Source organism: Pseudorca crassidens, chromosome 2 (assembly GCF_039906515.1).
Source record: "Pseudorca crassidens isolate mPseCra1 chromosome 2, mPseCra1.hap1, whole genome shotgun sequence".
Lineage (NCBI taxonomy): Eukaryota > Metazoa > Chordata > Mammalia > Artiodactyla > Delphinidae > Pseudorca > Pseudorca crassidens.
The window spans coordinates 31,197,990-31,341,232 of record NC_090297.1 but is presented as its reverse complement, the minus strand read 5'-3'; the positions used below and the strand labels follow the sequence as shown (position 1 = coordinate 31,341,232).

The window sequence follows — 143,243 nt, the reverse complement described above, 5'->3', positions numbered from 1 at the left end:
AGCAGTGGCTACAGAGGTAGTGGTCAGTCCAGTGCTGAACACTGGTTGTATCATTAGCACAGTCTTCATGTCCAGAGTTCTGCAGCCATGACAGTGGTGTCCTTATCACCAGACCAGTTCTGCACCTTGATATTAGCTGTTTCTCATTGTGTGGCCTAGAATATGAGTCTTCTCTTAAGCTCTCCCACTGATTCTATGAGCTATTTAATATCCTTTTAATAAATTTCTTTTCTGCTTAAAACACCCAGAATTCGTTTCTGTTGTTTGAAATTAAGAATCTAGATGGACACAAATAAAGAAGACAAATCCTCCTACTTAGATAGGGCTTTTGCCAGCAAGATTTGCAGCTTAAGGAACACACTTTGCATTAACACAAGTATGGTAATAAGTGGTAGTATGTACTCACCTGTGCTGTCATGTACCTTGCTTATATTAGTCAGGCTTCTTTGGAGAAGAATAGATACATCAAATTGGCTCATACAGTTAGGGAGGCTGAGAAGTCCCACAATCTGCTGTCTACAAGCTGGAGACCCAGGAAAGCCAGTGATGATGATGTAATTCAGTCCAAGTCCAAAGGCCTGAGAACCGGGGGAGCTGATTGTTTAAATCTCAGTCTGAGGGCCAGAGAAGACAAAATGAGATGTCCCAACTCAAGCAAGTAGGAAGCAACAAAGGATGAATTCCTCCTTCTTCTACTTTTTCTTGCTCTATTCAGGCCCTCAATGGATTGGATGATGCCCATTCACATTTGGGAGGGCAAACCACCTTACTGAGTCCGCGGATACAAATGCTAATCTCATACAGAAAATCCCATCCATTCTTACAGACACATGCAGAAATAATGTTTAATCTGGGCACCCCTTAGCCAGTCAAGTTGACACATAAAATTGACCATCACATACTGTATTGATAAGGATTCTTTTGGTTGTAAAAAACCCCGAAAAACTCAATACAAACCATATTAGGCAAAATGGGAAAAATATTTTGGGCTCATCAAATCTGTTGCCTTGAGGAGAGTTAGGAATACAGGTGGGCTGCAGGACTCCGTCCCTATTTTGTCTCTGTTTTTTTGTTTTGTTTTGCTTTGTTTTTAGCACATTGGCTTCATTTTCTCTCATTGGTAACTGGCTTTCTCTACATGGCAGGAATGTGACTAGCAGGTCCTAATTTTTTCAATGTACAACTTCCACCCCTGGAGAAGGATGAATGTTATCAATTCAAGCCTGAAAAATCCTGGAGAAGGAGTTTAATTGGCCTGACTAGAATGAAATGCCCTCCTCAGACCAATCAACTGTGGCCAGGAGGGATGTGATTATGTAAAAATATGTATCTCCCATGGGAGTCATATGAATTGTGAGAAGGGAGGAGTTAGTGTCCAAAACAAAGGAAAAGTGCTAGATGTGCAATACCACAGGTATTTATTATGGTCCACCTGACAATCTCATACACACATATGTATAGGCACACACACGTGCTCTTTCTTCCCACACATACTTTTCCAAAAATTCCCTATGTAATACAATGCAATTAAATCATATACAACTTCGAGCACATTCACATCCAAAATTACACCTAGTTATTGAATCCATCTCTGAGTACAGAATCTCTAGGTGATGTCTAATCTCAATCAGATTCATATCTTACAACTTATGGCCAAAATGATACATTTAACTATAAGCAATACACTATGTATAAAACAGTACAGGAAAAACAGCATGACCTTGTTGTGGGCTGAATTATAGTCTTCAAAAATTCATATGTTGAAGACCTAATCCTCTGTACTTCAGAATGTGGTTGTATTTGGATAGTGTCTAAAGAGGTAATTAAGTTAAAAGACATTATTGGGGTGGGCCCTAATTCAGTAAGACTGGTGGGCTTACAAGAAAAGGAAATTTGGACGCAGACATATACAGAGGGAATATACAGGGAGAAGATGGCCATCTATAAGCCAAGGAGAGAACCTCAGAAAAAAATAACTCTGCCAACACCTTGATTTTGGCCTGTAACCTCCACAACTGTGAGAAAATAAACTTTTGCTGTTCAAGCCATCCAGTCAGTAGTACTTTGTTATGGCAGCCCTGGCAAATTAGTGCAGTCATCAATTAAAACTCTCATTTTAAAAAGGGGAGGGCTTCCCTGGTGGCACAGTGGTTAAGAATCCGCCTGCCAATGCAGGGGACATGGGTTCGAGCCCTCGTCCGGTAAGATCCCACATGCCGTGGAACAACGAAGCCCGTGTGCCACAACTACCAAGCCTGTGCTCTAGAGCCCATGCTCTGCAACAAGAGGAGCCACCACAATGAGAAGCCCGTGCACCACAAAGAAGAGTAGCCCCTGCTCGCCGCAACTAGAGAAAGCCTGTGTGCAGCAATGAAGACCCAACACAGCCAAAAATAAATAAATAAATAAATAAATAAATAAATAAATAAATTTAAAAAGGGGAAAAATGGGTGTCACAGTGGTTAAGAAGCCGCCTGCCAATGCAGGGGACACGGGTTCGAGCCCTGGTCCGGGAAGATCCCACATGCCGCGGAGCAACTAAGCCCGTGCACCACAACTACTGAGCCTGTGCTCTAGAGCCCGTGAGCCACAACGACTGAGCCCACGTGCCACAACTACTGAAGCCCACGTGCCTATAGCCTGTGCTCCACAGCAAGAGAAGCCACCACAATGAGAAGCCCGCGTACCACAACGTAGAGTAGTTCCCGCTCACCGCAACTAGAGAAAGCCCGTGCACAGCAATGAAGACCCAACACAGCCAAAAATAAAATAAAAAGAAAAAGTGGCGGGGGGGATAAGGTACAACGTACAAATTTATTCCAAGCCCTGATAGAATATGGTAAGGCCTACACATTTCACAGATGTTCATTCGTTAACTCATTTTCCTGACCAGGTCACCACATTTACACTTCTGGAGGGTACCATTCGCATGATAGCAGGTATGCACTGAACAACCTGTGCAACTCTATGTAGAGGTCACTTCCTTCCAGTAAGTAAATTCCTTGGTTAGAGAATCTGGTCATCCTGGATTATGGCCATGAAGAGATTTTCCTTGTCCAGGATCCTTCAGAAATACTCCTTGAGAGGGGGATAGGAGAGGACTCCTCTCCAGGGAGCTGTTCTGATTCAGTGTCACTCCTTGTACTGGTAAAATATTTGGGACTGGAGAGTGCCTTAGGGGTTGCACAATAGATCTCAGTTTTTATTTTGTTTTCATTTCCTGGCAATATAATTTCCTTAAGACTTTTTTTTTTCTTTTTCTTTTTTTTTTTTGCTGCTTTGGGTCTTCGTTGCTGTGCGTGGGCTTTCTCTACTTGCGGTGAGCAGGGGCTACTCTTCCTTGTGGCGTTCAGTCTTCTCAATGCGGTGGCTTCTCTTGTTGCGGAGCACAGGCTCTAGGCGTGCGGGCTTCAGTAGTTGTGGCTTGCGGGCTCAGTAGTTGTGGCTTGTGGGCTCTAGAGCGCATGCTCAGTAGTTGTGGCGCATGGGCTTAGTTACTATGCGGCATGTGGGATCTCCCTGGGCCAGGGCTCGAACCTGCATCGCCTGCATTGGCAGGCGGATTCTTAACCACTGCTACAGCATGGAAGTCTGAATTTCCTTAAGCCTTAAATTAGCTGGTTGCCATTTAACTTCATGGAGGGGGCGGATTCTATTATCATCAACTATTTTGTTTGTCCCTTGCTCCATAACAAATGCTCCTAAAATTTAGTGAATTAAAACAACCACCATAGGTATTTATTTCTCACACTTCTGTGAGGTGACTGTGCTCAGCTGGACAGCTCTTCTCTCCTTTATGATATTAGCTGGGGCTTCATTAATGCCAGGTTCAAACGGGCTGGAACATCGGAAGATGGCTCCCTCGTCTCACTGGCAGTTGACTGGGAGCTCAACAATTGGAGCTGTTGACCAGAGTTCCTCCGTCATCCTTCACATGGCCTCTCCACAATCTTGAGAGCATGCCAGCTGGGTTCCAAGAAGTGTTCCAAGTACCGGAAGTAGATGTTGGAGATCTCGTAACCCCTGCATCAAAAGTTAAACAGCATCAATCCCCCCACATTATTTTAGTCAAAGCAAATTACAGGGCCAGCCCAAATTCAAGGAGAGAGGAAATAGATTTACCTCTCAATGGAAACAGTGACAAAGAATTTGTAGCCGTCTTTAATCCACCACAGCAACCAATGCTTTTTATGTAAAACATGATCTGAAAACCTTTGATCAATACTTTGCTAAGGAGAAGCAGGATCTGGTGCCAGATTATCTGGATTCTGCCACCCACCAGCTAGAATCACTTAATCTTCTATGTTTTAGGATTTATGAATAAACATATATGTAAAACCTCTTAGGACAGTGTCTGGCACAAAATCTGTACTCTGTAAATGCTTGCGATTGTTATTAAGGAGGAACCTAAATGATCTTTAAATGAAAGAAGCATCAAATAATTAGGCTTATGGTATGGAAAACCTTCTTTTTTTTTTTTTTCTGTATGCGGGCCTCTCACTGTTGTGGCCTCTCCCGTTGCGGAGCACAGGCTCCAGACGTGCAGGCTCAGCGGCCATGGCTCACGGGCCCAGCCGCTCCGCGGCATGTGGGATCTTCCCGGACCGGGGCACAAACCAGTGTCCCCTGCATCGGCAGGCGGACTCTCAACCACTGCGCCACCAGGGAAGCCTTGGAAAACCTTCTTTTTCGACTAAATTTCAAGTTTATTCAGATGAGATAAAATCTGTGGAATTAAGGTAATAAGGTGGGTGAGAATCAGAGTAAATCAGAGTAATCTAAATGTTCTGCAACCAAATTGTCCTTAGTTCTTTACTTACCTTTAAATAGTTAAGCAAATGATCTAAATGGGGAAATATTATCAGGTCTCGTCCAGAAAAAATGTATAGTAATCATTGCAATTGACCTTGATCTACACTTGGTTGTTTTTTTTTGTTTGTTTGTTTTTGTTTTTTAACACATGCACAAAATCTCCTACAAGGAAGGATTATTAGGCTTAATTTGCTTGAGGACTCTGAGATGCTGATAAGCTCTAAATTCCTGGGTAGCTTCTTCTTCTTTTTTTTTTTAATGTATCTTTATTGGAGTATAATTGCTTTACAATGTTGTGTTAATTTCTGTTGTACAACGAAGTGAATCAGCTATAAGTATACATATATCCCCATATCCCCTCCCTCTTGAAGCTCCCTCCCATCCTCCCTATCCGACCCCCCTAGGTCTTCACAAAGCATCGAGCTGATCTCCCTGTGCTATGCGGCTGCTTCTCACTAGCCATCCATTTTACATTTGGTAGTGTATATATGTCAGTGCTACTCTCTCACTTCGTCCAGGCTTCCCCTTCCACCCGCTGTGTCCTCAATTCCATTCTCTATATCTCTGTTTTTATTCCTACCCTGCCACTAGGTTCATCAGTACCGTCTTTTTTAGATTCCATATATGTGCATTAGCATATGGTATTTATTTTTCTCTTTCTGAGTTTCTTCACTCTGTATGATAGACTCTAGGTCCATCTACCTCATTACAAATAACTCTATTTCGTTCCTTTTTATGGCCTAGTAATATTCCATTGTATATATGTGCCACATCTTCTTTATCCATTCATTTGTTGATGGACATTTAGGTTACTTCCATGTCCTGGCAATTGTAAACAGTGCTGCGACGAATATTGTGGTACGTGTATCTTTTTGAATTGTGGTTTTCTCAGGGTATGCCCAGTAGTGGGACTGCTGGGTCATATGGTAGTTCTCTTTTTAGTTTTTTAAGGAACCTCCATACTGTTCTCCATAGTGGCTGTATCAATTTATATTCCCACCAACAGTGCAAGCGGGTTCCGTTTTCTCCACCCCCTCTCCAGCATTTATTGTTTATAGATTTTTTGATGATGGCCATTCTGATTGGTGTGAGGTGATATCTCATTGTGGTTTTGATTTGCATTTCTCTAATGATTAGTGATGTTGAGCATCTTTTCATTTGTTTGTTGGCAATCTGTATGTCTTCTTTGGAGAAATGTCTGTCTAGGTCTTCCACCCATTTTTGTATTGGGTTGTTTGTTGTTTTGATATTGAGCTGCATGAGTTGCTTATGTTTTGGAGATTAATCCTTTGTCAGTTGCTTCGTTTGCAAATATTTTCTCGCATTCTGAGTGTTGTCTTTTCATCTTGTTTATGGTTTCCTTTGCTGTGCAAAAGCTTTTAAGTTTCATTAGGTCCCATTTGTTTATTTTTGTTTTTATTTCCATTTCTCTAGGAGGTGGGTCAAAAAGGATCTTGCTGTGATTTATGTCAGAGAGTGTTCTGCCTATGTTTTCCTCTAAGAGTTTGATGGTGTCTGGCCTTACATTTAGGTCTTTAATACATTTTGAGTTTATTTTTGTGTATGGTTTTAGGAAATGTTCTAATTTAATTCTTTTACATGTAGCTTTCCTGTTTTCCCAGCTCCACCTATTGAAGAAGCTGTCTTTTCTCCACTGTATATTCTTGCCTCCTTTGTCAAAGATGGTGACCATAGGTGCATGGGTTTATCTCTGGGCTTTCTATCCTGTTCCATTGATCTATATTTCTGTTTTTGTGCCAGTACCATACTGTTTTGATTACTGTAGCTTTGTAGTATAGTCTGAAGTCAGGAAGCCTGATTCCTCCATCTCCTTTTTACTTTCTCCAGGTTACTTTGGCTTCCTGAGATACTCCTACCATGCTTTGTTTTGCATGTAACTTGCATACCATAAGTCTAGTAAAATTATTTTTGTTTTGCTCTGTTTTGGTTTTTATTTCTTCAACCACAAACTTGAAAGACATGGTGCACATTTGCCCAAAGGTAGAATAGACAGAACCCATTTTGTTTATGAATAATCTGCTAATAGAAAATGGGAGCAGAGCCTCCCTTCAAGGTACGATCAAGACAGAGTTTCAAGGAATGCTTGAACGATAGTAATTTGTCAAGAAAATTCAACAGACCTTCATTAACTCTCAATATTTTTAATTCTTTCTTTTTTTTTTGGCTGTGTTGGGTCTTCGTTGCTGTGCGTGGGCTTCCTCTAGCTGCGGTGAGTGGGGGCTGCTCTTCGTTGCAGTGCGCAGACTTCTCATTGTGGTGGCTTCTCTTGCTGTGGAGTACAGACTCTAGGTGTGTGGGTTTCAGTAGTTGTGGCTCACAGGCTCTAGAGCTTGGGCTCAGTAGTTGTGGCACACGGGCTTAGTTGCTCTGCGGCATGTGGGATCTTCCCAGACCAGGGATCAAACCCGTGTCCCCTGCATTTGCAGGTAGATTCTAAACCACTGTGCCACCACAGAAATCCCTCTTTTTAATTCTTTAGTCTTATTCAGTTGTATGTACACATTAATTTCCAGTTTACTATGTCAGAGACTGAGGTGAGAGGGAAATATTTTCAAAATAGTTCAGCATCTCTGTGGTAGCAGCCTCCAAGATGGCGCCCAATAATCCTCGCCTTGTGATATTTATTTATTTATTATTTAAAATTTTTCCCCAGCTTTATTAAGATCTGATTGTATAACATTGTATAAATTTAAGGGGTAGAACTTGATGATATGGTATGCCTATATATTGCAAAACGATTATCACAATGTTAGTGATGTATAATTACACATATATGTCACTAATATATAAAACATAATTACTTTTGTGTGTGTATGCGTGTGCGTGTGTGTGTGTGGTGAGAACATTTCAGATTTACTCTCTTAGCAACGTTCCTGGCCTTGTGATATTCATGCCCTTGTGTGTCCTCTCCCACATTTGATAAAGACTGACTTGTGAGATCAGTAGAATTCTATCAAAGTGGTAGTATGAACCTACTGAGAATAGGTCATAAAAGACATTGCCTCTTCTGCTTCAGTCCCTTTGGTAGCTTGCTTTTGAGGAAGTCAGTCACTATTTTATAAGGACACTATGTAGCCCTGGGAGATACTCACATGGAGTGGAACTGAGGCCTCCTACCAACAGCTGACACCACCTTGCCACTTGGAAGCAGATCCTATAGCCCCAGTCAAGCTTCCAGATGACTATTGCTCTAGTTAACATCATTTATTTATTTATATTTTGGCTGCACTGTGTCTTAGTTGCGGCATGAAGGCTTCTCAGTTGCGGCATGTGTGCAGGATCTACTTCCCCTACCAGGGATTGGGCCCGGACCCCTGCATTGGGAGTGTGGAGTCTTACCCACTGGACCACCAAGGAAGTCCCTAGTTGACATCTTTATTGCAACCTCATGAAAGATCCTGAACATCCCAGCCAAGTTGCTCCTGAATTTCTGACTCATAAACACCCCAAGATATAGTAGTTTATTGTTGTTGTAAGCCACTAAATTTGGGGGTTAGTTTGTTATATAACAATAGATAATTAATATAATCTCCATTTTCAAGAATAATGACAACGGCCCTCAGTTGATAGACAGCAAGAAAATGACCTCAGTCTGACAACCATAAGGAACTGAATGAACACTGCCAACATTCAGTGAGCTTCAGATAAGATAGTATCCCCCTTTGAAACCTTGATTGTATCTTACTTCGACACTGAGGTACTGAGCAGAGGACTCAGCTAACCGGTACCCAGACTCCTTACACATGGAAACTGAGATAATAAATTTGTGTTGTTTAAAAAAAAAAAAAAAGAATAATGGTAATCAGGGAAAAGTTAGCCATAATGTGACCTGTAACAATATAACAAAATCTCCTTCTCCAGCTTTATCCCATAAGATGTATTAAACAACAGTACATTTATTTTATAAGTAAATTTGGCAGGAAATATCCTATTTAGTCCCCAAAGCTATTCCTAGAGGGCATTGCTAGTTTGGGGGATGAACATGTTAGCAGGCATTATGGGAAATGTTACAGGAAAGAGGTCTGACAAGCTTGAGAAGTGCTAGGTGAAGCGAAGTTGAACAGACGTGTCTGTTTGTTACAGGACTTCTTAGAGCCTCATGATACTGACATGCACTGTGACTCTTCAAGGGAAAGTTAATAATATGAAACATTTTCTACACTTAATTAACCAAGAAACCCTTCTTTCGGGATCATGTAATGAGACTAGGATCTGTGGAATATACTTGGGACACTGGCCAAAGAGAAATGACATATGGGATCTTCCCAAGCTGAATACCCCATTGTCAATTTTGTCATTCAGAACTTTCAGAGATAATTATATCTGCTTCAAGCACATAGAATAAATAGAAGTTTAAAATTCTTCTTGTAATAATCTATAATGGAAAAGAATCTGAAAAAGAAAAAAATATATATATAAAACTGAATCACTTTGCTGTACAGGTGAAACTAACAGAACATTGTAAATTAACTGTACTTCAATTAAAAAAAAGTTTAAAATTTTATCAAACTGCAAAAAAATGGCAGTAGAAAAATGAAATCATAAAACCCTGCAAAGAAAACAGGAGATATTATGAACAATCTAGGAGTGACGGAGATCTTCCTAGCCAATACTGGAAATGCAGAAGCTGTAAGGAAAAGATAGACATATATTTTTTTAATTTATTTTTTTATTTTATTATTTATTTTTGGCCGCACTGGATCTTCGTTGCTGCGTGTGGGCTTTGTCTAGTTGTGGAGAGCGGGGGCTACTCCTCGTTGTGGTGCACAGGCTTCTCATTGCGGTGGCTTGTCTTGTTGTGGAGCATGGGCTCTAGGTGCCCAGGCTTCAGTAGGTGTGGCACAGGGGCTCAGTAGTTGTGCCACATGGGCTCAGTAGTTGTGGCTCATGGGCTCTAGAGCGCAGGCTCAGTAGTTGTGGTGCACGGGCTTAGTTGCTTCGTGGCATGTGGGATCTTCCTGGACCAGGGCTCGAACCCATGTCCTCTGCATTGGCAGGCAGATTCCTAACCATTGTGCCACCAGGGAAGCCCAGACATATTTTATCATGTAAAAATTAAACTTTTTAAAAAAATAAATTTATTTATTGTATTTATTTATGTTTTTTGGCTGCATTGGGTCTTCATTGCTGTGCATGGGCTTTTCTCTAGTTGTGGTGAGCAGGGGCCACTCTTCGTTGTGGTGTGCGGGCTTCTCAGTGTGGTGGCTTCTCTTGTTGCGGAGCACAGGCTATAGGCATGAGGGATTCAGTAGTTGTGGCAATAGGCTCAGTAGTTGTGGCTCGCAGGCTCTAGAGCACAGGCTCATTAGTTGTGGCACAAGGGCTTAGCTGCTCCGCGGCATATGGGATCTTCCCGGACCAGGACTCGAAAATGTGTCCCCTGCATTGGCAGGTGGATTCTTAACCACTGCACCACCAAGGAAGCCCTTAAGCTCTTGTATGCTTAAAAAGTTGTAAACAGATTAATTGATGAGAAATAGGTTAGAAAAATACATATTTTCAATTTTGGGCTTATGCATAGGGAATTAATATTTATAATATAAATATCTCACTAACTGATAAGAAAAGAAAAGAATAATCCACTTAAAATGAGCAAAAGACAGGAAGAGATAATTCACAGAGGTGCAAATCTTAATGACCTACAGCCATTTGAAAAGATGTTCAAACTGACATGTTAGAGAAATGTAAATTATAGTTCAATGAAATACTACTTTAGACCCATTGGACCAGTAAATAGTAAAAAGATCAATAGCACCTATTACTGGAGGGGTTTTGAGGAAAATGTAACCCTCATATACTGCTGTCGTAAACGTAAATTTTTTTAGTTCTTTTTGGAAAGCCGCCTGGCAGCATCTTCTATGATTAAAAATATGCAACCATCGATCCAACTCCTGCAAAATCTATTCTATACAAATAAAAGCACTCATATATAAAGACAAATGTGTAATAATGGGTATGTTCATTTGCTTGGACTGCTATAACGAAATACCACAGACTGGGTGACTTAAACAACAGAAATGTATTTTCTCACAGTTTTGGAGGGTGGAAGTGCCAAGATCAAGGTGCTGGCAGGTTTGGTTTCTCCTGAAGCCTCTCTTTGTTTGGCTTGTATTTGACTACCTTCTAGCTGTGTCCTCACATGGCCTTTCTTGTGCACTGCACCCCTGCTGTCACTTCCTCTACTTGTAAGGACACCAGTCCATTGGATTAGGGCCCCACCCCTATGACCTCGCTTAACCTGAATTACCTCTTTAAAGATCCCATCTACAAATAAAGTCACATTGGGGTTAGGACTTCAACATATGAGTTTTGAGATGGGACACAATTCAGTCCATAACAAGATGTTTACAATGAATTTTTTCATGGTGATAAAATACTAAAAATAAAAAGAATGTTTATCAAGCATAAGAAGTAATATATTTTTTTTTTTATTTTTTACTTTTTTTTTTTGCAGTACGCGGGCCTCTCACTGTTGTGGCCTCTCCCACTGTGGAGCACAGGCTCCGGACGCACAGGCTCAGCAGCCATGGCTCACGGGCCCAGCCGCTCCGCGGCATGTGGGATCTTCCCGGACCAGGGCATGAACCCGTGTCCCCTACATCGGCAGGCGGACTCTCAACCACTGCGCCACCAGGGAAGCCCAAGAAGTAATATTAAAAGTCTTTTTGTAGCTGCTAATGTGTTTTGTCCCCCCATCCCAACTCTTCCCTCTACATCAGAATGGCCACTATCTTGATTTTTTTCATTTTTTCCTACTTATCTTTATAGTTATTTTTTAAAATTGATTTTTATTGGAGTATAGTTGATTTGTGGTGTCGTGCTAGTTTCTGCTGTACAGCAATGTGAATCAGTTATAAATATACATATATCAACTCTTTTTTAGATTCTTTTCCCATACAGGTCATTACAAGGTATTGAGTAGAGTTCCCTGTGCTATACAGTAGGTTCTTATTAATTATCTATTTTATATCTAATAGTGTGTATATGTCAACCCCAATCTCCCAATTTATCCCTCCTGCTCACCCGCTTCCCACTTGGTAACCATAAGTTTGTTTTCTACATCTGTGACTCTATTTCTGTTTTGTAAATAGGTTCATTTGTACCTTTTTTTTAACTTCTATTTTTAAATTTTATTTATTTATTTATTTATTTATTTATTTGGCTGTGTCGGGTCTTAGCTGTGACACACAGGATCTTTGTTGCGGCCTGCGGGATCTTTCCTTGCAGTGTGCAGGCTTCTCTAGTTGTGGTGTACGGGCTTCTCTTTAGTTGTGGCGTGCGGGCTCCAGAGCGCACGGGCTCAGTAGCTGCAGCATGCAGGCTTAGTTCTCCTGTGGCATGTGGGATCTTAGTTCCCCGGCCAGGGATCAAACCTGCATCCCCTGCATTGGAAGGTGGATTCTTAACCACGGGACCACCAGGGAAGTCCCTGTATCATTTTTTTTAGATTCCACTTATAAGCAATAGCATATGATTTTAGTCCTTTTCTGTCTGACTTACTTTGCTCAGTATGACAATCTCTAGGGCCATCCATGTCATGTAGTTGTTTTATAAATAAAAATAACTAAAAAATATATATGTATATGAATGTATAGTTGACTCGTGAAAAACTCAGGTTTGAACTTCCAGGATCCACTTACACAGATAAGGAAGGCTGACTAAGTTATATGCTGATTAACCCCTTCCTTGTTCAAGAGTCAGCTGTAGATATAGATATTTGTGTATGTATAAATATGTGTGTATATATAAAATCTAAACAGTATTTTGGAAAATATTATTAGATTTGTCCTAGGTAATTTATAGTTTTCAAAAATATAGTTAATGATATATTCTTAAAATATTATAATGATATCATTTAAAGGTCTTTATATTATGTTAATTGCTGGTATGTAGCAACTGAATTGGCTTTTGAATATTGATCATAAAGCTGATACATTTCCTAAATTATTAATTCAAATAAATTGCTTGTAGTTTTTTTGGGGGGGGGCGGTTTCTATATAAGTAAGCATATTACCTGCATGTAATTTGTTTTGTTTTTTACTTTCCAATTCTTCAAAAAAAAAAAAGAGTTTTCTTTTTTTACTTTTTCTTTTTCTTTGCCCATGCATGCCATGCAGTTTGCAGGATCTTAGTTCCCCAACCAGGGATTGAACCTGGGACCAGCAGTGAAAGCACTGGGTCCTAACCACTGGACCACCAAGGGATTCCCCTTTTTCTTTTTTTAATGTACAGTCTATCACCTCCAGCATAATATTGAGTAGAAATAGTGATGATGGGCATTCTTGCCTTATTTCTGATTCTAAAGAAAAAATTATTTTAATATTCCACTATTTGTAGTAGTGGGCCCCTAAGATGGCCCTCAAGGGTCATTACCACTTAATATTCACACCCTTGAGTAGTTTCCTCCCTCAGTGAATCAGGGCTGGTTTCTATGGTGGTAGAAGTGATGATGTGTGACTTTGACGCTAGATGATAAAGGGCATTGTGGCTTCCACCTAAGTACATTGGATTGTTTGCTTTGGGGTAAGTCAGCCATCATGTTGTATGAACTCAAGCAGACCTGTGCAGGGGTCCACAAGGAGAGGAATGAAGGCTTCCTGCTAACAGCCTGCACCAACTTGCCGACAATATGAGTGAGACACCTTAAAGTTCATCCTCTAGCCCCAGTCAGGCCTTTGGATGACTGCCACCTCATTAGAGTTTCTGAGCCAGGACCATCCAACCAAGATGCTCTTGAATTTCTATCCCACAGAAAGTATGAGATAATAAATGTCTGTTGCTAAAACTAAATCACTAAGTTTAGGGGTAATCATTTATATAGCAATAGATATTTAATGCACTATTTAAATATATTATTTCTCTGTAAGTGCTACTTTTGCTGCATGCCAAAAATTGTGGCCTGTAATAGTTTGGTTTCAAGTGTATTCTTTTTTCTTTAATTTATTTTTTATTGAAGTATAGTCAATTTACAATATTGTGAAGTATTTTCTAATTTCCATGATGATGTCTTTCTGACCATTGGTCATTTGGAAATATGTATTTTAAATTTCCAGATATATTTTTTGTTTTGTTTTTATTTATCTTTTTGGGGTTTTTCTTAAATGTTTTATTCTGGTAAAATATACATACCATGAAATTTGCCATTTGAAGCATTTTTATTTTTTTGTTTTTTTTGTTTTTTTTTTTTGCGATACGCGGGCCTCTCACTGTTGTGGCCTCTCCCGTTGCGGAGCGCAGACCCCGGACGCGCAGGTTCAGCGACCATGGCTCACGGGCCCAGCCGCTCCGCGGCACGTGGGATCTTCCCGGACCGGGGCACGAACCCGTGTCCCTGCATCGGCAGGCTGACTCTCAACCACTGCGCCACCAGGGAAGCCCCTGAAGCATTTTTAAATGTACAATTCAGTGGCATTAATTATATTCACAATGTTGTAAAACCATCATCACTATCTATTTCCAAAACTTTTTCATCACCCCAAACAGAAGCTCTATAACCAATAAGCAATAACTCCACGTCTTCCCCACCCCTCAGCCCCACCCCTGGTAACCTCTATTCTATTTTCTGTCTCTATGAATTTTCCTTTTCTAGATATTTCATTTAAGTCGATTTTTTGTTATTAATCTGTAGCTTAGTTATATTGTGATAAGAAAATGTGATTTGTATGATATGATTTCTCTGAAATGTTTTGAGACTTGCTTTATTACTTAATATAAGTCATTTTTATAAATATTTTTATGTTCCTGGAATGATAGGTACAGTGTTCTATTTAAGTCCATTAGATCAAGCTTGCTAATTATGTTACTTAAGTTGTTTGAATAAGTGTAGGGATATAAGAAATTAATAAATGTGTTATTATAGTAAGATATTTTAACATACTCCTCACAATCATTAATATGTAAATATTCAATTAAATTTATCAAAACTAATCAAACAGACTTGAAAAGGAATCCAATAAAATGCACAGAAAGAAAAAATGTAATAACCGACATTAGAAATCCATTGTATGGGTTAAATCACAGATTAAAAATGAAAGAAAGATTTAGTGAATTAGAAGTTGTGCGTGAAGAAGTTACGCAGAATACAACACAGAAACCAAGAGAGAGAAAATATAAAACAGAAGTTTAAAGACAACGAGTGGACAGTAAGAAGATCCATTGTCCATCTAATCAGAGTTCCATCCAGAAGGAGATAACAGAGACTGAAGGAGAGATGCTCTTCAAAAAGGTCATTGTAAGAATATTCCAGAACTGATAAATAATATCAACTCATAATCAGGAATCCAAATGAATACAGAGTAAATAAATAGAAAATCATAATAGTGAAACTTTAAAACATCAAAAACAAAGAGAAGACTTAAGCAATGAGAGTCCACTGAGATGTACACTTAAAGATGGTTATAATGGTAAATTTTATGTTATGTATATTTTATCACAAAAAAGTTCTGAGAGACTTACAAAGATCAACAGCTCTAAATTAAAACCTTCAGCAATCTCTGTAACTCGTGGCATGGTGAACTTCAATACTGTGATCTCAGCCAGGCAGCAGGCCCCATATATTAATCCTTCCATTTACCCTGCTGTTGGTTTTCTGGCAGTTCAAGGGTTCTTAAATTTCTCTAGTGAAATTAAACAAGGGAAAATATCGAGGATTTTTAGAATCTCTTGTTATTTGCCCAGACTTATTGTCATTACTATTTACTTTTTCTTGGTTGTACTTTTCATTCCCTCTTTAATTTATTTCAACATATTAAACATAATAAAATTATAGTTTATAGCTGATAATAGCAGTATCTGTGATTTTTTTTTTTTTGCGGTACGTGGGCCTCTCACTGTTGTGGCCTCTCCCGTTGCGGAGCACAGGCTCCGGACGCGCAGGCTCAGCGGCCATGGCTCACGGGCCTAGCCCCTCCGTGGCATGTGGGATCTTCCCGGACCGGGGCACGAACCCGTGTCCCCTGCATCGGCAGGCGGACTCTCAACCACTGTGCCACCAGGGAAGCCCATATCTGTGATCTTTATGGGTATAATTCTCTAGTTGGTTGCTTCTGCTTGTAGGCATTTGTTTCTTTGTGTAGTTAGAGACTTTTTAAAAAAATTGTGAGTCATGCTGAAACTTTGTGGGAAAATGTTTGAGGCTTGGATTTAATGATATTCTTCAAGAGGAAGTTTGGGTTTGCTTCTCCCAGATGTCTGTCTGTCCTACCAATCCAGAAACACTTTAAATTTTCATCTTGGAGTGTTTTGGGTCACACAACTAAAGTGAGTATGTCCCTAGGTAAATATATATGAGTGGAGGTATGGGATAGAGAATTCTTGGGATAGAGAATTCTCAGGAGAGAGAGTTTTTTGTTTGTTTATTTTTTACTTTACGCTGATCCAAGTTAAGATAGACCTGCATCCCCACCACTCCCCGTTTTTGGTTTTTGTTTTTAGTTTACCCACTGCCCACGAGGATATTAGTGGTTAGGGGATTGGAGAGGCTCAGCCTTATCCTCTGATTTTACTTTCTGCTGTCCTTAGACTCAGGCTTCCTTACCTCCGTAACCCATGAAAACACAGATGCTGGATCACTAGGAATCTGTATATGCCACTGGGGCAAATACGATTCTCACAATTGCTTACTCCTATTTTCTCTTAGGGATTCCTCACATCCAGTCAAGGTCAGTCATGCATTAAAAAAGATTTCTTTACATCTTATCTAGTTTTTGTTTGTTTGTTTATTTTTGTTTTGTTTTGTTTTAAAGTTCTGCTCTATTGGGTTTTCTGTGAATGGTATGTCTTTTTTCATAAACAAATATCTTTTTAACAACTTATTTTTCCTTTAGGCATAGAATGCTAAAAACTTCCCTGGCCATTCAGTGGTTAAGACTTCGCCTTCTAATGCAGAGGTTGCGGGTTTGATCCCTGGTCGGGGAGCTAAGATCCCACCACATGACTCGTGGCCAAAAAACCAAAATGTAAAACAGAAGCAATATTGTAACAAATTCAATAAAGACTTTAAAAATGGTCCACCTCAAAACAAAAAAACAAAACAAAACCATAAGGAAAGCTAATTTATTGGGAGGCTTATGTTTGCAGTTCATCTGACACATTGAGGAAAGAACTCAGCATTTGGGGAACATGCTCCACACAATCTGGAAGAATACAATGAGTAACCTGTTGCAGCCTACTTTTTTTTGTTTGTTTGTTTATTTTTGTTTGTTTGTTTGTTTGCGGTACGCCGGCCTCTCACTGTCGTGGCCTCTCCCGTTGCGGAGCACAGGCTCCGGACGTGCAGGCTCAGCAACCATGGCTCACAGGCCCAGCCGCTCCGCGGCATGTGGGATCTTCCCGGACCGGGGCACGAACCCGCGTCCCCTGCATCGGCAGGTGGACTCTCAACCACTGCGCCACCAGGGAAGCCCGTGTTGCAGCCTACTTTAAATTGCTTCCTGTTAGAGCTGACACACTAGGGCCTCAGAGCTGTCCAGGTGGTCACTCTGCATACCTCTAGTGACTCTCCTGTACTTTTACCACTCACTATGGATCAGACAAGTAGCTTGGTGGCCAGAAGCCACAGAGACATGTCCTGACACCTGCTAGTGGCTGAGGGAGCCTTCACCTGGAAAACGTGGGAACCTCATTTATGTTGCCCAGTTTGAAAGTTCAACAAACATTCATTGTTTCATACTTTGTGTCAGATTCGGGGCATAATTGCATGGATACAAAGATGAAACAGTGAAGGTTACTGTTCTTGAAGAACTCATAATCTCAGGGCATGCCCTTTAGCAGGGAAAGAGAAAGACACACACTCAGGTACTTTAAATACATTGTGGTAGGTGTTATGATGTGTGTGAGATAATAGAATGTATGTACTGGTCTCTGCACCCAGTTGCTGGCACAGAGCTGCTAAAACCCTTGTAATTTCCTAAGTGGTAAGAGCATCTTTCTTTCTAATGGGGTGACTCTGAGTGGGCTCCTGGATGGGGGCTGGTCACCAGAAGGACTAAGCCATGATTAGAAGCTTGGAATTTTCAGCCCTACCTCCCCACCCCCACTTCTCTAGTAAGGGTAGAGGGATTGGAAATGGAGTTGATAATTGATCATGCCTACATAAGTAAGCCTCTTTAAAATGCCAATAGCACGGTGTTCCGAGAGCTTTCAGGTTGGTGAATACATCCGTGTACTGGGAGAGTATGCACCCTAACTCCATGGAGGAGAAGCTCCTGCTGTTGGGACCCTCCCAGACCTCGTCCTGTATGTCCTCACCTGCCTGTTCATCTGTACCCTTTATCATATTTTTTAACAAACAGGTAAATATAAGTGTTTCCCTGAGTTCTGTGATCCACTCTAGCAAATTAATCAAACCCTAGTAGGGGAACGTGGGAACCTCCAATTTGTAACCAAGTGGATAGAAGTTGTGGGTAAAAATGTAAAATGGATGGCTAGTGGGAAGCTGCTGCAGGCACAGGGAGATGAGCTCGAAGCTTTGTGACCCCCTAGAGGGGTGGGATAGGGAGGGTGGGAGGGAGACGCAAGAGGGAGGGGATACGGGGATATATGTATACATATAGCTGATTCACTTTATTGTACAGCAGAAACTAACACAACAATGTAAAGCAATTATCCAATAAATATATTAAAAAAAAAAGAAGTTTTGGGTAACCTGGGGACCCACTACTTGGGACTGGCTGACATCTGAAGTGGGGATAGTCTCGTGGGACTGAGCCCTTCACCTGTGAGATCTGACACTCTCTTCAGGGCAATAGTGTCAGAACTGAGTTAAATTGTAGGACACCCAGCTGGTGTCACAGAAAATTGCTTGGTGGTCACACATTTGATGACCAGAAGTGTCAGGAGAGAAGTGTTCTGTATGAGCAGAAGAGGAGACACACAGGGGGAAAGACTGGAATTTTCTACATACACTGTGGCAAGCTCAGAGTTCCAAGAAAATATTTCTTTACCCCGCATCTCCACACAAGGAGCTCTCTGCAGCTCCCAGGTTAACTTCTTTTAGTTACAGTTATAAGAAGAGACAGAGTAGAGTCTCTCTTCCCCTATGGCCAATTTTTAGGAAAAGGAAACGAACTGGCCCAGCCTGAGTCAAATGTCCTCCTTCTGTGGTCCAGTCACTGAGACCAATGCTGGGCATGGATTACATATATGACCGCCAAAGTCTGGAGGGATGGTGTGGGGAGGAGCTGGGTGTGGTGAGCTGGAAAGATACTTGGCCCTTGTCTTCCTGTAGCACCCAAACCCGAATCAGTCCTACCACCCTACTATGTTCCTTGCCAGAGCAGCTAATAGCTGTAGGAGGGGGGAAAAAAGCCACACAAACAGTTGTAGAAATTTCAAATGCAAAATCTAAATGGGAAAAGATACTTTTTTTTTTTTTTTTTTTTTTTGCTGTGAGGCTTGTGGGATCTTAGTTGCCTGTTCAGGGATCAAACCCAGGCCCCTGAAGAGGAAGCACAGAGTCCTAACCACTGTACCGCAAGGGAATTCCCAGGGAAAAGATATTCTAGGTCTCACGATGTTGGTTGGGTGAGGAGGGATGGTGCTAGGTGTGGTGCTTTACAAAGAAGACTGGTTCACTGACCCCAGAGGGCCATGGTCTTTATATACAATGGAATGCTACTCAGCCATAAAAAATAATGAAGTAATGCCATTTGCAGCAACATGACCTACAGATTATCAACTAAGTGTGGTAAGTCAGAAAGAGAAAGACAGGACTTCCCTGGTGGTGCAGTGGTTAAGAATCCGCCTGCCAATTCAGGGGACACGGGTTCGAGCCCTGGTCTGGGAAGATCCCACATGCTGCGGAGCAACTAAGCCCATGCACCACAACTACTGAGCCTGTGCTCTAGAGCCCGCGAGCCACAACTACTGAAGCCTGCGTGCCTAGAGCCCGTGCTCTGCAACAAGAGAAGCCATTGCAATGAGAATCCCGTTCACCTCAACAAAGAGTAGCCCCTCCTCGCTGCAACTAGAGAAAGCCTGTGCACAGCAACAAAGACCCGACACAGCCAAAACTAAAAATAAATAAATAAATTTGTAAAAAAAAGAAAGAAAAAGACAAATACCATATGATATCACTTATATGTGGAATCTAAAATATGACACAAATGAACTTATTTACAAAACAGAAACAGACCCACAGACATAGAGAACAGACTTGCAGTTGTCAAGGGAGAGGGTGGTGGGGGAGGAATGGGATTGGGAGTTTGGGATTAGCAGATGCAAAGTATTTTATATAGGATGGATAAACAACAAGGTCCTACTGTATAGCACAGGGAAATATATTCAATATCCTGTGATAAACCATAATGGAAAAGAATATGAAAAAGTATAGATGTATAACCGAATCAGTTTGCTGTACAACAGAAATTAACACAGCATTGTAAGTCAACTATACTTCAATAAAATAAATTTTTAAAAGTGGGGGTACGACCCTGGCGCTCACCACAGTCCAAGGTCAGGCTCTGAATTTTTCAAGCTTGGATACATGACCTTGTCAATATTTCAGAACTGAAGTGATTTGTAGGTACTGATCCACATGAATGAGATCGTAAGCAACCAGTGTACAAACCCTGAATGAGAATTTATTAATTTACAAAATGTATTTAAGGGTATATCAGCCCTCCCCAGATCTGTTTTTCAAATACTTTTTGGAACCCCAACTCAATGCCGAACCCTGTGCTGGCTGCTGGGGACACAGAGATACATTAGATACAGGCTTTGCTCTCTGAGAGCTTCCTAACTTACGTGTGGGTTGGGTGTGGGCAGACACCTTTGCTCTCTGAAATCACACAGGTTGGGAAGCCAAATCACAATCAGGAAGCAGCTTGTTGAGGGTGAAGGAAGAACAAGGGGGGTTGGTTGGAGGGTTGGACTGTTCAGTGAGTGATGTCTTTGGCAGCCTGGGTCCTGCTTTACTTGGTGGGGAGAACTGGGTACTGGAGTTGACCAGGCACAGCCACTGTCCCTGTGCAGTTCTGCGACCCAGCGCTGCCACTGTTGGCCTCAGACGCTCTTTGCACTTTTATGGCTTCCCTCGGTCCTTTTGAGCAGGACCTTCTTTCTATAGACAGTTCCCATCTTATGGGAAAACTCCCTCCAGTCCTGGGAGCCTATGGTGTTGGTGGCATTCCCCATGAGTCTTGTCCATTTCGCAATGATCTTAATGTCCTATCACTCAGGGCAGTATCTGCTTTCCCTGGTTTCTCACTCCCTGAGGGCCCCTCACTCTTGCCTCTTTGTTAATCTGTGTTATTCTGATTGGGTTCTCACCACCCCCTCTGTGAGCCTCTACATTACTTTGGTCATGTTTCCCTCGTCCTAACCGTTTTTTCAAACATTTGACAATTTCCTTCAATCTTTGATTGAACTTCTTTCCCTCTAACTCCCAACGGGTGACCTTGCCACCTACTTTAGTTAGAAAATAGGGATGGGGTGCAACTCCCTTAGGCTCCTGAAAAAAGGCTCTAGTGCTTTGGGGCATCTCCAAGTGACACCCCTCCCCCTTTCAGCCTACTTGCTCTGTTCCTTCCAGTTCTCATCTGCTTTTATGGTCTTCCTGCACAATCCCTATAGTGGAGAGGATGCCTGGTGCTATAGACTGAATTGTGTTCCCTCTCCCTCCACTTCATGTGTTGAAGCCCTAAGCCCCCCGTGTGATGGTGTTTGACATGCAGCCTCTGGGGGGTAATTAGGTTATGAGAGTGGAGCCCTCATGATGGGATTAGAGCCCTTCTAGGAAGAGACAACAGAGAGCTTGCTTCCTCTCTCTGCTTTCCACCATGTGAGGATATGGCGAGAAGGTGGCCATCTGCAAACCAGGAAGAGGGCTCTCACCAGACACTGATCTGCCAGCACCTTGGTCTTGGTCTTCCCAGCATCCAGAACTGTGAAAAATGAATGTTTGTTGTTTAAGCCACCCAGTCTATAGTATTTTGTTATAGAAGCTCGAACTGACTCAAACCCTTGGTTCTCACTACTGGCCGTTCCTCTTTCTTTCCCCTGCTCCATGCACTGCATGTCCCTTGGTGTTTCCCAGAGTTCTGTCCTAGATTTCCTTTTCTCCTTTCTCTGGTTTCTCTCCCTGAGTGATCTCACCCAATCCCAGGGCTTCAGTTGCTATTTCTGTGCAACTCCTAAATATCTTTTTTCCAGCTGTTTGCTTCCCCTCTGTGAGATACTAGAAAATACATATATTGGTCTCTGTCCCCGGTTCCTGGCACAGAGCTCCTAAAACTCTTGTAATTTCCTAAGTGATAAGAGCGCTGCAAGCATCTTTTTGTTGTAATATTTGGTCTTTGACTCTGTCCCTGACACAGGGCTCTTAAAACCCTTGTAAACTCCTAAGTCCAGATAAGAGCACAAGGAGCATCTTTTGTTGTAACAAGGCCACTCTGTGTGGGCTCCTGCATGGGGCTGGTCACTAGGAAAACCAAGCCAGTATTAGAACATTGGAATTTTCAACCCGGCTCCCTCCACTCCTTTAGAGAGGATAGAGGGGCTGGAAATGGAGTTAATAATCGATCGTGCCTACCTGAGGAAGCCTCCATAAAATCCGAATATCAGGGGGTCCGGGGATCTTCCAGGTTGGTAAACACATCCACCTAGCGGCAGGGTGGTACATCCCAACTCCACGGGGACAGAAACTCCTGTGCTTGGGACCCTCCCAGACCTCGCCCTATATATCTCAGGAAGGGAACACGAGAACCTCTGATTTGTAGCTAAATTGGACAGAAGTTGTGGGTGAGCTGGGGACCTACTTCTTGCAATTGGCTTCTGAAGTGGAGGGCAGTCTGAGCCCTTCATCTGTGGGATCTGACACTCTCTTCAGGTAGGTCATGTCAGAACTGAGATAAATTGTAGGACACCCAGCTGCTGTCGCAGAATTGTTTGGTGTGGGGAAAACCCACACATCTGGTGTCAGAAGTGTTGTGTGGTAGTCGTATGTGAGTAACGGAGAAACGCAGGAGGGAAGACTGTTTTTTTTCTCCTTAGTTGCCCTTCCACCCTCCATTCTCTCTACCCGGCTCTGCCTTGCTCTGTGTCTTGGGACGCTGACCCCTGTGGATGGCATCAATAAGCTCTCTTGCCCTCCGGCTTCTTGTCGAGTTGAGCCAGTGAGAAGAATTAGGAAATAGGAATGCGGGGAAAAGAAAGAAGCCCTCCTGCTGAGCTCTTTCCCCAGAGAACTAAGAACGCCGGGCAGGAGACCCAGGAGGGTAGGACTTGGAAGAGGATTGGAGTTCAGGGCCTCGGCCAACGAGAAAGAGCTAAGGGGCGGTCACAGGCTCTCTGGCTCAGACCCAGGCAGGCGGAGCGAGAGGACTCATTCATCCAGCGCCAGCCCAGGGCTGAGACTGCCGAGCTGGCTGGACCGGCCCAGGCCGTCTCAGGGCTGGGAGGGGATTTCCTCGGGCTCACTCCCCCGGGGGCTGGGCCGGAGGGAACCTGTGCGGAGGATTTTAATTTGGGGAGGGACCTAGGAGTGCCTGGCAGGGCGGGAACTTCAGGGCAGCTGAGGCAGTCCCTTGTCCTGCAACACGGGGGGAGCAGTCTGTCCTGCCTGGAACGGCCCTTGGCCTCCCCGAGGTAAGCTGCGAGAGCTGGTAGCTGGTGGACCGGGTCCCTCTGTCTGGCGGGTGGGGGGAGAGCCCGAGGCCCAGAGCCAAACGTGGGGTGCTCCCTTGGCAGCCTCCTTCCGCAGTAGCCTCCATGAGTGGCCGCTTGGGATCCTGCTACTTTCGTTTTAAAAGTTGGCAGCATGGGGCTTCCCTGGTGGCGCAGTGGTTGAGAGTCCGCCTGCCGATGCAGGGGACGCGGGTTCGTGCCCCAGTCTGGGAAGATCCTACATGCCACGGAGCGGCTGGGCCCGTGAGCCATGGCCGCTGAGCCTGCGCTTCCGGAGCCTGTGCTCCGCAACGGGAGAGGCCACAGCAGTGAGAGGCCCGCGTACCGCAAAAAAAAAAAAAAAAAAAGTTGGCAGCGTGTTGGTCCAGCAGTCAGGGGGCTGGCTCTGACTCATCCCCCTCCCCCATGGCCGGAGGGCCAGGTAATGCCATTGCCCCTCCCAGCGCTGGTCAATCACTGGCCTTCTTTCTCTTCCTTCATCCCATTCTCCTCAGTGACTTGCCTCCCAGTTTTTTCCTCCCTCCAGCTGAGCCAGATCCTAGTCCTGTGCTGCCCGACCTCTGCCCCAGAGACCACAGCCAGGGGAGACATCTCTGGCTTCTTCCTGCACAGCAAGTCTCCAAGGTTATTTGTTTCCTCCTTTCTGGTACAGGTGTCTGAGCGATTCTGTTCACTCGTTCATCTGTTACTATTCATTTGTTTATTCATCGTTCTTTGAGCAAGTGGCTGGATTCTCTCTGGTGTGTAGGGCTGGGGTTGGGGTTAGTTTGGGGTGGGACACACAATTTCCGCTCTTCCTGGGAATAAGAAAACTGAAATTTATTTCACAAATGTGTAGTGATCATTTATAATCTGGTGGCCAGCGTGGCAGAGTGGAAGCTCATTTTGGAGTCATAGACACACTTGGATTTATATCCCACCTCTTCCTGAGCCTCAGTTTCCGTATCTCTAAATAGTATTGTTATGAAGATGACATGAGACAGACATGTCAAGCACCAAGCCGAGTGCCAGGCACACAGTGGGGCCTCAAGAAACAGCTCTACTCTTTCCTTCTTTGGTCCCCTGCCTGCCATGCCCCTCCCTAACTGCCACCTTCTCTATCTTGTAAAGATGTGTCGACACCCATGGCCTTGAAGGCACTTGGGCAGACCTGGAAACACTGAGCTGGGAGTGAAGGAGGTGGTGAAGGGAGGGGCTGAATAGGGAAAGCACCTCCTGCGGGGTTTGAGGTAAGAACACCGACCAGGGCTGGAACCTCTAGTTGGAAGGAAAGGAAGGCTCTCCTGCTGTGTTTCTGAATTTGCATACTCACACCGAGCCAAAGATAGGAACTACCAGTTCCTAAAACCAACTCTGCCTGGCCTCAAGTAACAGGCTTTTAAATGCGTAATCTCGTTGAATCATAACCCTGTTACATTATTAACAGCCCCATTTTACAGAGGAGGAAATGGAGATACAAACAGACGAAGGGATTTGCCTAAGGTCACATGGCTAATAAGTACTGCGACCAGAATTCAGATCTGGCTCAGACTCTAGACTCCATGGGCTTTGTTTAACTCCTTGCTGTCCTTCAAGCTTCTGTGTACCAGAAAGAACAAAAGGGCATCAGCATTCCCCCAACTTCCTAGACACTGGCTTCCCGCTTCCTCTACATCTCCTGCTCTGGGCTGCTTCATCCAAGTGGGAAAGAGCACACTCCTTCCCTGATTCGTTTATTAATTCACTCATTCATATTTCATTCATTTAGTCAAGTGCTCTGTTAGTCCCAAGAGGGCAGGGGCCATGTCTGTGTTCACAGTTTATAACAAGCACCCTATGTGTCCCTGATAGAGAAATGGTCAATGAATCCTTTGTGAGTAAATGAATTCAACAAACGTTAATTGATGCATTCTGTGGGCTCCATAATAGGGATTCAAAGATGAAGAATCCCTATTAAGAATCTATCTTCAGGGCTTTCACAGCCTTGTGGAGGAGACAGTGATAATGCAAAGAAGACAACCGTAACTTAGACAGGAGCAGAGGTTGCTGAGGGGACCAGGAGGGGCATTTAATTTTACCATGTCTGCTTTGTTCGCTACTGCATCCAGTGCCTAGCACCACGGCATGCGCATGGTAGATGCTTAATAAGGCTTTGCAGAGGAGGTTTAGGACAGTCTTGGAGAGAGCGTTAGGACTTTGCCAGAACAAATTAGAGAGAGAAGATATTCTAGCAGAGGGAGATGCTCCTGAAAAGGCCTAGTGGAGGGTGGGAGCTGGAATTGCAAGGGGCTTAGTAAGGCTGAAACTAGTGGTTACCAGTGGGGAGGGGGAGGGGGAGGGGGAGGGGAGGGGGAGGGGAAGGGCAAGATAGGGGTAGGAGATTGAGAGGTTCAGGCTACTCTGAAAATAAGCTGCAAGGATATATTGTATAGCACAGGGAATATAGCCAATATTTTATAATAACTTTAAATGGATATAATCTATAAAAATTTTGAATCACTATGTTGTACACCTGAAACTAACATAATATTGTAAGTCAGCTATACCTCAATAAAAAATTAATTAATTAAAGGCAACAAGAAAAAAAATGAAGGTGGATTCTCTCATAGACAGAAAATTATTCTGGTTTGACTCACTGGCTTGACAGTGAGGACTGGTTTTGACAATTGGATTGTATGGTAGACATTTTCCATAAACTGAACAGGCTAATTCTGTAGCTCCAAGGCTTGGATGAAGGTATATCTAAAGCATGTCTCTAATAAAGACTATGCCAGAAAATTCTGTCTTGGAACCAATTTTAATTTGTGAGAAATAATTTTAGTTGTTGACTTAAAAATGTATGAGAGTAACATAGCTTGTCCAAAATTCTTATGGGGATTCATGAGCAAAAAACATGAAGACTACACGTGTATGGCATAAATAACATCACCGGGCCAGGCACATCATGGTGGGGATCCTGATCAGGTGAGGTGAGTGGCTTGCCTGGAGGTAAGTGGGGGTGGGGTGGGGTGGGGGGCAGAAGTGGAGCAAGAACCAGGGTTTTCTGAGTGCGGTAATTGTAGTGCTCTTTCTATGACCCCAAACTTCCTCCTTCCTTCCTTCTTCCACTTACTTGATGGTTTATTCAGCAAACACTTAGTAAGCACCTTTAGATGGAGTAAAAAAAAGAAACATTTCCTACCTTCCTGGAGCTTACAGACAACAAATAAACAAACCAGATATTTTTAGATAGTGGTAAGTACTAGAAGTGAGTTAGCAGGGGGATATGATAGCGAATGTGGGGTGGGCGGAGGTTGGCCTGCCACTTCAGAGAGGCCCGAAAAGGAGCTAGCCTTGAGGCAGGAGAGAGCTTGGTGTGTGCCTGAGACAGGAAGACGCCCCATGGCTGCAGCACAGAGATGTTGGGGGAGTGGTAGAAGGCTACAAAGAAGACAGGAGCTAGGTCACGCAGCATTTATCAGCCATAGTAAGGATCCTGTATTTATCTTGAAGACAATGGGAAACAGCTGAAGGATTTTTTTTTTTTTTTCTCGGTACGCGGGCCTCTCACTGTTGTGGCCTCTCCCGTTGCGGAGCACAGGCTCCGGACGCGCAGGCTCAGCGGCCATGGCTCACGGGCCCAGCCGCTCCGTGGCATGTAGGATCTTCCCAGACTGGGGCACGAACCCGCGTCCCCTGCATCGGCAGGCGGACTCTCAACCACTGCGCCACCAGGGAAGCCCCCACTGAAGGATTTTTAAGCAGAGAGTTGATGTACTCTGATTTATGGTTTGGTTTTGTTTTGGAAGGGGGGCAGGAGCAGAGATGGAGACTAACTGGGAGGCTCTTGCAGGTGAGACACCTGCAGTCTACTCTGCTGAGGGGTATGAAGATGAACAGTGTTAACGGGAAGGCAGAATTGTCTGGGATGTCATGTCGTCTTCTAGTTCTCCTGAGGAGTGCTGGTAGCTATTGCTGTATAACAAATCACCATGAAACGTAGCAGCTTCCAACAACAACCATTTGATTTTGTCATGATTCTGTGGGTCTGGAATTTGAGTTCAGCTGAGCAGTTCTGCTGCATGTGGTGTCAGCTGGGGTCATTCCCTTGGCGGCTGAGCTGGGCTGGAAGGTCCAAGAAGGCTTCACTCATAGGTCTGGCACCTTGGTGCTCTTCTATGTGGCCTCTCTCTCCATGTGAGTAGCTTGGGCTTCCTCAAGCATGGTGGCCTCAGTGTAGGTTGACCTTCTTATATGGTGTCAGGCTTCAAAGAGGGAGTATTCTAAGAAGAACAAAAGTGGGACTGCAGATCTCTTTAGGCCTGGCCTTGGGAGGGACCCAGCACTACCTCTGCTGTGCAATATCAGTCAAAACCAGTCACAGGACTGGCCCAGATTCAAAGTGGGGAAACAAACCCACCTTTGAGTGGAGGAATGGCAAGTAATATGCTCCATCTCTAATCTGCCACACTGGGCTTCTGGAAACTGAATAACCACAACTACCCTGATGATGTTGACCCACTTTTAAGTCTAAACCACAGTTTAGTAGTCTCGCCCTCTTACCTGCGGTTTTGCTTTCCCCTGGTTTCACTTATCTGAGGTAACCTTGGTTTGAAAATATTAAATGGAAAATTCCAGAAATGAACAATTCAAAAGTTTTAAATTGTGCATTGTTCTGAATAGCTTGATGAAATCTCGAGCTGTCCTGCTCCATCTGGCCCAGGACGTGAATCATCTCTTTGTCCAGTGTCTCCGGCCTGTTCACCTAGTAGCAGTCTCGGTTATCAGTTGAGGTATCGCAGTGCTTATGCTGAAGTCACCCTTATTTACTTAATAATGGCCCCAAAGCGCAAGAGTAGTAATGCTGACAATTTGGATATGCCACAGAGAAGCCATAAAGTGCTTCCCTTAAGTGAAAAGGTAAATGTTCTCGACTTAATGAGGAAAGAAAAATGGGGACTTCCTTGGCAGTCCAGTGGTTAGGACTCTGTGCTTCCATTGCAGGGGCACGAGTTCGATCCCTGGTAGGGGAGCTAAGGTCCCACAAGCTGCGTGGAGTGGCCAAAAAAGTAAATAAGGAAAGAAAAAAAATCATATGCTGAGGTTGCTAACATCTATGGTAAAAATGAATCTTCTGTCTGTGAAATTGTGCAGAAGGAAAAAGAACTTCGTGCTAGTTTTGCTGTCTCACCTCAAACCGCAAAAGTTATGGCCACAGAGCATGAAAAGGGCTTAATTAAGATGGAAAAGGCATTAAACTTGTACAATAAGGTATTTGGAGAGAGACTGCATTCACATAACTTTTATTAGAGTATATTGTTTTAATTATTCTATTTTATTATTAGTTATTATTGTTAATGTCTAATTTATAAATTAAACTTTATCATAGGTATGTACCTATAGGAAAAAAAACATTGTATGTCTAGGATTTGGTGCTATCCGCAGTTTCAGGCATCCACTGAGGGTCTTGGAATGTATCTCTGTGGATAAGGGGGGACTACTGTATACTGTGTTGGAACAATTTACAGTCTTTATTCCCCACTGGATAGGGAGGGCCTGGGGAACAGGAAGTGGTTTTGTTTTTGTTTTTTTCTTTGTGTTTCCAGAGCCTAACCTATACAAGGCATTCAGGGTATGTTGTCCAATGAAGTCACACATCACATAAGATTCATTGGTTATCAAACCATAGTGTATATGAGAATCCCTTGGGAAGCTGTTAAAGAGACAGGCAGATTCCTGGGCAAGACCCCAGCCCAGAATCCAAATCTCTAGGGCAGGGGGTTTGAGTCTTGGCTTCACATTAAAAACTCCCAGTGCCCAGGCCCTAGCTCCAGAGGCCCTAATTCCACTAATCGGGGTGAGCTCAGATATCAACACTGTTTTACAGTCTCCTCAGACAGTTCTGATGTGTATCCAGGGTTAAGAACTACTGCCCTAGGATTAGAACCAGCCATCTTCACCTGACTTCTCCAGATGATTCTGAGGTAGATGGTGACCAGCTGTCCTTGGTGTGCCCAGGATTATCCTGATTTTAGCACCCTAAGTCCATATCCCAAGAAATCCCTAGTCCTGTGCAGATCAGCACAGTTGGTCATTATCAGTGGACCGTTATAGATGAGGCAGTGAAAGCCTTTTTGAAAAATACCTGGAAATATCTAATGAAAGCAATGATTCTGCCTCCTTACTTAAGGCACTGAAATAGTATCATAATGTTATCAAACAGAGCCAACTCCTTGAATTAAGGAGGGTTGTTGCAGAGCACTGCGCTCTGGTGGGCTAGGACATTAACCTAGTTAAATAGTGTGTCTGTCTTTGGGAATTCTTCCAGACTCTATTCCTTAGTGTACATGAGGCAGCTTTGAAAGCCTGACCACAATCAATAAGGATGATGTGTTGAGGATAGTATGAGATACAAGATGAAGTTTTTGTCTCTACACCAGTACATGTTATTATTACTATTATTCATATTATAATAGAGTACACAAATATATGTAATATCTTAAATAGCTCTGTGGGGTGGCAGTGGGGTATAGTAGAGCAGATCAGATCTAGCCTCAGAAGAATGGGATTTTGCTCTGGCTTTGCTATGACTAGGTGTGCAATCATGGGTTCCTCTTTTTGCTTTAGTCGTTCATCTGTAAAATGGGAATAAAATGGCGTCTTCTTCACAAGGCAGCTGGGAGGCTTCATCAAAATAACATGAGTGGGGGCTTCCCTGGTGGCGCAGTGGTTGGGCGTCCGCCTGCCGATGCAGGGGACGCGTGTTCGTGCCCCGGTCCGGGAGGATCCCACATGCCGCGGAGTGGCTAGGCCCGTGAGCCATGGCCGCTGAGCCTGTGCGTCCGGAGCCTGTGCTCCGCAACGAGAGAGGCCACAACAGTGAGAGGCCCGCGTACAGAAAAAAACCAAAAACAAACAGACAAAAAAACATGAGTGGGACTTCCCTGGCGGTCCAGTGGTTAAGACTTCACTTTCCAACGCAGGAGGTACGGGTTCGATCCCTGGTCAGAGAGCTAGGATCCCACATGCCTCGTGGCCAAAAAAACCAAAACATAAAACAGAAGCAATATTGTAACAAATTCGATAAAGACTTTAAAAATAGTCCATATCAAAAAGAAAAATCTTAAAAAACAAACAAACAAACAAGTGATGGGAATTCCCTGGCAGTCCAGTGGTTAGGACTCAGCACTTTCACTGCCGTAGGCCCAAGTTCCATCCCTGGTCGGGGAACTAAGATCCCGCAAGCTGCATGGTATGGCCGAAAATTAAAAAAACAAACAAAAAACAAACCAACCAACAAACAAATCCCCACAAGTGAAAGTGGTTCTGTGGGTTGGGAAGGGGAGGTATCGTGATTGTCTTTGAATGGGAGAGGCACAAAGAAGTTATTCCACTGAGAGGCCTTGTACGTGACCAAGGTCCTGGTGCCCTGCTGCGCGCAGCCGCAGCCACAGCTGTTGGGCTGCCTACCTCAGCTGCCCTCACAATTGAGGGCAAGTGTGCTTTGCTTCAGGAAGAAGGAAAACTTCTGGAAAAGGTGGTTTGTGAAGGCATTTTTTTTCTTTTTTTGTTTTAAAATCCTTTGCCTATTTGTTTCAAGTGTATCCTCAGAGATGTAGCAAAAAGAAAACAACCACAACCACAAACCTATAAGTTTGAAAAGCTGGTTCTTAATTTCTGGAGCTAAAAAAGCACTTTTTCAGGCTATAACCACAGAGCGATTGCTGCAGGCCTCTGGGATGGGGCATAATAATGGTTTGCAGTGTGATGAAGGAGGCTGTTAGTTTCTGTGGTCCCTAGGCCAAAGTGGCCTCTCCAATTTCCAGGTTGCCTAGCAACACCACCAAAAGTCTCCCCATTAGGCCCAGCTGGGCAGCAATTGGGTACACCCAGCCTAGTCTGTCGCCCAGCCTCCTGGGCACCCTGGCCACATCAAGGCTGGACTTGTCCTCTGCAAGGGCCTTCCTGGTACCGATGAGTGGGTGGCCAGCTGTTTAAAAAAAACACAATTCAGATGTTTGAACCCTACTTGTTTGAATGCAGCTGGGAAACAGCACAAGTGAATGATCAAAAGCGTCTTCTGCCAAAGAGGAGTTGTCCTAAGATTGGTGCCCTTGGCAGCGCTCTCCTGGGTGAGGTGAAGAAGGGAAGTTGAGCCTAACTTAGTCCTCGGGTTCTCAGAGAATCAAATCCTTTTCCTTTCCTGGACGCCTGTCTCCATCTTGATTCCCTGTGGCAGGAATGGGAGTGGTGGGGATTCCCAGCCCTGCCTGCCAGTTCTTCTGTAGCTCCCATCTGGGAACTCTCAGCGTCTAGTCTGGGCCTGTTTGGGGAGATGGAAGAAGAAGAGGGAGGTTAGGGAAGAGGGAAGGATGGGATGAAAATAATCAAAATAAATGTGCACACTTCTTGAACACTTGTTACCTAGAGATCACAGGGCAGAGCAACACACGGGGTCTTTGGAGTCAAGACACCTTCAAAGGCTCCTGTCCTAGCCTTCTCCTCACTAGCTGTATGACCTTGAGCAAGTTACTCTGGAAGCCTGAGTTTCCTTATCCATAAAATGGGGATGTTATTATCCCACCTTACAAGGTTGTTGTAAGCAGCAATGAAGAGAGTGCTCGTAAAGTGTTTAGCATAGAACCTGGCACACAGTAGGTGCTCACTATTATGGCAACTCTTTCATTTGATTCTTACAATAATTCTGTAAGATATTGAGCAAAGTAGAACTCGGGTCTTCACAGTGCCAAGCACAAGGACTGGTGCTCCTCAAAGACAGGTGACAGTCCCTTTTTTAACCCCTACGGCATGGTGGCTCTGCAGGTCTCCTCTGACAACTCAGGGATGGCAGAATGATGATGGCGGGGGGGGGGGGGCATGTGCAGAGGAAAAGTGTGAGGGAAAGTACTTTTCAGTTTAAAGTAACACAAAACTCTTAGTTAACCTGGTGTACGTGGAATTCCTCTCTCCTTCCCTTCTTCCTTCCAGTATTCTTTTAAATAAACTTCATATTTTGTAACAATTTTAGATTTACATAAAAGTTGCAGAGAGTTTGTTTCCCTTTTACTCAGATACTTTTCTGAACACCTGTGCACCAGGAACTTTCTGGGCATGAGGAATACAGCAATAAAACTGTGTCTACCTTCCAAAGATCACAGAGATTGTGAGATGGAGTGGACCTTGGAGAGCCTTGTCTGTGGTTCTCAAAGGTGCTGAGGCCTCCCCTTCACTGGTATAAGTGTCAGAAATTTACTAAATCTATTAAATTAGTTTCTTCAGGACTGGGGCCCAGGAATCTGTATAAAAGCAAATATTGAAAAACAAATGCCTGAGGGGATTCCAAGGCATAGCCAGTGTGGGGAACCGCTGGTCTAGTCCAGAGTGTTCCCTGTGCAGGTGAGAGGACTGTGGCTCAGAGTTGGGAAGGGACTTGCTCCAGGTCACACAGCCAGGAAGTGGCAGAGCGAGACTGAAAAACAGATCCCCTAGTTCTGTGTCTCCCAGACACAGAACAAGAAATGAGTTTAGCTTGCAACAGGAAGACCCCAGATAGAGTTTAGAAGAGTTCCTTGGCTCTTCAGGTGTAGTAGTTAGGGTCTTGGTTGCAAGGGATTCTGATTCTGATTCTGACCAGTAAATGAATTTTATTGAATGCCCATTGGGTAGTAAAATTTAAAAAATCTATTTCGCTCATCGTACTCACACTTCTGGCACCAAATGTGTGGGTTTTCCACACCGTGCAATTCTGACACTGGCTACCCCACAGATTAAGGGCTCAGTCCCATAAGACTGCTCCCTACTTCAGATGCCAACTGCAAGCCTGGGCTTCCAATGCTTCCGACCAAATGGCTATAAATTGGGGGTTTCTGTGACCTCCCCCCGCTTGTGTTCTATAATTTGCCAGAATAGCTCACAGAACTCAGGAGAGGGCATTACCTACTATTATCAGTTTAGTAGAAAGATTACAACGCAGGAGCAGCCAAATGGAAGAGGGGCGTAGGGCAAGGGGAAGGGATGCAAAGCTTCCGCACCCTCTCTGGGTGCAGCACCTTGATCTGTCCTCCAACCTGGAAGCTCTCCAAACCCATTTGTTTAGGATTTTTATGGAGGTTCCATCACATAGGGATGATTGATTAAATTATTGACCACTGGTCATTAAACTCAATCTCGAGCCCTTTTCCCTATCCCACAAGTGGGGACTGAAAGTTCCAACCCTCTAATCACATGGTTGTTTCCTCTGGTAACCAGGTCCCACCCTCTAAGAATCACTTCATTAGCATAAACTCAGGTACAGTTGAAAAAAACTTACTATGAATAACAAAAGATACTCCTCTCACCTCTATCACTCAGGAAATTCCAAGGGTTTTAGATCGGTGCCTGGAACCGGGGATGAAGACCGAATATGTATTTCTTAGTATATCATAATATCATGGTAGATTACAAAATCACTGGAAGGAAGCAAAGTTTGGGAAATAAGCAGAAACACACGGAGACCAGGCACCTACAAGTACACCAAAATCACAGAGCCAGGTAGGCAAAGACAGCCCCCTTGTCGCTGCTGCATGCTCTTCACTTCAGCCTACATCAAAGACACAGATGGCATTGGATTCTGGGTGCCACACTGACTCCAATGGCAAGGCTGGATGGACACCAGATACCGCTGCCACCGCTTTAACGTACACTGCTGTAAGAATCTTCCCCATCCCCAGCTCCAGTCCCCCAAATTCTAAGCGAATGCAGCTGATTGTTCAAGCCTAGGTCACATACCTGAGCTCTAGCCACCTAAGGACCTGGAAAAGTGAGTACTGAGCATTTTTAGCTTTTGTACTGGGAAGTGGTCCCTGCTGCCCACCCAGATTCATGAGATGAGGAATTCGCCGAGAAAAACCGACAAATGACCATTACATGTGTTATCAAAAGAATACAGTAGAAGCGTTATAGAACCAAACCTGGGTTGACTCGCCTATATGCTAAAGTCAATCTACTGACACCAGGTTTTGGTGAAGGAAAGTGCAGTGTTTACTGCAGGGCACCAAGCAAGGAGTCCAGGGCAGCAAGTGCTCAAAACACCTGAATTCCCCGATGAGTTTCAGCAAAGCATTTTTTTTTTTTTTTTTTTTTTGCGGTACGCGGGCCTCTCACTGTTGTGGCCTCTCCCGTTGCGGAGCACAGGCTCCGGATGCACAGGCTCAGCGGCCATGGCTCACGGGCCCAGCCGCTCCGCGGCATGTGGGATCTTCCCGGACCGGGGCACGAACTCATGCATCGGCAGGCGGTCTCCCAACCACTGCGCCACCAGGGAAGCCCAGCAAAGCATTTTTTAAAGGCAAGGTGAGGGAGGCGTGACCCAAGGTATGTGATCAGCTGGTCTACAATTCTCTGATGGTGAGGTAACAGGGTGGTATCACAGGAGTTAACATTATCAATCCTTAGGCTCCAGTAGGCCTGGGGACTATGCGGTCACGATCGTCAGGTAGTTAACGTCTTCCATTTGGTGGATGGTTTAGCATCTGCAAAACAACTCAGGAAATGTGCATCAGATACTATTATCTAGGTACTTCAGAGAGGAGCTGAAGCAGAGGATATGAGGGAGAGGTCTGTCCCGGGAAGGCCCCATAGGGTCCTGCTTGGTTATGGAAGTCATTGACTTAAAATTTTCTGGCTATAATTTATAACAATTTTGGGAGACACTATGTGGTATTGAAACTGCTAGGTGGCATTTCAGGGGGCTCTGAGGACCTCCAATCCTTTATGTCTCAGTGCATTAAGAATTCAGCGAGAGGCAAAGTGATAGATAAGAAGTGATTTATTAGAATAGGACGCTTGCGATGCTTACCATCGGGCGGGTGAGAAGGTGCCGGAAGAACTTAGTGAGCTACAGTTTCATAATCAAAGGAAAAGTGGGGAGGGGGAAAAGACCACCTTCCTCATTTTTGAGTAGACGTCACACTTCCATCATCAGCTCCTCCTCTATGTTGGGGCGGGGACTTTTCTTGTCCCTATGTGGTCAAGCCAGGACTGTCATGGCACTATGGAAAAATTATTTCAGGTCTCAGTACAATGAGGGTCTTTCACTTTGAAATGTCACCCTTCCATAAATTATTGTTTTTTTTATGTGTGCAGAGAGCATGTCCTAAGGGTCGTTAACTTACTGAGCTCACTGGACAGGATGTGGGTCTCATGCCACCATTGTGTTATTGTTTTGGGGCATGTCTCATGCTTCTGCAGCATGGTTTCGCTGCTAAGCAAGCCTGCTTGGTTTTATGGTTAAGCAAACCTGCTTTCTTGAGTGATCATTAACTTACAGGGGTCTCCCATAATTTTTTCTTTACTTACAATCCTCTGGTGGAAATAACTATTTATCTACTTTGTCCCTTTTCTCTGTCCATATCAGTATATAGTGAATGAGGGCACCTAAAAGGTCTTTGGAAAAATCCCTTGGCAATGTCGAGTCTCCTGGGTAAATCTTTTTTTTGGCCACACCACGTGGCATGCAGGATCTTAGTTCCCCCACGAGGGACCGAACCCACACCCCCTGCGGTGGAAGAGCAGAGTCTTAACCATTGGACTGCCAGGGGAGTCCTAAATCTTCTTATGGAAATCTCTTCTTCTACAGATTTTTCTTTTTTTTTCAGATTTTTCTTTTTTAAAGGCAGATGATTGTTCTGGATAAATGAGCACAGCCTGCTCTTTCCAATCCTTGGCCAACACACTGGCTACATGACTCGTAACACGAGCAATGCTTATACCAGGTAGGGTCAGGAAGTAGGAAAGTTCTTTCCACTTTTCCTCTTCTTAAGAATAATTGGTAACTTGAAGGGAAGGTCTTTGGTTCCTGAACATCTCCATTTTTAACCAGAAGGCTATGAGTCTTTTCTACTCTTCCAACATTCTTTTTAACAATCCACCCCCAGTTGTTCCCTAAGGGTAAGATGAGAACATTTCACAGCAGGGCCACCCACTTTTGATCTGAATGTGTGTGTGTGTGTGTGTGTGTGTGTACGTGTGTATTTCAACAAAGAGTTGGCAGGCACTTGCTGCAGATAAGAGGTAGGAGGTGAGGCATAATATCAAGTCAACATTAAAGAAAGCTCAAGAAACCTGCATGATCTTTGCTTAATGAGTAGGAAAGCACAGTCAGTGTAGGAAACAATTTCACTCAATGAGTAACACTGTGATGAGAGTGACCAAGTAAATAATTTGATAGCTGTGGAGGTTTTTATATCTCTGTGAGACTGTAATGTGTGGTAATCATTGCTGGCTTGTTTTTGAGGCTCTTGTGCTGTCAGACTGAGCCTCTGAAAATTCTGGTAATCTAGAAAATTCAGATATTCTATCCCAACTATGACCTATAGAACCCATGGAGTATACAGGCCACACCTACACAATTAATGACATGATCTTAGATTAGACTTGCTTTGTGAGGCCCTAGGGAGGGAAACCTTGGACCCAGGAGCAGAAGGGCTGGTGAGCAGATTTCAGCACAGTATAAGGATGAACTACCTAAGAAGTAGAACTACCAGAAAATACAACAAGCCAATTAAAGTACATTCAGGTTCTTCGTAATTTTTCACTACTCTGAATAGTTCTGCACTGGACATCTTTGAAAGATAGCCTTGAGTACTCGCTCAAATACATTTGTAGCATAGATTTCTAGGAGTAGAAAGGTTCTGTTGAAAGGTATATGCGTTTCATATTTTATAGATACTGCCCAACTGCCTCGTGAAAAGGCTGCATCAATTTATACCTCTTAAACTGCACCCATTTCCACACAGCCTTGTAAGTATGAATCAGTCTATTTCATTGTTGCCAATCTGGTCAGTAATGTTTCCAATGTGGTGAACTTTGCTCAGAAACTCAGGTGTGGATGCAGAAGATAAACAGGAATGGCAGGGACGGGGACTGTCAGACTAGAAGCAGCACCCGTGAGCATCAAGCAAGATGCTGGAGATGAGATGAACCAGAGAGGGGCCTCTGTCCTCAAGGAACAGGCACCCAGACAGGTACAGAAGTCAGAGTGTGACAGTGTCTGACCGAGAAGAGAGGTCAAAACAAAATGCCACCATCACTACCAACATGTTCATCTGTTTCTGGAATCTACAGTAGGTAGGACTAGATGTCGGATCCCTTTACTGCACGTGCCAAGGAAGAAAGCAGACACACAGTGCGTCTTAGCTAAACTGAATGGGTCAGATACCTTTGCAGCACAGGAAACGTATTTCACTAAAATATCTAAAATGATGGCCTTGAAGTTGTAACATTTCTGGAAATTTTGAAATCTGGAAAAAAGAAAAATTGCGGGGAAATGTAATCCTTGTTTCTCTAGCTCCTTTTATAGATATAAAGTTGTGTTATTCACAATGTGGAACTTTCCTCATGAAATGATCATGTATGATATTTAAATTTACAATAGGGCTTATTAACACAATGTTAATCACTCCTAATTGAACTTTTTTTTTTTTTTTTTTTTTTGCTGTGCGCGGGCCTCTCACTGTTGTGGCCTCTCCCGTTGCGGAGCACAGGTTCTGGACGCGCAGGCTCAGCGGCCATGGCTCACGGGCCCAGCCGCTCCACGGCATATGGGATCTTCCCGGACCGGGGCACGAACCTGTGTCCCCTGAATCGGCAGGCGGACTCTCAACCACTGCGCCACCAGGGAAGCCCTGAACTTATTTTTTAAAATGCCTTAATATTTGTGTTTAAGAGCTGCTGATCTTAAATCCATACTCGTTTTGCCATTTATGAGACATGAAAGAAACTATAAATAATCATCAATATGCAACGAAAATTAATAAAATAGTTATCTCTACAGACTTAATGTCTGACCCTGGGAGGCTGGGTGAATGGGAGGTAAGAAGCCTTTATTTTCAGCAAAGTTACTGGGGAAAAATAAATAAAAGGGGAATTCTCTTCTTCCCTAAATTTATTGGATATAACCTATTGTAATGTGGGACCTTGCCTAATGGAATACATTTGAAAATGAATTGTGACCTGATTCCTAGTAACTTGCAGTGTGAAAATAGACCCCAGACTCGGCCCCATCCCTTCCATCTGTCCATCCATCCATCCACATACCCACTCATCCATCCATCCATAACCAGTAATAACTAGTAATTATGGAGTGTTTACCATGTGCCAGAAACTGTTCTAAGTGCTTTACATGCATTGTCTCAAATAATTTCCCCCATAACGCTATGAGGTAAGTGCTATCATGATCCCGACTTTAAAATGGGATCTGAAGATCTTCCAATAAATTAAACATAGAATTACCATATGACCCAGCGATTCCACTCTTAGGTATATCCGCAAAAGAATTGAAAACAGGTATTCAAATAAAAACTTGTATGGGAATGTTCATAGCAGCTCTATTCACAGTAGCCAAAAGGTGGAAACGATCCAAATGCCCTTCAACAGATGAATGGATAAACAATATGGTTTTGTTTGTATATCTGTCTATACAATGCAGTATTATTCAGCCATAAAAAGGAATGACGTACTGATACATGCTACAACACAGATGAATCTTGAAGACTTTTCTAAGTAAAAGAAGCCAGACTCAAAAGGCCACGTAGTTTATGATTCCATTTATATGAAATATCTAAAATAGGTAAATCCATAGAGACAGAAAGTACATTAGTGGGTGCCGGTGGCTGGAGGGAGGGGGCAATGGGGAGTGACTGCTCAATGGGTATGGGGGTTTTGTCTGGGGTGATGAAAAAGTTCTGGAACTACATAGTCGTGATGGTTGCACAACACTGCAAATGTATTTAACTTTACCGGATTGTACACTTTTAAATGGTTAATTTTATGTTTATTTTACCACAATTCTTAAAAAATGTAATTTGAGGCTCAGAGAATTTAAGTGACTTACTTAAGGTTACTTTACAGCCGATAGGTTGTAGAGCTGTGTTTTAATCCCAGTCATCTGGCTCTATGGCGCATGACTTTAAAAAAAAAATTCCAGTGAAAAACTTTATTTTGGGCCATGTAGGAAGTTTAGATACACTGGACTGAGCTGAAAATATCAGTAGCATTGGATACCGTTGATTAAGCCCATGCTGGTGACAAACAGTATGTTCTATCTAGTCTTCACAGTGACCTTGAAAAGTTAATATTATTTAGTTTGTGTGTGTTTGTGTGTGTGGTAAAATATACATGACATAAAATTTACCCTTTTTACCGTTTTTAAGTGTACAATTCATGGCATTCACTGCATTTACACTGTTATCCATCTCCAGAAATTTTTCATCTTCCCAAACTGAAACTCTGTATAGTACCAATGAAACATATAACTCCCCATTCCCCCTGTCCCCCCGCCATTCTATGGCTCATGGTCCCAGGTCCAGGGCTATTGTCTGGGGTTGCACATAAAAATAAGACATGACCACTTTCCAGGTCTGTCTAGCCTGTGTACCTGCCCTCTAGTGACCTTGACACTGTGTCTTTCTCCACCACGTTAGAGAAGTCCAGTTGCAGGACGACAGAGTCGTTGAAGTGTGCACAGGATCCTCTGTGGCCTGTGGCTGGGGAGCGGGAGAAGGAAGCCAGGCGATGGAATATGGTTGGGATGAAAGGCAGGGATGAAGGAATTGCAACAGGAAGCTCTGTTAGGAAGGGTGAAGATAAGAATTGGGAAGATACTGCTTGTCTTCTTTCTTCCCGGATTGTTCGGAGGAGTACGTGAGAATTTGCATGAGGATGTGCTTTGAAGAGACTGGGGTGCTCTGCATACTTCCTTAGGACTCACGTCATGACTGAAGTGGACTTGTTTTAAGGGCATAACTCAGCAGAGCAGTTTTAGTGGGGGATGCAGATGATAAGATGTTTAGTGGATACAAACTCCTCCTTCAAGACACTAGGCCACAAGGGGAGGGAAGAAATAGTACAGTGCTTGAGACTTTAGGGTCCAGCAAAGGTCTCACAGATATGACTTTGTTTTTATTATATCTTATTTTTTTTAAGTTTAAGGTGTACAGCATAATGATTTGACTTACATACATCACGAAATGATTACCACAGTAGGTTTAGTGAACATCTATCATCTCATATAGACAAAACTTCAAAGAAATAGAAAGAATCGTTTTTCCTTGTGATGAGAACTCTTGGGATTTACCATCTTAACAACTTTCATTTATAATGTACAGCAGTGTTCATTATCTTTATCATGTTGTACATTACACCCCTAGTACTGTTATCTTATAACTAGGAGTTTGTACTCTTTGACTACCTTCATCTAATTCCCCCTCCCACTCACCCCTTTGGTAGCCACAAATCTGATCTCTTTTTTTATGAGTTTGTTTTCGAAGCATAACTGACCTACAACACTGTTAGTTCCTGGTGTACAACACAGTGATTCGTTATTTCTGTACATTTCAAAATGATCACCATGAAAAGTCTAGTTGTTATCTGTCACCATACAAAGCTATTACATAATTATTGACTGTATTCCCCACACTGTACATTTCATATCTGTGACATTTATTTTGTAACGGAAAGTTTGTACCTCTTAATCTCCCACCTTTTTCTCACCTCCTCCCACCACCACCACTCTGGCAACCACCTGTTTGTTCTCTGTATCTATGACTCTGTTTCTGTTTGGTTGTGTTGTTCATTTGTTTTGTTTTTTATTTTACTTTTTAATTTTTATTTATTTATTTTGCTTGTGCTGGGTCTTAGTTGTGGCATGAGGGATCTTTAGTTGCGGCATGTGGACTCTTAGCTGTGGCATGCATGTGGGATCTAGTTCCCCAACCAGGGACTGAACCTGGGTCTGCTGCACTGGGAGCTTGGAGTCTTACCCACTGGACCACCAGGGAAGTCCCTGTTTTGATTTTTAGATTACACATATAAGTGAGATCATACAGTATTTGTCTTTCTCTGTCTGATTCATTTCTTTTAGCATAATACCCTCTAGGTCCATCCATGTTGCTGCAAATGGCAAGATTTCATTCTTTTTCATGGCTGAGAAATATTCCTCTGTGTGTGTGTATGCACACACACACACCACATCTTCTCTATCCATTCATCTATTGATGGGCACTTAGGTTGCTTCCATATCTTGGCTGTTGTATATGATGCTGCAACAAACATAGGGGGGCATATATCTGTTCTAGTGTTTTCGTTCTCTCTGGATAAATGCCCAGAAGTGGAATTGCTGGTTCATATGGTAGTTCTATGTTTAATTTTTTGAGGAACCTCCATACTGTTTTCCATAGTGGCTGCACCAATTTACATTTCTACCAACAGTGCATGAGGGTTCTCTTCTCCACATTCTGGCCAACACTTGTTATGTTGACTTTTTGATAACAGCCATTCTGAAAGGTATGAAGTGATTTGCAATTGTGGTTTTCTTGGTGGGTGGGGGGGCGCACCTCACGGTTTGTGGGATCTTAGTTCCCATACCAGGGATTGAACCCTCGGCCACGTCAGTGAAAGTGTGGAGTCCTAACCACTGGACTGCCAGGAAATTTTCCTCATTGTGGTTTTGATTGCCTTTCCCTGATGATTAGTGGTGTTGAGCATCTTTTCATGTGCCTGTTGACCATCTGTATGTCTTCTTTGGAAAAATGTCTATTCAGGTCCTCTGGCCATTTATCTTTTCTTTTCTTTTCTTTTTTGAATTTTATTTTATTTATTTTTTTATACAGCACATTCTTATTAGTCATCCATTTTATACACATTAGTGTATATACGTCAATCCCAGTCTCCCAATTCATCCCACCACCACCACCCCCAGCCCCGCTTTACCCCCTTGGTGTCCATATGTTTGTTCTCTACATCTGTGTGTCTATTTCTGCCCTGCAAACCAGTTCATCTGCACCATTTTTCTAGGTTCCATGTATATGAGTTAATATACGATATTTGTTTTTCTCTTTCTGACTTACTTCACGCTGTATGACAGTCTCTAGATCCATCCACGTCTCTACAAATGACCCAATTTCATTCCTTTTTATGGCTGAGTAATATTCCATTGCATATATGTACCACATCTTCTTTATCCATTCATCTGTTGATGGGCATTTAGGTTGTTTCCGTGACCTGGCTATTGTAAATAGTGCTGAAATGAACATTGGGGTGCATGTGTCTTTTTGAATTATGGTTTTACCTGGGTATATGCCCAGTAGTGGGATTGCTGGGTCATATGGTAATTCTGTTTTTAGTTTAAGGATCCTCCATACTGTTCTCCATAGTGGCTGTATCAATTTACATTCCCACCAACAGCGCAAGAGGGTTCCCTTTTCTCCACACCCTCTCCATCATTTGTTGTTTGTAGATTTTCTTATGATGCCCATTCTAACTGGTGTGAGGTGATACCTCATCATAGTTTTGATTTGCATTTCTCTAATGATTAGTGATGTTGAGCATCTCTTCATGTGTTTGTTGGCCATCTGTATGTCTTCTTTGGAGAAATGTCTATTTAGGTCTTCTGCCCATTTTTGGATTGGGTTTTTGTTTTTGTAATATTGAGCTGCATGAGCTGTTTATATGTTTTGGAGATTAATCCTTTGTTGATTTTGTTTGCAAATATTTTCTCCCATTTGAGGGTTGTCTTTTCATCTTGTTTATGGTTTCCTTTGCTGTGCAAAAGCTTTTAATTTTCATTAGGTCCCATTTGTTTATATTTCCATTTCTCTAGGAGGTGGATCAAAAAGGATCTTGCTGTGATTTATGTTATAGAGTGTTCTTCCTATGTTTTCCTCTAAGACTTTTATAGTGTCCGGTCTTACATTTAGGTCTCTAATCCCTATTGAGTTTATTTTTGTATATGGTGTTAGGTAGTGTTCTAATTTCATTCTTTTACATGTAACTGTCCAGTTTTCCCAGCACCACTTATTGAAGAGATTGTCTTTTCTCCATTGTATATCCTTGCCTCCTTTGTCACAGATTAGTTGATCATAGGTGCATGGGTTTATCTCTGGGCTTTCTATCCTGTTACATTGATCTATATTTCTGTTTTTATGCCAGTACCATATTATCTTGATTACTGTAGCTTTGTAGTATAGTCTGAAGTCAGGGAGTCTGATTCCTCCAGCTCCATTTTTTTCCCTCAAGACTGCTTTGGCTATTCGGGGTCTTTTGTGTCCCCATACAAATTTTAAGGTTTTTTGTTCTAGTTCTGTAAAAACTGCCATTGGTAATTTGACAGAGATTGCATTGAATCTGTAGATTTCTTTGGGTAGTATAGTCATTTTCACAATATTGATTCTTCTAATCCAAGAAAATGCTATGTCTCTCCATCTGTTTGTATCATCTTTACTTTCTTTCTTCAGTGTCTTATAGTTTTCTGCATACAGGTCTTTTGTCTCCCTAGGTAGGTTTATTCCTAGGTATTTTATTCTTTTTGTTGCAATAGTAAATGGGAATGGTTCCTTAATTTCTCTTTCAAATTTTTCATCATTAGTGTATTAGAATGCAAGAGATTTATTTGCATTAATTTTGTATCCTGCTACTTTACCAAATTCATTGATTAGCTCTAGTAGTTTTCTGGTAGCATCTTTAGGATTCTCTATATATAGTATCATGTCATCTGCAAACAGTGACAGTTTTACTTCTTCTTTTCCAATTTGTATTCCTTTTATTTCTTTTTATTCTCTGATTTCCATGGCTAGGACTTCCAAAACTATGTTGAATAATAGTGGTGAGAGTGGACATCCTTGTCTTGTTCCTGATTTTAGAGGAAATGCTTTCCGTTTTTCACCATTGAGAATGATGTTTGCTGTGGGTTTGTTGTTTATGGCCTTTATTATGTTGAGGTAGGTTCCCTCTATGCCCACTTTCTGGAGAATTTTTATCATAAATGGCTGTTGAATTTTGTCAAAAGCTTTTTCTGCATCTATTGAGATGATCATATGGTTTTTCTTCTTCAATTTGCTAATATGGTGTATCACATTGTTTGATTTGTGTATATATATTGAAGAATCCTTGCATCCCTGGGATAAATCCCACTTGATCATGGTGTATGCTCCTTTTAATGTGTTGTTGGATTCTGTTTGCTAGTATTTGTTGAGGATTTTTGCAGCTATATTCATGAGTGATATTGGTCTGTAATTTTCTTTTTTTGTAGTATCTTTGTCTGGTTTTGGTATCAGGGTGATTGTGGCCTCATAGAATGAGTTTGGGAGTGCTCCTTCCTCTGCAATTTTTTGGAAGAGTTTGAGAAGGATGGTGTTAGCTCTTCTCTAAATGTTTGATAGAATTTGCCTGTGAAGCCATCTCATCCTGGGCTTCTGTTTGTTGGAAGATTTTTTCCATCACAATTTCAATTTCATTACTTGTGATTGGTCTGTTCATATTTTCTGTTGCTTCCTGGTTCAGTCTTGGAAGTTTATACCTTGCTAAGAATTTGTCCATTTCTTCCAGGTTGTCAAATTTAGTGGCATAGAGTTGTTTGTAGTAGTCTCTTAGGATGCTTTGTATTTCTGCGGTGTCTGTTGTAACTTCTCCATTTTCATTTCTAATTTTATTTTTATTTATTTATTTATTTATTTATTTTGTAGTATGCGGGCCTCTCACTGCTGTGGCCCCTTCCGCTGCGGAGCACAGGCTCCAGCCGCGTAGGCCCAGCAGCCATGGCTCATGGGCCCAGCTGCTCCGCGGCACGCGGGATCCTCCCGGACCGGGGCATGAACCCACGTCCCCCACATCGGCAGGTGGACTCCCAACCACCGTGCCACCAGGGAAGCCCTCTAATTTTATTGATTTGAGTCCGCTCCCTGCTTTTCTTGATGAGTTTGGCTAATGGTTTATCAATTTTGTTTATCTTCTCAAAGAAACAGCTTTTAGTTTTATTGATCTTTGTTATTGTTTTCTTTGTTTTTATTTCATTTCTTTCTGCTCTGATCTTTATGATTTCTTTCCTTCTGCTAACTTTGGGTTTTGTTTGTTCTTCTTTCTCTAGTTCCTTTAGGTGTAGGGTTAGATTGTTTTTTTGAGATTTTTCTTGTTTCTTGAGGTAGGCTTGTATTGCTGTAGACTTCCCTCTTAGAACTGCTTTTGTTGCCTCCCTTAGGTTTTGGATCATCGTGTTTTTATTGTCATTTGTCTCTAGGTATTTTTGATTTCCTCTTTGATTTCTTCAGTGATCTCTTGGTTATTTAGTAACATATTGTTTAGCCTCCACATATTTGTGTTTTTTACGTTTTTTTCCCCTGTAATTGATTTCTAATCTCATAGTGTTGTGGTCAGAAAAGATGGTTGATATGATTTCAAGTCTCTTAAACTTACTGAGGCTTGATTTTTGACCCAGGATGTGATCTATCCTGGAGAATGTTCCATCTGCACTTGAGAAGAAAGTGTAATCTGCTGTTTTTGGATGGAATGTCCTATAAATATCAATTAAATCTATCTGGCCTATTGTGTCATTTAAAGCTTGTGTTTCTTTATTAATTTTCTGTTTGGATGATCTGTCCACTGGTGTAAGTGAGGTGTTAAAGCCCCTCACTATTATTGTGTTACTGTCAATTTCCTCTTCTATAGCTGTTAGCAGTTGACTTATGTATTGAGGTGCTCCTATATTGGATGCTTATATATTTATAATTGTTATATCTTCTTCTTGGATTGGTCCCTTGATCATTATGTAGTGTCCTTCCTTGTCTCTTGTAACATTCTTTATTTTAAAGTCCATTTTATCTGACATGAATATTGCTACTCCAGCTTTCTTTTGATTTCCATTTGCATGGAATATCTTTTTCCATCCCCTCATTTTCAGTCTGTATGTGTCCCTAGGTCTGAAGTGGGTCTCTTGTAGGCAGCATATATATGGGTCTTGTTTTTGTATCCATTCAGTGAGCCTGTGTCTTTTGGTTGGTGCATTTAATCCATTCACGTTTAAGGTAATTGTCAATATGTATGTTCCTATTACCATTTTCTTAATTGTTTTGGGTTTGTTTTTGTAGGTCCTTTTCTTCTCTTGTGTTTCCCACTTAGAGAAGTTCCTTTAGCATTTGTTGTAGAGCTGGTTTGGTGGTGCTGAATTCTCTTAGCTTTTGCTTGTCTGTAAAGCTTTTGATTTCTCCACCAAATCTTAATGAGATCCTCGCTGGGTAGAGTAATCTTGGTTGTAGATTCCTCCTTTTCATCACTTTAAGTATATCATGCCACTCCCTTCTGGCTTGTAGAGTTTCTGCTGAGAAATCAGCTGTTAACCTTATGGGAGTTCCCTTGTATGTTATTTGTCATTTTTCCCTTGCTGCTTTCAATAAGTTTTCTTTGTCTTTAATTTTTGCCAGTTTGATTACTATGTGTCTCGGTGTGTTTCTCCTTAGGTTTATCCTGTATGGGACTCTCTGCACTTCCTGGACTTGGGTGGCTATTTCCTTTCCCATGTTAGAGAAGTTTTCGACTATAATCTCTTCAAGTATTTTCTTGGTCCTTTCTCTCTTTCCTCTCCTTCTGGGACCCCTATAATGCAAATGTTGTTTAGTTTAATGTTGTCCCAGAGGTCTCCTAGGCTGTCTTCATTTTTTTTCAGTCTTTTTTCTTTATTCTGTTCCACAGCAGTGAATTCCACCATTCTGTCTTCCAGGTCACTTATCCGTTCTTCTGCCTCAGTTATTCTGCTATTGATTCCTTCTAGTGTATTTTTCATTTCAGTTATTGTATTGTTCATCTCTGTTTGTTTGATCTTTAATTCTTCTAGGTGTTTGTTCTTTAATTCTTCTAGGTCTTTGTTAAACATTTCTTGCATCTTCTCGATCTTTGCCTCTATTCTTTTTCTGAGGTCCTGGATCATCTTCACTATCATTATTCTAAATTCTTTTTCTGGAAGGTTGCCTATCTCCACTTCATTTAGTTGTTTTTCTGGGGTTTTATCTTGTTCCTTCATCTGGTACATAGTCCTGTGCCTTTTCATCTTGTCTGTCTTTCTGTGAATGTGGTTTTTGTTCCACAGGCTGCAGGACTGTCCTTCTTCTTGCTTCTGCTGTCTGCCCTCTGGTGGTTGAGGCTATCTAAGAGGCTTGTGAAAGCTTCCTGATGGGAGGGACTGGTGGTGGGTATAGCTGGGTGTTACTCTGGTGGGCAGGACTCAGTAAAACTTTAATCTGCTTGTCTGCTGATGGGTGGGGCAGGGTTCCCTCCCTGTTGGTTGTTTGGCCTGAGGCAACCCAGCACTGGATCACACCAGACTCTTTTGTTGGGCTAATGGCGGACTCTGGGAGGGCTCACGCCAAGGAGTACTTCCCAGAACTTCTGATGCCAGTGTCCTTGTCCTCACGGTGAGACATAGCCAGCCGCTGCCTCTGCAGGAGACCCTCCAACACTAGCAAGTAGGTCTGGTTCAGTCTCCTATGGGGTCACTGCTCCTTCCCCTGGGTCCCGATATGCACACTACTTTGTGTGTGCCCTCCAAGAGTGGAATCTCTGTTTCCCCCATCCTGTCGAAGTCCTGTAATCAAATCCTGCTATGCTTCATAGTCTGATTCTATAGGAATTCCTCCTCCCGTTGCTGGACCCCCAGGTTGGAAGCCTGATGTGGGGCTCAGAACCTTCACTCCATTGGGTGGACTTCTGTTGTGTAAGTGTTCTCCAGTTTGTAAGTCACCCACCCAGCAGTTATGGAATTTGATTTTATTGTGATTGTGCCCCTCCTACCATCTCATTGTGGCTTCTCCTTTGTCTTTGGATGTGGGGTATCTTTTTTGGTGAGTTCCAGTGTCTTCCTGTCAATGATTGTTCAGCAGTCAGTTTTGATTCCCGTGCTCTCGCAAGAGGGAGTGAGAGCATGTCCTTCTACTCTGCCATCTTGAACCAGTCTCTCCCTATGGCCGTTTTTCAATTGGCTTGTTTGTTTTCTTGATGTTGAATTGTATGAGTTCTTCATATATTTTGGATATCAACCCCTTGTTGGATATATCATTTGAAAACATCTTTTTCCATTCAGTAGGTGGCCTTTTCCTTTGTTGATAGTTTTCTTTGCTGTGCAAAAGCTTTTTAGTTCGATGTAGTCTCGTTTGTTTATTTTTGCTTTTGTTTACCTTGCCTGAGGAGACATATCCAAAAAAATATTGCGAAGACTGATATTAAATATCAGACTGCCTGTGTTTTCTTCTAGAAGTTTTATGGTTTCAGGTCTTACATTTTAGTCTTTAGTCCATTTTGAGTTTATTTTTGTATGTGGTGTGAGGACATCTTTTCCCCATTGTATATTCTTGCCTCCTTTGTTGTAGATTAATTGCCTGTTTAAGTATGAGTTCATTTCTGGGCTCTCTATTCAGTTCCATTGATCTATGTGTCTGTTTCTGTGCCTGTACCATACTGTTTTGATTAATGTGGCTTTTTATATAGTTTGAAATCAGAGAGTGTGATACCTCCTGTTTTGTTTTTCTTTTTTAGGATTGTTTTGGCTGGATTACTTGTGAAACTAATAAAGCGTAAGCTTCAGACTTCTACTTGCATGGGCTCCTTCTAAAGCAGTGTATGTACATTTATAATTTTTTTATTTTGTAATTTTAATTTTATATTATTTTTTCCAAAGAACCCCCCTCCCTAATTGTTTAAGCTTCAGGGTACACAAAATCTGTACCTACTCCTGCATAGAGGGCAAAAATGTAGTGAAATCCTATCATGCAGATATAATCATGGTTAATTCTCCAGATGTTTTCCTGTGTAACAATATATTACTTTTTACAAAAATTGGATTGTACTCTATGTAGTATCTGGCAACATTATTTTTTCCCCTTAATATATTTGAGCCTCCCCCACCCCTTTTTTTGACCTGAAAACATTTGATTGAAAGATTTAAATAGTTCAAGCAGAAGTGAAATATAACAGAAGTAAACCAAAAGGAGAAGGACAGTACAGCTAGCACCATGGCACAGGGAGAGGAAAGAGTATGGAGAGCAGGCCTCACTGTTACAGACATGCTGCCTCAGTAACCTATGTATCTGCTTGGTATCACCTAGCACAGCTGTAACTGTACAATTATTTGTGTAATTTTTATTGACCTCAGCCTCCTGCATGACATTTTAAACACTTTGGGATAGGGATGGTGGCCTGATACAGAGTAGGTGTTCAACAGGTATCTGTTGAATAAATCCTTGAGTGTTTGGATGTTGAGGATTGAGTTCAAGGGAATACTGGATGTGGAAATTAGTAGGAACTCAGCCAAGAGTGTCAGATGTCAGAGAATTGTTGGAAGGATGTGTTTTAGCGAGGGTGTTAATGTTGTATCTGGAGAACCAGTAAGGAAGGGTCTACTTAATTCCCAAGTGCTACAGAATGGGCAAGGTGGCATTTTAGAAGGAGATAAATAAATAAATAAATTCTGATAATTTAGAAGGAGAAGATGTGGGTTTAAATCATTTTTGAGGGGGGAATGGGAAGCGAAAATTTTAACCTATAATGGGGCCCCTAGCATAGTACCTGATATATAGTCAATGCTCAGTAAATCATTTTTGATTCTGAATCAGAAACTAGAGATCTGTGTTTGGCCTGGGAGCAGAAGCAAGATGAAACTAAGAAGGGAAAGGAGATTATTTACTTAAGCTGGACAAAACTGAGTTCAGTTATGCAGTGAGCGTGGTTTGGGCTCTGAGATACTTCACCTCGTGGCAAAGCTACTTCTTACACTAGTGGTTGCTTTGAGAGTCAGTGGCAGAGGGGAAGGAATTGGTATATGAGGTAGAGTTGCCATCCCAAATTTCCAGTCCATCCTTTGGGTGGTGTCAATAGATGAATCCATAAATGACTTCTGGGGAGTCCTCTCCCTCCACTGGGGAGACTCTAGTGCTTTCTCACCATTACACACTGGTGACAAGGGTATGGATATTATGTACATTTGGGCACCAGATCTTCAGCTGCCTTATATTAACACACAGGAAAGGCATTGGAAACCAATGGTTGTGCCAGAGAGCCGAGGAAAGAGCCATGGCCCAAACACTATAGGGTCATCTGTTTTTCCCTGACATTCATGTCCCTTTCAGGTGGAGGGTGGACCCAGGATAATGGCTGCTGCTCATAATTTGGAAATGGAAGAAGACGTGAATCTAAATAGGGATAGAGAGATGAAAGAAATGCTGGAAGAGGAGAAACTGAGAGCGGACAGGGCAGGTAAAGATCCCTTCAGGCTTAAAAAGGTCCACAGGATTGTCTCAAAATGGATGCTTCCTGAACCGGTGCGAAGAACATACCTGGAAAGAGCTAACTGCCTCCCACCCCCTGTGTTCATCATCTCCATCAGCATTGCTGAGGTAAGCATTCGGGGTGGTGGGCACTGGTGCAAGGACCTCTGGGGGGTTGCACACACACTGCGGCTTTAGATCAGGTCTAGATAAAGACTGAAAAATGTAAGAGGAGAGCTTGGCGATGGCAAGTACAGCACACACAGAACTCGACCTCACCCTCTCCAGAGTTCCCTTCCCAGGTTTTTCTTATGTTCCCAGTCACTTTTAGGCAAGGGTTGAGTTTTATTTTTCAAACAACTCCCCTGCCCAGCAGTGACCACAGTTTTAGTGGTTTCGTTTCATTTTAGTTTGTGGGGACTTTAGAAATCAAATGATTTTGGGGTTGCAAATTGGTTTGATCTCATGAACCAACTTTGATTGATTGGTAAGGTCTATCAGGAGCCATATGTTTAGAAGAATTATAAGTTGCCTCCAGATTTCAGTAGGAAAAAAATGGGATCCTGTAATGATGTCTACTATGGGCAGCATGTAGTGGGTTTCAGACTCTGGTCTAGTGAGCCCTTTTGTTTTCCAGAAAAGAGTGCAAGGCCCAGAGACATGGGGCGATTTGCCCAAGGCCACATACTTAGTTATTTGGCCAGGACTGGGCTTCTCCTGAGCCTTATCTCACCCAGCTTTTTCTCTCACACCATGATGCCTCATAAAGGAATTGACAGAGGATGGCTGCCTGTGGGGTGTGACTTTAGGGCCATTAGGAAGTCATCCTCTTAATTCCCACTGATGCTTCAACTTCCTTATCAGGGACTGTATTAGTCAGGATTCTTTAAAGAAGCAGAACCAATAGGATGTATACACCCGCACACACACACACATTATCTATCTATGTATCTATCATCTATCTACCTACACATGTATATGGAGAGAGAGAGATTGATTTATTTTAAGGAATTGGCTCATGTAATTGTGGAGGCTTGGCAAGTTTAAAATCTACAGGGTAGGGGCTTCCCTGGTGGCGCAGTGGTTGAGAGTCCGCCTGCCGATGCAGGGGACACAGGTTCGTGCCCCGGTCCAGGAAGATCCCACATGCCGCGGAGCGGCTGGGCCCGTGAGCCATGGCCGCTGAGCCTGAGCGTCCGGAGCCTGTGCTCCGCAATGGGAGAGGCCGCAACAATGAGAGGCCCGCGTGCCGCAGGAAAAAAAAAAAAAAAAAAAAAAAAAAATCTACAGAGTAGGCCAGGACTGGAGACCTGGGGGTAAGACTTATAGTTGAAGGCCAAAGGCCATTTTTTTAAAAAAATAATTTTATTTATTTAATTAATTTTTTTGGTTGCGTTGGGTCTTAGTTGCGGCATGCAAGGTCTTTTTTTTTGTTGCACCTTGCGGGCTTCTCTCTAGTTGTGGCGCACAGGCTTAGTTGCTCCACGGCATGTGGGATCTTAGTTCCCCAACCAGGGATCAAACCCGCGTCCCCTGCATTGGAAGGTGGATTCTTTACCACTGGACCACCAGAGAATTTCCTAATTAAAAAATTTTAAACACATTTGGGAATTCCCTCGCAGTCCAGTGGTTAGGACTCAACGCTTTCACTGCCAGGGGCCCGGGTTTGATCCCTGGTTGGGGAACTAAGATCTGACAAGCCATGTGGCATGGCCAAAAAAAAAGAAAAAATCTTTTTTAAAACAAATTTTTTATTTTGGAATAATTTTAGCTTTACAGAAAATTTGCAGAGATAGTACAGAGAGTTCCTGTATACCCCTGACACAATTTCTCCCATTGCTAATATCTTATATTTCCATAGTACATTTGTCAAAACTAAGAAACTCATATTAGTATATTAGTATTAACTAAACACAGGCTTAATTTGGCCTTTTCCAATTTTTCCATTAGTGTCCTCTTTCTGTCCCTCTTGTACCCTCGAACCCAGGGTATCATGCTGCATTTAATTTTCACATTCCCCCCAGTTTACTCTGATCTGTGACAGTGTCTCAGTCCTTTTTTTGTTTTTTTTTTGCTTTAAAATATACTGTTTATTTTTTCTCCAATTATAAAAATAATACATTGTCCAAACAGATAGTTTAGAAAACACAAAAATCCACCCAGGAAAATGACAACAAAAGCCCTTTCATTCCACCAGCCAGAGATGAGCGCTGCTGGTGTCTGTACAAAGGCACATCTGAGGCCATGTGCCCGGTCCTGGGCTCCGCAGAACTGAGGTTGGGACTGCAGGCCATGAACTTACAGCGAGACACACATAAGAAAGCCAAGCAGGATAAAGGCGGAGTCTTGTCCTCCAACAACTAGAAGCCGTTTCTTCCTCCTCGGCACATGGTGAGGGCCAGCGTCCCAGGCCCCGCAGAGGCCCCCCAGCAGCTGCCAGGGGAGCACAGTCTACCCAGACGCTCTGGAATGATTTTGAAATCTGGAGCAGATTCACGGCTACCCGCGTGCTAATTTCACTCACGGCTTCCAAATCTGCTCCCTGGGCCAGTAGCGGGTGGGGAGAGGGCTCTGGCCGGGGTGCCCGAGGGGCCTGGACACGGGCCATCACTTGCAGAGAAATGCCCGGGAGCCACGCATCTCATGGGGGACTGGCCTGCCAGGACCTCACCACGTATAGACGATGCCTTTAAGTCCGGGCAGAAGACAGAGAACTCACACTAAAAGGAAGGCTGCAGTAAGGCTCCAAAGTTTCTGCACGTAGAGCGGTGGCCTTAAAATCCCCTCCCCTTGGCCATTTTTGATGCTGCAGAGCCCCATCCACCCGGGGACACAGGAAGAGCACGTCCCGGCTCCCTGGGGACAGGGCTGGCCTTTCCTCCTCTCAGCCAGACGCCCACGTCCATGGCCACAGGCGACGCCCCAGGACTCCACGGGGCACAGCGGGGATCTGCGGGCAGGGACCCCGAGCCTTTGGGTGCGACCGCGGGTTCCAGAGCGGGCACCAGGAGATGGGGGTTGGATTCCCAACTCTGCCGCCCACTGCCCTTGGACCAGGCAGTCTCTTGGGCCTCCGTTTCCTCGACTGTAAAACAGGAATAACGCCCACCTCATGGGCTACTGAAGGGACTAAATAAAACATGAGAAGCAGGTCACAGCACTGGCCCATCTCAAGGGTCAATAAATGTCACAGTACCCATCACTCTTTCCCATTAACCTGCTTCGTGTCAACCCCGTGGCTCTCATTTTTTAAAAAACTGTCCCTCTGAGCACTGACCAAAGCCTGGGGGGGGGGTTAAATGGGAGGTTTATCCTATCCAGAGCCAACCTGAGTCTATATCCAGCCAGGCCTGCCAGGTGGCGAGAACCCATGAGCCAACGGCCTGGATCCTGGATCAGAGACAGCAGCCCGGCGAGGGCTCTGCCAGGGCTGCGTTCAGACTGGAGAGCAGACAGGACCCAACAAAGGATAGGCTTGTGTGGAGGGGCCCTGTGGGGGGCACCGGGGTGATGAAGGCAGACCTCAGGGGAAGGAAGCCCTTTCACTGGCCAAGCTGGAACCCTCCCTGCAAAACAATGAATCCCCCATCATTGTTTTGCCTTTAATCATATTTTAAACACTTAACATACGAACATCTGTTCCTTGATGTTTTGTCTGTTCGTCTGTCATCAAAATGAAAGTCCAGAACCTTCTGTGCTAATTTTAAAGTTGGGCTGAACGTTTAATAATGAACAAAGCTGCTTAAATTTCCCTCTAGTTTTGTCTAAGTCTTCGTGAAGTTTATCATAAGTAGGGTCATCATAAGGGAATTTCTGAATCATTGCAATCAACGATTCTAAGACCTTCATCTATTTGCTGTCTTTCTCAGTGGAGCAACCGTGCAGGAGACATCTCCAAGCAAAAGCGAAACCTTGGTAGCACCCGATCTCAGATCCGATTTTAGCTCCATGAAACGTGCCATGCTGCCTTCCTTCAATCATACCCAAACTACTTCCTTTTTCATAGCCTTCCTGATACCCTTCCCCGTGAAACCTCTCATCCGCCATCACGATGGCGTCGAATGCGTCCTGACTCCTGACCGTGGCGGCAGCCGTCTCGCCCCTGCCCCTGCCCCTGCCTTTACCCCTCACCCCTCGTAAGGGCAGACCTTACAAGGTCTGCCGCCGCAGACCCGCGAGGCTCGTGCACGGACGCACCACTCCTGGGGAGGCGAAGTCCACTTCCCAGTTTCAGTCTTTGCTTTCCATGGCTTTGATAGTCTTGAGGAGTACTGGCCGGGTATCCTGTAGAATGTCCCCCGGTCTGGGATGTCTGATGTTTTTCTCGTGATTAGACTGAAGTTATGGGTTTGAGGGAGGAAGACCACAGAAGTGAATTACCCTTCTCATCAGATCACGTCAGGTAGCAGAGGACAGGGGACATCCACACGACATCCCTGTGACGTTCACCTTCATCACTTGGCTAAGGTCATGTTTGCCAGGCTTCTCCACTGCAAAGTTACTATTTTTCCCTTTCCCTCCTCTATTCTTCAGAAGCCAGCAGTGACTTAATTTCACATTAAGTTGTAAATGAACGACCAAATAGTGAGTGTGGGAAGATGAGGGCAGTGGGTATTTAAGAGGGGAAAGTGGGTTCGAAAGATTCTTCTTTGCAGTTTGGTCTACAACTGCTCCTGATCGCTGGAGGAAGCGCCCACAGTTGTAGGGTCAGATATATGGCAGGGAATTGAATTCCTGTCATCTTCTGAGCACATGCTAGAGAGTGGCCCTCTTGAGAGCTAATTGTTTGAAACAGAGGTAGTGCCCGTGCGCTTTAACGGGGCCTCTCTCTGCAGAAGGTGTGGTTAACGTCTGTGTCTGCCCCTCCCTGTCAGCTGGCAGTGTTTATTTACTATGCTGTGTGGAAGCCGCAGAAACAGTGGATCACCTTGGACTCAGGCATCTTGGAGAGTCCCTTTATCTACAGTCCTGAGAAGAGGGAGGAAGCCTGGAGGTTTATCTCATACATGCTGGTGCATGCTGGGTAAGGACTGACAGTTAAGTCACTGATATCAGAGGTGACTATAAGTCATTGTAACCCCGAGCATTTGTTCGGTGCTTTATTATTATTATTTTTTAAATTTTTTATTTATTATTATTTTTTTTCTTTTGCGGTATGCGGCCCTCTCACTGTTGTGGCCTCTCCCGCCGCGGAGCACAGGCTCAGCGGCCATGGCTCACAGGCCCAGCCGCTCCGCGGCATGTGAGATCTTCCCGGACCGGGGCACGAACCCATGTCCCCTGCATCGGCAGGCGGACTCTCAACCACTGCGCCACCAGGGAAGCCCGGTGCTTTATTATTGATCAGGCACTTTCACGTCCATAATCTTGTTTGAGCCTCATGGCAACCCTAGGAGGCATGTATTACTCCTGCTGTTTCGTGTCTGAGGCTTATGGGATGTAGACTCTTGCTCCGTGTCCCACAGCTAAGTTATAGAGTGAGGATCTCAACCCATTAGTGCTAACTCTAGGTCCAGTGTACTTTGTATTGCATTGTAACTGCCTAATATTGGTATGTATGTAGGAATATTAATGAAAAGAGAAATCGTTACCAAACCAGAAGTGTGTCCCTCAAGCTGTGTGATGTTGTTAAATGTTCCTTTGAAAATGTGAATCATCAGTGCCATCCTCCACACCTCTGCCAAACACTTAAAAAATTAATTCCTGAGCCTTTCGATGAGTGTATAATAATGTTCATGTAGAATAATACAAGCAATAGGTGATGTGGAGCCTGCCATTTTTGGCAGGTACAGTTTTTAAAAAAAAATTATTTATTTGTTTTTGGCTGCATTGGGTCTTTGTTGCTGCGTGCGGGCTTTCTCTAGTTGCGGTGAGCAGGGGCTACTCTTCGTTGTGGTGTGTGGGCTTCTCATTGCTGTGGCTTCTCTTGTTGAGGAGCACAGGCTCTAGGTGCTCAGGCTTCAGTAGTTGTGGCTCACAGTCTCAGTAGTTGTGGCTTGCGGGCTCTAGAGCGCAGGCTCAGTAGTTGTGGTGCATGGGCTTAGTTGCTCCGTGGCATGTGGGATCTTCGCGGACCAGGGCTCGAACCCGTATCCCCTGCATTGGCAGACAGATTCTTAACCACTGCGCCACCAGGGAAGTCCCTGCTTACAGTTTCTTAAATGCTAATAGCCTTCTGACCTTGCTCAGAATCCGTGATTCACCATGCGCACTGCAGACAGTGAGCAGCTCGCTGCTGGCCCCTCCTCTCTGGTGGGCTCCTGGGGTTTCAGATGAGGCCAACTTCATGTATGCAACCTACCCAGCCCTGGACCTTGAAAGATAACTCTGGCCAGTGGCTAAATAGGGATCCATGGCAGGACACAGGGCTCAGAGGCATGACAAGTTAGGGACAAAATCACCAATTGCCCCATTTCTGTGGATACTTCCACACTTTAGTTTTCCATTTAACAAGTATGTTTGAAGCGAATGTGGCTTCTGCACTCAAAGACTTTAAAATTATAAGGGGGAGCAGTCAGTTAAATAGTAATGCAAGGCAGTATAGTATTACAGTATACTGTAGTTATTTAACCTCTTTGTGCCTCGGTTTCCACATCTCTAAAATGGGGTAATAGTACCTACCTCATAAGGTTGCTGTGATTAAATGAGACAACGGTTTTAACAATTTTTACAGCGTCTGACACATATAGTAAGGTGCTCAAAAAAAATTCGCAAGGCTGTGTAGGACATGGCACATATGGGGTTGTATAAATTAGGGATGCTTTCGGATGCAAGTGACAAGAAAATGTAACAGGGGCCTAAACAAATGTAGGTAAATCTTTTGCCCATATAAGAAGCCCAGCGGTAGCTGGTTGGTTCATCTGTTTAATGAAGCCAGGACTCTTGATCCTGTGCTGACATCTCTGCTTTTCCCTTCGTCTTTCTGTCATGGTTGCAAGTTGGCTGCTGTAGCTCTGCATTCAAAGCAGGAAGGGGGAAGAGGTAGTACCAGGTACTGGTGACATCCATCCCTTTCGTTTAGATAGAGGCTCTCTTAAAAGTCTCCTAGCAGTGTTCTTACCTGCGTCTCATTGGCCAGGACTACATGACCTGGCTACCCCTAGCTAAGAGAGATTGGGAAAATCAATACCAGCTCTTCTACCCTCACTAGAGAAGGTAGACAAGGGATAAAGAAATGGATGTTGGATTAACTACATAAATATAAACAGAAAAAGGGGATGATCAGGATGGGGATGGCTTCACAGATGACATGGATTCAAGCTGGACCTTGAATGGTGCATAGAATTTGGATGAAAAAAATTAGTATTTCTCTTCTGGGTATATGACAGGATCTCAGCATTATGCCACTTCTACTCTAGCTGTTGAGCAGCAGAAAGAGTGCTTGGGGTGATTCTTTGGGGTTTTGTGCTATTAGTCACTTTGTCCTCACACTGTTCCCAGAGGACAGGACGGGATAGCTTTCTTTGAACTTCTTGTTCTAATTCACAAGGTGCACATATTTCAAAAACCTGTTTATGTCTGAGGTCTCCATAAGGTTGGTGTAACTGTCCTGGCTAGGCTGTTCTGTGCTGAATTATATGTTACGTCTCACGTCTTTGAAGATGGCTTGTACAGTGATAGTTGTGGCTGGATGCACATGTGGCCTAAATGTAAGTAATCTTTCTGTAGGGTTTGCCCAGAGAACCTTTTCAGTGGTCTGCTGGATATCTTTTAAGTAAATTAGAATTCAAAAACACAATCCCTAAAACTAATATGAAAGCGGCTGCACTTTGTGGAAGATTCAACACCTGTGTTATTTTTTAACTTTTTGGTTTAACCCAAAATCTCTTAAAAAAAATAAAGCATTGTGCTACATGGCAAGTAAATTAAGGATTACTGTAATGTGGTAATTTGCTAAATTACATTCAGAGATTCTCCAGAGATGCTTGTGGGGTTTGACAAGTAAAATAATGTGAATTTCACTTAAAAATATTTTTCCCTATTTAAAAAGTATAATAAAAAGCATCTGTACTCAAAAATGTTATATGCCAAATTATGGTACATGGGAGATACCAACTTTAGCTATTGTTACTAGGTAACTTCTTTTTTTTTTATTCTGGTAAACTTAAAAAGAAAAAGCCTTTTTAATGTAGAATTGGGAATGAAGTTTCTCTTCCCATCTCTGTTTCATTAAAGACTATCCTGAACTTGCAAGACATGTTGTTTAAAAATCTATTGAAATTTTGGGGCTTCCCTGGTGGCGCAGTGGTTAAGAATCCGCTTGCAAACGCAGGGGACACGGGTTCGAGTCCTGGTCCAGGAAGATGCCGCGGAGCAACTAAAGCCATGCACCACAACTACTGAGCCTGTGAGCCACAATTACTGAGCCCGCGTGCCACAACTACTGAAGCCCGCACACCTAGAGCCCGTGCTCCACAATAAGAGAAGCCACCACAATGAGAAGTTCACGCACTGCAAGGAAGAGTAGCCCCTGCTCCCCGCAACTAGAGGAAGCCCGCGCTCAGCAACAAAGACCCAATGCAGCCAAAAAAAAAAAAATCTATTAAAATAGACTCAACATGAGTGAATTAGTATTTTCTCAGTACTACTATGCAACCAAAACAAAAGCATATGCCGAAGCTGACATATCATGGCAGTTGTCATCTAAACCCCGTAACTGCAAGCTTATTTTCCTTAAAGAAGCCTCATTGCTCTTTGTTTGACATTATCAGTAATTGTTGTAAAACAGAGCTTATAAAATAAATGTATACTTCTGGGACTTCCCTGGCGGTGCAGTGGTTGAGACTCCACACTTGCACTGCAGGGGGCACGGGTTCGATCCCTAATCCGGAAACTAAGATCCCACATGCCTCACAGTGCGGCCATAACAAAAAATAAGTGTACTTCTAAAATGTCCTTTTATCTGCTTTACATATTGAGGCTTCGTGTAAGATTTTATTTTGTTAAAAAGTTGCCTAAAAAAATTGGAAAGTGGAATTCAAGTTAAGCAAGTTCTTAACTAGAAACAACACATCAATGCCTGTTAATCTCCCAAGGAAATAACTGCCTGGGCTAGTCATAATATTTGACAACTGTGTTTGTCTCTGCAGAGTTCAGCACATCCTGGGGAATCTTGTTATGCAGCTCGTTTTGGGTATCCCCTTGGAAATGGTCCACAAAGGCCTCCGCGTGGGGCTGGTGTACCTGGCAGGAGTGATTGCAGGTTAGTGTTCTGAATGCAACACAGAATCAACACCTCTGGACTCTTAGGAGGTAATAAACAAAGGTAATAAACATTTTTTTAAAAATAAATTTTATTTATTTATTTTGGCTGCGTTGGATCTTCGTTGCTGCCCACGGGCTTTCTATAGTTGCGGGAGCAGGGGCTCCTCACCGCGGTGGCTTCTCTTGTTGTGGAGCACGGGCTCTAGGCACGCCGGCTCAGTAGTTGTTTCTCACGGGCTTAGTTGCTCCGTGGTATGTGGGATCTTCCCGGATCAGGGCTTGAACCCATGTCCCCTGCATTGGCAGGCAGATTCTTAACCACTGCGCCACCGGGGAAGCCCAGTAATAAACATTTAAATCAAGATTTATTGCATTCCTCATATGTGCTAGGGTACTTGATAAGTTTAGAAATACGTTAATTAGAGATAAGATAAGCGTATAGAGAGGTCTTTGTGCTCATTCTCAGGTACCTCACAGTCAGACAGGGTTTTGTGCCATTGGAAACTGAGTAGTTTGGTGTTCAGGTGTATATATTGGATAAAGGACTAAAGCCAGAAGGTCCTTATTTGTCAAGACTAATGATTTGGGGAAATAAGGTGATCAAGATTGCATTTAAGGAAGATAACTTCAAGAGAATGTTGAGAATAGCTAAAGGGACCCAAAGACTGGGTAGGGACTATCACCCTGGGACTAGCGGCATATGCCAATGATCTCTCATACTGGGTGTGCCAAAGATGATTCATTAGGGTGTGGGCAGAAAATATTAGAACTCCTATCTATCCATTTATTTCTTAGAAACTTTAAAAAATTAAACTTTTTATTTTGAGATAATTATAGATTTACACTGTAAGAAATTAAGTACCTAGAGGTTCCATGTACCCTTTAACCAGTTACCCACAATGGTAACAGCTTGCAAAACTATAGTACAGTATCCTAATCAGGACATCTACACTGATACAAAGTAAAATATTTCCAACACCATAAAGATTCCTCACAGTTGCATTTTTACAGCCATACCCTCTTCTCTCCCACCCCTTACATGTTCCTTTACCCCTAGCAACCACTAATCTGTTGTGTCTATCATTTTCTCACTTCAAGAATGTTATATAAATAGAATAATACAGTATATAGCCATTCAGGATTAGCCTTCTTCACTCAGCATAAGTCTCTGGAAATTCATGTAGGTTGTTGCATGTTTCAATAGTTCATTTTTATTGCTGAGTAGTATTCCATGGTGTGGATGGAAAAGCACCACAAGTTTAATCCTTCACTCATTGGAGGACATTCCAGTTTTGGGCTATTACAAATAAAGTTGCTATAAACATTTGTGTACAGGTTTTTGCAAACATAAGTACAGTTTTGTGAACATGAGTTTTCATTTCTCTAGGATAAATGTCCAAGAGCAAGTTGGTTGGGTTGTATGGTAGTTGTATATTCAGTTTTTTAAGAACCAGCCAAAGTGTTTTTCAGAATGGCTGTTTCATTTTACTTTCCTCCCAGGTTTGTATAAGTGATTCAGTTTTCTGCATCCTCACCAGCATTTGTGACTATTTTTAATTAATTAATTAATTAATATTTTTGGCTATGTTGGGTCTTCGTTGCTGCTCGTGGGCTTTCTCTAGTTGCCGTGAGCAGGGGCTACTCTTTGTTGTGGTGTGCAGGCGTCTCATTGCATTGGCTTGTCTTGTTGCGGAGCACGGGCTCTAGGCACGTGGGCTTCAGTAGTTGTGGCACACGGACTCAGTAGTTGTGGTGCATGGGCTTAGATGTTCTGCAGCATGTGGGATCTTCCCAGACCATAGCTCGAACCCATGTCTCCTGCATTGGCAGGCAGATTCTTAACCACTGCACCACCAGGGAAGTCCCAGTCACTATTTTTAATTTTAGCTGTGCTCACACATGTGTGATCTCATCATGGTCTTAATTTGCATTTCTCTAATGGCTAATGATGTTGAACATCTCTTCATGGGCTTATTCGCCATCTGTGTATCCTCTTCAGTGAAATGTCTGTTCATGTCTTTTGCCCACTTTCTAAATAATTAGATTTTTTTTAACTGTTGAATTTTGAGAGTTCTTCATATATTCCAGATCCCAGTCCTTTATCAAATATGTAGTTTACAGATATTCTCTTTAATCTGTAGCTTGTGTTTTCATTGTCTTAACAGGGTCTTTCACAGAGCAAATGTTTTTAATTTTGATGAATTCCAGTTTATCAATTTTTCCTTTTATGAATCGAGCTTTTGGTGTCATGTCTAAGAACCCTTCACCGAGCCCTGTTTTGAATATTTTCTCCTATGTTATCTTCTAAAGTTATGTTTTGCACTTTACATTTAAGTATGTGATCCGTTTGAGTTGGTTAGTTTTTGTATAAAGTGTGATGTTTAGATTTTCTTTTTGTTTGTTTATTTGCCTATGGATATCCAAATACTCTGGAATAATCTGTTGAAAAGACTATTCTTCCTTCACCGAGTTGCTTTTATACCTTTGTCAAAAATCAGTTGGCTGTAGTTTTTTTTGTTTTTTTTTAAATAAATGTATTTATTTATTTTTGGCTGTGTTGGGTCCTCATTGCTGTGCGCAGACTTTCTTTAGTCGTGGCGAGCAGGGGGCTACTCTTCGTTGCGGTGCATGGGCTTCTCATTGTGGTGGCTTCTCTTGTTGCGGAGCACGGGCTCTAGGTGCACGGGCTTCAGTAGTTGTGGCTCATGGGCTCTAGAGTGCAGGCTCAGTAGTTGTGGCGCACGGGCTTAGATGCTCCGTGGCACATGGGATCTTCCCGGACCAGGGCTCGAACCTGTGTCCCCTGCATTGGCAGGCGGATTCTTAACCACTGCGCCACCAGGGAAGCCCTGGCTGTAGTTTTGTGGAACAATTTCTGGGTTCTCCTTTTTGTTTCATTGATCAATGTGTCTACCCCTCCACCAATACCACATAGTCAGTACCACTGTAGCTATATTTTAAGTCCTGGAATCAGTGAGAGGGATTCCTCTGATTTTTTGCTCATTTTAAAGATTACTTTATGCATTTTTCTTTTACATAAAGATGGGTGTCTAATTTTCTTTTTTTCTGTGATAACAAAAAGCTTTCAGTAGTAAGCTACTTAACAGATGTTGCTGAAAAGACAAACACAAAATATGTCTCTTCAAAGACATAATAGTATATTTCTCTTAAGGAGTGATAATGTAACTACTTTTCCAAAGATACTCATGCTATGAAAGGGGCATTTTGAAAACTGGTCAATGGGAATCATTCCATAATTATGTGATTTTGCTCCTGAAGAAGATGCAATAACTCTCACAAGTTCACACTTAAAAAGCCAGGAAACAATTTTCTCAACTGATTTACAATTTCTCAGTGAAGAGTTTTAGCGGGTTTTAAACTTATTGACTGTAACACTTTCTGATTAGTTTGCAAGAACACATGACTGATGTTAGGGAAGGTGGGAATTAATAGCCACGTGACAACAAAATTTTTGCATAATTGGAATAAGTGTAGGTAATGATGCAGTTCTTCCATTTGAAACTGGACATTGTTTTTAAATTTTATATTTTGGTAATGACAGTGATTAAGAGAAAACTTCCGTGGAAAATAATTGAACTTAGAAGTATGTCTTTGCATTTCTGTGTCATGATATTTAACCAGGATTTTTAAAAATAATGAAGCTTATTTAATAACACTGCTCATTGAAAGATTTTCTTTTTAAAGAATATTTTTTAGAGCAGTTTGGGGTTCACAGCAAAACTGAGAGGATGCTACCGAGATTTCCCATTCATCCCCTGCCCCCACACAGGCACAGCCTCCTCCATTATCGACAGAATGGTACACTCGTTACAACTGATTAACCTGCATTGATGTATCACAATCAACCAAAGTCCATGAAAACTAGGGTTCACCCTTGGTATTGTACAGTCTATGGTTTTGGACAAATGTATACTGACACGTATCCATCATCACAGTATCATACAGAGTAACTTCACTGTCCTAAAAATCCTCTATGATCCACCCATTCATCCTTCCCCATCCCCCAATCCCTGGCAACCACTGATCTTTTTACTGTCTCCATCGTTTTCCTTTTCCAGAATGTCATACAATTGGAATGTCATATAATTGGAATCATACAGTATGTAGCCTTTTCAGATTGGTTTCACTTAGTAATATGCATTTAAGCTTCCTCCATGTCTTCTTATTGCTTGATAAGAATTTTTTATATCATTAATGAAGTAAAAATAATTTAAAAATGTTGTGTAACCAATATAGCCCATCCTTTAAAATTCTGTTTTTGTGTTTTTAAACACATATACATGTAGTGGTACATATACATGTAATTTATAAGTGAATATACCTATACTGCAGCGGTACCTATACATGTCATTTGTAAGTGAATTTACCTATACTGCAGTGGGTAGTTGTATTAGTTTCCTAGGGCTGCCACAGACTGGATGGCTTAAAACGGTAGAACTGCATTGTCTCCCAGTTCTGGAGGCTAGAAGCCTTAATCCAGGTGTCAAGGGCCATGCTCCCTCCGGAACCTATGTGGGAGAACCTGTCCTTGCCTCTGCCCGGCTTCTGGTGGTGGCCATCAGTCTTTGGGGTTCCTTGCCTTGCAGCTGCAGCATTTCAACCTCTGCCTCCATTGTCATATGGCGTTCTCCCTTCATGTGTCCCTGTCTCCTCCGCTTATAAGGACACAGTCATGTTGGTTTAGGGGCCCACCATACTCCAATATGACCTCGTCTTAACCAGTCACATCTGCAACAATCCTATTTCTACATAAGGTCACAGTCCGAGGTGCTGGGGGGTTAGGAGTTCAACATATTTGGCGGGGGTGGGTGGGTGGGACACACCATCTGACCCATGGTGGTGCTCAAAATTTTGCCCATCACAACTGTGCCTGCTTCCCAGAGCAGGGGGGACAGAGAGCAGGAAACCATCATGAGACATGGTAAAGAGATGGGCTTGGCCAGGCTTAGTGATGCAGCTCCCCATTCTACCTCCCTCCTACCTCTGTGGATCCTGTTCTCCCACCTCCTCCTTCTGTCCCTGCACACACCCGTATTTCCTGGCTCCAGCTCCTATACCTGCTTCTCCCACAGCTTGATTTCAGCCTGTGGAATCAGCTCTGCCCCAGTTTCAGAGTAGAGAGAGAGGAGAGAACGTGAATAACCTGTTCACATCCTCGGCCCATTTTTGCAATAACTTTTGGCAGGCATCTCTTTGCCATGCGAGTCTCTCCTTCACGCTGCTGCTTGTCACCTTCCTCAAACACAGATTAGATCATATTACACCCTTGCGAAAACATTTACAGTGGCCGATAGAAAGCTGAAATGTCCAAGATTGCTCTGCGTTACCCTCCACTGTCTGGCCCCACTGCCTTTCATTCTTTTCTTCTTCTCCTCCTTCTCCTTCTTTTTTAAGGAAGAATAAACTTCTTTATTATGTTTTAAAAAAAGAAATTATATATGAAGAGGTTAGAGGGAGACGAGGTAAAATGTTTTTAAAATCACTTTTGAGGTGTGATTGACATACAAAATTTTGTACGTATTTAATGTATACAACTCGATGCATTTGGACATAAGTATACACCCGTGAACTCATCACCACATTCTATGCTGCAAACATATCTATCACCTCTGGAAGTTTCTTCCTGCTCAGTGTCTTTCTTGCTTTGCTTTTTTTTTTTTTAAATGAGGGAAGCAGTAATACTTTATTTTTACCTTTTGACCCCTATCATCCATTTCTCCCATTGCTTTGCTTTTTTCCCAGATTCCTTCATATGTAACATCATTTTAGTTTCCCTGCCCTTGCTCCTGGCAAAGTGTGGTCTTGAATTAGCAGTATTGGTATCAACTGGGACCTTGTTAAAATGCAGAATTTTGAGCCCCAGGCCAGACCTACTAACTTGCATTTGAACAAATCCACACGTGATTAGTAAAGATTGAGGAGCGCCGGCCTGCACTCCGCTCAGGGTCCCCCAACCTGACTGACGGTCAGAAGCACCTGGAGAGCTTGTTACAACTAAAGTTATTCAGATTCCACCCAGATCTACTGAATCAGAATCTCTGAGAACATGGCCCTAGGATCTGTGTTCTTTTGTTTTTCTGTTTAGTGAGGTATAATTGACATATAATAACTGCTGATGTTTTGATATGTGTATATAACCATGAAACTATCACCACAGTCAAGGTAGTGATTGTTACTCTCCGCCACATTTTCCGGTAACCTGTTGGAATCTCACCTTCCTGCCTCTCCCTGTCCTTCCCTCACCTTCCCCGGGCAACCACTGATTATCATAGGTTCAGCTGTATTTTCTAGAATTTTATATAAATGGAATCATGGAGTATTCTTTTTTTTTTTGGTCACTTCTGTTATTCAGCATAATTGTTCTGAGGTTTGTCTATGTTGTTGTGTGTATGAATAGTTGATTCCTTTTTGTTGCTGAGTAGTATTTCATGGTGGGAATATACAGCAATTTGTTTATCCATTCTCCTGTTGATGGACATTTGGGTTGTTTCCAGTTTGGGGCTATTACAGATGAAGCTACTATGAACACTGGTGTACAGTCTTCGTGTGGACAAATGTTTTCAGTTCTCTTGGGTAAATACCTAGGAATAGAATGGCTGAATTCTATCATGGGGTTACATTTAACTTTTAAGAAACTACCAAACTTTTAAAATAGCTTTACTGTGATATAATTCATATACCATACAGTTCACCCATTTAAACTGTATAATTCAATGTTTTAAAATTAATTTACAGGGTTATGCACTCTTTATCACAATCTAAATGTAGAATATTTTTGTGCCCCAAAGAAACCCTGTGCCCATTAGCAGTCACTCCCCACTCCTCACCCCAGATCCCTTCCCCAGCCTTAGACAACCACTAATCTACTTTCTGTCTCTTTAGGTTTACCCATTCTGCACATTTCATAGAAATGGAATCATAAAGTTTGATCTTTTTTGACTCTTTTTTCCACTTAGCATAATGTTTTCATCCTTCATCCATGTTGGAACATGTATAAGTACTTCATTCCTTTTTATTGCTGGATACATTCCATTGTATGGATATACCACATTTTCTTTATCCATTCACCATTTGCTGGACATTTGGGTTGTTTTCACTTTTTGGCTATTATGAATAATACTGCTATAAACACTTGTGTACAAGTTTTTGTGTGGATCTCTTGTGTATATACCTATGAGTGGAATTACTAGGTCACATGGTAACAAAGTGGTACCATTTTACATCCCCACCATAAGTTCCAGTTCCTCCATATACTCATCAACACTTGCTATGGTCAGTCTTTTAATTTTAGCCAATCTGTTGGGTATATAAAGGTATCTCATTGGGTTTAAATTTGCATTTCCTAATGAGAATGAGGGTGAACATCTTTTAATGTGCTCAATTGCTATCCATATATCTTCTTCGGTAAAGTATCTGTTTAAATCTTTTGCCCATTTAAAAATTGAATTACGGGGACTTCCTGGTGGTGCAGTGGTTAAGACTCTGAACCCAGGGGGCCTGGGTTCGATCCCTGGTCAGAGAATTAGGTCCCACATGCATGCCGCAACTAAGGGTTTGCCTGCCACAGCTAAGGAAGCCCACATGCTGCAACTAAGGAGCCTGCCTGCTGCAACTAAGACCCAGCGCAACCAAATAAAAAAAAATTGAATTGCATTCCTTTACATTCCTTATTATATATTATTATTACAATTTCTTTTTTTTTTTGGCTGCATTGGGTCTTCATTGCTGCATGTGGGCTTTCTCTAGTTGTGGCGAGCAGGGGGATTCTCTTCATTGCAGTACACGGGCTTCTCATTGTGGTAGCTTCTCTTCTTGCAGAGCATGGACTCTAGGCACTTGGTCTTCAGTAGTTGCAGCATGCGGGCTCAGTAGTTGTGGCATGCAGGCCCTAGAGTACGTGGGCTTCAGTAGTTGTGGCACGTGGGCTCATGGGCTCTAGAGCACAGGCTCAGTAGTTGTGGCACACGGGCTTAGTTGCTTTGCGGCATGTGGGATCTTCCCGGACCAGGGATTGAACCCTTGTCCCCTGCATTGTCAGGTGGATTCTTAGCCACTGTGCCACCAGGGAAGTCCCTATTAAAAGTTCTTTATCACATATGTGACTTACAAATATTGCCTTCTAGTTTGCTGCTTGTCTTTTCATTCTCTTAACAGTATCTTCTGAAGAGTCAAATTTTTGAATTTTGATTAAGTATAATTTATCAGTTTTTAAATTTTAGGAATTATGCTTTTAGTGTCATATTTAAGAAATTTTGCCTAGCCCAAGGTCACAAAGATTTTCTCTGTGTTTTGTTCTAGAAGTTTTAAAATCTTAGGCTTTACATCTAGGTATACGATCCATTTTTATACATGGTGCAAGGTATGGATTGAAGTGTCACTTTTTTGAATGTAAATGTCTAACTGTTCCAGCATCATTGGTTGAGAAGACAATCCTTTCTTTACTGAATTGCCTTGCGTCTTGTCAGAATCAATTGTCCATATATATGTGGGTTTATTTCTGGACTTTCTGTTGTGTTTCCCTCATACATTTGTATATATTTACACCAATACCATACTGTCTTGATTACTGTAGTTTTCTATTAAGTCTTGAAATTGGGATGTGTCAGTGCTCCAACTCTGCTCTTTTTCAAAGTTGGTTTGGTTATTCTAGGTCCTTTGCATTTCCATGTGAACTTTAGAATCAGTTTGTCAATTTCTACAAAAAAGTCTACTGGGATTTTGATTTGGATTGCAATGAATCTTTAGATCAACTTGGGGAGAATTGACATTTTAACAATATCGGAGTCTTCCAACCCATGAACAAGGTATAGATTTCTATTTATTTAGGTCTTTCAAAATTCCTTTCAACATCTTTTTTAGTTTTCAGTGTTTAGGTCTTGCACATTTTTGGGGTCAGATTTATTTCTATATTTCATATTTTTGATGTACTGTAAATGGTACTATTTTTAAAATTTCTATGTCTGATTTTTCATTGCTATTACATAGAAATACAGTTGAGTTTTCGTATATTGATCTTGTATCCTCCAACCTTGATAAGTTCACTTATTATTCCTAGTAGTTAGTCTAATAGTTTAACTGTTAAACAATGAACTTCTAAAGAGATTTAAATAATAACAAAATCTTGTATATTTGCCCACATCCTTACCATTTCTAATGCTCTTCATTCCTTTGTGTAGCTCCATATTTCCATCTGATATCTTTTTTTGTCTTCTTGAGAATTTCCTTTAACATTTCTTTTAGCATGGGTCTGTTAGTCATCAATTCTTCCAGCCTCTGTATGTCTGAAAAAAAAATCTTCATTTTGCCTTCATTGTTGTAATATATTTTATTAGGTTTGGAATTATAGCTTGACAGTATTTTTCTTTCAGTACCTTAAAATGTTGTTTTCTCATTTGCATTGTTTCCAATGAGAAATCTGTTGTCATCCTTACCTTTGTTCCTCAGTATGAAGCATGTCTTTTTGTTCTGGATGCTTTTAAGAATTTTAACTGTTTTGAGAATGTGATTTTGTTATGCCTTGGTGTGCTTTTCTTCACGTCTCTTGTGTTTGGGATTTGTTGAGGTTCGTGGATCTGTGGGTTTATAGTTTTCATAAAACTTTGGAAAAACTTTGGTCATAATTTCTTCAAGTATTTTTTTCTGTATCTGCTTTCATTCCTCTTTTCTGGGGACTCCAATTATGTATTTATTATTATACATATCAGAAGACTGCTTGAAATTGACCTATAGCTCATTAATGCTGTATGCATTTTAAAAAATATTCTTCTCTGTGTGTTTTATTTTCGATAGTTTTATTGCCATGTCTTCATGTTCACTAATCTATTCTTCTGCAATGTCTAATTAGCCAATCAACTGAACAAGTTTATGTTTTCATTTTAGACATTGTAGTTTTCATCTTTAGAAGTTTGATTTGAGCCTGTTTCATTTCTTATATAGTGCTATTTAACTTTTGAACATAGAGAATATAGTTGTAATAATTATTTATTGCCCTTACTTGCTAAATCTTACACCTGTGTCAGTTTTGGTAGGTTTTTATTTTTTTTAATTGAGGTATAGTTGATTTACAATATTGTGTTAGTTTCAGGTGTACAGCAAAGTAATTCAGATATATACATATATATATATATTTTTTTTTTTTTCCAGATTCTTTTCCCTTATAGGTTACTACTAGATATTGAGTATATTTCCCTGTGCTATACAGTAGGTCCTTGTTGGTTATCTATTTTATATATAATAGTGTGTATATGTTAATCTCAAACTCCTAATTTATCCCTCCCCCCCTTCCCTTTTGATAACCATAAATTTGTTTTCTATGCCCGTGCGTCTATTTCTCTATTGAAAATAAGTTCATTTGTATCATTTTTTAAAGATTCCATATAAAGCAGAAACTAACACACCATTGTAAAGCAATTATACTCCAATAAAGATGTTAAAAAAAAGATTCTACATATAAGTGATATATTATATTTGTCTTTCTGTCTAGCTTACTTCATGTAGTATGATAATCTCTATGTCCATCCATGTTGCTGCAAATGGCATTGTTTTCATTCTTTTTTTATGGCTGAGTACTATTCCATTGTGTATGTATACCACTTCTTTTTTTTTTTTTTTTTAACCTCATCTTCTTTATCCGTTCATCTGTCGATGGACATTTAGGTTGCTTCCATGTCTTGGCTATTGTAACTAGTACTGCAGTGAACATTGCCGTGCATATATGTTTTCAAGTTATAGTTTTCTCCAGATATTTGCCTAGGAATGGGATTGCTGGATCATATATGGTAACTCTTCTTTTAGTTTTGATAGGTTTTTTTGTCTTTTTGTTTTTGTTTTTTGTTTTCTGGCTGTGCCACGTGGCTTGTGGGATCTTAGTTGCCCAACCAGGGATTGAACCAAGGCCCTCAGCAGTGAGAGCTTGGAGTTCTAACCACTGGACCGCTAGGGAATTCCCAGGTTTGTTAGGTTTTAATTGATTTTTTTCACTTCATTTTGGGTCATACTTTCCTGCTTCTTTGCATGTCTGACAATTTTTGTCTGGATGCTAGACATTTTATTTTTGGATGGTGGATATTATTATATTCCTATACACATTCCTTAGATTTGTTCTGTAACTCAGTTAAGTTACTTGGAAGCAGTCTGAACTCTATAGCTGCCTGGATCTATATGGACCTAGACTCTAGACTCTATCTCATCAACTTAAAGTTTACTGTGATCTGCCTAGGTTCCCCCTTCATGTACTGCAGCCTACAGTCTCTCTCAAGGCAGTAAGCTGGGCAATTAGTCAACTCATCTTATTTATTTCTTGTTTCTCAGGATTCACTGTCCTTTGTTATCTGATGTCCAGTATCTTGAAGACCATTGTTTCGTGTATTTTGTCCACTACTTTCAGCTGTTTCAAGCAGGAGGAAAAATGTTATCCTTGGCACTTCTCTGTGGCCAGAAGTGGACATGTGTATTTTAAAAATAAATTTCTCATGATTAAGACACAACCACCTCAGCCCTAGTTTGTAGGTTAACATTTGAAAACCACTGCTTTAATCCTAATGGACTACTTCTCACTGATCTTCAGTCATCCATATAACTTTGTTTCTATGTCTTTGCTATTCCAGATCCCCAAGTCCTGACCTTCTTCCCCCTTGTTTTCCCTGTCCAATCTTAAAGGGTCTTCAGAGTTTAATCAAAATGCTGTCTCCCTCCTCTCAGAGTAGCAGGGCTTCCACCTCTCTGCTGAGAAAGTCGTTCTTCCCTAAATGCTTCCGTAGCAAATTTATTACATTAAAAAAAATCATAGTAGTTGTTATATTCTGCATTTTATGATAACCGTTTGCTCATCCATTTGTAAGATTCCTAAGGTCAGACACTTTGTCTTTTTTGCATAAAGTAGGTATTGTATTGTGTTGTATCCTAAGGAATGAAGGAGGGCCTTGAAGGCAAGAGAATGAGTAATAGAACTAAGCAGTACAGAGAGAACACCTCAGAGTTTCATAAGGTGGTTCTAAAGTCTTGTTTTGGTTCAGGCAATATAAGATTGGGTTAGCAATAGGTTTCATCTTGCCTGGTGAATGTGGCTGAATAGTATGTTAAGAAGGATTCTGAGACCACATCTTGACTCCATGAGAAAGCTAGCCTTTAGATAATAAAATGTCGGAATGTCTCAGGTGTTTTGATAGTTTTGGCTGAACATGTAGGATATTTTGAAACAATGGCTAACAAGTATAAAATACATGTCACAGAGTGTTCTAAGCATGATGCACATATAAACTCATTTACTTCTCCTGACAACCCATTGAGGTAAGTTCTATTAATACCCCCATTTTGTAAACAGGGAAACTAAGGCACAGAGACGTTAAGAAACTTGCTCAAGTCACAGCTGGTTATTCTGGCTCCAGAGCCTGTGTTTTTATCACCATTATACTGTCTTCATATTGAACATTTAATGTTTCATAAAAATTGAGGGAGTTAGCCCACATAGCTATACTTTTCTAGTATGGAAGGGACAAGGTGAATTTGTTGTTTGTTAATATAATTGTCCAAGCTTCCCCAACTTTTACCTTAGATTAGAAAGATTTATCCTTCATGATTTTTATAGTCATATCTAATTCTTTGTGTTTTATTTCTTTAGGATCTCTAGCCAGCTCCATCTTTGACCCACTCAAATCTCTTGTGGGTGCTTCAGGAGGAGTCTATGCTCTGATGGGAGGCTATTTCATGAATGTTCTAGTGGTAAGAACTTTGGGAGTGGAATCTATGGACCTTATATATGTTTTTTTAAAACAATTACTGGTATTTGGTTCAGGGCATCTTCATTTATCAATATTTACTAAGAACACATCTTCCATTTGGCCACAGAGTTTTCCTTTCATATTTTATCTTTATTTTTTTCTCCCGATCTCAAAAATAATGAATATTAAATAAAATTCAAAATTGAAAAATAGGAAGTCAAAGTTCCCAATTTAGTATCTGTTAACAGTTTGATATACATCCTTTCAGACATTTTCTATGTGTATTCAAAATTCTACCAATAGTAATGCTACAAAAATGGAACTACCCTTATATTGTTCTGCATCTTAACATAAAGTATCCTATCTACTCATGGCAATACACAGAAATCCAGCTCAGTCTTTTCAGGCGCTCCACATCACGCTCTATATAGCTGTATCCCGACATTTAATCCTTAATTGAAAAGAAATCTCGGGTGATTACAGCTTTTCACATTTCAAAATAATGCTGTAAGGAATGTTCTTTCACACCTATCTTTTTGCATTTGTGTGATTCTTTTTGCAGGTAAATTCCTAGAAGTGGATTTACTGGGTGAAGGCTTTACATTTTCATTGATAAATGCCTCCAAAGTTGCATACCATTTTACACGCCCATGATATAGTATGTGAGATGCCAACCACTTTTTAAAACAGGCTAAAATCCTGACTAAATTAACCCTTTAACCACATAGGTGTGCTTTAAAGATACTCTAGGAGGAAGAAATATGAATCAATTAAAAAACTGTTCAAAAAATAGAAGTCATTTAGAAAAATGTTTTTCAAATTTTGGATTGCAACCCATTAGTGGTTGTGAACGCAGCTGAAGGGATTGTGAAAATCCCTTTACAAACAAAAATTTCAGTACACATCACGTGCAATAAGGATAAGTACTATTTATTTATGTGTGTTATGTAAATTATTTGTTACTGTAGGTCATGGTCACAACAATTTGAAAATAATTGATTTAGAATAAACACAGCTATTTCAGCATCTCTGGGAAGAGAGTTAACTTGAAAGGGAAGGGAGAGGTAACTCGGGCTGAAGTGGGAGTATCTTTCTGAGTCTGCTCTGTCCTCTAGTAACACACGAGGGTACTGCAAGCTGGTGGTGTGAGATTTTTCAAAGCTAAAATCCAACTGGGTTGTTTTTGGACCGACTGACATTTAAAATTTTTTGAAATTATCTAAAAAAATAAAGGTAATACTCAAATTTTAGTTGTCTTTGCTAACTCCTACTTAGAAAGAGGGTAAAGATGTATCAAATGAATATTAACCAAAAAACTTGGAAATATTTCATCAGATTTAGTTTGACAACATGCATTAACTATCTATGACATAATAAGTGTTGATTTGTTATTACTTATATTTAGATTATTTCCTGCTAATAAAATTGTGTCTACTTTATATCAAGGAATTTAATATCATGTTTCATTTTCACTCCAAAGTGCACCAGCATTGTGCTTCCCAAATACATTTGAAAACTGGGCTGTTACACCGATGCTTTGTTTTGCAAATATTTGACACTCACACTTTATTTTAAATGATAAAGCAGATGAAGGGGGAGGACAGTTGAAGTTTTGTTTGCCAATAGATAGCTTATATTATTATTTATTTCTTTGTAAGAATTTTCGAGAAATGATTCCTGCCTTTGGAATTATCAGACTACTCATCATCGTCCTTATAAGTAAGTGTGTTTTGCGAACACTTCACACCTTCAATTTTATGGGTTCAACCTTCAGAAGACCTTCTCACATTTCCCAAACACTAACAAGTAGGATGACCATCAGCCTAGAGTCAGAAAGAATGGTTTGTCTTCATAGCCCTAAGCAGACAGCTGTGAATGGAGTTTTCACAGACCCTGGTGGGTGGTTCTTAGAGGTGGCTCTGTTTCTTTCTGGAGTGCGGGGGAGTCAAGAGAGTAGGGCTCGAGGCACTCCGTCCACTTCAACCACAATACCATCGTTTATGGATTTTTTAAAAAATATATATATATTTAAAAATATTTATTTAATTTATTTATCTTTGGCTGCGTTGGGTCTTCGTTGCTGCACGCAGGTTTTTCTCTAGTTGCGGCGAGGGCTACTCTTTGTTGCAGTGTGCGGGCTTCTCATTGAGGTGGCTTCTCTTGTTGTGGAGCACGAGCTCTAGGCACGCGGGCTTCAGTAGTTGTGGCGCATAGGCTTAGTTGCTCTGCGGCGTGTGGGATCTTCCCGGACCAGGGCTCGAACCCGTGTCCCTGCATTGGCAGGGAGATTCTTAACCACTGCGGCTCCAGGGAAGCCCCTGGATTTTTAAAATTTTTTTATTTAAAAAAATTTTTTATTGGAGTATAGTTGATTTAAAATGTTATGTTACTTTCTGCTGTCATTTATGTTTTATATACTGGATTTTTCTTGTTCATACATTAGATTCTGCGTATGATTTTGTCAGAAAGGCAAAGCTTGAAAACCATTCATATAATCCATTTTCTTCCTCAATTTCAGATTAAAAAAAAAACTGATCTAGGATATAAGCATGGAGTGGTGGCTGAGGATTGAAAATGAGAGCAGAGGTGAAGGAAGAGAGGGGTCAGGGAAGTAGGAGCATGACTGATGTGGCTTTGGAAATCTCCAGGAATGATAGTCTAGAATTACATGCTGAAAGAATTTAGGAAGTACGTTCAGTCTGGAGAAGAGGTGGAATTTTCGGCGTGTCTGAAAGTCAGGATTTTGGATGGGTGGCAGGCCATACAGAGTAGAAGCAAACAAGAGTGAAGGCAGAGCTGGTAACTTGTATTTCTGGATCTGCACCTGCTGAAGCTGTATCTGCGTGGAGGGTGCAGGGAGAAGGCTGACCCTGGGGCCAGACTGTTGGCTCAGACTTGAAGGCCAAGACAGAAGTGACACTTGATACAGGCTAAGCTTTTGGCTGTCCACATAGTAGGAAAAAATGATTCTGCAAATTGGTATCAAGAGGTCAAAAAAGAGACTAAATTACGTTCATGAACAGTTTAACTGTAAAAACAATATTTCATCCCGAGAGAAAAGAAGTGACTTGTTTCTAGTTTATACCATACCATATATACTGTTTTTCTCCATAAGAAATCCAAAAAGTGAGGGAAACTAGTCAGCACAGAAAGGAGGACGGATGTCTAGGAGTTAGGAGAGTTGCTGTGCAGGCAGAGCCGTCTGAGTCACAACCAGAACCAAGGGACAAGTCCTTAGACAGAAAAATATTCTTACACAAGTTATCTGGGTCATCAGTCAATCTGTTTCTTTCAGGTAATTATGAATGACTTTTGTAAAATAAGCCTCAAACCCTCAGTGAGGAAAAGGTTTTAATACTCTAATACCCTTTAATGTTGGAGTAAAAGCCCTTTCCTCATGTACAGGGTTATCTCCAAATATAGTTTATGTAACATTCTGTCATTCTTTCTTTTCTTTTTTTAATTGGGGTATAGTTGCTTTAAACATTTTGTCATTCTTGAGGTAAGTCATACAATCACTGAATGATGTGCTTTTATTATATCCTACAAACATAGGTAGGACACACTAACATCAACCTTCCCCACAGGCCATTTCTAAAAGTTCTTTGGCCTGGTTTACCTACTATTGTAAATGAGAGAAGTTAGAACAAACTCTGGATTAATGAAATACAAGTACATTTTAATTTAAAACATGTTTCCTTGGGAAAATGTATGGTTTTTTGTTTTTTTTTTAATGGTAAATATTATTCCTAATTGTGAAGGACAATTGGCCCTAGGACCTTCCTTCATTAAGCATTATTTGTTGGATCTGTTTTCTAACAAAGCAACTGACCTTCCCCGGAAAAAGTTCAGGAAATCTCACATTTTCATCCTTCAAAAAAATCCGTATAAAGGCAGCTCCCTTAAAATGAGTGTCAAATTTTATTGAAGACAGTGATTTGGTTTATTGGAATGAGGGCTTCTTTTCAGGTGGGAAGACAGGTCTCAGTTTAGAGACTGCAGCAGCTTAGAAGTAAACTCCCCTGGGAAGCAGAAAGGGCCAGGCAGGTGTAAGTCAGAAGTGGCCAAAACAAGAGAGAAATTGAACGGAGAAACTGACATGCTAAGGGTTACAAAGAGTTTTTGAAAGGAGGTCTCCTACTGTGGAAAACTGGACCAAACTGTTTCCAGTAAGTCAACCCTGTTTTCCAGCCGTGGTTTTCTTATACTTTCCTAGTCCTATCTCTGTTATTTACCCTGGATCAGGAATTGCAAATGATCGAAAAAACAATATAGCCACATTTATCCAGCATTTTGTGTGACAGTCATTTACAATTAAATTAACATTGAGTACTTCTCCTCGACCTCAATTTCTATCCAGTGACTTCAGTGTCAATACTGTATTGAAAGGGAAACTAGCCAGAACACATGGTCCTGATGCTGTTTTCCCAAAGGCAAGGACTAGGTCTTTCTGTCTCCTAGGACATTCACTAAGTAGAGCACAGGGAATTGGGGGATGGATGTGGAATGTGACAGCTGTAGGAGATGTTTCCAAGTGCACATGTAGGGCAGAGTTCTTCTAAGCCGAGAAACCTGGAAGCTCTTTTAGCATCAGAGGTCTGACTTATTTGAGGAATGTCTAAGTTCTGGCTCTCAGTGTTCCATTAGAAAATGTGGACTCATTTCCTTTTTGGGCCCATCTTCTGTTCTCCTGATGGCAATCAGAGGCGATTAGTGTGGTGGGTGAGAGTGAAGCCTCCCAAATCCCACTACTGCCTCTGAGATGGGCAGCCTTGGGCAAGTCCTTAACCTCTGTGTTTTGGTTTCTTTATGTATAAAGCGCCACCGTCATTCCTCACTTGGGTTGCTGCAGTCGTAGTAAGTAGCTTGTCTGCTTGCTCCTGTCTTTGCTTCCTTAGAGTATGTTTCCTACACAGCAGCCAGAATCATCTTTTAAAAACATAAGTCGGACATGTCACTCCTGTGCTCAAAAGCTTCAAAGCGTAAAAGTCAAAGTCCTTACAGTGGTCATAAGGGCCCTACACGATCTACATCTGCTTCTGTTTGATCTCATCACCTACTACTTTATCCCTAACTTTAGTCCAGAATCACCCGAAGGTCTTGTTAAAAAACACAGACTGCCGAGCCCTACCTTTAGAGTTTCTGGTTCAGTAAGTCTGGGGTGGGCCTGAGAATTTTCATTTCTAGTAAGTTCCCAGTGATGCTGGGATCCCAGTGGGGCAGGGAACCATCCTTTGAAAACCACCTATACGACCAGATCAACTGCTTTGGTATTCCTCAAACACACCAGGCGGATGGTCCTGCCTTAGGGACTTTGCACTTCCCTCTGCCTAGAGGACTCTTACTTCAAAGGTCAGCATGGCTTGCTCCCTTATCTCTATCAAATGCCATATTCTCCTTGAGATCCTCCCTGACTCTCCAGTTAAAAATCATACCCTAGGGCTTCCCTGGTGGCACAGTGGTTGAGAGTCCGCCTGCCCATGCAGGGGACACGGGTTCGTGCCCCGGTCCGGGAAGATCCCACATGCCATGGAGCGGCTAGGCCCATGAGCCATGGCCACTGAGCCTGCACGTCTGGAGCCTGTGCTCCGCAATGGGAGAGGCCACAACAGTGAGAGGCCCGCGTACCGCAAGAAAAAAAAAAAAAAAAATCACACCCTACTCCCAGCATTCCCAATTCTCCTTCTTCTCTTTGTGTGTTCTCCATAGCACTAAGCACCATTTGACAATACTGTATGTTTTACTTATTCATTTGCTTTCCCCAACTAGACTTTCAGTTCCATGAGGCAGTCTGATCTGTTCACGGCAGTATCTCCACCATCTAGAGTAGTGCCTGGCACATGGGAGATAATCAATAAATACTTCTTGGATCAATACATCTACAAAATGGGATAATGATAGTACCTATTTCATGGGGTTGTTGTGAGGATTAATAATTCAGGTTAGTACATGTAAAACTCTTAGAACAGTACCTAGCACAGAGTAAGTCTCAATAAACGTTGCTACCGTTGCTAGAGGGGAACCAAAAATAACTGGTGCACTATTTTGGAGATCGTGGGGCTTCACTGGGCTGTTTTCCCTTCTAGTTGTGTCGGACATGGGATTTGCTCTCTACAGAAGGTTCTTTGTCCCTGCAAATGGGTCCCCGGTGAGTTCAGTTTATTATTTTTTAAATTACCTATCATATCAATAGCTAAAAAGGGTCACCAAATAGGGGCAACAATTCTGAGATATAGGACAGTCAGTTTTACACTTGGAAGTTAAGAAAATTCCTGAGGAAATCAGCCTTTTAGATTGTCCTTTTCACTTCTCTCTCTCATAGCCCTGACAACTGGCTCTAGTTCTCTGCACCTGCTATACTGGTAGCTATTCCAAAAAACAGGAGTGAAGGGACTTCACAGAGAATAAAATGCAGATTGGAAAGCAGCAATAATTTGGGTCCAGATGAATTTACAATAAAAAGAAAACTGACAAAGATTTCCAGTTTTATTGAAATTGGTCTTTGAATTTGGTAGTTTCTGTTTGACTATCTGTGTGTATTTTTTAATTTAGACATGCCATTTATGTGGGATCAGATTATGCTCCTATAGAGATCCCTCGTGGCACCTCAACTCTTACTCTCTTGGTTGGCCTTATACAGAACCATCTTGTGTACTCAGAGCCAGTGAACTGATATTTTTTTAGCTTTGCATGATTTGGAATATCTCCTCTCTGTGCACATGGAGTTTTTTTGTCTCCTTTGTCTCACCACCTTGCTGTTCAGACTTTTAAGACTCTTTGACTGGGATGTATTTGTTTCTTAAACAGCTGAAATATGCAATTAACATTTTCTTCACTTATTCCCATTTTTTCCCCTTTTTTCTCAAGGTGTCTTTTGCAGCTCACATTGCAGGTGGATTTGCTGGGATGTCCATTGGTTATACCGTGTTCAGCTGCTTTGATAAGGCACTGCTGAAAGATCCAAGGTTTTGGATAGCAATTGCAGCTTATTTAGCTTGCGTCTTATTTGCTGTGTTTTTCAACATTTTCCTGTCCCCAGCGAACTGACCTACCCCTAACACAAACCAATTAATAAAAAGAGCCATCTGGGAAAAAACTGGAGAACTCTCTATGAAGAAAGAGAAGTCCCAGCAAATGCTAACAATTTTATAAAGAGGACAAAACACCCTTGAAGTCGCCAGTTTCAAAGACTGCTTACAAAAGGGGTCAGGGTTTAAGGAAGGGGCTCGCCTGTGCATAAGGGGGAAGAGGAAGAAAGAAAAGGGAAGGGAAGTGAGAACCAAAGATTGGCTCTTTCCCAGGCGTGCTGCATGAGGGTACGTATTCTCTAAAAGAGACTTACTCTCCCAGGAGGGTATACTACAGAGATTGCTTGATGGAATCCACAAATAATGTTCTATGCTGAAAATAAAAACTTTTCACATCTGTCAGACTATTGATTATCACTTTCCATCACCGTTCGAGTAGATAAGTCACTGTTTGGGGTGCTTTATATGCATTATTGCTCATCTTTTTAACAACCCAGAAAGGCAGCTATTACTCTGTGTCTTAGAGAGGAGGATATGGGAACTCTTACAAAAAATCAAGTAACTTGTCTAAGAGGGGGCAGGATTTAAAGGTTGGTAATGACTTGACAGCCCATATTCTCCTGCCCTCCTGGTCTATCAGTGCTGTGTTCCCCAAATACCAAAAGTTTATTGTATCATGGCGGGGTTTCCCTGGTGGCGCAGTGGTTAAGAACCTGCCTGCCAATGCAGGGGACATGGGTTCGAGCCCTGGTCCAGGAAGATCCCACATGCTGCAGAGCAACTAAGCCCGTGCGCCACAACTACTGAGCCTGCTCTCTAGAGCCTGCGAGCCACAACTACTGAGTCCACGCACCACAACTACTGAAGCCTGCACGCCTAGAGCCCGTGCTCTGCAACAAAAGAAGCCACCGCAATGAGAAGCCCGCGCACCGCAATGAAGAGTAGCCCCCGCTCCCCGCAACTAGAGAAAGCCCGTGCACAGCAACAAAGACCCAACACAGCCAAATAAATAAATAAATAAATTTATTAAAAAAAATGGTATCATGGGAGTATGGGAAGAAACCTTTCTGAGGGTGTACCAAGAATGGTAGAAATACCTTATAGAAGAGTTCTCTGGATTGCTAGTTTAAGATTCAAATAGTGTGGGCAACTAAGCCCGTGTGCCACAACTACTGAGCCCGCGTGCTGCAACTACTGAAGCCCACTTGCCTAGAGCCCGTGCTCCGCAACGAGAAGCCACTGCAATGAGTAGTGTCACTCGCTGCAACTAGAGAAAGCCCATGTGCAGCAACAAAGACCCAACGCAGCCAAACAAAACAAAACAAAAAGATTTGAATAGTGAGTCTAGGATCCCAAGGAACCTGGAACTACCTTTCTCGTGCACACCATGTACCTGGACTAGGAACCTGGAACTATCTTTCTCGTGCACACTATGTACCTGGACTTTTTTTGGCGTCTCATCTATGATAAGATTCTCATCCTTTACGTGGCTAGTGGTTCTTCTATGAGTGGGTATCTACAAAAGGTAAAATGTCATATCTGAAAGCTGGGATGCCTGTGTCCTTTTCTTGTATGGAACCCAGATTGCTGGCCATTCTTTTTCCAAAATAGTAGTTTTAGGTCTCCTGAACGCAGGAAATACAATTTTTTCTTCTTTTATCATAAGCATGTTTTATTTAAAACCCATCTAAACATGTTGCTGTATTCTGAAAGGAGGATACATGCTTAATTATAGTGAGAAAAGTAGTATTTTAGCATTTTGAGAAAAGCTGATCTGGGATTTTTTCAGAATTCTTTAAAATTTGAGTATGAGAATACAGTTATGTTCTTGGTTAAACAAAGAACTTAGAAACTCTTTTACCTTTCCACCCCAAACCTGCTCTTTTCCCTTGTGATGACCATTGTCAACAGTTGGGTGTATATTCTCCTAGACCTTTTTCGACTCAGGATGAGCAGAAAGGGAAATGGCTTTCAGTTGATGGCTGACTCACTCATTGCATTGAACTGCACTGAATCTGCTCTATGCCCCCCAAGGGATAAATTCAGAGAACAAGTTGAAGATGACTTTGGTATAACTTCTCAAAGCATGATTTGCTTCTCAGATTTACCTAAACTAAGAAAGGTTTGGGTTAATCTCGCTGTTTTAGCTATTTAAATGTACATATGAAATGAAGTGTTTTTTGTTTTTTTTTTGTTTTTGTTTTTTTTTGCGGTACACGGGCCTTTCACTGCTGTGGCCTCTCCCGTTGCGGAGCACAGGCTCCGGACGCGCAGGCTCAGCAGCCATGGCTCACAGGCCCAGCCGCTCCGCGGCATGTGGGATCTTCCCGGACCGGGGCACGAACCGGTGTCCCCTGCATCGGCAGGCGGGCTCTCAACCACTGCGCCACCAGGGAAGCCCTGAAATGAAGGTTTTTAACAAGATAAATGAGATCACACTACATGTATTGTTCTGTAGCTTGTTTTATAATATGACTTAGGGATCTTTCTGTTAGTTCCTAGAGATCTTTATTCTCTGAATTGCTAATGATAAAGATGTAATAGTTTATTTAACCATTCCTCTATTGAACACTTAAGTTGTTGCTGATTTTGTACTATTACCAACAGTGCTATGTGAACATCCTAGTACGTGCAGTGTGTCTTTGAGAATGAATGAATGAATGAATGAATGGATATTTCAAGCATCCAGAAGCAGAAATGCTATGTTAATTCTGATAGATTTAAACTAACTTTTTTTTTTTTTGGCCGTGCCACGTGGCTTGTGGGATCTTAGTTCCCTGACCAAGGATTGAACGCGGGCCATGGCAGTGAAAGCTCCAAGTCCTAACCACTGGACCACCAGGGAATTCCCTAAATTACCTTTTTTTTTTTGCGGTATGTGGGCCTCTCCCTGTTGTGGCCTCTCCCATCGCGGAGCACAGGCTCCGGACGCGCAGGCCCAACGGCCATGGCTCACAGGCCCAGCCGCTCCACGGCATGTGGGATCCTCCCAGACTGGGGCACGAACCCGCGTCCCCTGCATCGGCAGGCGGACTGTCAACCACTGCGCCACCAGGGAAGCCCTCTAAATTACCTTTTTAAAAATTAATTAATTAATTTTTGGCTCAGTTGAGTCTTTGTTGCTGGGGCTTTCTCTAGTTGTGGCGAGCGGGGGCTACTCTTCGTTGCGGTGTGCTGGCTTCTCATTGCGGTGGCGTCTCCTGTTGCGGAGCACGGGCTCTAGGCATGCAGGCTTCAGTAGTTGTGGCACGCGGGCTCAGTAGTTGTGGCTCACGGGCTCTAGAGCGCAGGCTCAGTAGTTGTGGTGCACGAGCTTAGTTGCTCTGCGGCATGTGGGATCTTCCCAGACCAGGGCTTGAACCGTGTCCTCTGCATTGGTAGGCGGATTCTTAACCACTGCGCCACCAGGGAAGCCCCTGAATTACCTTTTAATCAGCTGTATACATTTATATTCTTACTGATAGCATATGAGAGTAACAGCTTCCTCATACTTTTGCCAAAAGCAGGTATTATAAAACTTGAAAAAATTTACATTTTGATAGTTAAAAATAATACTTTATTTCAATTTGTATTTCTCTGACTACTAATGAAGCTTAGTGGTTTTTAAGTTTACTAACAATTTATATATTACACATAATATATAATTTATATAATACATAATATACAAATATGAATATATATATATATTTTCCTGATGAAAGGGTTGCATTTAATTTGAAAATTAGCTATAGTTGGCAAAGAAGCCCAGGGAAGAAATATTTATCTGCCATTGCCAACCCACTAGGTCACTAGCTCTGAAGAGAGATCGTTAATGACCTAAAGTGCAATGTAATTGTTAATAATAGAAAACTAGACAGAGAAACAGGATTCATCTAACTATGAAATCGGACATGACCCATTGATTATTAAGACTGATGACTAAGAAGTTATTATCTAGTTAGATTATTTTGGTACTAGAAACATCGTTCACATTACCAAAAACTGTGATGTCTTTCTGGGTTCCCCGGGGGGGCAAAGTTACCATTAAAAAAGCACACAAACATCTGGTGTTTTAAATGTGACATCTCTGAATTATAGAGGAGCCATTTATTCAGCTTAATTTAGGGCTCATAATTTTAGTCTCCTAAACTGTGCTGTAGTATTAGAAATGTTGGGAATATTCTTTATGTGTGCTGCCCAATAAGGTAGCCACTAAGCACATGTAGCTATTTACATTTAATTAAAATTAAATAAAATTTAAAACTCAGTGCCTCTGTTACACAAGCCACGTTGCAAGTGCTCAATAGCTATGTGTTTCTAGTGGCCATCTTATTGGACAGTGCAGATAGAGTCTATTCCAACATTGCTGCAAAAAGTTCCACCGGATTAAAAAAAAAAAAGTTCCATTGGGTAGCGTTATTTTAGAAGCAGGAATGAAGACAGGGAGATGGATTTTAGCTGCTGCCTGACTCACTCACTGCACTGAACCAAACTGAATCTGCTCTACATCTGCAAAGGGACACATTCAGAGATTAAGCTGAAGATGGCTGTGGTATAACTTTTAAGCATGATCTGCTTCAGATTTACCTAAACTGAGAAAGGTCTGTGTTAATCTCTCTGTCTTAGCTAATTAAGAGTCATTTGAAATTTTTTTGTTTTCTTTTGAACTCTATAGTACTGTATATGTGTATATTAGTATTTGTGTCATTTGCTATGAAAGCTTTAGGACCTAAGATTTGAAGCTAAATAATAGTACTTCTTCTTTCAGGAAATACCATGCACTTGTCCTTTAAGGAAAAAAAAAACCTTTAATTTCCTTTGGTGATTTTAACAGTAAAGTGCTCATGGTAAAAGAAAAAATTAAAATATATATAATTATAAAAAAATTAAGTCAGTTGTAATCACACTACCCAGAGATAATCATAGTTAATATTTTGATGAATATCCTAGGCTTTATTGGACACATCTCTACATATAAATAAATTTACAATAATGGGGCCATATTATTCTATATTTTATAATGTGAATGTTACTGAAACGATATATCAATGTCTTTTTATGTTAGTATATATTTATTACTTCTATTGGTTGCATAGTACCACACTGTGGATGTACTATTATTTATATGAACAATACAGTCTTTCTTGTATTGATAATTATTTTGGATATTTTCAAGTTATGATTATTATAAACAACAAGAATAATATCTTTGCTTACACTTTAAAATGCTTTGGATTGTTGGGTCAAAGAGTATAGTACTATTAACATAATAAAGTCAAATAGAAATTTTCTCTATCTCAGGAATACAACTCAATTTTAGAAGTTTGATGCTTCTGCAAGTCTTCTGAACTATATAAAGCTTTCAAAAAGGAACTAAAGACTCTAGAACCTGTTATTTAAAAAGTCAAAACTTTCACTATTTGACATACCTAATATAAATAATTAAACTTGTAAGAGAAAACAGATGATTTCTTAATATCTCTTTCATGAAAATTTCAAGTGTGCTTAGAGAGGAAAAATAACAGTTTAGTAAAACAGTTAAGAGCTGACTTTAGAGCCACAGTGATTGAGTTTGAATACCAGTTCTAGCTGTGTAATCTTGGGTAATTTAAGGTGTGCCTCAGTTTCCTGATCTGTAAAATGGGGGAACAACATACCTACTTCATAGGATTTTTGTGATGCACATATCTTGTAGCTATAATATCCCAGTATGTTGTTTGATTGTGTATCATTTCCCTTTCTATAAGGGATATAGGACATACATTTATATGTTAAATGAAAGTGAATGAAAACATTCACTCTTTTTTTCTTTCCTTTGGGATATACTTTCTCTTAGATATCCTAGGGTATCAACTCTAATATGGAACCTACTGGCTCATAATCCAAGCATCTGTATTATAACTCGCCCCACTGCTCCCTCCACAAAGCAAGCTACATGTCTTAAAAAGGTCAAATACTGTTATAATGAAAATTTCTATAATACTACCACCATACCAATGATCCATTTATTTCAAGCAATATCTAATAACATCCTGGTAGTACAAAATAGTTGAGAATTTTTGGAAAATTTTCACAGCAAAGTTAGTAATAATTCCATAAATATTCATAAATATATTACTGAAATGATTTCTGAAAATGCTCAAAAACTGCCAGAAAGAAACTAGAATTTAGACATTTAAATGTGGATTAAAAAACTACTCTACATTCTTATAGTGAGAGCCAGATTTGTTTCTTTTGGTTTCTTTAAATGCTGTATCTTACTGGATTATGAAATGAAACATGCCTTTTCCTTTGTGCATAAATGAGATTTTAAAATCATTGACTTTGGTTATAGTTTTTATATAAAATAATCTTAATAGGTTTGTAAGATCAAGTCAGTAGTTTTAGGAACCTCTCCAAAAGTTCTCAGTTAAAAAAAATAAAACAACAAACTTCAGCTGAGTAAGAAGACTCTTTTCTTACAGGAATTCCTATAATTCTATTCTTCATAGGAGGGAATATATACACCCCTCCTCCAGGTATCTTTTTTTTCCCCATTGCATTGTAAGGTCTAAACATAAATTATTTTATATTCCTGACATCTTAAACATATTCTTGGTAACAAATTATTACAACTTTCTAGGGAAAAAAGTAGAGCGACCAGCATGCTGAAAGAGTGATGCTTTGTTCATATTTTGGCCATAGGTTTGCCTTAAGAAATAGCACACCCCTCAGAATGGAAGAATTTATCTGCCTCCTATTTGATGGGGTTCAGAGCTAAGATGGCTGACTAAATAAACATGGGGGACTGGAATTTCCTCGGAGGCATTCTGGAGGAAGTTCACATCCACTCCACCATGATTGGAAAGATGTGGCTCACCGTCCTGTTCATATTTCGAATGCTTGTTCTGGGTGTAGCTGCTGAAGATGTCTGGAATGATGAGCAGTCTGGCTTCATCTGTAATACAGAACAACCCGGCTGCAGAAATGTATGCTATGATCAGGCCTTTCCTATCTCCCTCATTAGATACTGGGTTTTGCAGGTGATATTTGTGTCTTCACCATCCCTGGTCTACATGGGCCATGCTTTGTACCAACTGAGAGTTCTGGAGAAGGAGAGGCAGATGAAGAAAGCTCAACTGAGGGGTGAACTGGAGGAGGTAGAGCTTGAAATGCCTGGGGATCGGAAGAGATTGGAGCAAGAACTGCGTCAGCTTGAGCAAAGGAAACTAAATAAAGCTCCACTCAGAGGAACCTTGCTTTGCACTTATGTGATACACATTCTCACTCGCTCTGTGGTTGAAGTTGGGTTCATGATTGGACAGTATCTTTTATATGGATTTCACTTAGCGCCTCTATTTAAATGCCACGGCCACCCGTGTCCAAATATAATTGATTGTTTTGTCTCAAGACCCACAGAAAAGACGATATTCCTGTTATTTATGCAATCCATAGCTACTGTTTCACTTTTCTTAAATGTTCTAGAAATATTCCATCTAGGTTTTAAAAAGATTAAAAGAGGGCTTTGGGGACAATATAAATTGAAGGATGAACATAATGAATTTTGTACCAACAAGTCAAAACAAAACCTTGCCAGATATCAAAACACATCTGCAAATTCACTGAAACGATTCTCTTCTGCACCTGATTACAGTCTGTTAGTGGAAAAGCAAACACACACAGCAGCGTACCCTGGTTTAAATCCACCTGCATTTCAGACAGATCCAGATAATCACAGTGGAAATGATGACAAAGGTATTTTGGATGAACAGGAAACGCTACTTTCTGAGATGTGTATGCTTAGTACTACCTGTGGTCATCTTCAAAACATCAACTCAAGTAATAAAGGAGACACTCATAAAATATCTGGAAAAGAAGTTAATGGTAACCAGCTGAGGGGAAAAAGAGAAATTGATGGCAAAGACAGCAAAAGGAACCACTACTCTAAAGGTCACTGTTCTCTTCCAGGTGATGCTATAGATCTGAACAACCACACGGGGCAGTCACCCCAAATAGCTTTCTCTCTGCCAGCTAACTACACCTGGAAACCGAAATGGCTTCGTGCTACTTGGGGTCCCTCTGCAGAAAATGAAAAGCAGGCATCACCTCCTAAAGGTAACCTCAAGGGCCAGCTCAGAGAGAGCACAATCAGAACGCTTCCTCCTTCACAGGGAGACTTCCATCCACTTGACATTCCAGACACTCCTGATTCTTTGGGAGGGTTGTCCTTTGAATCCGAGTTGGTCAAAACCTGCAGTAACCCTACTGCTTGTCCTCCAAATCATTTAGTGTCGCTGACAAACAACCTCATTGGTAGGCGGGCTCCCACAGACCTTCAGATCTGAACAGCTGTTGGCTTTTAGACATTCTGTGTATTACATTATCAAAGAAGTAGCTTAACGATGGTTGAGCACAGAAAAAACAGATAGGGCAGCTCTACAGACCAGCTGTTTAGACAGACAACTGCAAACCCATTTAAAAAAGGGAAAATGGCTCTAATTCTGAATTGGGAAGGACTAGTTTCAAGTTCAAAGACATAGAGTTACCAAATCAGGACTACTTTTCTACAGGCTCCCTTCAGAATAACACTAATTTTGGGAAAATCACATGTCAGAATTGAAGCTAAATGGAACCAGGTTTTTCCTTGAAGGGAGCACAGCCTTCAGAGATTGTTCTTAATCTATGTAATTCCCTCTTTTGGTTATTCATCTTTTACTTCTGGACACTGATTATACTTTGTTTGCCCCTGGGACTTAACGCAGTTCCTTTATAGACTGCAACCTGATCTGTCTTGAATATAATCATAATGTTGCTATCTAGGTAAATAAAATCCTAAAAAGACTGGTCGCTTTCTTTCACCAGTTTATAGATAGCATCGTGATTCAGTGCCAGGATCGGAGTCTTGGCTCTACTACTCACTGGTTATCTATACTTGACAGTTTACTAACAGTACCTACCTTACAGGGACGGTGTGAGAATTAAAATAAGAAACATATGTGTTTAATGCACTGCCAGGCACACAGTAAGCGCTCAAAAGTGCTAGCTATTACTAGCACATTACTGCTCACCCTCCGGAGGCCCACATCAAGTTGGCCACAAAACAAGGAGACTCCAAATATAAGAGCTGGAGCCCAAACAGACGATTCTAAGCAGTCCTCTAGCCATTGGAAATCCAAGGGTTGCCCTCGTTAGTGCGCCCTTTTTCAAGATGGGGGTCGACAAGCCAGCACACACACGCTGCCAGAGCTCCGGAGGTCCTAGTTGAGACAGGTCCGCCCACTCCCGGTGTCAGGAGACCCCAGTCTCTAGAATGAGTTCTAGCGCTCCAGGCTCAGTAGACCCCCCCCTGGAGCCCCGCCCACCTTTGGCCCCACCTGGACACTTGTCCGGAGTTACCAAAACCCAGCCTCCTACTAAGTAACCGAAACTCTGCGAGAACCGGAAGAGGAAGGAGGAGTGCTGCTTTGCTCGACAGAGGGGCGGGCGTACGCAGCCTCCTTGGGCTCAGCTCACTATGGGGCATTCAGAGCGTCCTGGTCGCCATGAAAACGGGCCACACCCCGGCGGTCCCGAACCGTGGTTCGCAAGTGCGCAAGCGCGCGCGCCCTTCCGCGCATGAGCAGTGCTGCTCCGAGCCCTCCCGCCACGGTCTCCGGCGCCAGCTACGCCGCTGCCGCTGTCACTATGGCCCATTACAAAGTGAGGGGGGCGCGGCGTGGCTGGGGGCGTGCGGGCGGTAGCCAGCCGCTGGTCGGCTTGGGTGGGAGTGGGGGCGCGCGCGCAGGTCTGGGGGGCTTGAGGTGGCGAGGCGGAGGCGGCGTTGCCGGACTCCCAGCGCCTTCTTCCTGCTCCGGCCCCCGGGCTTCGGCCACTGACCCACCGTGTCTCCTCAGGCCGCCGACTCGAAGCGCGAGCAGTTCCGGAGGTACTTGGAGAAGTCGGGGGTGCTGGACACGCTGACCAAGGGTGAGCATGGGCCAGGAGAGGGTTTCTCGTGATCTCGTCGTGCTCCTCGGCGCAGCGCCCCAGACGGGCCGTGGCGTGGGGCAGGAGGGGAACAGGTGGAACTCGTCCCGGGTTCAGCGAGGTGGGCCTCGGGGTTCAGCGGGGACCGGCTCACGCCTGGCTGCCGGCCGCCGCCGGGGTTGGGTAGCCTCGCACTCGCTACCGCTCTCGCCGCAGGGAGTGAAACTCTTGCAGCTGTTGTGAAGTCCCTCCAACTTCCGTTGCTTTGCCTTGAGCAGCCGCAGTGAGCATGTTTGCTAAAGACCTTGAGAGCCCAACTCCTCCCTTCTGACACTTTTTTCGGAGCCCTCAAAATCCTGTACAGAAACACTTTCCTTTGAACAAAGGTCAAGTGGGGGAAATGACCAGGTTTGAAAGAGGGCTACAAAGTAGCTAAGTGAACCTAATCCCCGAAGTAGCGGTTTGGCTGTGGCTTTTCAACGGAACCCAGTTTCGTAGTCTATATCAGTTGCTACTTTGTGCAGATTTCACAATTAAAATAGAATCACAGTTTAAAGAGCTTGAGAGCACATCAAAACGGTTATATTGTTTTCACTTTTAAAAATGGAAGCTGTTACACTGTATCTCTTACTCTCGGGTTCAAGATCTAAGTAGATGAATAAGGTGCTTGAAACTGGAGGGTTCCAAGAGGTAGTGTGGGTACTGCTTATTTCATTAGCTAAGCCGTAAGGCGAATGCCTGTTATGTATCATTCAACTCACTGGCTGGAACTTTCTAGGGTGCAGAACAGAGGAGTTGGCAGGGGTGATGATCTGGGTCCCTACGAGAAGTACAGTAAATATCTGGGAAATAATTTGGTAACTGCTCTTTGGCCAGAAGCAAAAGTTAGGAGAAAATTCTCGGAGAATAACAACTCTGGGTCTTAGCAGAATGCAGGGCTTTTAATTCCCAAGCATGGGCTGGTAATTTTGAGTTGCTACCTTAGGTTCAGGTACCAGTTTCCTATCTCTTTGCAAATAAGTTTCAGTAAACATTTAAGAGACTACATGAAAGCACTTGTGCTGTCATCTGGGGAGGTATCACAGACTCTTGGAATTTCATCGACCTCCCCCACCCCTCAAAAAACTCCACAAGCGCACTTCTTTCATTTAACCATTTTATTCAGGTGTCTGTTCTAGGCACCGGGGATAAAACAATGGGGGAAAAAAAAAGTCCCTGCTCTAAATGAACTTATATCCTAGTTGGGGGAGACAGATAAACCATAGTGTCAACCAGCGGTAAGTGTTATGAAAAAAACATAGCAAAGTAAGGGCATAAGGAGGATGGGTGTGCCATTTTATATAGGGTGGTGAGGCAAGGCCTCTCTTAAGACGTTTGAGCAGAGACATGAGTGAAGTGTGATGTTGAGTTTCAGGAGGTATAAGGAGGCCAGAGTGGCTGGATGGAGTGAATGAAACATACACTGGTAAGGACAGAGAAGTGATGATAGTGGGAGGTAAATGAAGATATTCAGCCTTGTGGCCATACATGGACTTTCCTTCATGAGAGACTGGAAACCACGAGAGGCTTCTTTTCCCTTACTGACATCTACTGGTATTCCCGCTCAACTTTCCTAGATTTCCAGTCTCCTAAGTAACATCAGACAACAGAGTATCTACTGATATGATCTATTTAAAGTTTGATTTTGTGTACTTTACACAGATTTAACTTATAATTTTTATCCAGCTTACTTCCACGTTAAAACGCTAACATTAAAACGCGATAGGGGGCTTCCCTGGTGGCGCAGTGGTTGAGAGTCTGCCTGCAGATGCAGGGGACACGGGTTCGTGCCCCGGTCCAGGAGGATCCCACATGCCGCGGAGCGGCTGGGCCCGTGAACCATGGCTGCTGAGCCTGCGCGTCTGGAGCCTGTGCACCGCAACGGGAGAGGCCACAACAGTGAGAGGCCCGCGTACCGCAAAAAAACAAAACAAAACAAAAAAACAAACGCTATAGGGATGGCTAAAGATAAAGATAAGTCATTTGGAAGAAGAGGCATTTTAGTTATTTTGAGCACTGTATCAACCTCTAAAAATCCTGGCTGCTAAGGCAAAAAGGGAAACACTGGGTATAGAGTTCTTGTCTGTTTAAAAGGAAGTATATTTCATCTATAGAAAAGCACAGGAAACTTGACATTTACATTATGTTCTGTAATTATCAACCTTGTAACTACCACTGACAGAAACTTAGAAGCTAAAAGAAAGGGTAGGGGAAGAAAGGGTAAGAGTATTCATGTCTGATAAAGTTAGAATTTGGTAGAGATCAGTGGAAATTAATGGAAGAAGAAACAGGCTTGAGTACATAGTTTCAAGAAAAAGGTAATAAGTAAAGGAATTAAAGTGTACTGTAACACTGAAAGAAGAGGGAAGGAGAGGAGAGGGTAGTGATGATGTAAATATGCCAATTTCTCAAAAAAACAGTGCTGTAAGTACGTTTAGAAGAGTATCAGAACTTAACGTAAGTTGTTAGTATTAGTTGCCCATTTGATTTTTTTAATACTGTCTATATTTGAAGGGTTATTACAACTCTAAAAAAATAAAAGGGGAGCATGTAAGTTGGTTTATGAGGTGTTCTTAAACTGGGGTCTAGATATGCACATTTTTTTGTGTGTAGATAGAGTTTTTTGTCTTTGATCAGATTTTTCAAAGAGTTCCGTGCACAAAAAAATTAACCACTGGTTTAGAGAGATTTTTACTTGAGTAGTATATCCTAGAAGGAATGTGTTCAATAATAAGATGGAAAAGATAGTGCTGACGTGAACTATTGGATATGAAACCACTAAAGTATATATTTTAATACTGATTTGAGCATGTTGATTACTGGTAAAGTTTTTGGTTGGTAGTTGTTTAGCATGTTGTGTGTGAAACTTCATTCTTGAAGAACATTTTGAATTCAGACCTTCTTCCTTCCAACAGTTAACCATAGCCCTGTTGATTCTCTACAGAGTTTTTCTCAAACATATCTACCTTGTTTTCATCCCTCTATCACTCTAGTGCAGGTCACTCTCTCCCTTTTTTTTTTTTGGCTGCGCCACGAGGCACGCGGGATCTTAGTTCCCCGACCAGGGATTGAACCCGTGCCCCATGCAGTGGAAGCCCGGAGTCCTAACCACTGGACTGCCAGGGAATTCCCAGGTCACTCTCTTTAAACTGGATTACCGTATCAGCCTCTTAATTGCTCTTCCTGCCTTTAAATCCTTGTCCCACTTGTCTGTCTTCCACACAGGAGTCAAGAGTGATCCTGTCACTCCCCTGCTTATAACTGTTTAATTATATGCCATTTTGTTCTTAGGACCAAGGCCTGACTGAACTTGCAGGATCCTCTAGTCTCCTCCCTAACCACCTTTCCAGCTTCCTTTCCTGCCCCCCTTTTCACAACTCCATCTAGACACACTTGAATTTTCAGTTCCTCAATATGTTGTTCTTTTGCCCCTGGCCTTCCCTTTTTATCTGAAACCACTGCCTAGGTCTCAGGTCTTATTTCTCTTTCTTGGGGACGCCTTCCCTGGTGCCCTGGGCTGAGTTAGGTGTTCTTCCAATATGCTCCTATAACCCATTACCCTATATTGCTGCTTGATAGTCTTTTTTTGGCTAGTTCCTTGTTTATCTTTTGCACTAGACTATAAATTCATTGAGAGCAGCGAGCTTGTCTTGTCTTCTTCACCATGGTATGGACAGTCCTAGCAATGTGCGTGGTGTATAATAGACACTCAGTATTTACGGGGGTATGGAATATAATTTCAGCCATTTTAATTTAAGACTTTAATTGTTGTTTTTTCTGCTTTTTGATTTGCAGTTTTGGTAGCCTTATATGAAGAACCAGAGAAACCTAATAGTGCTTTGGAGTATCCTTTTCATTTTTCAAGTCAGAAAAAGGCCTTTATTTTTTGAACTCCTATATTTTCACATAGATAATAACCTTTAAAATACTTTTGATTACTGAAAAAATTACTTTCTTTGAGTATTTGGATTTTGATCTCTGGGTAAATATTTGTGGTAGGGTGGGGTAACTCTCATCAGAGAATTATTTCAAAAGGCTATTTCATTAGTTTCATTGAGCTCAAGTAAATTCTTAACTTTTATATTAGTTTTTTAAAGCATCACTTAGGAGCTGCCACCCCAGAAAATCCAGAAATAGAGCTGCTTCGCCTAGAATTGGCAGAAATGAAAGAGAAATATGAAGCTATTGTAGAAGAAAATAAAAAACTGAAAACAAAGGTAAAATTTTTGAAAGAATTCATATTAAAAATAATGTCACCTTTAATGATTATATGACCAAAACCTCACTAAAATGGACAGTAGGGGAGGGAGGCAGGTGAATATCAATCTCAGTTAACTGCAAGGCCAAGCTGATGCCCTGTCTAGAAAACCACGAGCAAACTGTAAACAGGATGAGCAAAGTGTGGTCAAGAAGAGGTTCTTGGGAACCTTCATCCACAAAAAGATGAAAATATTGGTTAATGATTAGTGGTTTATAAGTAAATGGAGATTTCTTAGTCTTAGGCAGTTGACTTAATAGGTCGATACAGGGCCACTGCTTTGCTAATGGAACCCCTTAGATTGTGCAGTGCACAATCTGCATAGTCACGTGGTGGCCCTGTAATGTGTTAACTCTGTAAACTTGTTTGCACTTAACCTCGGTCCATTTGCTTGCCCTTAATTTTGTCTGTTGCTGAAGTTTTTTCTTTGTTTAGGCTTCCCTGAGAATTTTCATAAAGCTCAAACTAGTCACCTCTTAAGTCTTTGAGGTTTTACCACATCTGAATCACATAATGCATTTCACGTGACTCTAGGCATTTCTCATGATGTGTTTTATCTTCTCAGCCTTGTGAGATAAGTCACACAGGTGCACAGACCATTTTGTAGGTGAGGAAACTAAAGCACAGTGAAGTCTAATTAGCTTCTCAAATCTGACAGCTAACTGGAACAACTCAAATCTTAGCACAGTGTTGCAGCAGACCCCAGCTCGGCATAACAGAAAATTCAGTGTCTGAAATTATCCAAGATCCCACAGTGCATAGATGCCACACAACTTTTGGCACCTTTTAAGTCAAAAGCGTTAGCTGTTCCTCATTGACTGGCTAGATTAATGTATGTCACATAATTCTTTTTCTCTGCTTTTTAGGAGAAAGTTCAGTAAACTTATGGTGGAGAGAAAGAATATGGTGGCTTATACCTTACTAGAAGCCACAACATCTTTGGGACGATATATATTATTGCATATCAAGTATTTGTGTGGTGCAGTCATGAATGGGAATTAAGTTTTAGTTTCCCAGTAATTTTAAAGGTTTATTTAAAAAGAACTTTCACTAGGTTTGATTATATTAAATATTAAGATCACTGAGTGGTTTAAAAAGGATAGGATTTTAATAATATAAACTTACTGATTCAGTAATTAAATTGAATAGTTAACTCGTTTTGTTACTATTAAGTTTTTTACCCAATTTAGAATCAAATTCACCTAAACTCCTCTGTCTTTGCCCCATAGCTTGCTCAGTATGAACCACCTCAGGAGGAGAAGCGTGCTGAATAGGATTCTTCTCAGTTGAAAAGACACTGAAAAATGGTTTTGTATGACTTGAATAGTTTGTATAGTATATAATCTTTTCTGAACAGATGCTATAGTACTCTTTTAATATGTTAAATTCACCTATCACACTTTAACTGTTATAAACACATATACTTAGAATCACCAATAAAAACTCAATATAACTTTCTTTGGGTCTTAAAAGCAGGAGAATCAAAAGGGAATCCTGAAAAAACATCTAAACACAGCCATCTAATTCATTACCTTAAAAGACATTCTGTTTATTAGTCTGACTAGGAATGATGGTACTGGTTGTATTTTAGCCAAGGAAGTTTAGCATGGAGCTATTCCTTGGTTTAGTTCAGGATATGAACACAGGTACAGTCATTCTTTAAAATGAAGATGACACTGTTGTTTATATTCTCTGTAGGCAGCTGGAGAGATCTGTGTGACATAAGATACTGTTGCATGGGGTCTCATGAATCTTCTGCTCTTGTTTATATAATGTGGAACAAATGACTCTTCTTTGCCACCACTTTGCCTTAGATAACTGTGTGTGTGCCAGTGTGAACTCTGACACCACATTTCCTTCTATGCAATCATGCCCTATCTGATAATGTTGCCTTGCTTTACTATGTGCTTCCGTGGGTCCCAGTTGCACATTGGCCTTTCTGTGTTGTTTTTCAACTTGCTATAATAGCAGTTATCCTGATTGTAATTTATATAACTTTAAAGAGAATCACACTGTTCCCCTGCCTTACTTGTTGCTTAGCTGAACACAGAACAGAGGCAATATAAAATTCTGGGTTCACGCACAAGCTGGGACAAGAAGGGGAATGAGCCATATATCGTGGAAAATTATAGTTTGCGGGTATAATTATATAGTGCTTTTTTCCCTCAAAGTATTTTTCTAGCCTTGAATTCATTTTATCTTCATTATCCCTGTGAAGTAGGTAGGCAAGTATGAGGGGAGGTGGGGTGCTGAATTTTTAGGCCAAAGACTGATATAAATACAAATTATTTACTAATTGTAGAACCTTGGGCACATCAGTTAATTGCTCTGAGATTCACTTTCCTCATCTGTTAAATGGGAGTAATATCTGTGCTGCCTACCTCACAGGGTTGTTGTGAGGGTCAAATGGAATGTATGTGAAAGATTTGTAAATGGTAAAGCACTATATTCTTGTTTGTTAGTCCTTTTTCCTTTCTTGGAACACCTACAGTCAGATGTTTTGTGTTACTGATCCCTTATTTTCCTTATTGACTGACTAGCATTATTAAGAAGTAGTCCTGGGCTTCCCTGGTGGTGCAGTGGTTGAGAGTCCGCCTGCTAATGCAGGGGACACTGGTTCGTGCCCCGGTCTGGGAGGATCCCACATGCCGCGGAGCGGCTGGGCCCATGAGCCATGGCCGCTGAGCCTGCGCGTCCGGAGCCTGTGCTCCGCAACAGGAGAGGCCGCAACAGTGAGAGGCCCACGTACCACAAAAAAAAAAAAAAAAAAAAAAACTAGTAGTCCTATTTCATGTATTCTGTCCCTATTGTTAGAGAAATGTCTTTATTTTTTGGTGAAAACACACATAGAAAACAAAATCCAATGAAAGCTGGTTTAACTAGCAAAAGCCTCAGCACCTTCTGGAAACTATGACCAAGCCAATCATAAGGGCATTTTAATCAGTCATGTTGGCAGGAATGTGGCAATTGTCTGTGCCTCTTCTAGTCACAAGTTTGTTTTTGGAGGGGAGTCAGATACAGTTGGAAGAACATTTACTTGAATTGGTTTATGTTTTACCGGTTCGAGTGCCTCTTACATGGACAGCAGTGGGCTGAGTGCTAGGTGTTATAAAGGTGAATGACTTGAAGTTAGCTTTAAGCCACGTATATAACCAACTACAATGTGGGACAGGATGTGCTAAGAACCATAAATAATAATAAAACATGGCCCCATGGGAGTTTTGGAAGAGAGGGAGACTTGGCTTCCTTAAGCAATTGGTATGACAGTCCCTTTGTGGACAGGCAAGTAGAAATTTTTTCTGGCAGCCAACCCTCATTTGCTTTTTTCCCAATGGGACTGGTATTAATATTTATGTAAGTCAAATGACTGTCTCTTGTACCATCCTTTTGAACAGAATGGCAACCTGTGGGTTGGATAATCAGACCTTTTGGGGGAACTGACCTGCTTAAACTGCTGTATCAGTCAGTGCTATGAATTCAGGGTCAGCCTGGCCTCTGGAGGTCCTCTTCAACATTTCTAGCAAGGATCTGAATGAAGACAGTATACAAGAAGATGCTCACTGGAGTAAAAAAGGATCCAATCTATTTAGTTCCTGTTTGTTTCAGCTGCCTTATCTATAAAATGTAGATTTCGTTATCTTGCCTACCTCACAAGGTATTGTAAGGATCAAATTAAACATAATGGATGTAAAAGTACCTTGCAAATTGTAAAGGACTACATATGGGTCAGATGGTAGTAATGCTAATTCTCTAAGCGCCACAAAGTTGGAAGGGCTGGTTGGTAGACTATATTGAAATGAGCTCGAAAATGATCAACAACTTGAAGTACCTAAACTTCACAGCCTAAGCCAAAAAGTTGAAATATCAAGTCTTATATTTAGGTTAAAAAATGTAGCTATAGGGGCTTCCCTGGTGGCGCAGTGGTTGAGAGTCCACCTGACGATGCAGGGGACGCGGGTTCGTGCCCCGGTCCGGGAGGGTCCCACGTGCCGCGGAGCGGCTGGGCCCGTGAGCCATGGCCGCTGGGCCTGCGCGTCCGGAGCCTGTGCTCCGCAACGGGAGAGGCCACGACGGTGAGAGGTCCGCGTACAGCAAAAAAAAAAAAAAAAAAATGTAGCTATACAAGTTTAGTCACTAGGATTGCTGACAAAGTACTAGTTCCAGTGACTATCAATGTGAACCACTTATACTCCATGTATATTTAAAAAAAAAATCCATTCTGGAAAGCATTAATAGAAATATTGTCCAGGTGCTAAACAGTCACCCTGAAGGCTGTATTGGTCAGTATTGCATTGTAGGTGTCAGACATTTGATGGATGTTGACAAGCTCAGTTGCATATAAAGGAGAGTGCATTTGAAACTATAAGGCTGTGCTGTCCAATACGGTAGCCACTAGCCACATCTGGCGATTAAAATTAAACAAAATTAAAAATTCAGTTCCTCAGTCACACTAGCAACAATTGAGCAGTGTAGATGTAGAACATTTCTGTCATCACAGGAAGTGCTATTGGACATTACTGTAGAAGAAATGGCTGAAGGAACTGAGTATGTTTAATGTGGAACAGAGAAGACAGTGGGTAATGAAGACTGTAATCTAATATGTGAGGTGCTGTCGTGAAAAAGATGATGACCACTGCTTATAGACTCTGGTATATAAGCTCCAGGGAGTGTGATTTTTGGCCTGAATAAGAGACTTTTAAACAAAGTTTTACCACAGTGGAATTGGATGCCTATTGAGATAGTGAGCTCTCTTCCCTGGCATCTATTGAAGTGTATGCTGCATGTCTATCAGTCAGAGACACTGTAGAGTGGATTCTCTTTAGGTAAGAGGTTGTACTAGATGACCTCCAAGTATGTGTCCTACCTTTAACTTCGACGTTCAGACAGAACCAAGTCCCAGATTTGCATACATGCTTTCCCTTCACAATCAAGAAGTTAGTTTCCTTGGAAGATCAGTACCACCACCCATGCCCCCTTCAGGAAGAGGATCCTCTTTTGTCAAATTTCCAATTCTAAAGCCTGACTGAAGAGTAAAAATTTGGTTTGCTTTCTTTATTCATTCCTTTGGTTTCTGATCTGAAGGAGGTCATAGAAGATGCAATGTTCTATGGGTGGACAGGATTACTGAAGAAGTAGACTTTGGGTGGGGAGGAGGGGGAATCTGGTCCTGATGAGTGTGAAGTGGCAGGAGTATTCACTGTCAGTGATTTGCTGAAGAAAGAGGATAAGACATTCTCCCTTGCTTGCACTTGCTTTCCTATCAGGGTCCAGTTACCTGCTAGAACGAACTATCTCACCCATGACTCTGCCTTGGTTGAGGCTTTGCCCTCACTCTGGCTGGCTCCTCCTCCATACCTTTGCACATCCCAACCATATCCATCCTTCTAGAACTATTCAGACGCCAGCTCCTTAGAGATGCGTCCACCCAACTCTCGAGCATTTTTATCTACCTTTCACCTTACGATTTGATATCTCGTACGGAAGCTACTTACGCAGAGGTCCGATCCCCATTAATCTTGGAGCAACTTGAGGGCAGGCAGGGTCCAAGGCGGTTCCAGTTTTGTGCCCCTTGTGCCCCTTCGCGGGCATCAATAAATACTGGTTGGGCGAGCACAATAGTAGTAGGAGGACAGTCAATTCTCCCAAGTGCCCAGAGAGCATCTCCTATTGCGATGGCCTCCGGAGCCCGGAAGAAAGTAGGAGAGCGGTGAGGAGCAAGGTACGTGGCTGGGCAGGGCCGAAGTGCGGGCTGGGGCGGAGGGCAGAGGGCTCAGGGCTCAGTCGGGCCGGGCCACCCTCCTCGTGACTCCTCCTCCCCCCTCCACGGCTCCGAGTCAGGTGATTCCGAGCACGTGACGGGCACCACCTACCTTGCTGCTCCCGAGTGGCAGCTCGGGCGGCCAATGAGGGGCCGGGTCCGGGCGCCGAGCCTATGAGAGCCGGGCTCCGGGGGGCGGGCCGCATGGCGGTGGCGGCTGCCGGGGGCGGTGGCGGCGGCGGCCTGGGGAGGCGGCGGCCTGGCTCGGCCTGGCGTGGCCTGTCAGGGCGCGGGCGGCGGCTGCTCCAGCACCATGTCCCTGCAGTACGGGGCGGAGGAGACGCCCCTCGCCGGCAGTTACGGCCCGGCGGACTCGTTCCCAAAGGACTTCGGCTACGGCGTGGAGGAGGAAGAAGAGGAGGCGGCAGCGGCGGGCGGCGGGGTTGGGGCGGGGGCCGGCGGAGGCTGTGGCCCGGGGGGCGCTGACAGCTCCAAGCCTAGGATTCTGCTCATGGGGCTCAGGCGCAGCGGCAAGTCCTCCATCCAGAAGGTGAGTGGGGCCTCGCCGGCCCCTCCGCCCCTCCCCCTCCCTCCTCTACCCGGGGGCGCGGGTGGCCGCCGGGGGGGAGGCCCCGAGGAGGGCGGCGGCCGGGCTGTCCCAGCGCACTTTCTCTTCTCCTCCGGTGAGCAGAGCCCGGGCGCGGCCCTCGTCGGGACCCCGATCTTGGAGTCCACGCCCAGGTCAGCCGAGGCCGACTGGGTCCCCGCGCTCCCCGAGTGGCCGGAGCGAGGCAGGTGTCCGTGGCACCGCCCGGGACCTCGCCTCCTGGGACCCAGCCCCTGTGCCATTCACGAAACTGAGACTTGCTCCCCGGTTCTAACTTGGAGAACTTCCCACACTCCCTCCCCGGACCCGGTTGTGTTTGTGCTTCTCACTTCAGGTGATCTGAGTTTTCAGGGCTTCCCAGGTGAGCCCCAGGGAGCAGCGTCAGAAAGAGTAGTGACTAACTCTTTGGCCTTTGTAATGCCTCCTCTTGTTACTAGTACGAAGGAGACTTCACTGTGACATTTGTGGGATTTGGGGGCTGTTCTTCCACCTATTTTAGTACTTGTGGCCCGGTGAGTATAATTACTAGTGATTTTCCCCCGTTTGTGAGTGGCTACAAAAATTTTGAGACCTGGAGAATATTTGCAGACCTTTGTCAGTCCATGTGCTTTCACTTGGGGAATGTCGGGAACGGATGGAGGGTTCCTCACTTTTTAATAAGGGGGAAATAGAGGCAGGGTTGATCTCCTTCATCAGCCATGGCTCTTACACACAAAGTGAGCTGGCGATAAAATGCTAGATACCTGGCCTTTTGCCCTTTCCACTCTGTTGCAGAGGTCTCTCCAAAATAAATCTCTGCATGATATTCTGTAGACATGATGTTTTTAAGTAGTCTTCTTCCACGTGTAATGGATTACTGTGTTTTATTTATCTTTTACCTTTACAGCAAAATCTGAGTACATTTATGGTAGGTTTTTAGCAAACTGATTTTAATTCTTTTCAGTTGTTACTCACTATCTAAGCCTTGGGAGTAACTATCCATTTTCCTCATCTAGAAAGTAACAGAGAGGCAAATTAGTTTTGTGTTAGAATTGTATAGATTGTGATAATTTTGATTCTTAACAATTGCCTTTACCATTTATTTGGGAGCTGTCTTTTCCCTGTCAACTCCCATTCTTTCCCCTCCCCACATATATTCCTTCTCCCTCAATATGTCACTTTCTGCTTGGTATAATTTGCCTTTGTTTCATTTCTTCCACAAGACTGCAAACCCATTGAGGGCAGGGTCCAGTCAGTTTCATTTCTGATTATTTCTCAGAGCCTGATAAGTTTTCAGTGAACAAAACTGCTTAAACTTTATAAGTTTTCATAATCTTAAAGCAGATTTTGGCAGAATTGATAGTTTTACAGAAAAAAAATGAAACTGAAATGAGAGACATTGCTACTGCTAGTATTGAATACAGACAGAAAATAGCAGAGAAGTTTCAGCTTTTCTGGTGATTTGGTTTCAATAATTTGGTGTCTTCTGTTAGAAGTTAAAGGATAGTGGATACCAGTGGATACACCATTCACTTTTTACCTCTTTTAAAATTTTTGCTATAGGATCAAGTTCTTTAAATTATGTTAATTCAGGGTGGAGTTCTGTATTTTAAATAAAAATTGGAGTAGTCATTAAATTGTTTTCTTTCTTTTGACAGGTGGTGTTTCATAAAATGTCACCCAACGAGACCCTCTTTTTGGAAAGTACCAACAAGATTTACAAAGATGACATTTCAAATAGCTCCTTTGTGAATTTCCAAATATGGGATTTTCCTGGGCAAATGGACTTTTTCGACCCTACTTTTGACTACGAGATGATCTTCAGGGGAACAGGAGCTTTGATATATGTCATTGATGCACAGGTAGTTAGAAATGATAATGTTTACTTTTCTTCTTTGGTGATGGAAGATGTAGGAACAAAGGAAAGTTGTTTATTTGTCATGTGCTTCTTGCAGCTTATTTCTTTGCCAGTAGATTCCCTAACAGTGCGAGAGATGTACCTGCAGAGGTGCTTTGGGAACAGGCATGCCATTGTACAAGTACAGAATATCAGATGACTAGGAGATATGGTTTATATCCCTGAGTTCTAGTTAGTGAGCAGCGTTCCGTTTTTGTTAATAGTAGATATTGCTGTACTCTATTAACTATTACAGTAGTGATGTCACTCACTGAAAAGGTCTCATTAGTGCCCATAATATAAGGAGGAATGTGAGAACTGAGTCAGTAAATATTAAAGTGAATAGTTTCTTTAGTTGCCCAAGTAGGGTTTAGCCCAAGGAGCACTTATTGAGGGCCTAGCATGTGGCGGGCACTCAGACTGATGGGATGTGTCTCCATCCTTAAGAATCTTACTTTTTCTACGCTTAAGCATTAGTTAGGAATGCTTTCTGAGTGACAGGATCTGTAATGGCTGCTTTCATATACGTGACCTAATTAATGTCTTCACAAAACTGGGAGGTAGGTACTGTAATTCCGATTTTATGGATAAGTAAACTGAGATCACAGAGTTTAAGCAACCTGCTTAAAGTCACACATCTAATAAATGGCAGAGCTGGGATTACTTTAAAAATTCTATTGGGAAGAAGTGTCCATTTCCCATTTCTTTTCCTTATATTATCAGTATTAAAAATTACAAGCATTAACTTGGTAGTTGAATTCTTTATCTTGAGCGATTGAAGATCTGTTTAGTGGTGTAAGTTAATGTATTTGGATGTTTGAATATTTATGAATAATTAGGATAATATATTTTCTGTGGTTGGGGAAAGAGGTAGTTTGAGGCTTTCTTAACTTAAGATTTCTTTTTAAAAAATATTTTGTTCTGACTTACAGGATGACTACATGGAGGCTTTAACAAGACTTCACATTACTGTTTCTAAAGCCTACAAAGTTAACCCAGACATGAATTTTGAGGTTTTTATTCACAAAGTTGATGGTCTGTCTGATGATCACAAAATAGAAACACAGAGGGACATTCATCAAAGGGCCAATGATGACCTTGCAGATGCTGGGCTAGAAAAACTCCACCTTAGGTAACAACCTGTGTGTTTGATATGAGAGCCCTGAAAAGTGTGTAAATGTATTCCCATCTCTGTCATTACAAACACGTAGCTCTCTGTTACTGGTATACCCTTCCCAAATCTGTAACGTTTTTGATCTCTTTGTTGTTGAATTCAAGCAGGTTTGGGAGCCTAATGTTATTGAGACGTTACTTTCCCCCTTTTTTGCATTTTCCCAGAGGTGGAAGTCATGTGAAGTGTGTTTCTGTAGGTGTGTTTACAAATTCATCTCGAGAGACTGGAGTCAGGCTGTTTCCTCATGGCATAAATCTGCTTTGGGGCTCCCCTCTCTTGGTTTCATTATTATTATTATTTTTTCCTTCTTGCCTCAGTTCAGGGAATCTCTGTCGCATTTGTTGTAAAAGTCTGTAGCTTGAGCTTTCACAGTGTCTGTTTCAGTAGGAAGAGCTTTTTAAAGAGGGTACACTTTAATGTCTGGACTGTAATGTATCTTGTTTATGTATTTTAAAACACGCTTTTATGAATCTCTAAAAATTGGGTTAAGTGAGTGTATCTTATCAAGTTTAAAGAGCTCTCAAGTTTAAAGAACTGCCGATTCATAATTAAATATTAAGAAATTATTAAAGAACACCTATTAGATAGGATTGATGACTTGTGTACTTGTGTTCTGAAAGTGTATAAGAAATATTTCCTACATCTTATTTATTTATTTTTTTATGGTTTAGGTAGAAATGACTAATAAAAAGTACCCAAGAAAATGTTCTTTTGATGATATAAACAGCTTAAAGGGGAAGCAGGCGAGAGACAAACCATAGCTATTTCCTTATCCCTGGTCTGTTATAATGACTTCTCTATAGGCTCAAGCCAACCCCCATTTTTCAACCCCTAATATTCTCTAGGGCCTCTGGCTCCAAGATCCTTCTGTTATTCTCCTAGGAAACCACATAGAAAAGTCTCATTGACCTCTAGCCTGGATTAAAATATGTGCAAGTAATTCAGGCTTTAAAAAAATTCAGCACTATTTGTAGGAGAAAGTGAAAGTATCTTCCCATAAAATTCTTCAATCTTACTCTTCCACCATGAATGATGGATTTTAAGCCATGATTGTCCTGTGTTCTCCAGTGCCCATGGGAACCCTTCTGGTCCTCTTAACACCACGTCTGTGTCCCTTTCCAGGGCATCCCGCCTCATTGGTACACACCATCCCTTTTTCCAGTTCTCTATGGGGCCCTAGGCCTTCTTAACAGCATTAAGCTTTATTAATAACTAGCAGGCCTATGGATGAGGCTGTATTTGATTTCCAATGTCCAGAAACTTAGCTTACTATAAAGTGCCCTGTGGCTTGGAGGTTCTTCCCTGCCCCCATCCACCTCCAAGCCTCATAGTTCCTGCAGGACCTTCTCACGTTGCCAAAATATTCCTTTGACCCTAGTGCCTGTGGGGGGATCATCTTGGTCTCACCTGTGCCATTGTTCTGACATCTAGATTAGAGCCCCATCTAGGTTAGCTTCTTAGGTGAGCTCTTTGAAAGTATCTTTAAATTAGGTACAAAGTGTGATATAAACAGTTATGTGTCTCTGACTTTGTAATTTGTGTTTATAATTATATAATGGATACAACTTTATAGCGAAGAGTATATTCCCTGAGTGAAAAAGTAGGTGCAATTGACCACACTATTATTGTTAAAGGTCTCTCTCTCGCAAATACGTGTTTTGTTAAATCTACAAATTTACTTCACTGTGCATCCTCTTAGGCCTCCAGATAGCTGTTCCATTCTCTCTAGAGCCCCTGCTCTCATCCTCCATAATATGTTATTTACATAAATTCTAAGCTCCAGTTTTATTCATTCATTTATTCACCAAATGTTTATGAGCACTCTTCAGGGTAGTGGGCCTGCAGCTGTGAGCAAGGCTGACAGAGTCTCTGTCCTCATGGAGCTTATATTCTGATGAATGAGACAGCTCAGAAGCATTTATAAATAAATGTATAGTATAATTTTAAGTGCTTACCAGTGCTGTGAAGAAAAACAAATTAGGGGAAAGGGGTTGAAAGTAATGGGTACAGGGGTACTATTTTAGGTAGGGGGGTCAGGAGGGAACTTTCCGAAGCAGTAACATTTTAGTAGAGACCTGTATTGTATTCTTATTTAATGAATGTCACCTATCTCCTATGAGCTTTCTCTTGGTTTTTATCTTGGTTTTTGTCAGTTATGGGCTTAAGAAACCAAGGTTTTTGGATCAGATTGCAAAGACTTAGGTGAATATTCAGGTTTCTGCATCTGAAAATGCTTTCCTGTGTACTGCCTCAATTGCCCTCTGTGTAAATGCAATAAAGGGATGGAGAGCTACAAACCAGGTGGGGAAACTGCATTTGTCATCTTTCATGATGGGTATGGTACACAAGATAAAGAGGCTGTATTTGAACTTACGGAAATCAAATGTTAAGAAACTTAAAATTCTATGTATCATGATAATTGTCACTGGACTTAAGATTTTTCAAATTAATCAAACTATGTTGTGTTTTTCAGCTTTTATTTGACTAGTATCTATGACCATTCAATATTTGAAGCCTTTAGTAAGGTGGTGCAGAAACTTATCCCACAACTACCGACCTTGGAAAATCTATTAAATATCTTTATATCAGTAAGTGAGCTATTTAATTTACTGTAGTTTCTGGTTCCGTTTTTGTTGAATATATTTGTGTTATCAAGTTCTCCAAAAAATTGCTGGAATTAGTCTGACTCAAGCTTAAGGACTAATAATACAATTAAGTGTAAAGTAAGTAATAAAAACATTTAAAAAATGGCTTGAGGGCTTCCCTGGTGGCACAGTGGTTAAGAGTCCGCCTGCCGATGCAGGGGACACGGGTTCGTGCCCCAGTCCTGGAAGATCCCACGTGCCGCGGAGCGGCTGGGCCCGTGAGCCATGGCTGCTAAGCCTGCGCGTCCAGAGCCTGTGCTCCGCAGCAGGGGAGGCCACAACAGTGAGAGGCCTGCGTACCGCAAAAAGAAAAAAAAAGGCTTGAGTTATTTTCTGAATTTTTTTCCCTTAATACTCACTTTTTCTTGTTTTAAAATGCCCTGATGAGAAATTTTCTCATGCTTTCTGAATTAATATCTTCATGGTATCTGTTTCCTGACGGAAGAGTAGAAAGTAGGGTAGATTGGGTTTTGGGAATTGGACTTAATCTCTGCCTTATTGGAGGTCACATTGAAAAATTGATCCTTTCCTTGCTAACTGTAATCTGTGTCATATTTCACATTACTTATTTTGAGGATTCAGCTTAATAAAAAAGGATATTCTTCCAATAAATTTAGCATTCAGCCACTATATTTCCCAAACATTTCTTTGAAGGACTCAATGTATAGTGATCCCCAATTCTTTGGGCTTTTTGGGTTATGCTAGATGTTGACGTGAAACATTCTTTGCCACATCAAGCCTTTCTGGTAGCAAGGTCATTTGAATCAGAGATTGATTATTGCCCCAAAAAGGATTATTGAAAATGTAGCATGGCTTGATTTTTGGAGATTTTTTTGGGTGTGTGTGTGGCATCTTAGGAAATAATTCATTTAAGTAAAGAGGATGAAGAAAAAACAAATTTGACTGGTGCAATTATGTCAGTAAATCAGAGCAGAGAAATAATTCCACTTTTATTCTTTGGATAAGAGACGTGTCTCCTAAGCAAGTACTATTTGCTCTTTTGGTTTTAGGTTGTATAATTAAAAATGCTCTTGGATGTTAATCAGTGATTCGAGATCTTTGATAAGTTTACAAATTGTGATTCTTAAAAAATGAACACTCAATTTTGTTTTTTCAAGAATTCAGGTATTGAAAAAGCTTTTCTCTTCGATGTTGTCAGCAAAATCTACATTGCAACAGACAGTTCTCCTGTGGATATGCAGTCATATGAACTTTGCTGTGACATGATTGATGTTGTAATTGATGTGTCTTGTATATATGGGTAAGTCGTACATATATATTTCTGCAAGATCTCAGATACGGGGAAGACTACCAGCTTGATTTGTCAGGGGGATTAATTTCTGAGGCGTCTAGCAAGTAGTGTATGAAGTAGAATTGTTCTGACCATAGTGCTTCAACTTGGAGCATGATTTCTGTGTGGGTGGGCTCTGGGTCTTACTCCTTCAGCATAGGTGGATAAGACCGGTGTGACTAGTGCCAGACTCACTATCACTGAAAGTTTCACCCGCTATTATTTGGGGGGTTTGTACTGTGTCTTCTCACTACTGCAACTTAGCTAGATCAATAAATAAGATTAATTTATTTAAAACACTCTGAATAACGAAGTATGTACTGGTTCCTAATTTAATCTCAGGTTTTGTGGAACTGAGGGATCCTTAATCTTTCAGAGAGCTCAGAAACAAGGAAATCAGAATTCTGGATGTCAGAAGAACTTATAAACATTTGACCTATACATCTAAGTTTCCAAAATAAGTCTCTAAAATATAAACTCTTGTTTTATGCATATTTACCGCACTCTATACAGAAATTTTTAAAAGCTGGCAAAGAAGTGATTTTGTAGAATAACCCAGAGGATAGGTGAAAACTTTGGTGAACTTACTGGTGTTTCAAAAGCCAGTAACCTCTGCAGCCTCTAATAGCCCTGATTCATCTCACGTATTAATGTCAGTCCTCACAATGCACTTTCTCGATGCTCTGACATTACCTTTGCTTTCTGATACCTGTGTCCTTTATCTGTTTTTCCTCTCTGCTCCACCTAGTCTAAATTCCTCTTTCATCTCTCTGTCCCTACCCTTTACCTTGCTCTCTCTGCCTAACCTTGTCAGTGTCTTTGTCCAGCTGCCTCTGGGTAGGAGAATGCATTTGTGTTACCTCTTCTTTACCTGTCTATTCTTGTCTTGCATTCCTGTCTCTTTTTCAGTTTTGTGATTATATGATCTCCTTTGTTTTTATTCTTTCCACAGTGAAAATGAGATTTTGTCCGTAGGTTATGCAGAAGAGTTTCATGTTCTCATTCCTAATTTTAAAAATGGATGAATAGAACATTCGCTTTTTCTTTAAAATAAATCAAATTTTCATAAATCAAATTTAGTTATAAAGTTTATTTTCAGTATAAGGTACACTGTAAACTACATATATATGATAAAGTGCATTATAAAAAAGAAGAGAAATAGCCATTACTTCGTATTCTTAACACAATACATGTGTGCAATTCGGTATGCTTTATTGAAGTTCAGTTTGCTGCTTATTTCATTTTTTTTTTTTTTTTGGGCTGCATTGGGTTTTCATTGTGCACGGGCTTTCTCTAGTTGCGGCGAGCAGGGCTACTGTTTGTTGCAGTGCGCGGGTTTCTCATTGCAGTGGCTTCTCATATTGCGGAGCACGGGCTCTAGGTACATGGGCTTCAGTAGTTGTGGCACGCGGGCTCAGTAGTTGTGGCTTGCGGGCTCTAGAGTGCAGGCTCAGTAGTGTGGTGCACAGGCTTAGTTGCTCTGTGGCATGTGGGATCTTTCTGGACCAGGAATCGAACCCGTGTCCCCTGCGCTGGCAGGCAGTTTCTTAACCACTGTGCCACCAGGAAGTCCTGCTTACTTGACTCTTGATTTATGTTTTTTGAACGGGACCGTATTTATTGATTTTAGTTTTTGTATTTACTCCTTTTTCACTGATGGCAGTTTTCATATTTCAGGTCCTTCTTTATTTGTAGAGGGTGTCAGCGCCAATTAGTGTGAGGGAATGTTGGAAACCTGCTGTGTTCCATGCATCCTAGGTGAAGAAGGTGATGTGAGCGCATGGAATGAATACTGCAGCGTGGGCTGGGCACCCATAGCTAAACACAGCTTCTGTTCCAATAAGGGAGAGCGGGCATTCTCCTTTCTCAAAAGACGTTCAGGAAACTGGGTGGAAACCCTTATTGTTGTGCAAATGTGACAAAATGCTGAGTTGGGAAACCTCTAATGGATGATACTTTGTTTTAAAACAGGTTAAAGGAAGATGGAAGTGGAAGTGCTTACGACAAAGAATCTATGGCCATCATCAAGCTGAATAACACAACGGTCCTGTATTTAAAGGAGGTGACTAAATTTTTGGCACTGGTCTGCATCCTTAGGGAAGAAAGTTTTGAACGAAAAGGTAATGCATTTTAAAAAGATTTCTTTAAGTTCTTTGTCATAATTTCTTAGGTTCTTGAAAGCAAGAAAAAACAATATTGCAGTGTTAGAGGATTTACCAGCTCAAACTCCTTTTGTGCCTTCCCGTCCACGTATAGTGCAGACTTTCTCCTGCCTTCTTTTGGTCTTTTATTTTAAATCAAGTTTTTTATTCCAGCCTCTCTCATTTTACATCCTTCCATTACCTGTCTTAACTGCCTACGGTTTGGCTTCCACCTGAACCAGTCTGCTGAAGCTGTTTGAGAGGTTACTAGGTCTTTTTCTTGCTGCATTCAGTGGCCTTTTCTCATTCTGTGGCCTCTTCAGGCTTCTGAAGCATGTGCTGTCAATCCCTCCTCCCTCAAGCTTTCTTCTCTCTGCTTCCCTAAAGCAGAACTCCCCGGGTTCTTCTATGTGTTTGTTTCTCTGACCACCTGTCCTGTTTCTTCTGTTTTTCTTTTTCTGAGTGTTCTTCAGAGCCAGGTATCCTGCTCACTTCTTCACTTAATTCTCCTGGTCAGTGCATCTCATCCATGCCTTCAGTTAATCTTCTCTGTGTAGTTGATTGAAAAATTCACCTCTCCAATTCTGGCTTGGGCCTGTGTTTCCATCCTGTGTTTGGAGCTATTAGTAAGACATCTTCACTTAAATATTTTATCTTGTCCATGGTGTCAAAAACTGATGAATATTTTCCCCTTTGTTTCACGACCATCCCGGCTACTCTACTTCTGTTCCTCGTTACGCCATTTTTCTGGTGTCCAAGCTTAGCTATGTGCAGTCAGGTAATCGTATGGTGTAATTGCCCATGAGGCTCTTGCAGATCATCTCACAGAGAGCATTCTGTGTTTTCCTTTTTCTGTTCTTTTCCTGTGTTTACATTCAGTTTTCACCAAATCTTACCATTTGTTTCTTGGAACTGTTTCTCGGGTGTCCTTTCCATTTACACTGTTGGTGACTCCAATCCAGGTCCTCATTCCTCCAGCCTGTGGTGCTGCATTCAACATATATATTAATGGCTCAGCATGTATCATCTCTTATTCTAAAGGCAGACTAGGTTTCAGAAAATTCCTTTTATCATGTTATTTAACTACTCAAGGATCTATAGTAACTCGTATTCACTGCAACAAGTCCCTGCTTTTCTACTTGGGTTTTGTGATATTAATTAATATTGAATGAATTAATATTATTTCACTGATGTTGATATTAATGAAATATTTTAGATATACAAAGTGTTTTGGGTACAACAAAAATGTGAGTATTCACCTTTGAGCTTAAGAACTGAAACATGACAAATACATATTTGTCTTCTGTGTGTTTCTCAGTTGAAACCCCCTCTTGCGCTCTGTTGAATGTAGTGTTTTCTTTTTCCTGTGCATGATTTAGTCTTTCACTTCATATCTATCCTTAAACAATATAGGGTATTGTGTATCTTTGTGTAAATGACGTCCAAATGTAAGTTGTCTTCTGCAAGTTGCTTGTTTCTTTTCATTCAAGATTGTTTTTGAGAATTATCCGTATCGATAGGTGTAGCTCCAGTTCGTCCATTCAGTTGTCACTGGCACACAGTAGTCTATGGATTGCATATAGCACAATTTATATTCTTCTTGCTGGGCATCTAGATGATTTTTAAGATTACAAATAGTTTTGCAAGAAATGCTCATGAACAAGTTTGCCTTTGCACATATGGAGAATTTCTCAAGAGTAATAAGTATTTAGGAGTGGAATTTATAGAGGACATATGTCGTCAGCTTTATTAGGCATTATTGAATTGCTCTCCAAAGTGGCTTTATTTTCACCCCCAGACAGTGCTTTGTGGGAGTTCTTGTCACTTCATGTCCTTGATAATGTTTGATATTGTTAGACTGTTTAGTTATTGTCAGTCTGGTAGGTGTGAAATGGTATCTCATTTGGCTCTGGTTTTTATTTCTTTAATTACGGGTTAGAGCAAGCATCTTTTTCACTGCAGGTACCCTTTTATGTCTGTTCAGGTGTCTTCTCTGGTAATTTATCTGTTCATATACTTTTATCTTTTTTGTACTGTGTCTTTTTTGTACTTAGGAGTTCTTTATTTTTCTCCATTCTAATCTTTTTTTTTTTTTGCGGTACGCGGGCCTCTCACCGTTGCAGCCTCTCCTGTTGCGGAGCACAGGCTCCGGACGCGCAGGCTCAGCGGCCATGGTTCACAGGCCCAGCCGCTCCGCGGCATGTGGGATCTTCCCGGACCGGGGCACGAACCAGTGTCCCTTGCATCGGCAGGCGGACTCTCAACCACTGCGCCACCAGGGAAGCCCTCTCCATTCTAATCTTTAAAAATTTAAAAAACTTTTGGCTATGGAAATTTTCAGATATACACAAAAGTAGACTAGCACAGCGATTCCATGTACCCATCTCCCTGCTTTCACAGTCATCAAGACATGGTCAGTCTTATTTGCTGTATATCCTCCTCACAACTAAATTATTATCTTTTGCTTTTCTGTCGTGGAAACTATCAAACATAAAAAAGTAGAGAAAATAATGTGAGGAACCCCTTTTTATCTATCACCCAGATTCAACAGTTATCAAAATCATAGCCATTCTTATTTGCTTGCTATACCTTTTTCCCTACTGGGTTATTTTGTTTTTTTTTTTTTTGTTTTGCGGTACGTGGGCCTCTCACTGCTGTGGCCCCTCCCGTTGCGGAGCACAGGCTCCGGACGTGCAGGCTCAGCGGCCATGGCTCACGGGCCCAGCCGCTCCGCGGCTTGTGGGATCCTCCCAGACCGGGGCACGAACCCGTGTCCCCTGCATCGGCAGGCGGACTCCCACCCACTGCGCCACCAGGGAAGCCCCCTACTGGGTTATTTTGAAGCAAATCTCTAACATCAAATCATTTTGTCTATACAGATTTCAGCAGGTGTCTGTAAGAGGTAGTGCGCTTTTTAAAGCATAGCAGTATTACCATCAGTAGTTGTGTAAAAAAACCCCCAAAAAACAGTGATTTCATAATATCATCAAATATCCAGCCAGTGTTCACATTTCCTTGATTGTCAGTTTAATTTTACCATTTGCATAGAAGTCAGTTTTAATGTAGTTGAACTTAATAAAACTTTTATTTTTTTCCTGAATCTGAAGGACCTCTGTAATTTGACTCTAACCTGCTTATTCAGACTCCATTCTCAGTACTTTTCCCCAAAATTCTCTGCCCCTATCTCCAGCCAGACCAGTTTGTTTCCTGTTTTCCACCTGTGTGCTGTGTTTCCTCATTGCCAGCTCCCTGCTGTTGTCTTGTGATTCTGCTCTCCCTTCCTGCCTGATTAAATCCTGCCCGTATCCTCAGAGCTCTGCCTCACACCTGGAGCTTTCATTGCTGCTTTTGCCCTGCACTTGGCTCTCCCACCTTTGGACTTCTTTCACAGTAGTCATTTTAACATCAGATTGTTGTGATTTCTTTCTCGTGTGCTGTCTTTACGTCCCAGTATCCTCGAGGACGTAAGTCCTTTCTTTCTGCTCTGCCCTTCTCAGCACTGGCTTCTATTCTCAAGTTCTCCTCGTGATCTGGAATGGCTCCTGGAGCTCCAGCAATCTTATCCATATTCTGGACATTAAGGAGGAATGGGGAGGAATAGGGAAGTCTTCCTTTTAAGGAGACTTCACACAAGTCTCACACACTTGCATTTATCTCAGTGGCCAGAATTGGTCATATGTCCATGCGTACCTGTAGGGAGCCCTTTGTTTGACCGAAATCTTATTTGGAAGCCAGTTCATAGAGCAGATGAGGACGGAGCTGCCTTACCTCCCGTATAGGGGAAGCAGGCTTCCTGAGACTCTGCCTGATGGACCTCTCTGACACCTCCCAACCCCATGGCTCTACTAAGCAGTTTGCAAAACTGTTCCAACTGTTCACTTCAGCTTTTCTTTGGCTGCCTCAGAGACTTGTAAAAGGAAAAGCTTGATAAATCAAAAAGTATTTTACTTTGACTTTAGATTTCATTGTAAATTTTCTTAGCAAATTTGTCTTCCTGATTGCTTTTTTATTTACCCTGTTCACTTCCAGGCCCCAGAGGTAACCAGTGTTAACACTTGGGCATACGCTTCATCATGTTTCCAGTGTGAAGAATTCCTCAATTGGATATATGTTTTTAAATACATATCAATTATTTTTTTCCGTCACCAAATGTTTCCTAGTAGATAGTCTCACAGTTGACATTCAGGAGGCCTAATCTCCTCTTTCTCTCCTGCAGGTTTAATAGACTACAACTTCCATTGTTTCCGAAAAGCTATTCATGAGGTTTTTGAGGTGGGTGTGACTTCTCACAGGAGCTGTGGTCACCAGACCAGTGCCCCCAGCCTGAAAGCGTTGACACACAACGGCACGCCGCGAAATGCCATCTAGCCTGAATGCCGGTGGTCGGGGTCTGTGCCAGCTTATTCCTCACTCCAGGGTCAGATGCCATGTGCTACAGGACATGGAAGTTGCCGCTTGTGGGAGTCTGGTGCCTGTTGCACTAGAGACAAGGGGTAGAGTTTCTCATTTGGATGAAAACCCCTTCAACCAGTGGTGTGCAACTGAAGCTACTATTTCTTTTTTTTAAAAAAATGGCAAAAAAGAATTCTATAGACCACAGACCTCAAGTGTCTTTCTCCTCTTGGGGGTCCTACTTTAAGTAGTTGGGATATTTTGGACCTGGAGATAACATCACTTACCCATCCTTACCAGAGAATGTTGCTGTCAATTACCAGTTGAAAATAATAGAAAGAACTGAGTTTTTATATGCTTCGCTTAGATTTTCATTTGAGTAGTCTCTGAAAATCCTGCCTTGCTTAAGTTCTAACACTGCCTCTCAGATTTCAATTTTGGACCTTGCACACCTCAGACCTTCTAAATGCATTTGCTTGCTAACTCAGAAGACACATGGTCTGACTGCAGCAAAGGACATTTCTGTATTTGTTTCTGAGGAAATGAGAAAATTTTATGCTGCATCAAGTCAAGAGCAAGGCTCAACAGTGGCCGCTGCATTAGTTCCCTCGGAAGTGTTGAAGAACAAACTTTAAAACAGAAGAAAATTTTTGCACCTGTGTTTTGGGTACCAGATATCTGGGTTCTTGCTCCCACGTTAGATAAATGATTCTGATCACTGTAACAAAGGGAATTAAAAAAAATTTTGTTTTCCCCGCAATCTCCTCCTCTAGGAGGGAAATGCATTATGTCACTGAATTATGTAGCTCACTTTTCTTTAAACTTGATACCAGCCCCCACATTCCTTTTATTCTAAGCTATCGAGATCCTTTAAGAATTGCTGTTTTGTTGACCCTGAATGACCCTCAGGCGCTGGTGGACTGTCCACTGGGACTGAGGAGAGCACATTGGCACCACGACGTGTCGTTAAACATACTTCGTCTTCAGTATTCTGACGCCAAGTGTCAACTGTGGTACTTTCTTCACCTAGGATATTAATTCATAATTGTTTCTTTTTGTTGAAGGTTGATACCCTTTTCCATCGACTTAAACTTACACGTTATTTTTACTCCACATGCCCAGTAGTCATGTATTCCAAAGCCACTGGACCACTTGAGTACATAAGTGCCACTGTTTAATGAAATATGTATATTCAGGTCTGTAAACCTAACAGTGTGACTTGGAGTGCTTCCTGCAGACGATTCTGACTGTTGAGTATTTACATGGACCATGGTGATATCCAAAAAAAAAAAATGCTTTTATATTTATAGATTATTTCATTGAACTATATAAAATGGGTATCAATAAATGTATTTACTCCAGAATAAGTTTTTTATTTGCCTAAGGTAATAGAAGGTTGGGGTGATGGAACATTGGCTTGTCCCGCTCTGTCATCCATTTCTTCTTTTGCTGCCTCATATGGTTAAAATGCCTTATGTTTCAAGACTTCAAGTTCTGTCCTGTTGCAGGAATTTCATGCCTTGTGTCCAGATACCATCTCCTGGCCCGTTTCTGTTTAGGGTAGGAGGTCTAGGTAAAAATGGTGTTTCATACCAACAGATCTCACTCATGGTGGGGAGTGTCCAGGGCCTGGCATAATTAATGTATGATATCCAAACCAGGAAGTGGTTCAGGGGATGAGATGAATAGAATACACTATACAAAATTTGCACTGATTCCAGCTCATTTTTCATCAGTTTCTGAGATACTCATTATTGACCCTTCAATGTTAATTTCTGCTTACATAGTTAGGTTGGGTCTCAACTGGTTGGAGTAAAGTATACATCAGTTTATAGAAAGGAGGGAAGTAGAGGTTGAAAGATCTTTAATTTCATGACTGGATTACTTTAATTTTAAAACAATTGGAAATCACAAAAATAGATTTAAAAAAAAGCTTAAAATACTATCTAATCCTGTATCCTTTTTCAAATTATGGGAACTGAGGTCCAGAGGAGTAAAGAACATTGTCTAGGGTAATAGACGGGATGAACATGTTAAACTCCAAATCAGGATACTGTTGAGAGTGGAAGGGATGCCATTAATAATTATGCCAGAGCAATGGGTGTAAACTACGCTGTTCTGGGTAAACCAGGGGGCAACCCAGTCATAGATCTAGTTAGTAGTGAAGTGGGGGCCTGTGCTGCAGACCTGGCAGCCCAGTGCTGCCTGCCTTCATCTCCAGCCTCAGGCTCCCATTGGCTCAATGGAGATGATGCCTCAAGATGAGTGTACCATGGCATATAGGTGCCCAAGAAATATTTTTTCGTACTACTGTGGAAAATTATAAATTCAGGGAGTGATTAAGGAGAACAGGTGAAAAGTGATGGAATAGAAATAAAGTGAATGAAGAAAGGGGACAACTCAGGAAAAGGAAATGGAAAAATCAGAAAACTATCAAGGAGGGTTTGCCTGAAATGTTTTGCATCTCAATGGGTGTTTATCTTCAACTGGCTACCTCAGAGAGCTGGGAGAGATGGTGAAATAAAACGTTTTAAATCTTTTGCAGCAGGGTGTTTGAGCTGTTCTACATACCACTACCTCTCCTGTTCACACACATTCATACATACACACATTCACACGTGCACGTGTGTACACACACAGACACGTATGTAATGATATCCCAATACAGAATGCTCAAGGTATTTGGAATTGTATTAATTTACCTCCTACGTTTAGAATTCTGTGTGTACACAGAGAAACAAGCAATTTTAAAGATAAAATTATGATTGTCACAAGTTTAATGTGTGTGATTCGTGGGCTTTGTTAAGATTCTCTATCTGTCCTGTTTTGTTTTGCAAATGCTGAAAGCTCTTCCAGTTATATCCAGAAGAGGTTAATTAGTGGATATCATTGTTTTTCACCTAAGCTAGCAAAGTAACTTTAAACACTCCCCTTCTTTCCCCCAGAAACCCTGAAGGAACACAGTCTTCCAAGGGACTATAGGTGGCAGCTGGGCATAGCTGGAGTGTATTTCTGTTAATAGCATCTTCCTTGAACTGCTCCTACAGAGTTGGGAGTCTGGACGTGTAAAGAGCACGCAGGAGGGACATGAAGGGACAGCACCTACTACAGATTATTTCAGGTGGTTTCTATGGGTATTACCTCATGTAATCTTCACAGTACCTGGTGAGGTAGGTCCTCTATTCTATTTGCAGATGGGGAAACAGGCCTGGAGAGGCCTAATAGTGGTGGAGCTAGAATTGGAATCCATGCAGTTTGATTCTAGAACCTGCATCCTTAAATCACCACTTGACCTTGCTTCCCTAGTAGGGAGGGAGGATTTACTCATGGGGTGTTTTGCAGAACATGAATTCTATAGTTAAACTTCGGAAACAGCCTTCTGTAGTCTCTTGGAGATGTACTATGTACAGTCAAATATTCTCTGAAAAGACCTGCAATAGAGAAATCTGTTTACCTTGGTTTATATCCCACGTTCCTAAGTTTGACTGTTTTAAGAAATGCCTATTCAAGCAGCATATAATACATATACCAAAGGACACTTTACTGGAATATTTTCAGTGGGATTGGAAATAGGATTTTTATTCCATTTCCCAAGTGTCTTAATACAACCTTTAGTGGACTGATGGTAAAATAAGAGGAAATTTTGTGCATTTTCACAATTGAGATTAGTAGCTCAAGCTGCTCCTTCAGCCTGGAATCTGTCTCCCTTGGCTTATAGAAATTCTGTTCATCCTACCAGGGTCAGCTTAAATGCCATATCTTCTACAAAAGCCCTCTAACCACTCCCCCTCCCCAGCACCTTGACGTGGGTCGGTCTGTTCTCTGCTTCCTTGGTGACTTGCTCATCACCTGTCCTTATAGGTAGTGACGGGGAAAGTGTATTTTCTACTCTGTAGTTTCTCCAGTATGCCGTATGCTGAAGAAAACCCGTGCTCATTTAAATGTCCCTCATTGTAGCTTTTTTTTTTCTTTTTTTTTGCGGTACGCGGGCCTCTCACTGTTGTGGCCTCTCCTGTTGCGGAGCACAGGCTCCGGCTGCCCAGGCTCAGCGGCCATGGCTCAGCGGCCATGGCTTACGGGCCCAGCCGCTCCACGGCATGTGGGATCTTCCCGGACCTGGGCACGAACTCGTGTCCCCTGCATCGGCAGGCGGACTCTCAACCACTGCGCCACCAGGGAAGCCCCCCCTCATTGCAGCTTTCAAGTGAAGGCAGTGATGCTTTTCTGGTGTGGGCAGTAGCTTGTCTAGCTTTTTACCCGGTCTGGCTGCAGTGTCCATTTCCTTAGTGCTTGACCTCTAGGTGGCGGTGTTGTATTATTTAAACTCAAGCTTTCCGGCTCCTGCCCGTTGGCTCTGTTCTGAAAGTTTAAATTACCTGTATCACCCAAGTGTACACTTAACTTAGAGATCCAAAGGATTGCTTAAGTTATTTCTCCTGAAATCATATTCAGTGATGACTTGAGACACTGTATTGGAAGTGAAGCAGTTTGTGATTTTCACTTTTTCTATTCATTATCAGCTTTTTAACAAGGGGTTGGAGAGGATGAAGGTCATAACATTCTTTGTTTCATGGATTACGGGTTACAAAGGGGCTTTAAGAAGACCACACCATCCTCATGCCTATAGCAGGCAGAACGACTTGTTCCCTAAGCCATCTGCTGTAGATGTGTATGCTCTTAAAGACTCCCATGGAAGGAAATGCCACATATTTGAATGATAATATCTGCTTTCATCACTTTCTTTTGCCTCAGATGAGGTTTGTTGTAATTATTTCACGCTTGAGAGCTAAAACACTGCAAAGGAAAGGCTTTGGCACATTATCCTTCCACGGGCATATCATCTCTCCACAAGCCCCAGCTGTGACTTCGTTCTACAAAGACAAATTTTAATGTAAAAAGAACTAGATACATCAATGCATCTTCAGAACTGTTTAAAATGTAATTGAGAAAATTGCAAAAGGACAGTTATAATGAGGAACTTAGTGGAAGGAAACTAGTAACCCCCTGACCCCTCCAAGTACCCGTTACTACCAACGTGTCTCTGGAAAAGTGCTGCAACTTCCACTGTAAGATCCTTATACTTTAAAAAGCAACTTTTTGTTCAACATTGCTAATTATTAGAGAAATGCAAATCAAAACTACAATGAGGTATCACCTCATGCTGGTTAGAATGGTCTACAAATAATAATAATGTACAGATAATAAATGTATACAAATACTAAATGGTGGAGAGGGTGTGGAGAAAAGGCAACCCTCTTACACTGTTGCAGCCACTGTGGAAAACCTTTTTAAGGAGGTTCCTTAAAAAACTAAAAGCAGGGCTTCCCTGGTGGCGCAGTGGTTGGGAGTCCGCCTGCCGATGCAGGGGACATGGGTTCGTGCCCCGGTCCGGGAAGATCCCACATTCCGCGGAGCGGCTGGGCCCGTGAGCCATGGCCGCTGAGCCTGTGCGTCCGGAGCCTGTGCTCCGCAACGGGAGAGGCCACAACAGTGAGAGGCCCGCATACCACACACACAAAACAACAAAAAACTAAAAGTAGAGCTACCATATGATCCAGCAATCCCACTCCAGGGCGTATATTCAGAAAAGATGAAAACTCTAATTCAAAAAGATGCATGCACCCCAATGTTCATAGCAGCACTACTTACAGTAGCCAAGACATGGAAGCAACCTAATGTCCCTCGACAGAGGAATGGATAAAGATATGGTACATATATACAATGGAATATTACTCAGCCATAAAAAAGGAATGAAATAATGCCATTTGCAGCAAACATGAATGGACCTAAATATTATCATACTAAGTGAAGTAAGTCAGAGAAAGACAAATATCGTGTGATATCACTTATATGTAGAATCGAAAAAATGATACAAATGAACTTATTTACAAAACAGAAACAGACTCACAGGCATAGAAAACAATCTTATGGTTAACAAAGGGGAAGGGGGGAGAGGGATAAATTAGGAGTTTGGGATTAACAGATACACACTATTATATATATAATAAACAACAAGGATGTACTGTATAGCACAGGGAACTATATTCAATATCTTGTAATAACCTATAATGGAAAAGAATCTGAAAAACATACATGTATGTGTATATATATACATATATATAGTTATATAGTTATATATATATATATATATAACTGAATCACTTTACCGTGTACCTTAAACAAATACAACATTGTAAATCTACTATACTTCAATTAAGAAAAGCATCTTTTGAGCTAAAGTGATGAAATATCAGGAGACATGTGACAATTAATTTGGTTTAATACAACATAGCCTGCAGAACAGACAGAAGCTTGGTCTGTAAAAATGGAATATTAATCTTCTACAATGTTCTTTTTGCTGTTTTTCTTTTTTTTTGCTTGCATGGCATGCAGGATCTTAGTTCCCCAACCAGGGATCAAACCTGTGCCCCCTGCAGTGGGAGCACAAGTATTAACCACTGGACCACCGGGGAAGTCCCTTGGTTTTGTTTTTTAAGAGAGGAGCTGGTACACTCATTTTGATAAGTTGTATATACTCTTTCCTTTGTTCTCTCCCCTGTCTCTATTCAAATAGGCATGCAAACTTCCCGTTCCAGGTAATGAGTCAGCTGAGAAGGGAATGTTAATTTATTTGAGCCTATCTTATTCCGAAAAGCAATGGTGGAACTCTCTGTACTGGGGCCTTGTCCCAGCAAGGCATTGGCTTTACAGTTTTTCAAGATGAGCTAAGAAGTAGACCTAGAGCCCTAACCATTTCCCAATAGCTGTGTTTGGAAATTGGAGCTGCCTGCCGTTTCTGTGCTTGGAGGATGCTTTATTGCTGCATTGTAGTTCTTCCTGGTTAGAAGAGAAGATTCTAGGACTGAAGGTTCCTTGGGCTCTGTTTCCTCACTACATGACCCCTGTGGCAGGGTATTGATGGAAATGGGATCATTGAGAAAGGCAGGCTATTTGGCAAAAAGGAACTCATTTAAGTGTCAGGGGTCATAGGATCTTAGTGGAAATGTTCTCTGGACAACTCAAGTGATGAGGCTGGAAGGAGGGGAAGGGGGCTGAGCTGAGGGTTGAGAGAGGACACTGAGCTGGTGGGGGCAGGACTAAGCAAAGGCCACGGTAGATCAGTGGAAGGAGGATCTCTGGGGAAGAAGTCAGAATGATCCTTGCAGTGAGAGGAAAACCAGGTGGACTGAAATGTGAAATGCAGTGAGAGACCTGATGGGTGAGAACAACTAGACCTAAATTTTGCCTAGGAGTATTGGAGACTTGGGAAAAACCTCTGAACTGGACAGCAGGACCATTTTCAACTCTATAGGTCCTTTACTCTCTTCTCCCAATGTATTATTAAATCCTGAAATTATTTATTCTTGATTTCTTTCAGATTCAAGATAATGGTTATAAAAGTACTTGTTGAACACTGGTATTCTTTTTTATTTTACCCCAGGCCAGACCTGTGTCACATTTTATCTCAATTCTTACAGAAGCCTCAGCTTGTCTCTTAGATTCTTCCTTTTCAAAATCTGGACTAGCCTATGATAATAATAGCATTATTTTTGTTATAATTATTATTAGCAGTAGCATTGGTATTAGACTATTTGACTGCTTACAACTTGCCAGCTATCGTGCTGAGAGCTTTATTTGTGCCTTCTCATGCAATCTGCCAATGTCGTGAGGTTGGAGCTGTTGTTGTGGTCCATTTTACAGGTAAGAAAACTGAGGCCCAGAGAGGAACTTCCAAGAACCTATTGCTAGTTACTGGCAGAACGTGAACTTGAAGTCCCATCTATCTGATGCCTGAGCAAAGGCCTGCCTTCTTGGTAGTAACAGAGCTCCTTAGAGGCTGAGTCTACAAAAGGAGGAAGGAAAATGGCTAATGGGGACTCTGAACAGCTTGCCCAAGAGCAATTTGAGAGTAGATGTAGTCATCCATTGTGGCAGAGGCAGGATACCTGTTCACCAAACAAGCTTTGTCTTCTTGGGCACAGGAATAACATTTCCAGCTTCCCTTGCAATTATGGGCTGTTATGATTGAATTCTGGCCATAAGAATGTGAGTCAAGTGGTGTACAGCACTCCAAGCCTAGCCCATAAAATCCTCTCATGCGCGATCCTCCATGCAAGATCCTTTCTTTCCACCAGATGGCTGCCAATGAGCACAGCAACACTGCTGAAAATGCAGAGCCTTGATGTGGAAGGAGCCTGGATCCCCCGGACACATTGTGCAAGGCTTATCTGCTAACAAGAAACAGTTGCATTGGAATGTTACATAAACTGTGAATAAATGTCTCTGATGTGAAGTCTTTGAGATTATGGACTTGATTTGTTATAGCAGTTGATATTATCCTAACTTATACACCTACACACTATGTGGGTTGTGATTCTTAGCTAGGAACTCAGGCAGGTAGTGAGTGAGAAAGGAAATCATCTCTGAAAAGGAGTGAGCCAGAAAGATTCAGATTTTGTGGCCAGTTGCCATATGCCAAAAATAATGTTCTTCAGGCCAAGGAGATTATAATAATTACAGAATTTGAAGCCTGGGGTTTGCTGGATACTCTTCAGGGGCAACTTCTGATGCAAGGAGTTCACTGTATGACTCTAGGAGTCATTGGATGGGCTACCAGGGGTTCGAGGGCTCCTGCATTTGTGTGCAAAATTACATGTACCAACTGGACAGAAGGAACCTGGTTTTTCTTCTCATTCTTTAATGGGTCTGCACTCAAAAAGGTGAAGAACAGTTGTGAGTCTGAACACAAACCACTTAGGAGGCTGATTTAGAACAGAAATGAAAACCTGACTAGGCTGAATGTTCTGGATTTCACATTTTTTCCCTGGGTTTCCAATTCTAAGTGGAAAAGGAGAGCTTTTCTTGAAACCAGTATGTGAGCAGATGGTGTGAGTACCAATGAGCGAGTAAAATAGTCCCGGTGAGTGAAATCATGAATATAAAATGTAATTGTCTTGTGGTCAAGTAGCACATTAGGCCAATAGTCTTAGGAAAAAAAGCAAGCCTGGATCATGGTTTACCACCTGGCCTTACCAGCCTTCTCATCTCTGTATGTCAGAAGTGTCTTCATCCTTCAAATCCCTTGCTGGGGACCTCCTCCTTTAACAAGATTTCCCTGGTCCTGCTTTTCCCTTTTTTTTTTGGCGGTACGTGGGCCTCTCACTGTTGCGGCCTCTCCTGTTGCGGAGCACAGGCTCCAGACGCGCAGGCTCAGCGGCCATGGCTCACGGGGCCAGCCGCTCCGTGGCATGTGGGATCCTCCCGGACTGGGGCATGAACCCGTGTCCCCTGCATCGGCAGGTGGACTCCCAACCACTGCGCCACCAGGGAAGCCCTGCTTTTCCCTTCTTGATCTCACTTCTCAGTAAGACTCCTGGCCCACATTCTGGCCCATCTCATCTCCTCTTTTAATTATTCTATATGTGTAACGAAATCCTACAAGAGCCATCACTAAGTTAAGGGCAGAGTCTGTGCAGTAGCCCTCTTTCGTATCCACCAGGGGTGCTCAAAACAGGCCCGTCCTTACACTATGTACTCAATACATACATTACTGGGCTGGGGAATAATGGAAAAAGTGTAAACGGCAGGACTAGGAGATACAAATTCTGACCCGTTCAAGACAGTGATGTCTGGGCTTGCTGTGGGTGACCACTACCTGCCCTGGGTCAGGGTCCAGGCCAGATGCTTTCCGCTCATTTAACAAATATTTACTGAGTGCCTACTGAGTACAAGGCTCTGTTCTAGGTCCTGAGGATGTATCAGTGAATGGGATAGCAGAGTTCTTGCCATTAGAGTGGTGGCTGAATTTCATTCTGACAAAAGTTGGGATGCAGGTGAAGGAAAACAGAGCCTCAGAGAGAAGTGAAGTCAGGTGCCCTAAATTGCACAGCTGGTAAGGGAATGTTGATCTTCGAATTCCAAGTCCCAGGGGCTTGTCAACCTCAAAGAGGGTATGGAGGAGAAATAAGAAAGATATTAGACAGAAACTAACACACCATTGTAAAGCAATTATACTCCAATAAAGATGTAAAAATAAATAAATAAATAAATAAAAGAAAGATATTAGAGAACTCCATTAACAAGGAGTTCTGTTATTTTTTTCCCCCCCATAAGAATGGAAAGCTTCTTTATGTCGAAATGTACTATAAACAAAACAGGATTAAACCAGAAAAAATGTTTGCCAATGTGTAATAGACAAACTTTATATATATATATAGATATATATATAGATATAATATATATAGATAGATAGATATAATATAGATATAGATATAGATTTTGGCCTCGCTGAGCAACTTGTGGAATCTCAGTTCCCCGACCAGGGATTGAACCCAGGCCACGGCAGTGAAAGCACCGAGTCCTAACCACTAGGCCACCAGGGAACTCTCAACAAAGTTAATATTCTTCATATAATTTTACAAATCAGTAAGAAACACATTGCAAAATAAAACAAGGAAAAAATATTAGTGTGTGGCATGCACACACAAAGTAGAAGAGGCCCAAAACATGACAAACCACAAAACCTCACAAGTAATAGAAGAAATGCAAATTAAAAAAAACAAGGGGCTTCCCTTTCTCTTTATCAAATGGACATTTTTTTCAAGGGGTGATGCTGGATGAGAGTGTAAGGACAGAATCTTCCATACATGCTTTAGCAGTCAATTTTAGGATGGTTTAAAATTAATTGATTGATCCTTGTACATCTTTAAAATAACAGATTTTAAAAGTCTCTTCTTTTTTTTACCTTTTTAACAGTGTTTTCCAATTTTTCTACAATGAATATGTATTATAATTAACCATATATATTAATATACGCATTTAAAAATATCCTATAATTATTGAAGGGAAGATGAGGAAGAGAGGTTTAGTGGTTTTTAGCACGCAGTAGAGCATGGTCCTAGACTCAGAGTAGGGGGACTAAATTGGTTGTCTGCAGTTTCCAGTGCATCAAATTGCTCCTCTTTTGTGCTTCCTCACCTGGCCCACGTGTGGCTCTCTTCCTTTTCCCTCCTAGTCAGAGCCTGATCATAAAGTCCTCCAACTTAGTGTGGTCTGAGCAGTCTCTGTTGTTGTTATGTTGTATGCCTTTTAAGCAGTGGTTCTGAACCCCAGCTGCACGCTAGAATCACTTGAGGCTGATTTAAAAACATAGCGATACCAGGTCCATCCCAAACCAATTAAATAAGGCTGTCCCCTTGTGACTCACTGTCCGTTAGTGTTGTTGAGACCCACTGGATCCAACCACATGTAGTTACCTTGGGTGCCCAGGCTTACGTCATGACCATAATATAAGCTTGTTGAATCGAGTTAAATAGGTTTGGTCTCCCAGCTCCTCCGTCACAAAGAATCTGATTTTGCCAATCTTTATTATTATTTTTTGATGCTAACCAAAAGTGTCAATAGAGACACATGAGAGGTGTCAGATGTATATCTGCTAGTCGGTACACTGTTCTTTTTTCTTTTAAATTCCTGGGTTGCGATAGCTCAAAGTATCTGCCGTTAGTACCAGGTTTATTGCAAAACTTTCAAAGCAAGATGAATTTTAATTCACTTGGTTAAACAAATATGTTGCATTGCACTGTTTGACAGAAGCAATCATTAGCCCCCATAGGGAAGTGACTGTATTTATCCATCTCTAGCACTTGGTAGGTGCCCAATAAATATAGGCAGAATGAATGAATGTAGGACAAAATTGAAACCATGGTAGTACAGTGTCTCTAACTTTATACTTGTCTCTTACAAGGGTCTCTAGCTCCTTCAACTCCCCCCAGACTACCTTGAACCACTAACTTATTATTTCAGACTTAAGTTGAATATCTGTTTTACCCCAAACAACTTCCAAGCACTAAACACTCTTCAAAGTAAACCAGTTCACGGGCTGGGACAATGCCCAAGAACATTTTCTCCAGAACTGGGGCTCCTGTAGACGGCCTGTCATGTTCTCAAACTCCAGCATTTGCTCTCAGACAAAATTTCCCCTTCCTCTCTCCTCTGACTAAAGACTCTGTAACACAGGTAGGAGCCTCATCAAACTTCTCTTGTTGCATCTGCTCTGTCGGCAGACGTGGTACTGTGAAAACAAATGTCACTGCAACAGCCATAATTTAAGATGTCCTTTTAAAAAATTCCAATTTCATCATTTCACAGAAGAATAGATCAATATTTCTACAGTTAAGAGTTTAGTTAAAAACCCTGCTGTGCAATGAAATAATGCATCTGCTATTGGCGTAGAGCGACTGGGATGTTAATTCCCTGGTTTTGTGTCAGTTAAGGGCAAATTAGCCTTCCAGCACCAGTCATGACTCATTATGTCATTATGTAGAAGGCACTTACTGTACCTCCACTACTATGCAATTTAGATCCAATAAAAATTGTGACAGCGTTTTTATCCACTTCATTAAGCTACTAATTTCTTGTAAAAAAATGTACATTAATCTTTTTATAGCTTCATGCAGAGTGGCATATTTTTAGACTCTAACATTGATTAGGTCCTGGTTAAGAATAATTTTCACAGTACTTTTAAGAAATGTAAATAAAGTTACAATAATTTAATTTTTCAACATAGTTATGACAGTATTGATCTTAAAATGAACATGTTGGCTGAATTAAATGTGGAGCCCAAATGAAATACAGACTGAATATTTAAACATGCAACAAATTACAAAGCATGGCTTAACAATACCCTGCAAACAGAATGAAGAGAGGGAGCGTGAACCTCCGTGGAAAATATTAATTGCTCGTATTTTAAAAGATGTAAATGGGGATTTTTTTTGACATCTGACTTTTCTTACCCAAATGTTTAAAAGATACAGTAAAAAATTGTCTTCCTCCTCTGATTTTTCATTCTTTGTGAAGTATTAATGACTTTTCTGCCTGAATGCATTAGGGAAAAGTAGAAAAGGAAAAAGTTCCTTCTGCCAGGGTTGCAGTATTAGGTTGGAGTCAAAGAAGATGTGCCCAAGGCTTTCAGAGGGTCCAGTGAGTGGTCAAGATCAGGGTGTTGGCACCTGGGTACTTGGTGGCAGGAACTGCTCCTATTCACTCCAAGCACCCATCCTACCCAGGTCATTTTGAACAGCGCTGACCAAGCCACGAGTCACGTCCTCACTGGCTGTACAGGTGAGCTCTAAATGCTGGCTGGCATTTGGTGCAATTACGCAGATTTCCCATTAGATCCTGACCTGCCGCGCTGGATGCGTCTCTTTGCTTCGGAGTCTGAGTTGCATTCTGACTTTGCTCGCCTCTGGCAGTGGTGTCTTCTGCTCTCCCAGGCCAGGGAACCCCAGCCCTGTCCTGGCCTCCAAACTTACGCCATCCTTGGCACGAGTCCACCATGCTGGCCCCAAGAGGCATGCAGGGAATGAGAGGGGATATGGGATGATTCGACTTTATCACAGGAGCTACATAGAGTGGGAACAGTACTGTGTTGGTGTCAAAGACTTTGATTCTTCCAGAAAATAGCTGTGTCTCCTCTCCAAGTCTGTCCCTGTCTCCCATATGAAGACTTTGTGCTGGGTGATTACAAAGGGTGGCTATAGAACTACATTTCTGGGACTGAAGACCTCCCTCTCAATGAAGGAATTCCTCCCTGGGACAGCCCTGGTGGGCTGTGCATGGATGCTTCCAATGTTGGGAAGCTCACTTCTTTTTGTTTTGTCTTTTGATTTTATTGAGTCCTGTGTCTCTTGCAAAAGGATTTACAAGTGGGGTTAGAGAAGAGCTTCCTGTCTTGTGATCCATTTTTCACTTTCCCTGAGACAGTACATGTCAGAGCAGTTCTAAATGCTGCTGCCAGCCAGTCATGTCTCAGTATGAAAGGTGCTACGGCTGCTGCTAAGGGCAATTATGTTCCTGTTCCCGCTGTCCAGGCCCCTGGTTCTGGGAGTGCATTGTCCCCAGATAGGCTTTTGAGGGGCCAAAGGCCTGTCCTTCGCCTGTGGCCCAATTCACATCTCCCTGGCCCTTGTCTGCTCTTTAGAGAGCCCACAGTGGCTGGAAACGGTCATTCTGCTTTCTGGCTGCCTCAGACACTGGGCTCAAACAGAGCATCCTTCCCTGGTGCTTCCCCTTTGCACTCCTCTTTGCAGCTGCTCCACTGCTCCCCAGCTGTTTCCTGCTGGTCCACGCTGCTGTCCTAGGAGCGAGGCTTGTCGTGGCTGCTCTTTTCATCTGTGCAGTGCTTTACCCATTAGGGTAAAGTCTCAGACCTCATCTCCTAAGAGCATCACAGCCACTCAGTGAGGCAGGCAGATAAACTGTGACCTAGAGAGGCAAAGTGACAAACCCAAGGTCACACGGCTAGGAATCGGTGGAGCCAGGACTGGAGCCCTGGCCTTCTCACTCAAGATCCTGTGCTCAGTATATCAGAGCTTACAAAATGCTTTTGGGAGGGGGGCAGAATAGTGGTCAAGTGCTTGGACACTAGAGCTGGGTAGATTTGGTCTCAAACTCCAGCTCTCTTACTTACTAGGTTATTTAGCTAGAGTAAGTTTAGGTAGCTTACCTAACTTCTCTGAACCTCTGTTTCATCTTGTATACAATGGAGATCAGTTCTTTTTAACCTCACATGATTGTGGTGAGGATTAAATGACATAAAACATGAAGCCCTCAGCCTTGTACCTGGCACGTACTAAACTCAATAAACGGTAGCCATCAACACCATCACTATCATCACCAGCTTCTACTACTGCTTCACTCAAAATCTCAGCATAACCCTGTGCAGCAGGTGTGCACTGATTCATTTATAGGTATTTATAATCATAATAGATACAGTTGACAGAGGGAAAAATGAGGTTCAGCACGGTTTGCGAGGATCTCCTTGAAGCCTGCTCCTATATTTCTTTCTGCCTGTGCTCAGCACCACTTTGACAAGCCCACACCTACAAGCCTCCCACCTTCTCCCTTGCCTTCACATGCCCACGCTCAAGGATGATGGCCTCATGGCCCGCTGGTCCCTGGTTCTCAGAAGGCCACCCAGTGACACGGATGCAGTGGCTGGGGAAACAGGATCCAGCCCAGAGGAGGAGCTGAGCGGTGCCCGAAGCACCCAGCCTCCCTCTCCAGGAAGAACTTGTGTTCTGGGGTCACCTCATTACTCCCTGCAGAAAGCTCTTTCAACTTCAGTATGGGGTTCTGGATGTGACGCTCTTGCAAGGACACCCCGAGGACTGGCGGGCGGTTAAGCTCTGTTTGTCTTCCAAACAATGATCCCTTCAAGGTTTGTATAAATACTCAGTCAGCTTCCTATTATGACAATGTGAAGGAGAAATTGGTGTCATCTTCATAATGAAGACTTGAAGAAAAGTCAATGGCAGTGAATAAATTAGATGTTTTTACCCTTCCTGTCCTGCTCTTCCTTGAATACCTCAGTCCCCTCCTGGGATCAGCTTGTTGGCCGGGCCCTGCATTCCCAGGCAGGCCCGTCCTGAGCATCAGGCCGTGGAGGAGGAGGGCTGTGGGTCGCCCTCACCCCACCAGGCTGCAAAGTCCTAGAGTAGGAGGGGTTTAGGTTTGCAGGCTCCTTTGCCAGATGGCATTTGATATGAATATTGACATTAATGGCGTTTGGATACTGATGCTGTCTGTGGCAGGGGCTTTATTACTGTTATGAACAGCGTGGTCCTGGAGGGAACCATTCCGATTAGTTACCTTTGTGTGTGAGTTGCAAATGTTTAACAGACAATTATCAGGAGACGGTGTTCTAGGGGATTCGGGTTATTCCTGGATTCCCAGGCAGGTTCTGAAATCAGTCTGCACCTTGGAGGAGTCAGTCGGGGCTGCCTGAGATCATTGCCTTCCGTGCAGAGCCGGTCACCCCAGTCTTTCCTGTTCGTCCCCCAACAAGGCTTTCCCATTCTCGGGGGTTCTGCTTTGTTGCAACCTCTCCACATCAGATACATCAAAACCCTACCTTTTACACTTCCTGAGGGAGTTTGAGCCTCTTCCTATTAAAAATGAATAATAAAATCCTCCGCTTTCATCCTAATGGGGTTAGTAGGAGGTGTTTAGCTTTTTATAGCTACCTAGATGATGGAAGGAGGCAGATGAAGCCATCACAAAATTAAGGAAGAGGTCATCATTAGAAGCCAGGGACCCAAGTCTTTTAAAAGCATTTCTGGTCTTAATTCAAAGCGTCTCTCGGTAGAGCTTCAGTGAGCAGAGGCCGAGGGTTTCCTCCGCCGGAACCAAAGCTTTGGCAAGGTGGAGACTGTGTGTGTGGCAGGTTTCTCTGCAAGTCCTGTGGAAGGACCAGTACCTTCAGAGCGAATAGGACCCTTTCAAGATGGATTATCTGGTGGAGGGTTACGCCTGTTTCCCTACATCAGGCAAAAGCCTTCTGCCCTTTTGAGAAATGAATGAACGAATGAATGAATGGGACCTTAGTGTTTGGCGGGGTCCTGGAATGGCTTCAGAGGCCAGGCTGGCCATTGCTATGGACCAGATGGTCCTGGGATTTTAGCTATCAGGTAAAGCGGGAAGTCAGGAGGCTGAACTGAACTTCTGGAAACAGCATAAAAATGGATTGCTGTGTGTGCTCCCAGTGCCGCTCTAAATCTGAATACAAAATAGAGAAGATGCTCTTTTGCTCCTTTCAGACTAATGATTTTGTCCTTTTTCCCTCTCCTTCTCGTTTTATTTCTTCATCTATAACATCTGCAAGAGGCCAGTCAGAGTAATAAAACTGTGTTAAGCTCGCCTAATGCCAGCCATTGATCCAAGGGTGGGACACGATTAATCAATGGGATTTTAGCGGTGTTCGTGTCCCCAAGGGCCATCATGCCCAAAGGCAGCTCTTGCCTCCGCCAAGGGGAGGCATCTGAGAAATGACGGTGCCGTGATTCTCTAGGTGTGGACTCAGGGAAGTGGTGAGAGATGGGGTGCCCACCCCGCAGGCACAGCCTTTGTGGCAGTTTCAGACAGCCACTTTGGGTGTTCGATGGCTTTGCTTTTAGGATGTACACTCACCACTCACTTCCTCTGCAATGTGACGTCACTGTGGGAGTTGCTTGGCTCCAGGGTACGGGTCCCATGGGAGATGGAAGGGGGTTTCTAGAACAAAGAAAACCTCATCCAACATACTAGGTACCTCTCACATAACTACAGGCCTGGGGAAATCATCTCCTCTAACTCCTCATTGTGCACTCGAGGAAACTGAGGCCCAGAGAGGAAAGGGATTTGCCCAGGGTCACACGGTGAATTAGTAACACGTCAGAACTAGAAGTCAAGTCTCCTGGGCTGAGCTCTTCCCCATCTCTGTATCTATAAAGCTGAGTCAGGATTAGACCTTGTTGCAGTCACATGAGGGAATCAAACAGAAGGTTGATACCGCAGTTATAGAGAATTCAGGCAGGGTAGAGACACCCAAACTGAAGAATTCAGTTTGAAAAAATTATAACACATTTAAAAAATAGGCTGGACATTCCTTTTCTTCCTTTTCCTTGAATGTGTTTTTTATTGTGAGCTATCACATGTATATAGAAAAGTGAATAAAACACAGACACGATTTGACAAATAATTTATAAAGCAAATACTATTGCAGCCACAATCCAGGTTAAGAACTAGAGTATTACCCACTCCCTCAAAGCCCACTGTATGTCCCTTCCTTATCCCAACCCCCTCCCTCCTAGAACTAATCCTACCATGACCATTTCCTTGCCTTTTTGCATAATGTTCCCACCCAAATAGCTTATTGCTGTTTGTTCTTAAACTTTGGATAGATGGAATCATCTTGTATGTATGTGTTCTTTTGTGTCTTGTTTCTTGGCTCCAACATTATGAGATTCATCCATGTTGTTTCCTGTACTTGAATTTCGTTCATTTTCGTTGCTTGTACTTTTTTTTTTACATGGAAATTGTCTTAAAGAAACCTATTAGAACCCAGCCCTGTGAAATAAGCATGATATAGCTCAGCCTAGAGGGTGGGAGTTGGAACAAGGATGCCCCAGAGAGGTTGTCTTTTGGGCTTTGGTTCTGGCTCTCCTGATTATATGCCATAATTTTTTTTTTTTAAAGCATTAGGGACCTGATTGTTTTATTTTTATTTATTTATTTTTTTACATCTTTATTGGAGTATAATTGTTTTACAATGGTGTGTTAGTTTCTGCTTTATAACAAAGTGAACCAGTTATACATATACATATGTTCCCATATCTCTTCCCTCTTGTGTCTCCCTCCCTCCCACCCTCCCTATCCCACCCCTCCAGGCCGTCACAAAGCACCGAGCTGATCTCCCTGTGCTATGCGGCTGCTTCCCACTAGCTATCTACCTTAAGTTTGGTAGTGAACATACACTAATTTAAAGGACACAGGTTTGTGCTGGGGCCCGATCTCCACACGGCCAGGCCAGGGAAGGGAATCCCAGAATTCCTTGCTTTGCAAAGGAAGAGCCTGACACAGACTGCGAGCCCCCTAGGGGCAGGAGCTGTTTTATCTGTCTTACATTTCCAGGATCCAGTATAGAGTCAGTCCACAGCAGGATATCAATAACATTTGTCCACTGAAGGGAAGAATAAAGGTTCTTTAGAGCAGCCCTCTGCAGGATGCCTGAATCTCCTCTACAAAATGTTCTCCAGTGACCAGTCATGAAGGAACTGTTTCCTTGGTGGGCTGATGGAGGTCTCCCAAATGCAAAAACCAGCTTAGTGACGGAGGCAGGAATTTTGATCATCCTTAGTAACGTTTGTGTCTTATATTCAAAAAGACCTTAGAAAGGTCAGTGTTAACTGGAAACTCACCATTTCTCAAGAAATTACATAAAAGGGAATGTGGGGAAGAGAGGTCTTCTTAAAAATAAACACAGCCTGCGATGTGCTTTTGCAGAGAGCTCTGGAGAGCTGAGTGGGGCTGCTCCAGGTCTCCTGCTCTGAGTTGTAGGGTTTGTAGCCACCGAAGCTTCTCCGGCTGGCTCTGAGCCTCCTGCTTTGGTGGGAGAAGCAGCTGAAAGTGAGGCTGTCTGCGCTGCTTCGTGGGTTGGGCTGGCTGGACAGCAGTCTGATGGGCTCAGTGACCCCAACCTTACCCAGCCAGGTCAGGCATCACGACGGCTACCATGGCAGCAGCAGATGTATATGCATCTTGCTGAATTATTTTTGTTTGTTCATTTGTTTTAAAGCCCATCCGTTGAAGAAATACCTTAAAATATTTAGGACCCTCAAGGCGCATTATAGGATCAACCCCCAGCCCCACCCCCCAGAGCCCCTGGAAGCTTCCAGAACTTTTATGGAATCCATCCTGGAAGTTAAAAATCTATACTTTTCTTTCTTTCTTTCTTTCTTTCTTTCTTTCTTTTTTTTTTTTTTGAGGCACTTACTGTAATTTGCATGGAGTTATTTCTGGGATCATTTATTAAGTCAAACTTCCCCAACCAGATGTGAATTCTACGTCTGTTTTGACCACCAGGATTCAGCTAAGGGCTTGGTAGGGACTTGGTGATGGGCGAATATTTGTTGAATGAATGATGAGCGTGTGCTGAGGGGGACTGACTCAGTTGTAGACTGAAGGAAAAAGACCAGTCCTCCTCTAACCCCATCCAGTTCTCAGTCAAGGGCAGTTCAGAGCTTTCCGCAGAGAATTACTGCCGGTTAAGCCCCCGGAGAGCCCTGGAAGGCGCCGCGGGGAGGCCCGCCTTCCTGGAAAGTTTCCCTTGGAATTGTCTTCAAAAGCTGCGACGCAGCCCCCGGAGTTTGAGCACGAATAAATCATTAGCATTTTATTTACAATTCTGGGTTTACAATTCCTAGAAAAGGATCCTGCTGTTCAGTGTGGATTCCTGCTTTGCTGGCTTTCCGTGGCGCCGCCTTCTTCTACCGTCTTGGGGGACTGGGTTTGCTCAAGACTCATTTGGGCAGGAGTGGGGTGTGAAGCGGCCGCGCGGAGGACTGGCCTGGAGGAAGGGGGATGCGCCTCTCTCCCCGTCCCGTGTTACCCGACGACCCTGAGCGGAGAAGTCGTACCCTCTCCGTTTTACCAGGAAAGCAGGTTTGATTCAGAAAGGGTCGGGGACTTGTCCAAGGTCACACAACTCGTGCTTAAGTTTGCTCCGAATGCTTGGCTTCCAAACCCGTCCGGGCTGCAGTGGACCCTGGGAGCCCTCCGCGCCCCGGCCCGGCTCGGGTCCCTCACGGCGCCCACCCGCCGCGCCCGCTAGATGGCAGCCTTGGTCTCCGCCGCGCCCCGCGGCCGGCGGGGCCTCAGCGGAGGCCGCCGCCAAGCTCAGGAGGGTCCGGCCGGAGGCCCCGCGGGCTGCTCCGTGGGAGGCGCTGCTGTGGGCACGCAAGCCCGGGGTGACAGAGTCCAAGTGACCAAAGGAAGAGGGTTGCTGGAAGCAGTCCAGGCTCCCTTGCCTGGAATGAGCGGGGGCTTGTTCCGGGCTCTCCCGGCGCGGGGTCCGAGGGCGCGGCGGCCCGGGCTCCAGGACCTCCGCGGGGTGGCGGCGCTTTCAGCTCTGGCAGCCGGGGATGCGCGTGCAGGGCCCGCAGCAGGGGCCACCGGACCTATCCCAATCCGGTCTCTTAAGAAGTTGCCCACGGTTAAGCCTTGTCCCTTCTCTGGGCCCCAGACGGGCGTTCTGAGCCTCGCACTAGTGACCCTGGGTCAGTCACTGACGGCCTCTTAGCCACGGCGACGCTCCCCCACCCAAGACGCACAGTGGCTGGCTGAGTCACCCCTCCTTTCCCCATCCCCACGGCCGCACCTCGGGGGAGAAGCGATTGGCTGGCACACCTCGGGACCTGGGCCCAGCCACTGGATAGAGAGGTTTGTTTGTGTAGAGGAGGTGGCCGTGGTGATGGTGATGGGACAAACACTGTCCTTCCCAGAGTAGGGGGGAGGTGGGACCCAGGGGGCTGGGGTCAGTCCTGGTGTCTCTGGAGTGTATGGTACGAATTCATGGATTTGTTTCATTGGCCTCTTTCTTTGGGGATCCAAGTCCTAGTCCTAGGGGCTCTGCCCTCAGGGTCCTGTGTTACTCTTTTGGGAGCTGCCTCCTGGGTAGGTGAGGTTTACAAACACCCTCTCCCCTCCCTTCTGCAGTCAAGTTCCTTCTCTCCAGGTGGCTTCTCTGCTTTCTAGGAGGAAGGGGGCTCCACCTGAATTTGTCTTGACTTAGCGGCCATCTTTACGCCCTGGTCAGGGACAGACGTGATCTGCTTCAGGTTCCGGGAAATTGGGCCTTATCATGGCACTTGAGGTGGGGACACTGAGGATCCAGGGGGAAGGTCTTTGTCAAGGTCACTCCCAGGCATCCAGGTGTCCCACACCAGGACTCTTGCTGCCGTAAGACCTGTTCAAATGTTTTTCTACTTTAGATCCGACAGTCCTTGCAAAGTTCTGCAGTTTGCATTGATTTTGAGAGGCATCTGAGGCTTCTGGGTAGAATGCATGGGTCATTAGGTCCTAGGAGTTGGGTCAGGCATTGAAGGGGCATTGTTTTTCCTTGCTGTGGGTCTCCAGGCCATGCCTTCCCCAGTCCAGCCCCTGCAGGTCAGGTCTGATGTGGAGTTAGAGAATGGTAATGAGAACATCCCCTGATCGCATCAGTCAGGCAGGGAAAGGGGCCTGCCAGGCAATGTAGATTGGTGCGAATAATTGGTATCCACCACATACCCCTCTGTTAAGACCGCAGTTTCCATGACAGAGCCGCTCTCTAATGGAGCCTGTCAACTCGGCTTAGGCCACAATGGCTCAGAGCACACCTGCCCCAGAACCCTTGTGAAAGTGGGATCCTGGGCGTTAACCGTGCCTTGCCCACGCCGGACGCAGAAGGCGGCGGAATTCGATTTCGAAGGGGACTTGGACCTGGCACCTATCAGACCCGCCATCGAATTACTCGGTAATTATTCCGCACAGCCGCCCAATCGGCCCGGGTCCCCGGCGTGGCCGCCAGCAGACAGAGGGGGAAGGTGAGTATCCCCGGAGGCCCCAGCGCACGCCCAGGGCGGAGAGGGCCTCTCCGAACCCGCTGGATAAGACCCCCTTTGACCGCGTGCCTGGGTTTAGAGCCGCCGTCTTTACTGGCAGCCGGAGAGGCTGTTTGAGGAAATGGAAAAACTTGTGTCGGCGGCGTCAGTCTTGCAAAGGGGTAGCCAAGCAGTTTGCAGCGCGTTCTGTTCCTCGCGCTGCCGCCACCGCCTCGGCTCCTCGGAGGCTGCTGGGGAGGAGAGAGGGGGAGGAGGTGACCGAGTTCACGTCCCCAACGCTGCCTCTCCCGGAGTGATGGATGGCTGTCTACTCGGGCGGGGGAGCGCCAGCACAGCTCCCTCTGCAGGGAGCTGCTCTCAGCCTCCCACACCGGGCGCTGCGGCTTTTGGCAAACTCTTTCCCCAAATGCTCGGGGAATATGGACTCTGGGTCAGTTAATTTGGCCGATTACTTCGCGTTAATGAGACCATCCTTTTCGGTTTCGTCCCGATCTGTGGCAGCCTTGCGCAAACTTCCATCTCCCCCTCCGGGCTCCGCTGACACCCCCCAACCCCGCCATTTACAACTAACCCACGTGGGTCTTCCTTCCAGGACTCACCTGAGTTTCCTTGATGCGGCACTTTGCGCTTGGGCTAGGGAACAACTTACCTCTGGGAAGACAGATCAGAGATGGTGGGTATCCATTCCTCTCTTCTTTAAAATATTCCATTAATTGTTGAAAGCTCTAGTTAAGCAGTTAATTACAGGAATAGATTCTGTTTTGTCTTTCTTTGCTCCCTACCCCCAAATGTCCTTAGTAAATCTTCAGTAGCTGGGAATTCTGAGATCAAAACCAGGGGGGTGGGGGTGAGGGCTGAGGAGGAGAAACTCTTCCTGTTGGAAGGGGTCTTTATTTTGCAGTTGCTTGGGTCTAGTTCATGATGCAAAACCAAATCCCAGCTGTTGGCTTCAGGGCAGGATGTATGGATGCTACTGCCTCTGGGGGCCAATGTACTTCAAAACCGACCTCACCAACAATAATGATGGTGAAAATAATAATATGAGGCAGCTAACATTTCTTGGGCACCTAGTATGTGCCAGGTGCTGTGTACTCTATCTCCCTTATCTTATTTAATCTTCAGAGCAGACCTATAAAGTTGGTGCTATTGTCATTCCCCGCTTGGCAGGGGAGGAAACTGAGGCTCAGAGAGGTTAATTAACTTGCTTATGGTGACACAGCTGGAGAGGAACAGAGACAGAACTCAGCCTAGGTCCTCCCGATTTTAAAGCCCTGGACTTAATCACTCTGCTCTATTGTTACAGAAATTTGCAGTTATTTTGCTGCAAAGCACATTTGTATGTTGGGAAATACCCTTTGAAATTATTTTACAGTTTTGCAATGAGTGGCTGTTTGGTTTTGCTGTTTCTCTTTTTTTCAAAATAGAGTGAAAAACAAAAACAAAAAAACCCCATCTCCTACTTTCCAATGGGTCAGCCAGATCAGAGGAGGAAGAAACCACTGAGTTTCATTGCTGGCTTATATAAAAGAGAAGTTGCCTTAGAATTATTTGTCTTAAAAAAGGATCCATTAATTTAACTCATATTTAATGCACTTGCTGTGAAGTCTTATGGAGTGTCTTCCTTTTGCCACTGTGCCCTCTTTCCAGTGTGCCCAAATGGAGCTGGACAAATCTGTCCTCCCTGGGTACCCACTGTACTTGCCCTTCACCCTCTGTGAGGATGGAGAGGGCCACCCAATGAGAAACCTTCGTACAAGCTGCTCAGCTGAGTTGGCTGTGAGTTGGCCAGAGCCAGGGAGAGTGAGAAACTTACAAATTTCAAAACTGCCCTGGGCCAATTTAATCAAATTCTGCCACCTCCATCCTCTCCACATTTTTGAATTCTCAAAAATTCACTCCCGTCTAAGATGCGTACAAGAGTGGAAGGATTTTGGAATGTTAATAATGCAGACTTTTACAGCACAGCAAGGTGAATTCTCAAGGGGTAACGGTTAACATCTGCTTTTTCTTTCCCAAGATAACAATGGGGAAGGCTGGGCTCTGCATGCACACACACCAAGCCAGGACTGTAAGAGCCGAGTTTTTTTTCTCTCAGCAAAGAGGTAAATTGCGCCCAGATCCAGCACTAGGAACGGTAACCAGAAAACTTGGATGTAGCAAGAGTGACAGTGATAGAAAACAACAACAACAACAACAACAACAAAACAAAGCCAAATCTCCCATGAGGCTGTGAACAAGACCCTATCTTGCAGGGGGTTTGAACGATGGCAAGAAGCTCTCTGCTTCCTCCCAGTGGGGCAATTCTTAGCAATCAGCGTCAGAGCCCATGGTCCTGACATGTCCCCTGGGAAGCAGCAGGATGCTTTGTATCAGGAGACAGAGAGCTCAGCCTCTGGTTCTAGATACAGGCTCTGCGGCATTCCAGGGGTTGACGGCGGGGGTGGGGTGGGGGTGGGGGACTTGTGCTTGTCTTCTTTGAGGGTTTCTATGCTTCTGCCATCATCTCTACCCCCCACGGTAAAGGGTAGTGACTGCCAGTGAGCTCTGGAAACAGAGGAACCTGGGTCCCAATCCCAGATATGCCCATGTGAATGTAAGTGAACTCTCTGAGCCTCAGTCTTCTCATTTGTAAAATGGGGATAATAAAACTGACCTGGTGGGTTGTGGGTTGCTTAGCACAGAGTATGGCTCAGTACATGGTAACTATTTTTAAAAAAGCGCACATAAATATCTACAGTCCACACTTGTTTTCTAAGACCCATTGCACACCTTTTGAGCTGCTCATTTTGGGGAATAAAATGCTCTGTAACTTGGAGGAAACTAGGTGACCCAGAATACAATTTCTGATCTAGCCTTGCCCTATAGATTCACTTGAATGGTTCTGTGGAAATGATCCAGAGTCAGATCTAGAAGCAGTGCAGACATCCTTCTAAAGGGAATCTCTTGGTTAGTTTTATCAGTAAAAAAATGACCTAGAAGTTATTTTTTAAAATGAAGGGTGCCAACCTTGTGTTTGCAGCTACCTAGGGATTTTTATCATGGGATTTTGGGGCTGAAACGAATGCTCTTATATGTTGCAGCAACATCTTGCAGCTCAGAGAAATGTGAAGAAATGGTCAGGCTTCATTGTACAGATGCCATCCTAGCCGCATATTGGAAGTCCTGAGCTGGTGCACTGGCTTCTTGGTTTCTATCTTTCGCTTGCATAATGCAATTTAAATCCCTTGTTAATTTCCAGGTCGAGTTTCATTCATGAGGATAATCTTTAATAGATGTTAAATATAGGGATCAAGTTAAGTGCATTATTTCTTTTTTACAAAGTGCTAATTGTTCATGTTCTCATAAATTATTTTCTCTTCTCATGTAGCAGGTTTTATGAAAGAACTTTTCAGCCAGTGCTTTTAACCCCATTGCGTGAATATTATCCTGTAATCAGCAGGTCGTTCAGAGCCTTCCTGTGCTGATGATCTCTATGTCACCCTTCAGAGCAGGAAGGAGAAGAAAAATGAGCTCGTTTGGAGCATATGTATATATGAGTGGCTCACAGACATTAAAACAGATTTTATACCCAAACATTTTAAACTTTAAGCGCATCTTTTCAGCTGCTCTGTTCCTACTGAGACTCTTGAGGGATTCAGCCTAAATCTACTTTTTTTTTTTTTTTTTTTTGCTGTACGCGGGCCTCTCGCTGTTGTGGCCTCTCCCATTGCGGAGTACAGGCTCCGGACGCGCGGGCTCAGTGGCCATGGCTCACGGGCCCAGCCGCTCCGCGGCATGTGGGATCTTCCCGGACCGGAACCCGTGTCCCCTGCATCGGCAGGCAGACTCTCAACCACTGCGCCACCAGGGAAGCCCCTACTATTTTTTAAAGGTCTGAACAAGTTATTGATTTTATCTTATTTAGTTTTAATTGTGATAAAATACACATAACATAAAATTTAGCATCTTAACCATTTTTAAGTGTACAGTTCAATAATGTTAAGTACATTCACAATGTTTTGCCACCAGTTTCTGGAATGCTCTCTGTCTTGCAAAATGGAAACTCTGTATCCATTAAACAATAACTTCCCATTCCTCCCTCCCCTCCTCCCTGGATACCACCATTCCATCTTTCATTTTTATGAATTTGACTACTCTAGGTACCTTGTATAAGTGGAATCGTATAGTTATTTTTTTGTGTGACTGTCTTATTTCACTTAGCATGATGGCCTCAAGGTTCATCCATCCATATGTCAGAATTTCCTACCATTTTAAGGCTGAATAATATTCTATTTTATGTAAATACCACATTTTGTTTATCCATTTATCTATTGATGGACACTTGGGTTGCTTCCACCTTTTGGCTGTTGTGAATAATGCTACTATGAACATAGGTGTACAGCCTGAAACTACTTCTGATTGTTTCACTTATTCTAAAAATGTTTAACCACGTTCAGGAAGGACCCTGTGCTGAGCTCTAAGGAGAAGAGAAAGATGCTATGTCTGCCCTCAAGGAGCTTGCATCAAGAGAAAGACAAGACAATAGCAATACCAGCTATTTATTGAGCTCGTACGTGCATCACTTTATTTAACCCTCACCATGACCCTCTGAGGGAGATGCTGCGTTATTGCTATTTTACTTGCGAGGAAAGTAAAATTCAGCACCATCAAGTCACTTGCCCAAGATTATAACACTCTGGGGAACTGGCATTTGAACCTAGGTCTGTTAGACTCAAGACCTGCATCTTTTTTTTTTTTTTCTTGGCTGCCCCACACAGCTTTTGGGATCTTAGTTCCTCCACCAGGGACTGAACCAGGGCCCCCTGCAGCGGAAGCACGGAGTCCTAACCACTGACTGCCAGGGAAGTCCCGAAACCTGCATCCTTGACCCAAACAATAGTGTACCTCTCGCGATGGCATAAAACTCCATAAAAAGAAGGGAGAGCCACAGACATTGTGCTGGGAGAGTTCAGAGGGGATGCTTCCCCTGGGGATTGGAGCAGGCTTCTTGGGGGAAGAGACGTTAGGGCTGGAGCTAGGAGTACAAGGAGGGTTTGGGTGGGCAGAGATGGGAAGGAAGAAGATTTTACAGGAAGGGTCATCACAGACAAAGACCCAGGGGAGAGAAGGCATGAGGATTCCAGGGCAAGGGAAGTGCTTTGGTTAAAATGCAAAGGGACTTTCTGGGAGATGAGGCTGCTGAGATACACATGGAGTCAAGCCGTTTGAGCTGGAAGGGCCGAGGGATGCGGATGCTCATTTCACAGAGGAGGAAGCCAGGATCCCAGGAAGAAAACAAAGCTCATATCGCCAGACTCCAGACCAGTTCTTGTTCCACAGCAGATTGGAAAAGGCCGAGGGGTCTGGTTGCGGGGGTGATGGGAAAGCCTTGAAGATGTTTGAGCAGAAGTATGACATGCTTTGGACTACCTGGGCATTTGGTCTTGTATTCTGAGCCCCAGAACCACAGGGCAGTCGAGACGTGAGGACCAGTATCGCACACATAAGGGCTGTGGTGACTCAGCCCCTACTGGTTCTCTGTGGGCCAGTGCTCTGTGGGTCAGTGCTGAGTGACCCTCTCCCCAGACTCCTGCTAGAAGCTGCTGAATTTGCTTCTCCCATCATGAGTACATTTCCAGACTTTTAAAAAACAACTGGAGGTAGTATGTGTGAGGGAGGTTAGGAACACAGCCTCTGGAGTCAGACAGTCGCAGGTTGAACCCACCTCTTTGTGCTCTAGCTTTCTCAGTGCCAACAGAGGAGTGCAGTAGGACTCTCTTGCAGATTAAGTGAAATATCGTCTCGAAGGGAGGAGGGTGCCTGGCATTTGGAAGCATTAGTTCAATGTTAGGATGGTTGTGGGTGTTCCCAGGATGGCTCAGCAAGATGTTTTCTCCTGAGTGGCAGCCCATTTGGGGCAGTCAGCACTGGCTCTCGGGCTGAAGATCCTGCCCCTGATCTAGAACAACAGAGAAACCAAAGAGAGCCCAAAGGCTGATGTTGGGTGTCAAGAGCCTGATTTTTGGATTTTTGAAGTTTGAAGATTGCACTTAACACCTGTCACACTTCATCTGAGTTGCACAGCCCTGGGAGGGAAGTGGGCAGGCACTGACGACCCTGTGACAGGTGAGTAAGCGTGCTCTAAGAGGGCAGCACAAGCTCACGCAGCCAGGAGGTGGGGGAACCGGGGTTCCTTCTACGGTGACTATGATGCTTCAGTGTAGGGCTTTGCTTGTGCCTAGAGATGTTTTCCAGGGACCCAGGGGAATGTAGACGGACGGCTTTCAGCTGAAGTCATTCTTTCACCTTCCATTTGTTCACTCGTTCAATACAGATACAGAGCACTTCCTACACCTAGGGACAGTGCTGGCTGAATATTTCATTGTACTGATAACCCACATTTTATTTTTCCGTTCATCAGTTGATGAACATTTGGGTTTTAATACATTTTAGCTATTACGAATAATGCTGCTGTGAACATTCATATACAAGTTTTTGTGTGGACATATGTTTTCAGTTCTCTTGGGTATATACCTAGGAGTAGAATTGCTGAGTCATTCTATGTTGAACTCTTTTCCAATCCCTGCACCATTTTGCATTCCCACCAGTAGTGTATGAGGGCTCCAATTTCTCCACATCCTGCCTTTTTGGCTATAACCATTCTAGTGGGTGTGAGGTGGTCGCTTATTGTATTTTTGATTTGCATGTCCCTAACGAATGATGCCGAGCGTCTTTTCATGTGCTTATTTGCCATTTGTATATCTCTTTTGGAGAAATGTCTAGTCAAATCTTTCCCCATTAAAAAATATCAGGTATGTGTCTTTTTATTATTGAGTTGTAAGAGTTCTTTATATATTCTAGATATAAGTCCCTTACTAGATATATGATTTGCAAATATTTTCTCCTGTTTTGGGGATCGTCTTTTCTTTTTATTTTTTTAGGTCAAATGTTTTAAATTTTGATGTAGCTCAATTTTTCTTTGTGTGTGCATGCACACACACTTTTGGTGTCATATCTAAGAAACCATGGCTTAACATGAGGCTACAAAGATTTACTCCAATTTTTCTTCTAAGAATACTATAGTTTCAGCTCTTACATTTAGGCCTATGATCTATTTTCAGTTCATTTTTGTGTATGATGATGTGGCTATCCAGTTGTACCAGCACCATTTGTTGAAAGGACTAGTCTTTCCCCATTGAATTATCTTGACACTTTTGTCAAAAATCAATGGACCATAAATGTAAAGATGTGTTTCTGAACTCTCATTCTATTCCATTGATCTATGTCTAGCCTTATGCCAGTGCCATGCTGTCTTGATTACTGTAGCTTTGTAGTAGGTTTTGCACCCCCCCAACTCCCAATCCCTTTCCCCAGGCTAATTGCGGGTGCTCAGCATATACTTGGTGCATGAATGGTGGAAAGAGGCAGCAGTGCTTTTTGACTGATGCTGGGGCAGCAGGTGCATGCACATTTACATCTGAACCACAGGGCTTCTTAGCCCCTTCTTAAAAAATGCCACCCCAAGCACAGCCTTCTTCTCCAGCCTCCTCCTTTGAACTCATTTGTTCCTGATCTGCTTCCTAGGCCAGAAAACTTTAGTGGCAAAGTGCACGCCTCGGTCTACCTCAGAGACAACTACTTCTGCTCTTGGCTGCTTCCTCCAGCAGTGCGGTAGCTCCCTAGCTGTCAAGACCTCTGCCACTTCACCCCTCTGAGCCCCATTTACTTTGACAGTATTAATACCCACCTCTCAGGATTGTTGAAGAATAAATTAGATAACGTGTCAAGCACGAAGA

The 143,243-nt window shown here is 42.6% G+C and overlaps 4 protein-coding genes, 2 long non-coding RNA genes and 1 pseudogene across 13 annotated transcripts in view; 5 read left to right on the top strand and 2 right to left on the bottom strand.

The window, feature by feature from the left end:
• The first annotated feature begins 23,174 nt into the window (after window positions 1–23,174).
• On the top strand, window positions 23,175–79,848 carry RHBDL2 (rhomboid like 2). 6 transcript variants are annotated; one of them, XM_067725570.1, is made up of 9 exons: window positions 23,175–23,418; window positions 48,748–48,829; window positions 50,337–50,603; window positions 55,349–55,497; window positions 59,564–59,676; window positions 72,319–72,419; window positions 74,077–74,137; window positions 78,505–78,566; window positions 79,286–79,848. In XM_067725570.1, exons 3-9 carry the CDS (start codon window positions 50,358–50,360, stop codon window positions 79,463–79,465), a joined length of 912 nt encoding a protein of 303 aa, XP_067581671.1. In that variant the 5' UTR covers window positions 23,175–23,418; window positions 48,748–48,829; window positions 50,337–50,357; the 3' UTR covers window positions 79,466–79,848. The 6 variants fall into 6 exon arrangements, with proteins under 6 accessions (XP_067581671.1, XP_067581672.1, XP_067581674.1 ...); XM_067725571.1 differs by lacking the exon at window positions 48,748–48,829; XM_067725573.1 differs by lacking the exon at window positions 74,077–74,137.
• On the bottom strand, window positions 30,288–99,500 carry LOC137218539 (uncharacterized). Of its 3 annotated transcripts, none has more exons than XR_010940732.1 (4): window positions 99,160–99,500; window positions 97,110–97,195; window positions 68,845–68,980; window positions 30,288–31,738 (listed from the first exon to the last, which is right to left on the bottom strand). It is a non-coding gene; the product is annotated as an uncharacterized lncRNA (long non-coding RNA). The 3 variants fall into 3 exon arrangements; XR_010940733.1 differs by lacking the exon at window positions 30,288–31,738 and adding an exon at window positions 35,342–35,444; XR_010940731.1 differs by lacking the exon at window positions 30,288–31,738 and having other exon boundaries at window positions 64,466–68,980.
• LOC137212407 (protein LTO1 homolog pseudogene) lies at window positions 53,628–55,228 on the bottom strand (annotated as a pseudogene).
• On the top strand, window positions 86,115–88,234 carry GJA9 (gap junction protein alpha 9). Its single transcript, XM_067725568.1, has one exon. It carries the CDS (start codon window positions 86,205–86,207, stop codon window positions 87,747–87,749), a length of 1,545 nt encoding a protein of 514 aa, XP_067581669.1. The 5' UTR covers window positions 86,115–86,204; the 3' UTR covers window positions 87,750–88,234.
• Window positions 88,990–96,128, top strand: MYCBP (MYC binding protein). The gene is made up of 5 exons (XM_067725576.1): window positions 88,990–89,103; window positions 89,298–89,370; window positions 93,205–93,253; window positions 93,497–93,626; window positions 94,897–96,128. Exons 1-5 carry the CDS (start codon window positions 89,020–89,022, stop codon window positions 94,939–94,941), a joined length of 381 nt encoding a protein of 126 aa, XP_067581677.1. The 5' UTR covers window positions 88,990–89,019; the 3' UTR covers window positions 94,942–96,128.
• Window positions 99,501–99,659: 159 nt separating the features above from the next.
• Window positions 99,660–114,918, top strand: RRAGC (Ras related GTP binding C). Its single transcript, XM_067725569.1, has 7 exons — window positions 99,660–99,975; window positions 101,670–101,873; window positions 102,841–103,040; window positions 105,556–105,670; window positions 106,846–106,988; window positions 108,990–109,138; window positions 113,376–114,918. Exons 1-7 carry the CDS (start codon window positions 99,739–99,741, stop codon window positions 113,525–113,527), a joined length of 1,200 nt encoding a protein of 399 aa, XP_067581670.1. The 5' UTR covers window positions 99,660–99,738; the 3' UTR covers window positions 113,528–114,918.
• Window positions 114,919–141,306: 26,388 nt separating this feature from the next.
• Window positions 141,307–143,243, top strand: part of LOC137210306 (uncharacterized) — an 8,223-nt gene continuing 6,286 nt past the window's right edge. Inside the window, exon 1 of the long non-coding RNA XR_010936449.1 lies at window positions 141,307–141,573. This is a non-coding gene — a long non-coding RNA (uncharacterized lncRNA). The remainder of the gene's footprint in view (window positions 141,574–143,243) is intronic.

Bases quoted from the DNA above. Each gene is read 5' to 3' on its own strand.
- RHBDL2 (XM_067725571.1), top strand. From the start codon at position 50,358: ATGGCTGCTGCTCATAATTTGGAAATGGAAGAAGACGTGAATCTAAAT. The intron at 59,677-72,318 runs GTTAGTGTTCTG...TTATTTCTTTAG, and splicing joins CCTGGCAGGAGTGATTGCAG to GATCTCTAGCCAGCTCCATC. The intron at 78,567-79,285 runs GTGAGTTCAGTT...TTTTTTCTCAAG, and splicing joins TCCCTGCAAATGGGTCCCCG to GTGTCTTTTGCAGCTCACAT.
- GJA9 (XM_067725568.1), top strand. From the start codon at position 86,205: ATGGGGGACTGGAATTTCCTCGGAGGCATTCTGGAGGAAGTTCACATC.
- MYCBP (XM_067725576.1), top strand. From the start codon at position 89,020: ATGAGCAGTGCTGCTCCGAGCCCTCCCGCCACGGTCTCCGGCGCCAGC. The intron at 93,254-93,496 runs GTATCCTTTTCA...CTTTTATATTAG, and splicing joins AAACCTAATAGTGCTTTGGA to TTTTTTAAAGCATCACTTAG. The intron at 93,627-94,896 runs GTAAAATTTTTG...TTTGCCCCATAG, and splicing joins ATAAAAAACTGAAAACAAAG to CTTGCTCAGTATGAACCACC.
- RRAGC (XM_067725569.1), top strand. From the start codon at position 99,739: ATGTCCCTGCAGTACGGGGCGGAGGAGACGCCCCTCGCCGGCAGTTAC. The intron at 99,976-101,669 runs GTGAGTGGGGCC...TTCTTTTGACAG, and splicing joins GCAAGTCCTCCATCCAGAAG to GTGGTGTTTCATAAAATGTC. The intron at 109,139-113,375 runs GTAATGCATTTT...TCTCTCCTGCAG, and splicing joins AGAAAGTTTTGAACGAAAAG to GTTTAATAGACTACAACTTC.